General features: G+C 38.0%; 12 protein-coding genes, 2 long non-coding RNA genes, 1 other non-coding gene and 1 pseudogene across 32 annotated transcripts in view; 8 read left to right on the top strand and 8 right to left on the bottom strand.

The window, feature by feature from the left end:
• The window catches only part of LOC110773972 (uncharacterized), a 7,480-nt gene extending 2,464 nt beyond the window's left edge, over window positions 1-5,016 (bottom strand). Inside the window, exons 1-5 of one of the 5 annotated variants that reach the window (XM_088248961.1) lie at window positions 4,897-4,995; window positions 3,809-4,357; window positions 3,049-3,462; window positions 1,624-2,744; window positions 250-386 (exon numbers count right to left, since the gene is read on the bottom strand). In XM_088248961.1, coding sequence (XP_088105087.1) covers window positions 309-386; window positions 1,624-2,744; window positions 3,049-3,391 — 1,542 coding nt within the window. In that variant the 5' untranslated portion in view covers window positions 3,392-3,462; window positions 3,809-4,357; window positions 4,897-4,995 and the 3' untranslated portion in view covers window positions 250-308. Of the gene's footprint in view, window positions 387-1,623; window positions 2,745-3,048; window positions 3,463-3,579; window positions 3,741-3,808; window positions 4,507-4,896 lie in introns of those variants that run through there. The other 4 variants (XM_088248963.1, XM_021978481.2, XM_021978482.2 and 1 more) reach the window with 4 other exon arrangements.
• Window positions 5,017-19,444: 14,428 nt separating this feature from the next.
• Window positions 19,445-19,550, top strand: LOC148296406 (small nucleolar RNA R71). The gene has a single exon (XR_015834190.1). It is a non-coding gene; the product is annotated as a small nucleolar RNA R71 (small nucleolar RNA).
• A 13,898-nt stretch (window positions 19,551-33,448) lies between these two features.
• On the top strand, window positions 33,449-36,573 carry LOC148296405 (uncharacterized). 4 transcript variants are annotated; one of them, XR_015833398.1, is made up of 3 exons: window positions 33,449-34,707; window positions 35,675-35,825; window positions 36,391-36,573. XR_015833398.1 is itself a non-coding variant. In XM_021952222.2 (2 exons), exon 1 carries the CDS (start codon window positions 33,579-33,581, stop codon window positions 34,698-34,700), a length of 1,122 nt encoding a protein of 373 aa, XP_021807914.2. In that variant the 5' UTR covers window positions 33,449-33,578; the 3' UTR covers window positions 34,701-34,707; window positions 35,675-36,573. The 4 variants fall into 4 exon arrangements, 3 of the variants coding, with proteins under 3 accessions (XP_021807914.2, XP_088103899.1, XP_088103900.1); XM_021952222.2 differs by having other exon boundaries at window positions 35,675-36,573; XM_088247773.1 differs by lacking the exons at window positions 35,675-35,825; window positions 36,391-36,573 and adding an exon at window positions 35,344-35,668.
• A 13,744-nt stretch (window positions 36,574-50,317) lies between these two features.
• LOC148296404 (uncharacterized) lies at window positions 50,318-53,106 on the top strand. The gene is made up of 3 exons (XR_015834094.1): window positions 50,318-50,399; window positions 51,175-51,242; window positions 52,881-53,106. It is a non-coding gene; the product is annotated as an uncharacterized LOC148296404 (long non-coding RNA).
• Window positions 53,107-63,891: 10,785 nt separating this feature from the next.
• Window positions 63,892-66,828, bottom strand: LOC110770070 (uncharacterized). The gene is made up of 3 exons (XR_015834067.1): window positions 66,589-66,828; window positions 65,756-65,823; window positions 63,892-64,117 (listed from the first exon to the last, which is right to left on the bottom strand). It is a non-coding gene; the product is annotated as an uncharacterized LOC110770070 (long non-coding RNA).
• Window positions 66,829-68,066: 1,238 nt separating this feature from the next.
• Window positions 68,067-70,672, top strand: LOC110751714 (transcription termination factor MTERF8, chloroplastic-like). 3 transcript variants are annotated; one of them, XM_088247867.1, is made up of 2 exons: window positions 68,067-69,356; window positions 70,334-70,672. In XM_088247867.1, exon 1 carries the CDS (start codon window positions 68,228-68,230, stop codon window positions 69,347-69,349), a length of 1,122 nt encoding a protein of 373 aa, XP_088103993.1. In that variant the 5' UTR covers window positions 68,067-68,227; the 3' UTR covers window positions 69,350-69,356; window positions 70,334-70,672. The 3 variants fall into 3 exon arrangements, with proteins under 3 accessions (XP_088103993.1, XP_088103992.1, XP_021807915.2); XM_088247866.1 differs by having other exon boundaries at window positions 70,330-70,671; XM_021952223.2 differs by lacking the exon at window positions 70,334-70,672 and adding an exon at window positions 69,923-70,323.
• Window positions 70,673-72,232: 1,560 nt separating this feature from the next.
• SAC3C (SAC3/GANP/Nin1/mts3/eIF-3 p25 family) lies at window positions 72,233-78,541 on the bottom strand. Of its 4 annotated transcripts, XM_088249387.1 has the most exons (9): window positions 78,034-78,535; window positions 77,824-77,924; window positions 76,713-76,934; window positions 75,298-75,519; window positions 75,109-75,194; window positions 74,881-74,977; window positions 74,386-74,478; window positions 74,141-74,295; window positions 72,233-73,253 (listed from the first exon to the last, which is right to left on the bottom strand). In XM_088249387.1, exons 1-9 carry the CDS (start codon window positions 78,251-78,253, stop codon window positions 73,250-73,252), a joined length of 1,200 nt encoding a protein of 399 aa, XP_088105513.1. In that variant the 5' UTR covers window positions 78,254-78,535; the 3' UTR covers window positions 72,233-73,249. The 4 variants fall into 4 exon arrangements, with proteins under 4 accessions (XP_088105513.1, XP_088105515.1, XP_088105514.1 ...); XM_088249389.1 differs by lacking the exon at window positions 76,713-76,934 and having other exon boundaries at window positions 78,034-78,541; XM_021977248.2 differs by lacking the exon at window positions 72,233-73,253 and having other exon boundaries at window positions 74,137-74,295; window positions 78,034-78,537.
• A 540-nt stretch (window positions 78,542-79,081) lies between these two features.
• LOC110772785 (uncharacterized) lies at window positions 79,082-82,217 on the top strand. 2 transcript variants are annotated; one of them, XM_021977250.2, is made up of 2 exons: window positions 79,082-80,356; window positions 80,916-82,217. In XM_021977250.2, exon 1 carries the CDS (start codon window positions 79,228-79,230, stop codon window positions 80,347-80,349), a length of 1,122 nt encoding a protein of 373 aa, XP_021832942.1. In that variant the 5' UTR covers window positions 79,082-79,227; the 3' UTR covers window positions 80,350-80,356; window positions 80,916-82,217. The 2 variants fall into 2 exon arrangements, 1 of the variants encoding a protein (XP_021832942.1); XR_002529153.2 differs by having other exon boundaries at window positions 79,084-81,474; window positions 82,037-82,217.
• Window positions 82,218-83,786: 1,569 nt separating this feature from the next.
• LOC110772783 (nascent polypeptide-associated complex subunit alpha-like protein 1) lies at window positions 83,787-85,929 on the bottom strand. Its single transcript, XM_021977249.2, has 4 exons — window positions 85,769-85,929; window positions 85,122-85,209; window positions 84,418-84,551; window positions 83,787-84,302 (listed from the first exon to the last, which is right to left on the bottom strand). Exons 1-4 carry the CDS (start codon window positions 85,826-85,828, stop codon window positions 83,970-83,972), a joined length of 615 nt encoding a protein of 204 aa, XP_021832941.1. The 5' UTR covers window positions 85,829-85,929; the 3' UTR covers window positions 83,787-83,969.
• Window positions 85,930-87,758: 1,829 nt separating this feature from the next.
• CRR22 (Pentatricopeptide repeat (PPR) superfamily protein) lies at window positions 87,759-90,636 on the bottom strand. The gene has a single exon (XM_021977247.2). It carries the CDS (start codon window positions 90,539-90,541, stop codon window positions 88,058-88,060), a length of 2,484 nt encoding a protein of 827 aa, XP_021832939.2. The 5' UTR covers window positions 90,542-90,636; the 3' UTR covers window positions 87,759-88,057.
• Window positions 90,637-97,965: 7,329 nt separating this feature from the next.
• Window positions 97,966-101,341, top strand: LOC148296403 (uncharacterized). The gene is made up of 3 exons (XM_088248511.1): window positions 97,966-98,214; window positions 99,383-99,859; window positions 100,211-101,341. Exons 1-3 carry the CDS (start codon window positions 97,966-97,968, stop codon window positions 101,339-101,341), a joined length of 1,857 nt encoding a protein of 618 aa, XP_088104637.1.
• Window positions 101,342-109,665: 8,324 nt separating this feature from the next.
• Window positions 109,666-115,800, top strand: LOC110748779 (uncharacterized; annotated as a pseudogene). The gene is made up of 6 exons (XR_015834127.1): window positions 109,666-109,923; window positions 112,996-113,583; window positions 113,716-113,787; window positions 113,883-113,954; window positions 114,340-114,699; window positions 114,849-115,800. The product of XR_015834127.1 is annotated as an uncharacterized LOC110748779 (transcript).
• An 837-nt stretch (window positions 115,801-116,637) lies between these two features.
• LOC110745993 (putative LRR receptor-like serine/threonine-protein kinase At3g47570) lies at window positions 116,638-117,678 on the top strand. The gene is made up of 2 exons (XM_021946188.2): window positions 116,638-116,858; window positions 117,164-117,678. The coding sequence occupies exons 1-2, from the start codon at window positions 116,654-116,656 to the stop codon at window positions 117,565-117,567; spliced, it is 609 nt and encodes a 202-aa protein (XP_021801880.2). The 5' UTR covers window positions 116,638-116,653; the 3' UTR covers window positions 117,568-117,678.
• A 462-nt stretch (window positions 117,679-118,140) lies between these two features.
• On the bottom strand, window positions 118,141-118,857 carry LOC148296402 (uncharacterized). The gene has a single exon (XM_088248510.1). It carries the CDS (start codon window positions 118,855-118,857, stop codon window positions 118,141-118,143), a length of 717 nt encoding a protein of 238 aa, XP_088104636.1.
• Window positions 118,858-123,118: 4,261 nt separating this feature from the next.
• Window positions 123,119-124,906, bottom strand: LOC110745990 (protein ELC-like). The gene has a single exon (XM_088248771.1). The coding sequence runs from the start codon at window positions 124,733-124,735 to the stop codon at window positions 123,374-123,376; it is 1,362 nt and encodes a 453-aa protein (XP_088104897.1). The 5' UTR covers window positions 124,736-124,906; the 3' UTR covers window positions 123,119-123,373.
• Window positions 124,907-125,484: 578 nt separating this feature from the next.
• On the bottom strand, window positions 125,485-132,868 carry LOC110770631 (uncharacterized). 4 transcript variants are annotated; one of them, XM_021946179.2, is made up of 12 exons: window positions 132,569-132,867; window positions 131,381-131,435; window positions 130,749-130,784; window positions 130,615-130,659; window positions 130,086-130,169; window positions 129,311-129,376; window positions 129,054-129,092; window positions 128,350-128,449; window positions 127,998-128,148; window positions 126,388-126,492; window positions 126,044-126,140; window positions 125,485-125,834 (listed from the first exon to the last, which is right to left on the bottom strand). In XM_021946179.2, the coding sequence occupies exons 1-10, from the start codon at window positions 132,754-132,756 to the stop codon at window positions 126,462-126,464; spliced, it is 795 nt and encodes a 264-aa protein (XP_021801871.2). In that variant the 5' UTR covers window positions 132,757-132,867; the 3' UTR covers window positions 125,485-125,834; window positions 126,044-126,140; window positions 126,388-126,461. The 4 variants fall into 4 exon arrangements, with proteins under 4 accessions (XP_021801871.2, XP_021801872.2, XP_088103838.1 ...); XM_021946180.2 differs by having other exon boundaries at window positions 126,044-126,128; XM_088247712.1 differs by having other exon boundaries at window positions 126,388-128,148; window positions 132,569-132,868.
• Between the last annotated feature and the right edge of the window lie 9,616 nt (window positions 132,869-142,484).

The raw sequence follows: 142,484 nt of genomic DNA, 5'->3' as shown, positions 1-142,484 counted from the left end.
AAGGAAGAAGGGTGTGCTTCTTGCTGTCTGGTCCGTGGGTTGAAAATATGCCATCCAAGCATGCACACCATGTCTTTTTTATTTACTGATGCGGAAGATAATGTTTTCCACCCACTTAAACACAAGTTTATTTTAATTTACTCCAAAACAGGAAAAAAAAAAAAAATGGGAGCACGTTTTGAAAGAAATGGAAGGATGTGGGAAAACAACCCAAACAGAAAGATATTGAATTGAATCTCAAATCCTTACATTGATAGCTGTCCAGGCATTCGAGAGTAAAATGAACAATTCTATGTGCCCAATGAAGCTTACTGACCCCATTGTGCAAACACCCACTTCATCCATGTAGATAAGCAATACTTGGAAAGATATTCGGGTAAATCCTCCTACAAAACAGAAAAAAGATTAGGTTAGCGAGAAAACACCCTTCATCTTCTAACTCCACGACGAACAACATGTAAGTTAGAATGACGTCCCAGTTTTTAAGTTCAAACGAGATCAAGTTTAAAGGACTGCTCAATTAATTCAAAACAAGAAACAGAAAAGAAAATAGGAAAATCAAAGCTAAATTGATTATGACCATTGCCCATGGATAAAAAAAAAAATGGATCAATTATAAAATAAACCACTGAGTTATGAGGCAAATTTCCATATAGTACCCAATTTTCAAAATCTTGCAATGTCAAACCCAAAGTTCGGAAACTTTTTGAAGGTCAACCTACTGTCACTTTGACTGTCAGGTCAAACCTTGTGTGCATTCTGGTAGTGTCTGAGATACAAGCTAAGGCATTTTCAGGTTTCCACAAAAACTTTTCCGCCCAAATGTTGTACACTGGTAGTGGCCGCTCTAATTCACTCTTTCTCTGGGCGATGGGCCTTATCAAAAGTCACACGGGCCAAGCATGCAATGTTTGGGCGGGAAGCTTTTACCAAAAACCTGAAAGTTTCTATAGCTCAGATCTGCACATCATCTAGAGTGTGGGTGCCACACTGCCATGTATGGGCATAAAATTTGACTAGACAGTCAAAGTGGCAGAGGCTTGACAATTAAAAGATTATTGATGGGTTTGATATTGGAAGATTTCGAAGATTGGATACTGAATACAAATTTGGATCATAGTTCAGGGGTGAATTTTGTAATGGACAAAATAAAAATATAAAATGAACTAATATAACAAGTACTATATCAGTGCAACACTTTACCCACTCAGCTTATACCAAATTATGCAAAGGTATCTCAACCATCGGCGAAAAGACAAAGTCATTGAAATACAATATGAAATCATGAATGAAGGAAATTAAACCAGTTGACTAAGCAATTGATATTAAGTACCAGATCCTCCTAAACACACCGTGCAGTTCAATGAATTTATTTCCTTGACATGTTTACAAGTACAATTATACGGATCATGGCCTACTGTAAGCTTGGTTCTACACTACGCATGCTTACTACAGAAAAGAGCTTACCATAAGATTCTATTTGGGTATGACAACATTAAAAGAAATAGTAGCATCCATAGTAGAAGAGTTCAAACAAGTCAGGGGTCAAAGGCAATTGCAGTGAAATGTAGAGAGGTCAAAATGATTTATAGAGCACATAAGTAAAGTCTATGAGAAACTTACACTGTTCCATGATGCAGAATACTCATCAATTGAGAGCAACCAACTTCCAACATTAGATTGCAAATCCAGCCTATTTTTTGTGTTTCCCAAATCCAGCAACTCATTGTCGCTGTCATCATGATTGATGTCCCTTTTTCTTTTCCTTCTACTATGTTTTTTCCTGTGCTTAACTGTTTTGGATGCTCTACGATCCAAATCACAAACACCACCTTCCAACACTCCATGATTATCTAGAAATAAATATCTATCTGATTTTCGGAAACTTATTTCATTATGCATAAATAATAATTCCCAAGATTCGGGAGTCTGGCATTTTTCTGCTAAACTGTAATAGATAACCCATGACTGAAGCCCCAGCAATTTAAATGCTTCTATATTCTTCATTTTAAAGCAATCTTTGATTATTGAGGCCAAGCTACTGTCATTGTTTGGGATTCCGCAAATCTTCGAAACAATGTCTTCAAGTTTTTCCTGTTCCTCGTGGCCCTCTTCATCTCGTAGAAGTCGTAAAAGCTGGCGTCCATGATTAAAAACTGCATTTAACAGTAATATCTGATCAAGGCACCTAAAATCACCGCACTTTGAAAGTATAACCTCAAACAAATAACTTGAGTCCATAGGATCCTTGTGCTCTATTCTAGGGTTGAGATTCTTATGAAGCATGTTAAGAAAATCACATAAGTCCCTCTCATCAAGAGTAATAAGAAGGCGTTTGCACAGCGAAGAAAAACATTCCTCCGTCAGATACTCACTTGTAACTTCCCATACATCTCTTGAATCCTCTTTATACATCAAATCAACAAAAAATTCAACAAAAAATTTTCTATCAACGAGCAAAATTTCACCATCTTTAAGTGACTCAGAAAGCTCATTGGACAACCAAAATTCAGGGACATTTTCAAGGAAATTCTCCACAGTTGCCTGGACATCCAAATCAAGAAAGTAATGGGGCTTTGTAGCAACCACTGCTGGTGATTGCCCATGTTTTCCCTTCCACTCAAGCTCCTCCCAACAAATATCTCGATTAACAAAAGAAAATTGCGACAATGCCTTAGCACCTGGTCCATGGCCCAATCCACCTCCAGTTCTAGAAAACCATTGAGATATTCGTGTTGGATTTCCTGCATTTTCAACAATGATGTCATTATCAGAATTCCTAAAACATCCACATCATTGGAGGTTGGCCTGCCCACCATCCTACATCGACATATTTATCAATCTTCCAACAGGTATAAACACAGCAGTCTTTATCCATACTAAATATTACACAGGAATAAATATCAACATTATTGGAGATACAGAAAGTAAATGGAAAATGATGATATTCAATAGTAAAAATAATACATACAAGAAACTAAAGTTACTGAAAAAGAGGAAAATTAACTCAAACATGAACTGAATGTATGAAATGTAAAATTGACTTGCCTTCAAAGAATTTCTTAAGTATGTAACTTCTCTTGGCAATAATGGACCCTGCCTTATGTGGCCTATTCTCAAATATCATTTCTAGGAGCTGAGATGCGAAGCCCTTCTTCAGCGGCTTAGATCTCAGCAAGTTCGTAAGTAACTCGCACTGATGGTGACGACTGATGGAACTTATGCCAGCTATCGTGTTACAAAGCCACAGACGAGCCTCTGATCGACCTCCAGATGCCATGACCGACCAAATAACAGATTCCAAATTACTCAAGAGAGATACTCTCATCTTGGCAGAATTGTCATCTCCATTGTCATTCCAGATGGGCTCTGACAGAAACAAATGAAGCATTATATATCCAAGGTTATCAAGGTGCTCAGCTCAAGCACCTTATCCCAAATAAATGATTCCAGAACAAAGTCCTGCATAAAACCAATAGCATTATCAATATGCATCACCTCGAGCAGGGGAAGTTCAAGAACAGAAAATGAAATGATTATCACGCAATGAACTTAAACTACAACATATAACAGTCAAACCTCTATTAAAAAGAGAATATAGGAATCCCAACAACATACGTTACCGGAATTACCAAGCCACGGATATGAACCCTTACACTTGTAAACACAACTAAGAGAATATAGATTTTCCCCGCAGAAAAAATTATCACTCTTGATTGAACTAAAACAAGGATAACAAATAGTTTGGTAAAGGATCTTGAAGAACATGGGGAATCATAAAGTATGGCTGACTCAGTGACAGTATCACCTTCGTTGCACCTGGTGGCGACTTAAACTGGATAGGAGGCTGAGAGAAAAGAACAACTGGGTTTGTCAGATGAAAACTCCAAATTTCTTAAGAAATTTTGGCCAGGCAATAATTCAGGCAGGGCTTTAAACATTGTACTCCGTCAAAATTTGGGGCTAAGGGGGAGAACGATGTCGAAGCGCGCGCGAGAAAACCAAAAGCAGGGATTCACGAAGCCATACTCAGATGCTCTGAGGAGGAGTGGGGATCAGATAGGACACATGATGAGGCGAGATCGGAAGAGGATGTGGATGTCGACAAAATCAGGGACGACGCTTTGGTCGTTTGTAACCAGGGAAAGGATTGCTCCCCAAGCATCGAAGCTTCGAAAGTTCAATTCGAGTCTTCGGGTGCTAGCCCAATATCTAAGGAGTTGATCGAAACTGACATGCGGGAGGAATTGGGAGTCCTTTCTGAAATGGGTTCTGGGACTGAAGAAGAATCGTCAGAGTCGGAGTCTACCAACTACACGGATTCTGCTGCAGTGGTTTAACTAAATATGCAGAGATTCTACAAGAGGCAGAACAACACAGAGACATTCGTATTACCCTCCAGACAAACTATTACTTCATCCCAACATAACCAGAGATAAAAGAAGTAAAAAGCACAGCATAAACCTTCCCATAAAAAGGGTTTATTGTGCTTATATATACTCAAATATGCCAAAGAATTTGAAAGATTAACCAAACATGAAGAAAGACAAAGCATAAACCTAAAAATTACGAGTAGAAATAACCCTTAAAAAATTGAGAATTCATTGCTGCAAATATATAAAACCCAAAAAAAAAAAAAATCAGGAAAAAAATTCCAAGTATCCACCCAAAAATTAGAAAGTAAAAATAGGCATGATGTTAGGTACCAAACCAAAATTAACAAAGAAAAATATGAGTAGAGATAAAGAAGTTGAGAACTTCGAAATTCTATCAAGATAAAACCCAACCAATGGTTGAAATAATTTATTGCAACATGAAATAGGTGTTGCCCTAAACTACAGAAAAATAACAACAAAAAATTCAATGAGATGGAGAGAGTGAACTAGGGTGGCTTACCCTAGGCTATCATCTTGACTGGAAGAGGAGGGAGTGTGGAGGTTCTGCTCGGAAACAGAAAGCTTTGTTTCTCAACGAAAACACGAAAATTAAATAAAGAAAAAGATGAGTTGAGTTCATAAATTTTGAACAGCAGGATGGGCTTTTATCTACGTGGCGTTTGATAATCAAGTGTAACATTGTCCCAATTTCCTATATATTCTGATGGTTTTTTATCACAAATGGTCCTTTAAGTTTACGAAATTGTCACAATTAGTACTTTAGGAGCTCGTTTGTTATACAAGACTGTCTTGACATGGAGAAATTATATAATAGTACGGTATTACCACGTCAGGATATGATACTTCCATTCAAAATTTGCCATGTGTCATATTTAAAAGAAAATTAAATCCATTTATACAACTGGAATTTGACTTCCAATTTTACACCTTTGGATTTAAACCATCACACTCTGAAGGTTTTGATACTTCCATTCAGCTTCCTCTGCTTTTCTACAATGAAGGAAACATACCCACATCTCAAACCTCTCCTCCTGCTAATTTTACTACCTGCAATTCTCTCTCTACAAACAGCACAAATTTCTCCGTCGGCCGAGCTCTTTACAAGTCCAAGATCCCCGCCAAGGCACCCAACTCTTCGTATATGTATCGTTTCTCAACTTCTTTCATCTTCTCTCAATCCTTCAGTTTCTCCATCGAGTCGTCTTCCTCGCCTCAAAACCTCATGTTCCAATTTCTTATTACTTTGTATTCTAACCATCACACTCTGAGGATTACCATGAGGGAAAAACTTTACAGAAAAGCAAACTGAAGTAAAAACCCTAAGAAGTTCTTTTGGGATGTGAATTTAAACTAACTATAAAATAAAGTGGTAGCTGATGAGGGAGAGGGAGAGAGAGATGGAGGGTGGGATGTATAAAAGGAGGATGGATTCAATGATACTGTCGAGAAAAAAAAAACAAAAAGAAGAAGACTTCAATTGGCAGAGATAAGGGAAAGAGATGGTGGAGGAGGCAGGGTAGGGTTACCGCGGAGATTGGCTGGAGTATTCTTTTATTTTATTTTATTTCTAATGTTATTTTAAAGGGTAAAATTGGAGGTCAAAGTCCAGTTGTACAAGTAATTTTAATTTTCTTTTAAATGGGACACATGACAAATTTTGAATGGGAGTATTATATGCTGACGTGGTAATACAGTACTACTCTATAATCTCTTCTTGACATGGACCATGCTTAGGGACAATCTTGGCTTGACTTGGCTTGGTCTAAGTTGGATAACACTTATCTTGTGTTTGGTGTAAGCTTGGACTAGGACTAGATTTTTTTTATTTTTTCAAAACTATCTATATATATATATATATACATGTATGCTATTATTATAATAATAATATACGTGTATATATATATATATATATATATATATATATATATGTGTGTGTGTGTGTGTGTGTGTGTGCAGTCCCCTTCTATTGAGGGATCCCTCAAATAATATTTGAGGGACGCCCTTTAGGGTACCCTACAATTTTTTTCTCAATAATCCAAACCATTTATTTTTTTGGTCTTCATTCATAGATCATTCTTACAAAAAATTAGACAAATCGGAAACCGTTTCGATATCCAATTGTGTCATACAAAATCAACGAACAACGGTGCATCAAGAAAGTACTCAAATTTCAATAACACAATTGAGTGGTCAAATGATATCAGATTCAAGTGATTTCTTGTAGAGATAATCTTTGAATGAGTATCTACAAAATAGACGGTTTAGATTAGTGAAATGCAATCCGGAGTGGGGCCTACAAGGGGTGTCCCTCAAATAAGCTTATTTGAGGGATCCCTCAATGGAAGCTCTCTGTATATGTGTGTATGTATATATATACATTTAGGGTGGTGATTTTCCCACTCCCCTTTTATCCACCTACACTCCCTTTTGTTTTTTTTATTTATTACTTTTTACTATAAGATAAAAGGGAGTGTAAGTGAACAAAAGAGGAGTGAGAACATACAATTTTAAAAAAATAGAGTGTAAGTGGATAAAAATAGAGTGGGAAAATCAGTACCCTACATATATATATATATATATATATATATATATATATATATATGTGTGTGTGTGTGTGTGTGTGTGTGTGTGTGTGTGTGTGTGTGTGTGTGTATATGTGTATATATGTGTGTGTATATATGTGTATATATGTACATTATAGTATATGTGTATGTAAGTATAATATAATATAATAATAATAATGTTATTAGTATTACAATATAATATATGCACTTCATACATTGGTGAGCATGGGACTAGTTAATCCTCCATTTCCATATGGATTTAGTAGTCCCCTCCTAAGGAGATGTTTTTGGGGGCCCGATATTAGCAATTCCATCTAAGACTAGGATTATATAAAACAAACATACTACTAAATTTAGTCCAAGCCAGTCCAAGCCAAGCTTGTGTAACAAACGAGGTTTTTTTGTGACATTAGTAGTCCTTAACGTTAGAGCCTGTTGAGGCCTAAAAAATCCACGGCTTGGCCCAAATGAATTCCCGGCCCAACGCAATTCCTTATTGAGGAAAAACCTGACTTGGAGCACACAAAAGTCCGTCATGCACGAGTCACACTCCACGTGCCATGCCAAATAAATAATCTGTCATGCTAAGAATCGAGATTAAGATTATAAAGTGCATTAGCTCTGCAAATCCATGCTAATTATCCCATCAAGCATAATGATTAAAAGCGTGCCAAGTGACATGCCATGCCAAGCGGGAAATTATTATCTCACACCCAATCACACTACAAGCTTAAGTGGGCCCAAGCCACTCAAATGCCCAGAGCTTGCTTGAGTGGGTTGTGGTATGGATGGTAACAAGTTGTCATGGGGCCCATCGATGGGTCGGGAGATGGAAGTCTCGGGTCGCTTGGGGGCCTCGGGACTCAAGCACATTTTCTTAGGCTCAAACGTGGTTAAGCACAAGAGAGAAAATAGCCCCTTGCTTCAACTAGAGTGGCCCAACCAAAATAGCCCATTGCTTCAACTAGAGTAGCCCAACCAAAATAGCCCATTGCTCCAATTAGAATAAGCCAACCAAAAAGCCCAACATTTGATAAGATTATCTCATCCATTGGATAGATCATGTGGTTATCTTAAAAAAACTCATATAATTAGAATAAAAAGCAGCACAAGCCTTAGCACTCAGCTGGAAGACAATATCACGAAAGAGCTTGGGGAATCCACATGTGAAAGGGCTGCTAGGAGGCTAAGGAGCAAGTTCCAAGTGAAAGCCTTCAAGAGACCAAGGGATATTGGCACGCAGGGAAGGATGCCCTCCCTTGAACCAGCATTCACACCCATTTTCTTTCCTTAAGTAGATTTGGCCATGGAAAGAGGAAGAAAGAAGAGAAAGAATATGGGTGAAAATGGAAGCTTTCCTCTGAAGCAGCCGCGGGAAGAAGCATTGGGCTCCTAAAAATCTATGATTTTGTGGGATTGGGCAGAGCTGATTTTGCCACCATGAGGTAAGTCAAGAAGGAGGAGAAGAAAGGGAGAGGAAAGCTTAGCTAGATTAGGAAGAAACCATTAGGGTTTCTTGGAGAAGAACCATTCCCAGTAGTTATAAATAGGACCCCTTCTACCCAACACAACACAACCCAGAACCTTCAGAGAGCAAGCTTCCTCTCTCACCTGCAAACTCAGTAATTTTCGTGCTATCCTTGCCCATTTCCCCTATTTTCCCTGTGCTAGCAGATTACTATAGTTTTGACAGAGTCACTGTCAAGCTGCCGGAAACTACTAAGGCCACCCATAATTCTCCACCATCCTCATCCCCTTTCACCAAACCTCCCTAGAACCCCTTTCTCCTTCCATTAGAACCTCTGTCTCTCATAAGAACTCACAGCTCTCTCTCCTTAAGTGTTAAACCCATGATAATTCTTGCTCCCTGTTGTGTCGATTCAGCTGCACCAAAATGGATTTAGCTGCATCCTCAACTTGTGATACTCGCAAGTGCACGAACCGTTCAGTAGTATAATGTTGTTAATATTATGTTAACTCGCAATTGTACGGGGCAATTAGTAGTATAGCAAGACAAGTACGAGGTCGTACCCACGAAGACTGAGAAGTTAAAACTAGTTATATACTTAGATTACCAAATTCAAGAAAGTAGGAGGTTATGTCTAAAACAGAATTTAAAGCAAGAGTGGTTGTGATTGTTGAACAAAATAAGCAAAATGAAATTGCAAACAAAAACAAGTAAACAAATGTAACAAAGAGTGGTTTTAAGAGATGGAAAACAGATTTGGAGACTAGGGCATTCGAATCACCATAACAATTCAATTCTGGGTTATAAGGAGTCAAGTAACAAGTCTAATTCAAATTCAAAGATTGATTCTAGCTAAAGTATGATTAGGCCATGGTGTCTGGTTCTAACCTTGTGTTCCTAATTCCCTAATTTGATCATTTGTTGTCTAACCTAAAATTAAGCATTAGGAACCCATTAAGCATAAAAGAACATTTTAAACAACCAAGCATGTATCTAATCCCTGTTGTCGAATGTCCATACATACTCTTCCTATTCACAGTTCAATTCGAATTAAAGCATGGTGTCTACTCTTAATTCAAACTAAGATAGCTAACATACAAGTTCTAATGGTGATCAATCATTCAAACAAGCATATTAACTGATAAGCATAATGAATAAGAACATGAATCATGAATCCAACTTGAAACTCCAAACTTGAAACTTATAAACCCAGAATATTCATGTTAGGTTACATCGAAGCCCTAGTTATGAAATTAGCTGCTCATAATGGAAAAGAAACTTAGATAGAAATGAGAAAACATAAGGAATGCAATAAGAGTAGAAAAACCCATTTTCTGAAGTTCTTGTGGTGTCCAAGACTTCTTCAAGTGCTTCTCCACGTCTAATGCTTCTCCAAGAACTTCCCCACGTCTAGAATGATGTATGACAGCTAGTAGGTGATTTGGGATGAGTTTGGGTGAGTGGTGATGGTTGAGAAAGAGGAAATTCGTAGGGAAATGGAAGGGAGGTTTTCTGGAGCTGTTTTGGTGATTTTGGGAAGTTTAAAGTATTGGGTTGATTGCTGGAGTGTTTGGGGTTGTGGGTGTTGTGAAAATGGACAAGACTTTCACTCACTCCCCTAATGATCTTGTTGTTGATGGACTTTGTGACAAACAAAATAATGGATGAATCACACACACACACTTGAGAAACCAACCAAGCACAAAGTGACACAAGAATTTATAGAGGTTCAGCAATTGCCTACATCCTCTTGGTGATCCCCTTGAGAAATTCACTAATGAAAGAATAAGTTACAACTTTGGTTTACAAAGAAACCCCCTTAGAACTCTATTCTCTCCCAAGCTCTCTTTTCTCTCTCACCATTTGCTCAACACTTTGATGCACTTGTGAACACTCTCTCACACTTGGTGTTTCCCTTCTTTGGTGTCTAAACTCTCAAGACCCAACTCAGCTCTCTCTTGAACTGATTGCCCTCTCTCTCTTCCTCCCTTGGTGAGATAACCTCCCGTTGAACACAATAGCTCCCAGCTACTTGACAACTTTGAGATTAACCACTCACCCATGATTGTCTTGCATCTTATTTTCTTTTGTAGGCAGACCTTTGGACTTAGTAGAGGGCTGCAATTACTCCTTCACGTTCTTGCTTTCAGCTACCAAACTAAACACAAGGTTAGGCAAACCAGAAAACAAGCCATAAAGCATGCACCCTTTGTCCCCTTGTCTCCCACCTAGAAAACCCTTTGGTACAAGACAACAAACAACATTTAAATGGTGTTCCAGCTTCTAAGGCACGTTGCCAAACTTCCTAGAACCCATAAAACTCTTTGGAGGCACTTGGAGTTAGGTAGGGAACAAGTACATGTGAAAGGCACCTTGAAAAGCGCATGAAAAAACGACACAGCACGTCTGGTGACCGGTCGCCCGTCACAGGCGACCGGTCGCTTTGCACTCTGCTAGAAAACGACCGGTCGCTTGCACCTTGCGACCAGTCGCCTGCCTCGTTTTCCAACTTCTTCTCCAGGCCTCGAATCTGCTTCAAAACGACCGGTCGCTTTTCCCTTGCGACCGGTCGCTTCCTCCTTCACTTGTATACTAAATGTGAGCCAATTTTACAACAGTGGGAATGTATGAGGATGATTTCTGGATGTGTTGATGGAATGATGGAAGTGTGGAGGATGGCTGAAGTGAATTTTGTAGCTTGAAAACTTCTCTATTTATAGGGCTAAGAGGGAGGAACATCATGATGAAATCCAACACCACCATTCCTCTTTTAATACAACCCATAACTCCCACTTCATCTTGTCAATGTTAGTGTGGTTGGAATCAACTCTATCCCATACTTCTTTTGCTGCACCTCAAGCTTTCTTCACATGGGAATTCAAAGGTGTTCAATTGTGGCTGCCTTTTGCTGCCAACCCATATGGGTTTTCTTTTGGTTGCTGGAAATAAAAGATTCTTCTGAACCAGGTTTGGTGTAGGAAGGCCTGAGGTTTCAATATGTCTCCAATGGGGCTCAAATTTGGATATGTCATAATATACACCCATTGGAACAACTTGTATGAAGAATGTATTCCCATCTGAGCAATACAAGTGTATGTTTTGGGCCTTGCAAGTTGACTGCCGAAAATAGACTGGAATTGACTTCATTGCAGTCAATTTGTGGGCTTGTTTTAGGCTTGATCTTCCCTCCTAAAAAATCTGGAAAAATCTGGATCTTCAAACCCTTTGAATTATCTTTCCAAACATATGCAGCCCAACTCAAGGAAAAATCGGAAAGCCCTTCAAATGTCATTTTTGGCCCAGTAACGCAGATGCTGCCGAATTTGACCTTAAGTTGCCAAAACTTGTATAACTTTCTCTAGAAAACTCGGAATCATGAACCGTAAAATTCTCCAGAAACTAGACTTCTGTATCTTTCCAATGATGTATGGCTCGTTATCTGGTTCTTCTTGAGCAAGTACAGTCCAATCCGTGAAGTTGACTGATCTACAAACACCATTTTGAGCCAACTTGTCTCCAAAATGCATTTAATGAGTTTCAAGCTTATTACACTGAAACAAACACAAAACTTATTAAAAGCACAAGTTTAACTCAAAAACATAACCAAATCATAAGTTAGAAGGATACAAAATGATATGTAATTATGCACCGATCATATAACATATGTAAGTGCGAGGTCGATTCCACAGGAATTGGTGATTGAATAATCCAATTTAGTTTTCCTACACAAAACAGAAAAAATAAGAAAGAAAATAAATAAAAAAAGAAAGAAAGAAAAGAAAATAACTCAAGTAGATAAGTTCCCAAGTTCAATTAGATTAACGGATAGATTCTAGCTAAAGTATGATTAAGCCATGGTGTTTGGTCATAACCTTGTATTCCTAATTCCCTAATTTGATCATCTGTTGTCTAACTTAAACTAAGCATTAGGAATCCATTAAGCATAGAAGAACATTTTAAACAACTAAGTAAGTATCTAATCCCTGTTGTCGAATGTCCATACATACTCTTCCTATTCATAGTTCAATTCGAATTAAAGCATGGTGTCTACTCTTAATTCAAACCAAGATAGCTAACATGCAAGCCTAAATGGTGATCAATCATTCAAACTAGAAAACTTATTAAATTTGTTCATCCTTAAGCAAAATAAAATTAGAAAAAACAAAAACAAAAATAATTACAAAAACAAAAACAAAAAAATAAAAATAAAACTCAAAACAATCTTTTCGAACATTTTCTGAAGAGAAATTACTCATGCACATGACTCAAAAGTTTTAACAATAAAAGCTCAGTTTTGGTCAATATTTAAGAGGTGGCAAAGTTCAAAACACAACATACTCAAAGTGTAGTAGTGTGATAGCCAAATGCAACAAATTCCACAATCTTAGTTTTCACACAATTTCAAAAATCATACCAAGCACAAATTCAACTTCAAATCTCACCAAAGTTGTCCTCTCACAAATGAATCACTCAGAAGAGGGCTACAATGCATCGCTTAGTTATAAACATGAGATTAGAGTTAAACCATAAAGGACTTAACTCAAAATAGGAAGATGAAGAACTTGCATTAATATGATCTCAAGAAGGATGCCAAACACTTAAAAGTAAAAAAATGCATGCAATTCAACCATATGACATTTAAGATCAATTTAGGTCTTTAACATAGGTTGTAATGGGGTCAAGGGTGTAAGGTGAATAAGAAATGAAAGGTATGGATAATATAAAGTCCAAGGAACTCAAAAATGTAAGAGCATAAAAAAAAAATTGTTTACAAGACTTCGAATCATCACGATTAGATTTTTTCTTTTACATGATCAAACTCCTTATACCTTCATTTACATTGATTCACACTCCTTTCCAAACACCAATTTATTTTGAAGGCCCAAAAATGAATTTTCAATCAACCACCACTTAATCACAACTTTTTTGTTTTTTTCTTTCACCAATTGAGTGAAGTTTTTTTTTTTTGCTTTTTTTTTTCTTTATATAATATCCCTTCCCAAACTTAGCATGAAAAACACATCCGAATTAGAGCTCATGAGTTCCTTAGAAAGGTAAATATTTGTTTTTCGGGCTAAGGCGAGGAAATATAATTGGTAAAATGAAAGAAAAGGTTTACTTGTAGGCTCAAAATGGTTAACAATGGAAAATCATGCTTAAGCATGCATAAGGTTAGCTTGAAAGGCACAAATGATCCAAAGAGGGCCTTAATATCACTTCTTAAATGTCATGAAATCAAATTGCATAAGAATGAATGACTTTTAAGTGTTCAACCAAATCAATGAATAATGAGATCAAACAACAACTTTGATGACAAGAAAATAAGAGTATGTGTATAACATTCATGAAATGAAGCACAGGGCTCAAAAGCTCACATTATATGGTTATATAAGTCTAATTTATGCTTGATACAATTCTTTAGGTCATGCAAATCCTTTAATTGGAGAATTATGAAACAAATGGCAAGTGCAAAGAAGGTTTCGAACATATCATGCTAGAACGATGCCAAATTAATTAATTATTTTTTTTAATAATAAAAATAATAAAAATAAAAATAAAATGAAATCCAATATTTAATTAAAGTCATGCAAACATTTATCACAATCTCATCATAAGTGTTCGGAAAGTGACTCAAAACAAAACAAGACTCAAAATATAGAAGAAAAAAAAAGAAAAACAAGCAAGAAATTATTATTATTTTTTTTAATTTAAGAAAAACCAAATTTACTTGCTAAACTCCAATACCCCCAAACCTAGAAATGAACATTGTCCTCAATGTTAAAGCAAAGTAAAGATGATTGAGAACATGTAAATGATAAAGGGAAAAGTTAAGAAAAAGGTTTAGAGAAAAAAAACACACGAATATACAAGCAACTCACGGATGACCAGTTAAGGGCCTCAGAAAACACAGCCAGGGGATCCGGGAATGTTGGAGGGGTCACAATGGTCCCGCTTAAAACCCAAACTTCTTAGACACCGAAGGTGTCGCCTAAAGAACTCCTAGACACTGTATTAACGGAGGTGCTCACTGGGGTTACCAAAAGTTAGCTTTTATGAAGAAAAAAAATCTTTTTTTTTTTTTAAAAAATTTTTTAATTTATAAAAAGAAACATAAACTTAAAATAACTAAAATAAAAACAAAACAAGTAAAGAGAAAGGATTGAAATACTCCCCCTTGATGCGATTAGGTCGATTCCTACCAAGCACCTTCTTCTTGAACACATGGGTTGCCTCCCAAGAAGCGCCTTAGTTACTGTCTTGGCAAGACATTGTGCAATCAGCTAAGTTGATGGTACGAAGGGAAGTTGATCTACCACATGGCCAGTTTGGATGCCAGCTGAAACTCCCTCATAGAATGGCTTTAAACGGTGTCCATTTACTTTGAAAGTCGAGCCATCTTTAGGGTTTTGAATCTCCACAGCTCCATAGGGAGAAACATTGACCACGGTGAATGGGCCATGCCATCTAGACTTCAATTTTCCTGGAAAGAGACGCAAACGTGAGTTAAACAAAAGAACTGACATACCTTTGGAGAACTCTTTCCGTTGAATGTTTCTGTCATGGTAACTCTTGGTTCGTTCTTTGTAAAGCTTTGCATTCTCATAAGACTCATGTCTAATTTCTTCCAATTCATTGAGCTGAAACTTTCTAATATGGCCGGCCTTGTCCAGATCAAAATTCAATTTCTTGATGGCCCAAAAAGCATTGTGTTCAAGCTCCATTGGCAGGTGGCAGGCTTTCCCAAACACAAGACGATAAGGGCTCATTCCGATGGGAGTCTTATATGCAGTCCTGTAGGCCCATAATGCATCATTGAGCTTGGCAGCCCAATCCTTCCTTGTACTGTTCACAACCTTCTCTAGGATGTGTTTAATTTCTCTATTGCTTATTTCCACTTGACTAGAAGTTTGAGGATGATATGGTGTAGAGACTCGATGGGTGATGTTGTACTTCTTCATGAGCGCTTCAAATGGCTTGTTACAGAAATGGCTGCCTCCATCACTAATGACAGCCCTTGGAGTACCAAACCTTGTGAAAATATTATCCTTCAAGAACTTTAGCACCACCTTATGATCATTGGTTTTGGTGGCTATGGCTTCCACCCATTTAGACACATAATCAACAGCAACAAGTATGTAAGTACAACCAAAAGAAGATGGGAATGGTCCCATGAAATCAATACCCCACACATCGAAGAGCTCCATAACGAGTATGCTATTCAATGGCATTTCGTTCTTGCGACTTATGTTCCCCATCTTTTGACACCTATCACACTTAACACAAAAATTAAACGCATCTTTAAATAGAGTGGGCCAAAAGAAACCAGATTGCAGAATTTTAAGTGCTGTTTTCTTAGCTCCAAAGTGACCTCCACAAGCCAATTCGTGGCTATGCCTAAGTATGCTTTCTTGCTCTTCTTCTGGAACACATCTTCTGATGAGTTGATCTGGGCAATGCTTGAATAAGAAAGGTTCATCCCAGACATAATGTTTCACCATGGAAAAGAACTTCTTTTTGTCCTGAGAAGTTAGATCATTTCTAAGAACACCACAAGCAAGATAATTAACAAAATCAGCATACCATGGCTCTTTGAGTTGGGCAACATATAGTTGTTCATCAGGGAAAGTCTCATTCAAGGGTAGCACAGCTTCTCCTTGTTCTTCAACCACAATTCTGCTCAAATGATCAGCTACCACATTCTCACATCCCTTCTTGTCTCGAATCTCCAAATCGAACTCTTGCAGCAAGCGAATCCATCTAATCAAGTGTGGTTTGGCATTCTTCTTAGTGAGCAAGTATCTAAGAGCTGCATGGTCAGAATAAACAATTACTTTAGAACCAACAAGGTAAGAACGAAATTTTTCTAAAGCAAAAACCACAGCAAGCAACTCCTTCTCTGTTGTGGAGTAGTTGATTTGAGCATCATTCAAGGTCCGGCTAGCATAATAAATCACATAGGGGAACTTATTCTTCTTTTGACCTAAAACCGCACCAATAGCAAAGTCAGAGGCATCACACATTATTTCAAATGGTAAAGACCAATCTGGAGCTATGATAATAGGGGCTGAAGTTAGCTCCCTCTTCAAGGTAGTAAAAGCTTCCATGCAAGCTTCATTAAACTCAAAAACAGCATCCTTAGTAAGGAGATTACACAATGGCCTTGTAATGCTTGAGAAATTTTTTATGAACCTTCTATAGAATCCAGCATGACCCAGAAAGCTTCTAACTCCTTTAACAGAAGTAGGGGGTGGCAGATTTGAGATGAGATCGATCTTGGCTTTATCCACTTCAATTCCCTTGCTTGAAATCACATGGCCTAGCACAATGCCTTGTCTCACCATGAAGTGACACTTCTCCCAATTCAAAATCAGATTTGTTTCCTGACATCTTTTAAGCACTAGAGACAAGTGGTGAAGACAATCATCAAAAGAGGAACCAAAAACTGAAAAATCATCCATAAATACCTCAATGAATCGTTCCACCATATCTGAAAAGATTGCCATCATGCATCTTTGGAAGGTTGCTGGAGCATTGCATAAACCAAATGGCATCCTTCTATAAGCAAACGTACCGAATGGGCATGTGAATGTGGTTTTCTCTTGGTCTTCCGAAGCAATGGGAATTTGATTATAACCTGAGAAACCATCAAGAAAACAGTAGTAAGCATGGCCAGATAAACGTTCAAGCATTTGATCAATAAAAGGCAAGGGGAAATGATATTTTCTTGTGAATGTATTCAACTTCGTGTAATCAATACAAACTCTCCAACCGGTGATAGTTCGTGTAGGAACTAGCTCATTCTTCTCATTCTTCACAACGGTGATTCCGGACTTCTTTGGAACAACTTGCACAGGGCTCACCCACTTAGAATCTGAAATTGGGTAGATGATTCCTACATCGAGTAGCTTTAAAACTTCAGCTCTAACCACCTCTTTCATGTTGGGGTTTAACCTCCTTTGGGCATCACGAGATGGTTTGCTGTCTTCTTCCATTAAAATCCAGTGCATGCACATGCTTGGACTAATTCCTTTGATGTCTGCTATGGTCCACCCAATGGCTGTTTTATGCTCTTTTAGAACCTTAATTAAGCTCTCTTCTTCATGTGAGGTGAGACCTGCAGCAATTATAACAGGGAGAGTTTCATTAGCACCCAAATATGTATATTTAAGATGATTGGGCAGAGGTTTAAGTTCTAGCTCCAATTTCGTGGATGATGGTCCAAGAGGCTCGAATGGTGGCCTAAAGGATGGTGGGTATGGCTGAAACACTTCTAAGGCAGCCAATACTTCTTGGAACTCCGGTTCACTAAGATCTTCCTCTTCTTGTGTTATGACAGCTTCTAGAGCATCATTAGACTTTTTCTGCAAAATTTTGGAGGAAACCTCATGATTCACAACATCAATTGAAAAACAAGTATCAAGAGAGATAGAAGGTTGAGATAGAGCATCAAACACTTTAAATTCAACAGTTTCACCCAAAACAGTCATGGAAAGGGTGCCATCTTTCACTTTGATGATTGTGTCTGCAGTGGCCATGAATGGCCTGCCTAGGAGAATGGGATCAACACGATCTCCATTTGGATTGTCCTCCATGTCCATCACTACAAAATCAGCAGGGAGAATTAGTGTATTAACTTGAACTAAAATATCTTCCACAATACCTTTTGGATATTTTATAGAATGATCAGCTAGTTCAAGTCACACTGAAGTCTTCTTCATTCCTTCTAAGCCAAGTTTTTGATACACTGAATATGGCATTAGATTGATGCTTGCTCCCAAGTCCAACATGGCTCTTCCAACCTTCTTGTCTCCAATATTAATGGGAATGTCAAAGCTGCCAGGATCTTCTAGTTTTGGTGGAAGCTTCCTTTGCAACACAGCACTTACATTCTTGTTGAGCTTTACTTCTTCATTTGGAGCAAAATTGAGCTTGTGAGTTTTCAAGTTCTTGATGAACTTTCCATATGCAGGAATCTGTTCAATAACATCAAGCAAAGGCAAATTGATATTAACTTTACTCAAAATATCATAAATCTCTTTAAAAGCCTTATCTTGCTTTGCTTTCTGAAGACGGCCTGGAAATGGAATAGGTGGAACATATGGAGCGGGTGGCACGTATCTATCTTCTTGAAGATGTGGTGGCACAAATTTATCACCACTTTTATGCAATTGGAATTGGTTGGGTTCTTGAGAATCTGATTTGGCATTAGGAGCAGATTGAGAAGTTTTGAGCTGTTCTCCTTCCATAGCTGTGGTCTCCTCCTTTTCATCTTCATTTTCTACAACCACAGCATCATTTGAAAGATTAGAATCAACTATATTATCAACAATCTTACCTGATCTGAGCACATGAATGGCCTTGGCTTCGTGGTTCTTTGGATTCATGACAGTTTGGCTTGGCCATTTTCCAGGTTCTCTTTGCGTTATTTCAGCAGCTATTTGGCCTAATTGGACTTCCAATTTGGAGATGGCAGCTTGTGTAGTTTGCTGAAAATTGGATTGATTGATTGCCATTTGTTTTACTATATCCTCCAATGATGATGATGATTGTTGTGGCCTTTGGAATGAAGGGGGATTGGCTTGATTCTGAGTATTCCTCCATGAAAAGTTTGGATGATTCCTCCAACCTGGATTATAACTTTGAGAGTATGGATCATTTCTTGGACCTTGGTTGTAGGAATTTACCACATTAGCTTGCTCTTGCACAAATTTTGGATATGCAGCCCCAAGTGGACAAGCTATGGTAGCATGGTCATGAGTTTCACAAATACTGCACACTTCCTTCGGAGGGTTTCTTGAGTTCAATGCAAGAAGAGCATCTAGCTTTTGTTCGAATTTTGAAATCTGCACACTATAAGCATCATTAGAACCACTAACAACACGTTTACCTCAAAGAGTTCATACGTTTCTTCCGGAGTCTTGGTTTTATAAGAACCACCTGCAAAATTGGTGACAATATTATAACTCGAAGAGGTTAGTCCTTTATAAAACATACGCATTTGAAGTTTCAAAGGAATCCCATGATGAGGACATTGATTGAGCAGCCCATTGAATCTCTCCCACGCTTCACAAAACGACTCATCATCTTGCTGTCAAATAACAAGATCTTGTCCCTAAGCATGTCGGTTTTTTGAGTGGAAAAATATTTCTCTAAGAACTTCTTTTGAATGGCAGCCCATGTAGTGAGTGAACCAGGCTTCAAAGAATTCAACCAATATTTCGCCTTATCCTTCATAGTGTATGAAAACACTCTCATTCGAAGTTGATCTTCCGTCACACCTGTCAAGGGAAAAGAACTCACAACATTAAAAATATCCTTTATATGAGTCAATGGATCTTCATTAGGTAAACCATAAAAGGAAGGTAACATATTAAGATGAGAAGATTTAAGTTCATAGTTTCGAGCTACATTGGGTAGTATGCTTGAAGGGGATGTTGGAATTGTTGGGATATCAAGGTCTCCCATGAACTCATTGGCAGCCATCATTTCTTCTTCTTGGTCTGAACTTGCTTCTGAATTTTAAAGTGAAGAACCAGGAAGTTTAGTGTGGAGAGCAAGACTTGCAAATGTGGCCAGAGCTTGCTCTTTTTTAGATGACAACTCTCTTTCTAGACGATTCTGAATTTCAGAGATCACTCGATTGGGTTGCAACGATGGTCTTGCGTTCAAAGATCTGGAACGCAGAAACGAAGACCTCACTTGTTCAAGGAATGGCCTTTTAGACATAAACTACCTGAAACAAAAAATTAGATTAATTAGAAACACTAAAAAGAATAGGGTAACATTGGGCACATAACCAGGGAAGAACTTTCGCTCAGTCCCCAGCAACGACACCAAAATTTGTTGTTAATATTATGTTAACTCGCAATTGTACGGGGCAATTAGTAGTATAGCAAGATAAGTACGAGGTCGTACCCACGAAGACTGAGAAGTTAAAACTAGTTATATACTTAGATTACCAAATTCAAGAAAGTAGGAGGTTATGTCTAAAACAGAATTTAAAGCAAGAGTGGTTGTGATTGTTGAACAAAATAAGCAAAATGAAATTGCAAACAAAAACAAGTAAACAAATGTAACAAAGAGTGGTTTTAAGAGATGGAAAACAGATTTGGAGACTAGGGCATTCGAATCACCATAACAATTCAATTCTGGGTTATAAGGACTCAAGTAACAAGTCTAATTCAAATTCAAAAATTGATTCTAACTAAAGTATGATTAGGCCATGGTGTCTGGTTCTAACCTTGTGTTCCTAATTCCCTAATTTGATCATTTGTTGTCTAACCTAAAATTAAGCATTAGGAACCCATTAAGCATAAAAGAACATTTTAAACAACCAAGCATGTATCTAATCCCTGTTGTCGAATGTCCATACATACTCTTCCTATTCACAGTTCAATTCGAATTAAAGCATGGTGTCTACTCTTAATTCAAACCAAGATAGCTAATATACAAGTTCTAATGGTGATCAATCATTCAAACAAGCATATTAACTGATAAGCATAATGAATAAGAACATGAATCATGAATCCAACTTGAAACTCCAAACTTGAAATTTATAAACCCAGAATATTCATGTTAGGTTACATCGAAGCCCTAGTTATGAAATTAGCTGCTCATAATGGAAAAGAAACTTAGATAGAAATGAGAAAACATAAGGAATGCAATAAGAGTAGAAAAACCCCTTTTCTGAAGTTCTTGTGGTGTCCAAGACTTCTTTAAGTGCTTCTCCAAGAGCTTCCCCACGTCTAGAATGATGTATGACAACTAGTAGGTGATTTAGGATGAGTTTGGGTGAGTGGTGATGGTTGAGAAAGAGGAAATTCGTAGGGAAATAGAAGGGAGGTTTTTTGGAGCTGTTTTGGTGATTTTGGGCAGTTTAAAGTATTGGGTTGATTGCTGGAGTGTTTGGGGTTGTGGGAATGTATGAGGATGATTTCTGGATGTGTTGATGGAATGATGGAAGTGTGGAGGATGGTTGAAGTGAATTTTGTAGCTTGAAGACTTCTCTATTTATAGGGCTAAGAGGGAGGAACATCATGATGAAATCCAACACCACCATTCCTCTTTTAATACAACCCATAACTCCCACTTTATCTTGTCAATGTTAGTGTGGTTGGAATCAACTCCATCCCATACTTCTTTTCCTGTACCTCAAGCTTTCTTCACATGGGAATTCAAAGGTGTTCAATTGTGGCTGCCTTTTGCTGCCAACCCATGTGGGTTTTCTTTTGGTTGCTGGAAATAAAAGATTCTTCTGAACTAGGCTTGGTGTAGGAAGGCCTGAGGTTTCAATATGTATCCAATGGGGCTCAAATTTGGATATGTCATAATAGACACCCATTGGAACAACTTGTATGAAGAATATATTCCCATCTGAGCAATACAAGTGTATGTGTTTGGGCCTTGCAAGTTGACTGCCGAAAATAGACTGGAATTGACTTCGTTGCAGTCAGCTTGTGGGCTTGTTTTGGGCTTGATCTTCCCTCCTCCAAAATCTGGAAAAATTTGGATCTTGAAGCTCTTTGAATTATCATTCCAAGCATATGCAGCCCAGCTCAAGGAAAAATCGGAAAGCCTTTCAAATGTGATATTTGGCCCAGTAACGCAGATGCTGCCGAATTTGACCTTAAGTTGCCAAAACTTGTATAACTTTCTCTAGAAGACTCGGAATCATGAACCGTAAAATTCTCCAGAAACTAGACTTCCGCATCTTTCCAATGATGTATGGCTCGTTATCTGGTTCTTCTTGAGCAAGTACAGTCCAATTCATGAAGTTGACTGATCTGCAGACACCGATGAGCCAACTTGTCTCCAAAATGCATTTAATGAGTTTCAAGCTTATTACACTGAAACAAACACAAAACTTATTAAAAGCACAAGTTTAACTCAAAAACATAACCAAATCATAAGTTAGAAGGATACAAAATGACATGTAATTATGCACCGATCACTCCCATGCCATAAGTCTCTTATGCCAAGTTAGAAGATTTATCTGTAATTTGTTGTTATTTTCATCGGTGAAGGTAACCAAAGAGTTTCCTAAGGCGTCATCACCCTTTCGAGACATCTTTGGGGCTTAATCTTCAAACTTAGACACAAAGGGGACACTTGCATCAGATTGCTCCTTGCAGCAGCCCATCCCACTTGCTGCCAGAAGAAAAAGGCCCCTACAGAGCCTTGTATCACAAATGGTCCATGCAGTCATAGTCTAAAATATCGCTAATATCGACGAAATATCGAAGATATTATCGTTTTTTCGGGTCACGGATATTTCAGAACGTATCCATACACATATCGTCTAAATATATATAATATCGGAAAATATCAATGTCAATAATTTCACTCACACTTCAGAGATATTTTACAAAATATGGCTATAATATCGAAAATATCGATGTAATGGAAAAAATGAAAAGAAAAAAAAACCACAAAGTACACACACAAAGGGGATTCGAACCCCTGCCATTTCACTCCTCCAACGCCTTAACCACCATATTGCTTATGTTTTTGTGATGATAAGCAAAGAGGAACTCTATGTGGTACTAAGTCACTCATGTATCTTACCATGTAATGTATAAAGTGTAAAATATTGTAGTAAATCACTATATATAAATTATTATGGTGTGTTTAATCATCTTTAATTAATTACTACATATTTTCTATACTCACAGTGTTTGTCAGCTCAATATATAATCAACTTAAATAAGTTAAACCGATCATGCAATGCATTTTCTTCCAATTTTTTGTGATAACTAATAGATAATTGACTAAATAAACATCCTCTAAAGTTTCAATAAAATTTCCAAGGTTTTCTTACAATTTCCGTGGTTTTTATTCAATTTTTATCAATATCGATAATATCCCGATATTTCCATCGAAATTTCCATATTTTTGAACTATTGATATTTCTGATACCATCGATATTTTAGACCTTGCCTACAGTTTGAAATTATGTTAAGTGTCTGGTGTGGAAGATAAGTAGAGCCCACATGTCCAATCACATTGTGACATTTGAATTAAATAAATAAGCATTTTTAATGAAAATTCATTAAAATAAAAATAAAAATTTATTTTTCTGCAACTTCCCACTTCTCCCACTTCGTATCTCTCCCCCTGTCTACCCTATCTCTCCACCCTATGCCCCCTTTCTCTCCTCCCTCTAGTCTCCCCTTCTTTCCCTGTGCCCTCTCTCCCTCTGTTTTCTCTCCCCCTTTGCTCTCCCTCTCTCCTCCATGTGCTCTCCCTCTCCCTCTGTTTTTTGTTTTTGCCTACATCCTGACAACCCCATCCCCACCCACAACCCACACCCAACCCCACCCTCTCCTTATGTGTATGTTGCAAAATAATCCCTTGCATAAGGGCAATTCCACACATTTTCCTTCACACAAACATTTATTCAAACAACTTTTAAAAAAATTATTTAAAACAGAGGAAAATGGATAGCTGAGAGGGAGAGTAGAGGAGGAGAGAAAATACAAAGAGGATGGTTGACTGTTTGGTTTTAACAATGGTCCCCTACATGTTTTTTGGTTGTATTGTGGTCCGGACTGACAATGTTTTTTGGTTCCATTTTGTGATTTTGGCATTTAGTCTAAAAATTCCACATATTTAGGATTGGTATGTTGAGTTTCAAATGTTTTTATATGTTTGCATATGAAGATGAATTCTTTACAATTCGAATGCACCATGGTGGGAAATGGTTTGAAGATTGCTATAAGGATGGTTATGTGGCCTTGTTTGATTATGTTGATAAAGATGCATTATCTTTATTTGAGAGAGATGGAATGGTGGAGACACTGGGTTATGATGGCTGCACACTGTACTATTACAAGGAACTTGACAAGGACTATTTCAATGGGTTACAACTATTGCAAACTGATGAAGAAGTGGTACAAATGGGCAAGTACGTTCTAGGAACTAGAGAAATAGACATGTACTTGGAACACATTAGTCCAAAAGATAGCGCACAAAAGATGAAGATGTTATATAGGTTATATTAAGGCAAACCAAATAGAGGGGTGGTGATTAAAGAGATGGAGGAAGAGCATGTGTGTCAGTAATATTTCATTTAGAAGGACAATTAATGATCACACTATTAATGATGGTGTCCATGCTTCTAATGAAGGGGATGTAGGTTTGAGAAATAAGGAGTAGTTTTCTGCAGCAGAAGAAAACTACAATGGTGGTGATGATGATAATGGAGTTGAGGATAATGAACATGAAGATGGTGATAGTGAATGTGAAGGTGGTGAAGTTGAAAGAGAAGATGGTGAATTTGAAGGTGAATATGTTGCAACAGAGGATGGTGATAAGGATGACACTGACAGTGACTTTGTCAATGGTGATTATAGTCTAGATGAGGATGAGAATGAGAACATTGGGATAGGAGATGATGTTTATGATCCATTGGTTGTAGCAGTTGAAATAGGACACCGTGAATAAGAAAGACCAAGTGAGCATGAGGCTTTCACTGAGGTTGATCCTAGAGACATGGATGATGTTGGTATTGAAGATGATTCTGACTTTGAAACTACTCAGAGAAGGATTTTCCCTGAGTTTAATGCAGTTGAGCACATGGATGTCCCACCTTTTGAGAAATGGCTAAAATTTAAGAATGCATCTGAGTTTAGAGAGGCAGTGTGTTCACATTCAATTAAGCATTAGGCACCATTAATCAAGTTTACAAAGAATGAAAAGAGGCTAGTCAGTGCAAAGTGTTTCAAACAACTGCAGTTGGAGAATTTATGCATCTAAGATGTACAATGAAGACTCAATGCAAGTTAAAGAGAGTTCATACATGTGGTAGGATATGGAGGGAAAACAAGAATTGTAGAGTTCCTTGGTTCGTGAAGAGATATGTGGACAAGTTTAGGGTTAACCTAACAATGCCTATTGATAGCTTCATGCAAACTATTAAAGATGAGAGAAATGTTGAGATTTATGTAGGGGTGACAATTTCTGAAACGACCTGTTACACGATTCGAAACCCGCACGAAAAAAATACGACATGGACCAGCAAGATTCATAATTGGGTAATTGTTGGGTCAACCCTTTATGACCCATTTAATAAACGGGTGAGTTTCAGGCAAGGTCTAAAATATCGATGGTATCAGAAATATTGGTGGTATAAAAATACGAAAATTTCGATGGAAATATCGGGATATTATCGATATCGATAAAAATTGAATAAAAACCTTGGAAATTGTAAGGAAAACTTGGAAATTTTATTGAAACTTTGGAGGATGTTTATTTAGTCAATTATCTATTAGTTTATCACCAAAAAAGAAGAAGGAAGGAAATGCATTGCATGATCGGTTTAACTGATTTATGTTGATTATATAACGAGCTGACAAACACTGTGAGTGTAGAAAATATGTAGTAATTAATGAAAGAAGATTAAACACACCATAATCATTTATATATAATGATTTACTACAATATTTTACACTTTATATATTGCATGGTAAGATATTGTGGGGGCTTTTTTGTTCCGACAGCTACAGATGGGCTGGGCTGCCGTAAGGAGCAAATGGGTGAAATTACCCCCTGTGTCTGAGTTCAAGAATCACACCCCAAGAATGCTTCGAAAGGTTAGTAGAGCCTTAGGAAGCACACTGGTTATCTTCACCAACAAAAACAACGATAGCTTACAGATAAATTCTTAGCTTGGCATGAGAAGCTTGTGGCATGAGAGCAAAGCAATCATGAGTTTAGCATTAAAGAGAGAGAGGGTTGTGAGTTCCTATGAGAAACAGGGGTTTTAAGACAAGGGAAATGGATTCTAAGAGGGTTTGTTGAAGAGAGCGAGAGAGATGGGGGAATAATGGGTGTGTTGAGTAGTTTCCGGCAGCTTGATGAAAACTCTGTCAAGATTTGGAATAGCTTGCCAGAAGAGAAAATTGGAGGAGATGGAGGAATATGGCTCGAAATTGAAGGGTTCCAGGGGTGAGAGATGATGCTTGCTCTCTGGGTCTGGTTCGCTTGCCTTTGATTGAGTTGTTCTTAATGGGTAGAAGACACTCCCTTTTATAGCCATTGGAAGCTCTTCTTTTCCAAGAAACCCTAATGGGTTCTCCCTAATTGTTCCAAGTCTCCTTGTTCCTTTCTCTCCTCTCCCTTCGATCCATCCCATTTTGTGAAATCCCCATCTGCCCAATACACAGACACAAGATTTTTGGGAATTCAGAAACCTTCCCGCAGCCATTCCAGTGGTGATTTCCTATCCTTGGTTATCACTTCTCCTTCTTTCCTCCCCTATTTCATGGCAAGGTTTGGTAAAGGAAGGAGATGGGTAGGCAGCTTTGGCTTTTGTCAAGGCTTTTGTCTCCAGCCATGTGCTGGAGATTGCAAATATTTTCTTCTTGGTTGCTTGGGCTTTTCCTGAGGTGATGGGTTAGCCAATTAAGAGAATGGGCTAATCTCTTTAGGTGATGGGCTATTTTATCAAAATGATGGACTAATTTCCCTAGAGTATTGGGCTGGTTTTTTCTAGAGTATTGAGCTTTTTCTCTCTTTTATGCTTACCCATATATTTGGGCTCAAGAAATGGGCTTGAGTTTTGGGGCTCCCAAGCGGCCCAAAACTTCCATTTCTCGGCTCATCAATGGGCCTCATGAAAGCTCGTTATCATCCATACCACAACCCACTCAGCAAGCCCCAAACATTTGCATGGCTTGGGCCCACTTAAGCTTGTAGCGTGGCTATGTGTAAAATAATGATTTCTCGGCATGGCATGTCGATTGGAATGCTTGAATTTTATCGTATTTGAAAAGGGATATGATGCTTGATGAGATAATTAGCATGGGCTTTGTAGAGCTAGTGCCTTTTATAGGCTCATTTCGATTTTTAGCGTGACATATTGCATATTTATTTGGCATGGCACGTGGATCGTGGCTTGTGTAAGCATGCACGACGAACTTTGCATGCTTTGAACTGGGTCTTTTTTTTTTTAATAAGGTGTCGCACTGGGCCGGGAATTTATTTGGGCCCAACCCTGGATTTTTTGGGTCTCAATAGATACATGAGTGACTTAGTACGACATAAAGTTCCCCTTTGCGTATTATCACAAAAAACATAAGCAACATGGTGGTTAAGGCGTTGGAAGAGTGAAATGGTAAGGGTTCGAATCCCCTTTGTGTGTGTGCTTTGAGTTTTTTTTTTCTTTTCATTTTTTCCATTACATCAATATTTTTGATATTATAGCGATATTTTGACAAAATATTGCTGAAGTGTGAGCGAAATTATCGATATTGATATTATCGATATTTATATAATATGTGTATGGATACATTCCAAACTATCAATGACAGGAAAAAATGATAATATCCTCGATATTTCGTCGATATTATCGACATTTTAGACCATGGTTACAATAACTAACCAATCAGGGAGCCAAGACCATTTGCGAATGTTTGATATTAATAATTTTATCCTAAAAAATAATAAGAAGAGAGAACATTTTAGTAAAAGAGCAGATGGCATTGTGATGTTTCAAAAGTTGCACTAGTTTGGTTTCTTGGACCCTTGAAATAAGAATATGGGATTGAAAATCAAATGATCCTATATGTATGTAATTATGTATTTATTTTCACTGTTAGGCAGACTCATGACTATGTGCTATATGCATTTGGATCACATTAATTAGCAGTATACTTCGTTTTATATGACTTTGTATAAATGTATTGATGCTAAATGCAGAAGCTCAGAATATTAATTAATTTATTACATTCTAAGAAAAAGGATTGAGCTATGCTTGCATAACACATGTATACGGAAGAGAGTACTTATGTATTTTGATCTAGCTCAGCAAAGCTTAAATAATTAAATAATAAATATATGGAAAGAAAAAACCCCCCAGATAGATGACAGCGTTGCCACCATGGTATGGGTAAAAATGTCGGAAGGTTATCGGCTCGAGCTGCCATCAACACAAAATCGAGAAAGGGCCACATTGTTGTTTGTGAGTATAAGCTTAGAACTACATAACATGATAAAATGACACAATTAACCTTATTTCAATTCATAAATCATGTGACAAAAATTTGCTTAATAACCATGAAAGTTCTCAGGCCTAGTCATTGAGTGATTGATGGCAAATAATAAATTATGATAGAACAGGACTGATTAAGTAAATAATGTAAAAGATGAAAACAAAGATAATGAAGCACTAGGACACCGATTTCACCTAGTTAATCCCACCCAAATCCTTCTAGCTTGTTAATCCTAATTACCTAACATGTTGATAATTGTTTTCCCTTACCTCACCAATACTCTCTTCCGAGTTATATTAGTTGTGTACCGTCAACCCACTATATTCCTAGTTATAGATTTAGATGGCTAAGAACTCATTAAGATTTATGGAAAACATTAAAGACTACACAAACCATAACCTAATATTCTGAGTCGGCTATGTAATTTATGGTACTTGTTACAAGAAGCTTTTTATTAGGAATCTCATTCCGATCTACCCAATTCTTCCAATCATGTAATTAGTGGCCAATTAATTGAAGCATTAAGAACGGTAACAAGCACTCAACATGTATAGATAAATTAAATTAACTATATCAAAGAATTTGAGTATTCATAGCTAGGCTACATCGTAGCCCTAGTGAAAGAAATTAGTTCATGAAGGACTTATTGAGAATCATGATGGTTGATGAAGACATGGAAGGCACCGAATTCTCCAAGTAAAACGCCAAGGTTGCGCAAGCTCTTTTCGTATTCTCCTTTGGGTGTTTCGGCTATGAGTATGAATGTGTAGGAATTTGATGGTGAAGGATCCCTTGATCAATGGCTGAAACTCCCTAGTTATAATACTCCTAGAAATCCTACCTATCTAAAGTATAATTACAATTGTTAAAAAAATAGGATTCCTTCTAATATAAGGTCTTTTTTATTTCTCCTTGTTTGATTTGGTAAGACTTGAACCATCTTGAACTAGGAAATTTGACAACACTCCTTGCGACAAAAGGAATGATTTGGCTTCTTTACTTGATTTGCATGAAATCTTCATCTTATTGTCCTTTTTACCACACTTTCTCCTATTTCCACAATTCCTTCACAAATCTCACAAAACCAATTAAAACAACCAATTTAATCCAAGGAAATTAACAAATAAATAAGTAAAGGAGGCATAATTTATATGTATATATATATATATATATATATATATATATATATATATATATATATAATATAGACTTATCATATATTATTTTTATGAATTTTCAAGTCAGAAAGAAAGGGGAAGCAACCCTCTCAGAGTTTGCAATCATCTCAACCTTTAGTGAAGGCCCTTCACAACCACAATCATATAACCAACCAACACCATCACCAACAAAGAGGTTCAAGTTTCCAACAAATAGGAAGGCATTCCTCAAGCAATTTGAATTATGGAGATATTGAAGTGGCAGTCAAGTGTTTTGGATATACTGAAGTGGCAATAAAGAGTTTTGAAGATTCTAAGTATATATGGCCCTGTGGATTCAAATATTTGTTATTTTGGTAGAAAACTGACTTGAAATGTGAGTTATTTTGGTAAAAAGTGGAATTGAAATGTCTGTAATTTTGGAAGTCTTTTGCCAATGTATTGTCTATTTGGGAAGTCTTTTGGCCAGGTATTTTGAACTACTTTTGGCCATGTATTTTGAACTAATTTTGGCCATAGATAGATATGTAAGGGATAATAAGCACTTTTGAAGTAATGTAAACTCTTTTGGCCCTTTAAGATTGCTTCATTGTGTTCAGATATTGTATAGCAAGCAATTTTGAAGTACTCCCTTTTCAAACCAATAAAAGGAATTCCAATAGGATCATTATATCAGCCCTAAACCAAAATTACTTCTTGCTAAACAATTACAAATCACCCAAATATAGACAAACCCATGAGTACAAACCATTACATATGCCTAAACTACATTTCCAACAACAATAACAGTAAGTACAACCCATGAAACCACAAGCCCAATCCACACCTTTATCTATCTTGATTGCCCATGCGCAACTTTATGCTCCAATTCTCTCATGTTCCTCAACAACCAAGCCATCAGTGCCTTCCAGCAACCATTGTTTTGCCTATGAGATATAGATATATTTCAGTTCATATTATCATAAACCGATAGCAATGCATTGCTTCGATGTTAATCTCTTCTCCTCGAATGAGTTCATGCCTCGTCTTTAATTTTTGATTTTCTGCTTTTTTTTTTCTCCAATTTTTAGGGATTCAAATGTCGTGAAATGGGTGTATTCGCGATAGTTAAGGCCTCTAAATAGAGGTAGGCTCCACAAATTGCCACTTCACCATCTTAGATTGGTGGGACAACAGCCAGGTGGGACTAGAAGACCCTATTGTCCCTGCCACATCAGGTTAGGAACGAAGTTAACGTCATGGGGCAAATTGAAACGAGAAACCACGGTCAAAGGGGGATATAGGTCACTTTCAGTTTTTAGGGGGCAAAGTGAGATTTGACCCAAGTTTCAAGGGGAATTTAACTAAGAAGCTTAAATTCTTATCCAAGTTTCAGTAGTGGCACACCTATCACAAAACAAAAGTTGGATCATTTTAGGGCATGTTGCTTCAGCCTTAAGTTAACTCTCTCAGCCAAGCCTAGTAGCATGAGTTTGTAACTAAGCAGGGCATTAAAGTGATTGGTTGGCTATAGAAACCTTCCCAGGTGAGGCATATAGTGGTCTTGGGCTGTTCACCTTGGCATTGGTAGGTGAAGTCGCACAAAGCACACCCCCTACCCTTGGGGTTAGTAGGGTCTCCCAACCACAAAGGTTGGGTAGCAACCAAACCGGAAGTTAACTCTCTCTAAACTTGATCTAGCAAGAAGGGAGGCCAGAACATTGTTCGAGTGCTTGGTCCCACTTTCTCCTCATGGGGTGAACAACTATTCTGGTAAATTCATTTGAGATGTACAATTTCCCACTAATCTTAATTGGTGATGTGGAATTGTGGACCCCATATGTAGCAAAAGGCCTTAGCCCACATGAATCAAACCCAATTTAGTTTGCTCACCATAGGCCAAAAAACTTTCTTGTAACGGGGATAGCATTGTTTTGCTATTCTTGGCCAATAACACAATGACACATGAAAAAAGTTCACCCATGTTGTTGGCTGCGCAAATCTCACGGAGTTTTAGCCGCCACCCCCCTTTGGGGGAGGGTGACCTCCTTTTGCTCTCCCCTTCCCTCTCACTCTCCCCTGCCTCTGTCTGGCCCCTCCCCTCTCCTCTCGCCCCTCTCTCCTTCCTTTTCTTGGTTTCTCGTCATCTCCTTCCCTCCCTCCCTGACTTTTCTTCCTCACCCCTTTTCTTTTGCTGTGACCTTGGCCTTTTCTTTTCATTTTGCTGGGAGTGTGTGGTTGGGTGTGGGTGGCTTCTTTGTTTCTGCTCCTATTCTGGATCTCCTGTGTCCGGAGATTGCCTCTGTTTTTCAGTGGCTTGGGTGATTTGTCCCCTGTGTTGCCAGTGGTTTTGTTTTGCTATGTTTGTTTTCTTTTGCAGATTTTAGATTTGTTTTCAGGCTGTAATTGCTATGGATTTCACTTCTATCTGTGATTTGGTGGCAAACGAGTGACCAAGCGTGCTGTGCGATCCTCTTCAGCCTTTTGTGCTGCTTGTCTTCATCCCGTTTGGGGTGATCGATCAAGATTCTCTTCAAGTTTTTACTTGTAAGAGCCTGGTTCTTCTGGCTGTTCAATCGGCTGTCTGCGCGGTGGTGGCTCAGTTTTTGGTGCTCCTGTCTAGATCTACTCAGATCTATTCGTCCCCAGGGGCTGCCCTTCGGCCTGGTCGTTTTGGGTGATCTCTGCTCTACCTGGAGTTTGCTTGAGCTTGCTGTGCGGATCTTTGGCTTTGCAATTTTCTTGTTGTATTTTGTGCTTCAACTCGTTTTGAGTGTGTTGCTTGCTGCTATCTCTTACTTGTATTTTACTAGTGAGAGTTTAAGTTTTTTTGCATCTGTAGTTTGGGTGCCTAGGCGTCTGGCTTTCGGTGTTTAGTGTTCTTGGCCGGATTTTTCCTGGCTCGCGGTCCTTTTACCGCCCTTTCTCTGGCCTTCTATGGCCATGATTGGAGTTCCCGAAGTCTCCGGTGTCCTCCCCCTTTGGACTACTGTCCACACTAGTTCTCTCTGGCCTCCTGTGGCCATGCCTGGAGTTCCCGATGTTACCCGTGTCCTCCCCCTCTGGACTACTGTCCACCCTTGTATCAACCCTAAATGGGTATCAGTCTCTGTTATTGCTATGGCCTTTCCGGCTCTTGTACTGGTCTTTACGGCCTCTGTACTGGCCTTTTTGGCTAACGGCCTCTGTGCCTGATCAATGAATGCAATATATCGCTAAGTTTCAAAAAAAACACTGGTCCATAGTTTCAATTTTATCTTCGTTTTTTTTGCCAGCATAGTTTGAATTTTATCACTACAGTTTTCAATTCGAAACAATTCAAAAGCACATTTTAATTCCTATTTAATTCTTCCCAATTCCGTAAAGTTTTGACGACGTGCCCTCTCATGAAAGATATTTCAATCCATTCGAACCATCTAATGATAAAACATAAGCGTGAATTATTATCATTTACTTTATGCGTGATTTTTGAGCTTAGAGTTCCATAAAAAATTTCATCTTTAGGTTAAAATTTGAGTGAATTGGAAAAAAAATTTAGCTCGAATGGATCAGAATACCCCTCCCGTGAGTGACGAGTGGTAAAAAACATAACGGTGAGTTTGGATAAGGGAAATAAACTTAGGATTTTGACAAAAATCAGAATTTCTAAATTAACATGAACCAATTCCCGTGTTTGGATTAAAAAACATAAAATTTTAGAAATTCCGTATGGGAAAAATCATGGAATTGGGAGAGATGTGAATTGGAATGTGTATTGAAACTACATAAAAAACGTGATAAATTGATAAATTATAGTTAAAAAAAAAAAATTTAAGGCTCGTTTGGCACTGTTTTTCTAAGAAGCACTTTTGCCCTAATGTAAGGTGTACATAGTTAACTGTCGGGTCCAAATAGTTTTCCCTCTACCGAAAAAGGAAAAACCGAAAAGCCCAGCGAAAACCCTAGTTACCTACTCGATCCCAATCTTTCCGGGCTGGCTACAACGGGAAATTTGTGTTACAGTGTGAACATCGGCTTCCAAAATGGCTAACATTGTACTTAGAAATCTGCATTCCTTAGTACAAAAACGCCTTCTTGCAACATTACCAACGCCTACATCTGCATTATGTTCATCTTTTACAGTTGAGTACCTGCTGAAGTCATGCGGGCTTCCTTTAGAATCTGCAATCTCAACCTCCAAGAAGCTCCAGATTGATAAGAAGCAAACCCATCGGATAGATTCTATGCTCAAATTCTTGAAATCTAACGGATTTGATGATGCCCAAATCGCCAAATTGATCGCCAAGTGCCCCACAATCCTCCATTACAAGGTACGCAACAATCTGGAGCCCAAATTCAACTTTCTCATTGAAAATGGCTTTTTGGGTCAGAATCTGCCAGAGCTCGTTTTATTGAATCCAGCCGTTTTGACTCGGAGTTTGGATTCTCACATAAAACCAGCACTTCAATTTCTCAAGAAATTGCTTTCAACCAATGATGTGTTGGCGGCGGCCAAGCGCTCTTCATGGCTGTTAAACATTGATAGTGAGGGTACAATTCAACCCAATGTGGCCCTTTTGCAGAGTGAAGGTGTTCCCTTTGATGTTTTAACAAAACTGATAGTGTTTCAGCCAAGGACCATTATGCAAAATGTTGACAGAATGGCTTATGCAGTTAGAACAATAAAAAATTTGGGCATTGACCCGACTGATCCGATGTTTGTCCGGGCTCTTCGAGTTATGATCTCTATGAAAGAGTCAACATGGAAAAGGAAAATTGAATTTTTTAAGAGTTACGGGTGGTCTGAAGATGATATTCTGTCAGTTTTTAAGCGCCAACCATTTTGTTTAGCTTGTTCGGAGGAGAAACTTGGGAGACTCATGGATTTCCTTCTGAACACTGTGAAGTTGGAACCGGAGACTATGATTGCCAATCCCACGCTTCTTATGCATGCTTTTGAGAAAACAGTTCTACCAAGGTATAATGTTTTCAAGATTTTGGTTTCTAAGGAGCTGATTAATAGGGACAACAAGAGGCTGTCTTGGATGATCACACGAACTGAGAGGAGATTTTTGGATAATTATGCTCTTAAGTATTTGAATGAAGTCCCAGACCTACTGGAGATATACCATAGTTCTATGGAAGGGACAATAGAGATTCCTTAGTACAATAGTAAGTGGACCTGTGAAATTTTGTATTGAAATATTGTCTCTTTGCTCTGGATTCAGAGTTCTTTTTTTATATGTAATCATTTAGATTTGTTTGGTTGACTCTCGTTTTCTGATTCGTAGTTTGTATTCACATTGTACAACTTTTTCCCTAATATCAGGCAAATTCCTTGGTGGTATGATTATTTAAGAAAAAACAAGGCACATAAATAATAAAAAAACGAAACTCCATCTTCATGCACTTAATTTTTTTTAGAGCATGTTTGGACTGCGATTGCTATTAGCTACCTTCTGTTAGTATCATGAAGTCCTTGCTGCATCTGTTGAGAAGTGAAGGAGAACACTGTTTTAAACATAATCAGTTAGTTTTGACTGCCCATTGTTCTTTTACTAATAATTTTATATTTCCAAGCGGACATTTATAATTGTATCTATAAAGGGAACAATATCAAAGAGTCCATTCCACTAGAATCAAAGGCATTATATGTTAGTGATACATTTTGGCTTTTCTATCACTTCCATTTTTGTTTGTCTTGTTCTAATGTTGCTTTCTTTTTGGCTAGACGTCGGGGCTTCTTTTGATTCTTGAACCTTTTTTGTTACTGAGAAATTGAAATGGATTCGAATTCTGATTTTCCAGTGAATGAGGTTGCTGCGATGGATGTTTCTGGATTTGAACAGCATTTGAAGCAGAAAATTGTGGTGTTTGTTCTAATGTTTTTGCAACAAGTTGGGCAGATGAAAGAGTTCATTAAGTTAAAAATATACCTCATTTTAATCTCGCTTGAAGTTCAGTAGGATAATTTTTTAGGATAATCTTGATTTTTCTAATGGGTACAGTCCTTGTACATAACTTTGGTTTTCTAATAGTGTTGGTACTTTTAGGATAATCTTGATTCTGTACAGGGTATTTTTGTGTGTCCTCTGCTATGATGGATTTTTTTTCTGGACTGAAAAGGACTTTATTGCAGCCAGTAAATGATGTTGCTGTTTGCTGTAATGTTTTCAAAATGAGGACAGCAGAAGAACGACTGCACCTCATTGAGAAATGCTTGGGATCCTTTGGTAAGAAGATGGTGGGGATTTACTATGGATCACATACGTTCAAAGGCTCCAGTGCTGGTAAATTTTAAGATAAGGGTTGTACATCACTGAATACAGGGGCAGTATGTACATGTATGAAATATGGTGAATAATATTTTAACATGCCCTCTTAACAATGTTTTCTTTAAGAATGCCTTTTCTGTCATCTTACCTATTTGAATTCATCAGCCTTGCATTATGTCCTGAGGTTCTTAACTAAAATTAAATGCTTGGATACATTATCAGTGTACTTTTATGTATTGGTATGCAGGTTTAATTTTACCAACAAACTAGGATGCTTTTTGAGACTGAAGTTACTTTTCTTGCTTTTCCCTGTATTAGTACCCTTACTCTTAGAATTAGAAGGTCCATGGTTTTTTCATATGATTTCACCAATTGCTTTCATTATTCTGAAACTTGTTGAGGGAGTAGTCATGCCCAAAAGTGATGATCACTTATTTTGGGAAAGAAATTACACGTCTCCTTCCATATAAGGAGTCATTCATATCCTTATATAGAGATCACAGTTTTACATATGTGCATAAACTTTTCCTTTTGTACTTTTGATGGATTATTTTTGCAAGTGTCAAACTGTGATTTGCAGGTCACAAGGAATGGGTCGGTTGGAAATTCTTTGACGCAGCACAAGCTCCAGAAAATCCAATTTTTTTTCTTTTTTGTTGTTGGAAGCTTCCGAAAATCAAATTTATGCAGATGTAATATAAATTTGTGATGCTTTCTCATTTTATTAATTTATCTCAGTTCTCGCCTGTGTTTTTCGTTTTCTTCTTTGTTTCTTTTTGTTCCTTTGGTCTGACTAAGGTATAGTGCGTCGATTCTGAGCAAGAAATTTGTTGAATAGACTACCATAAGCATCTGGTAGTTACAAAAGCCTGTGTGGATGAGATTGTGAACTGATCTCCATATCATTCTGATAATAGAACAGGAAAATAAGCCTCCATGGCAGAACCTTATCATAAACAATAATAATTACATTACGGAAATGCTAGGGAGACCCGAAGACCGAATTTATAGACCACCTTGTAAACCACTGATCTAATAGAGAGGGGCCTTATTATATTGGTGAACTCCTCTCAGCTCTATTAAACAGATGGTTTACAAGGTGGTCTTCCTAGCATTACTACTGCATTATCATAAAACTACATGTACCTACAAAATTATAGGTATATGTCGTGTGGAAGATACGGAATGACATGAATAATAAGCTGGTGCATGCTGAAATCCCTGATGAACCCCACGTGCCTTTCGATCGTGCTGTGCAGATAGCAAGGAGGATTCAGGGAGGCTGTATAGCCATATCACTTCAGGAGGCTGTTTAGCCACATCGCCGATGTAACCTTCGGGGAGACAGAGGCCAGATAGAGGCTAGGCAACCGGATTGAGGCTCTCTGAAATTGAACGTTGATGGGGCTTAAAACGCAGGAGCTAGGAGAGGTGGCACAAGTATGGTGCTTCGACATGAAAAAGGGAAAGCTTTGGTGGTAATGGCCCTTCCTCTTCTTGGAGTTACTTGCCCTAGACAAACTGAAATTTTGCCTAGTCTTTATGGGCTTATTTCCCTCTTTTTGGGTGTTAAACATTTCTCTATTTCCAAACAAAAGAAAATTTTGTTAAATGTAAATTACGGTTGTTTACTGTAACCAAAAAATTCAGGTTAGAAACTAGGCACTAGAAACAAGATTTGTCATCCCACAGTTGCAATGCTTTGATATAATCAACTTATACTTTCATATATTGCAAAAATCTAATGTCATAGCTTGTGACAATAAAATCTAATGTTCTTTTTTTCTCGTTCTTGATGTCCCCTAACCCCAGCATGCTCTGTCGTATTTGCACAAGCTGAATTTGTATCTTACCAATACAAGATTTGAACTCAACCCTGTTGACCCCAACTCCAAATTACATCCAATTACCAATTGCACCCCATAAACCCTAATCATGGAGAGACTTCGGCCCAGTTTGGGATTGCTGTCACTTTTAAAAAAAGTTGCTTCTGCTGTGCTTTAAAAATAATTAGCTGTAAAGTAAAGCAGCTCCATGTTTGGTAAACAATAATTTTAAAGTGTTGTTAGTACAAAAAGCAGTGTCAAAACCGTTTGGTAAATTTTAATATAAAATTGTTGTAACTGTAAATAATGACTAAAATAGACAGGATATCAAAAGTGTTGTGTACTAATCATGTGGTGGTAGTGGTAGTGTTGGAGAGGAGGTTGTTCGGTTCATTTTTACACATGATTTTTCATGTTATTCACCTCTTATTTTGAGTTAGTTCTTGACATTTTATAGCTTTTTACTTCTTTTTTGTGTTTTAATAGGTTTTACCTTGGTTATAATGAAAATGAGCTAAAAGTGCATTATTAGTGATAAATTCTGTTTTTGTTCATTTTCGTAGGTCAACTTCTTGGCCTCAGATAAGCATGCTCCGGTGCTCGGATGAGGTGAAGATATTCATGAAACTTGTTCCAATGGATGTTGACTACAACATATCCAAATTTGAGCTCCATTGGATAAGTATTGCCTATCCAACCAATCCAGCATGTTACCACAGCTCTGGAAATCCGACTTGGCCAGTTTTCACCTCCACTTAGTGTGATCTTACTTCTACTTGCTACCATGCCATTTGGTAACAATAATTTACTTTAGTTAAGTGGAATTTTCTGAGAGTATATTTGTGAGGACAAAACTTCATCATGAGAGGAGACAAGAAAACAAAGGCAAAAGTGTGCCATGATGAAAGGAGGAGAGAGAGGAGCATAGAGAGGAATCAATTGACTTTGGGCAGATTGGAAGGGCAGCAGCTAAGCAACGTATCATATTCAGTTTTTATTCCAATTTGCAGGGACTTTCTGAAAGCTGGGAGCTAGAGAGCTAGAGGAGGAAGACAAAGTCATCCAAGCAAGAAGTGGAAGAGATTTCCACCATTGAAGACCTTGAGCTTCCACCTTCACAAAAGCTGTAACTTCTTTCTAGTTTTAATTTGAATTTGTGTTTGAAGTAAGTATGTGTAACTAAACTCCATAGCTAGGGCTTAGGTTGAAGCCCTAAACATGATTACCTTATTGTTTTGATGCTTGAGTGTATGAATTTCTAGATATTGTTGATGAATTCCAATTCACCAAATTAATCTATCCTTGATGTATGTTCTTCTTTGATTGATCACCTGTGAAAGCATGCTTCTTGAGATTGTTGGGATTATGTGTATCTTCATGTTATCCTAAGCAATAAATGGATGAAGTAAGAATCATCCATGTGAATTGGTTTCTTGAATACCTAATGTAAACACCATGCTATTAGGGTTCTTGTGATGTTCATATTCTCTTTGAACTTAATGGGTTTTTCTTGTAATTGAATCAAAGTACTAAGCACACCTAGATTCGATTATAGGGAAGGCACAAGTATTGTAGCACTCGTACTGCACTTTACGTACATTAGAGAGAATCAATGCGTCTTGAGCCACTCGTACTGGTCTTGATTGCGAACATCTTCATCAACACGTTTAGAGTTCATCACTTGAGTATTCATGAACTTGGGTAGAATTGTTTAGGGTGGATTCTGAAACCCTAGTGTTTGTTACATCTTGATTCCACTCTTTGATAATTCATCTCTGCCATTCTCATTTAATTTCAAAGTCCATTTAATTTCATGCAATAGAAATAGGTTACTTCAAACAAATCAAACCCCCCCTCCCCCCCCCCCCCCCCCAATGTGTGTGTGAGTTGCGTGTTTGACACGTTACGTGTCTTTGTTACTAAATTTTATCTGTTTCCATAATTGTTTTGGACTTTTGGTCCGCGTTATGTTCTTCCATTTTCTGTGCTGAATCCAACCGTATAAAGAACGTGAATTTTCGACATACGGTTGGAAAGTTATAGGCAAAACACTGGACAGAGGTCGAACTTGGAAAAACAGAGAAAACGACTCTGCCCAAGAACGACCGGTCGCTAGTGTCTCACGACCGGTCGCTCAGCACACAATTCTGAAGTTTCGAATCTGACCTAAAACGACCGGTCGCTTTTACCTAACGACCGGTCACCAGACCAAAACGACCGGTCGCTCTTACCTAACGACCGGTCGCTGATCACTGTTCACAGCACAATTCCTTTTTTGTTTTGTTTGTTTCTTTTATATTTCTTTTTAAGTTTCAAATTTTCATTTGTGCATTGTGGTGTGTTCGTTAAGTGTTCTTTTTGTACTCGAATTAGAACTTATAGGCAACCGACAAGTTCTTCGTGGGATCGACCCCGTACTTACACAATCTATACTTCAATAGATTCGTGCACTTGCGGGTATTTTTAATTGGTTGTTTGCACATTAAATTGTGTCCTTTTAGGAATGCAACAGAGGTGGTGGTGGGGATGGTAGTTGTGGAGGTGGTGGTGGTTGTGGTAGTCACAGCATGGTGGTGGTGGTGGTGTTGGTTGTGGAGGTGGTGGTGGTGGCGGATATGGAGGTTTTGGAGGAGGTGGTGGTTGTCGTGGTAGTGGCATCATGGTGGTGGTGGTGGTGTTGATTGTGGAGGTGGTGGTGGATGTGGAGGTTTTGGATAAGGTGGTGGTTGTGGTGGTGGTAGTGGTAGTGATGGTGATTTTGAGGTGGAGGTGAAGGTGAAGGAGGTGGTGGTGGAGATGGTGGAGGATGAGGAGGAGAAGGATGTGGTGGTTTTGGAGGAGGTGGTGGTTGTGGTGGTGGTGGTTGTGGTGGTGGTGGAGGAGGTGGTGGTGGAGGTGGTTGTTAATCTCATAATTTCGTACATATACATGCCCAATTTACTTACTTCTTTTGCTTAGTTTCTTAGATTTCTAAGTTATTTGCCTCCCTTTGTGTGTTTTGTAGGCCAATAGAGCAAGAGAGCATAATTCATGCAATTCAAGCATGTTAAGGCCTAATTTGGATGAATGGAAGAAGAGCTTAAAAGACAAACTCATTTTGGCTACAGCCCCCTGCCAGTCCAGTTCCGTAGGTCATATTGCAAGCTTTGTTTCAGCAACCTACACAGCTCGGATGAGGCAGCATTCTTCATGAAAGTTGTTCCAATGGGTGTGTACTATAACATATCCAAAATTCAGCCCCATTGGATAAATATGGAGTCTGTTACCTAGCAAACACAGAGCCATGCTCAGGATGGATTTTATCAGCGTGCAAAATGAGTTAGCAATTTGTTTTGGCCTTAACTTCCTCCTCCGACCTTGGATTGGCCCAAATGATATATGGCTGGAAAGAAGACATTCTGAAATTCAATTTCGAGTGCTTAAAGTCCTAATTTGATTAAGAGAAGCCCAAGTTGTAAGCCCTTGAAGTTGCTGGTTATGCTGACCTCAGCATGTGCTGGTTGGATGCTTGGTCATGGTGAGCTAGGTATGAGCTATCATTTCTGGTTGGAAGCTTGGTCATGGTGACATGAAGATGAGCTAGGGCTGCTGGTGGGATCTATTGGTGAAGTGCATCAACCAATTCAGATTTTATAATGCAAGTGTTGTATGCATTAGTGAAGTGCATCAACCAATTCATCTTTTATAATGCAAGTGTTGTATGCATTAGCCATATTGAATTCAGATTTGTCACTCCCCTCTCCCTATAAATACCACATCCATTCCACATTCAAGACACAACAAATCCTGAGATTCACAACCCCCACAATTCACTCCAACCATCCTCAAACACTCTCAAAATCCCAAACACTCCAACAATCACCAAAACAACTCCAGCAAACCTCTCTTCCATTTCCCTACGAATTTCATCTTCCTTAGCCATCACCACTCACTCAAACTCATCCCAAATCACCTCCATATCCTTCATACATCTTTCTAGAAGTGGGGAAGCTCTTGGAGAAGCATTAGAAGTGGAGAAGCACTTGGAGAAGCCTTGGACACCACAAGAACTTCAGAAAAAGGGTTTTTCTACTCTTATTGTATTCATTATGTTTTCTCATTTCTGTTCAAGTCTCTTTTCCATTATGAGTAGCTAAATCCATAACTAGGGCTTCGATGTAACCTAACATGAATATTCTGGGTTTATAAGTTTGGAGTTTCAAGTTTGATTCATGATTCATGTTCTTATTCATTATGCTTATAAGTTAACATGCTTGTTTGAATGATTGATCACCATTAGAACTTGTTTGTTAACTATCTTGGTTTGAATTAAGAGTATACACCATGCTTTAATTCGAATTGAACTATGAATAGGAAGAGTATGTATGGACATTCGACAACAGGGATTAGATACATGCTTGGTTGTTTAAAATGTTCTTCTATGCTTAATGGGTTCCTAATGCTTAATTTTAGGTTAGACAACAAATGATCAAATTAGGGAATTAGGAACACAAGGTTTTGACCACACACCATGGCTTAATCATACTTTAGCTAGAATCAATCCATTAATCTAATTGAACTTGGGAACTTATTTGCTTGAGTTATTTCTTTTTTTTCTTGTTGTATTTATTTCCTTTCTTTTTCATTTCTATTTTGTGTAGGGAAAATGAATGGGATCATTCAATCACCAATCCTCGTGGGATCGACCTCGCACTTACATACGCTATACTACCGAACGGCTCGTGCACTTGCGAGTATCACAAGTTGAGGATGCAACTGAATCCATTTTGGTGCAGCTGTATCTACGCAACATGGTCACAAAAGTTTTTCCTTTTGGAGCAGTAGAGATTGAGGATCCAAAGAATGGTAATGTTTTTAAAGTTAATGGTCAACGTCTTAAACCATTTTTGGAGAATTTTGTTTTGCAGGATGACACGATTCACTTGGAGAATCCTGTTTATCATGATTGAATTTTCAGACTATCTTTACTTGGTATCATGCTCGACCTAATCGCTTCAAGGGGGAGCATTCCAATCCTTTCTCTTTACTTATTTTGTTATTATTTTAAGTTTTTTTTAATAATTAAAATAATATGAGTTGACTTTTGGTAACTCCAGTGAGCGTCTCTGTCAATATAGTGTCTAGGGGTTCTTTAGGCGACACTTTCGGTGTCTAAGAAGTTTGGGTTTTAAGCGGGACCATTGTGACCCCTCCAACCTTCCCAGAACCCCTGGCTGTCTTTTCTGAGGCCCTTAACTGGTCATCCATGAGTTGCTTGTATACTTGTGTGATTAAGGGTTCCTGTTTCTTTTGTTTGTTTGTTATTTGTTTTGTAATTGTATTTTCTATTTATTTTGTATTTTAATTCTTTTTTTATTTACTTTAATACCCTTCATTTGTTGTTATAACATTGCTTATTTCTAAGTTTTACACATTGAGGACAATGTTTCATTCAAGTTGGGGGGGAGTGGAATTAGTTATCACAATTTGTTTCTAAAATTTTTTTATTTTAAAAAAAAAAAAAAAAACTCTATGCTTGTTGTGATCGAAATATATTTGCATTAAATTGAGATTTGATATTCATGCATGAGTTTAAAATTGAGAACACTTGAGCGATACGATAACTAATCCAGTCTTTAGTCTTTTTCATTTATTTCTACTTAATGAATGATTTATGAGCTAAGCTTTGAAAAATTCACACTCACACTAATGCGCTTGAGAAGATAGAGTTTGAGATTGATTGTATTTATCTTTGTTGTCTTAAAAAAAAAAAAGAATAAAAAGAGAACTTTCACTTAGTAACCGGGCCTCTTGCCTAATCAGTAGTGAGTGTTCGCGTCAAATCGTGAAGTTCTTAAAAAAAAAAAAAAAAAGCATGTGTGACTTGTTTAGCTTTGTAGCCTTTTTAACTCGAGTTATTAAGCTCATTGGGGTGTTTCAACACCTAATGCCTTAAAGCCTTTGTGTTTGAGAGTCATTGGCCTAACACTCGCTACATGAGTTAATTAGAAAGCTTAAGGGAGCTAAACATTGCACAGTCCACATAATAGCATGTATATATTTATTATTAAAAAATAAAAAAATAAAAAAAAATCTAAGATAGCAAGGATGGTGTGATTATGATTGAATTTTTGTCTTCTCAACTGTGTTAGTTCACTTTACACCAAAGAAAGCAAATGAAAAGTTTATAAATGGTGATAAATGACTTTGACTTTAGACTGGGAGAACTTAAAGTTTTGGATTTGTGTTCGCTCTTTTAAATTTGTTCATGAATTGAGAATCTTGGTTTTTGAGCTTTGACATTCTTGATGATGATTTGACAGGAGAGTTACTTCAAATTTCAGATGTTTGTGGGTATCATCCCTGAAAACCCTCACAAGACTATAACTCGTCCACTAGGGCAACCTAGGGGTTTAAAGGCTTATTGCATATGCTAAATGCAATCGAGATCCCTACGAAAGTGGCTTAGTTAGTTTTCATTTATGCTTAGTTTTTAATTTTAGTTTGCTCGAGGACTAGCAAATTATAGGTTTGGGGGTATTTGATGAGCACATAAACTATCACATTTATTATCCCTAAATATATTTGTTAGTAATTGATTTTCTTACAATTTTAGTTAATTAGGTTTGTTTTTCACTTTTGCACTTGCTTACATACCCATTACATAATTGATGATGATTTCATTATTTTATCTTAAGGTTGAAGAAGATCATTGGATGCTAGTAGGCAAATGGGTGCAACACTTAACCAAAAGAAAGGATTGAATAACAAAAGCAAGTAGAAGTGGAGCAACAATTGAAGAAAAGAAGAAATATTAAGATGAGGGTTACGGTTGTGCATTGAAGAAGATGAAGAATTTGGAGAATGGAGTCATCAACACTATGGAATAAGTAATGGAAGCAAATTGGCTATTGGTTTGATGGCCAGTGGAAAAATTTGTTGTTAATATTATGTTAACTCGCAATTGTACGGGGCAATTAGTAGTATAGCAAGACAAGTACGAGGTCATACCCACGAAGACTGAGAAGTTAAAACTAGTTATGTACTTAGATTACCAAATTCAAGAAAGTAGGAGGTTATGTCTAAAACAGAATTTAAAACAAGAGTGGTTGTGATTGTTGAACAAAAGAAGCAAAATGAAATTGCAAACAAAAACAAGTAAACAAATGTAACAAAGAGTGGTTTTAAGAGTTGGAAAACAGATTTTGAGACTAGGGCATTCGAATCACCATAACAATTCAATTCTGGGTTATAAAGATTCAAGTAACAAGTCTAATTCAGATTCAAAGATTGATTCTAGCTAAAGTATGATTAGGCCATGGTGTTTGGTCAAAACCTTGTGTTCCTAATTCCCTAATTTGATCATTTGTTGTCTAACCTAAAATTAAGCATTAGGAACCCATTAAGCATAGAAGAACATTTTAAACAACCAAGTATGTATCTAATCCCTGTTGTCGAATGTCCATACATACTCTTCCTATTCATAGTTCAATTCGAATTAAAGCATGGTGTATACTCTTAATTCAAACCAAGATAGTTAACAAACAAGTTCTAATGGTGATCAATCATTCAAACAAGCATGTTAACTTATAAGCATAATGAATAAGAACATGAATCATGAATCAAACTTGAAACTCCAAACTTATAAACCCAGAATATTCATGTTAGGTTACATCGAAGCCCTAGTTATGGATTTAGCTACTCATAATGGAAAAGAGACTTGAACAGAAATGAGAAAACATAATGAATACAATAAGAGTAGAAAAACCCTTTTTCTGAAGTTCTTGTGGTGTCCAAGGCTTCTCCAAGTGCTTCTCCACTTCTAATGCTTCTCCAAGAGCTTCCCCACTTCTAGAAAGATGTATGAAGGATATGGAGGTGATTTGGGATGAGTTTGAGTGAGTGGTGATGGCTAAGGAAGATGAAATTCGTAGGGAAATGGAAGAGAGGTTTGCTGGAGTTGTTTTGGTGATTGTTGGAGTGTTTGGGATTTTGAGAGTGTTTGAGGATGGTTGGAGTGAATTGTGGGGGTTGTGAATCTCAGGATTTGTTGTGTCTTGAATGTGGAATGGATGTGGTATTTATAGGGAGAGGGGAGTGACAAATCTGAATTCAATATGGCTAATGCATACAACACTTGCATTATAAAAGATGAATTGGTTGATGCACTTCACTAATGCATACAACACTTGCATTATAAAATCTGAATTGGTTGATGCACTTCACCAATAGATCCCACCAGCAGCCCTAGCTCATCTTCATGTCACCATGACCAAGCTTCCAACCAGAAATGATAGCTCATACCTAGCTCACCATGACCAAGCATCCAACCAGCACATGCTGAGGTCAGCATAACCAGCAACTTCAAGGGCTTACAACTTGGGCTTCTCTTAATCAAATTAGGACTTTAAGCACTCGAAATTGAATTTCAGAATGTCTTCTTTCCAGCCATATATCATTTGGGCCAATCCAAGGTCGGAGGAGGAAGTTAAGGCCAAAACAAATTGCTAACTCATTTTGCACGCTGATAAAATCCATCCTGAGCATGGCTCTGTGTTTGCTAGGTAACAGACTCCATATTTATCCAATGGGGCTGAATGCTGCCTCATCCGAGCTGTGTAGGTTGCTGAAACAAAGCTTGCAATATGACCTACGGAACTGGACTGGCAGGGGGCTGTAGCCAAAATGAGTTTGTCTTTTAAGCTCTTCTTCCATTCATCCAAATTAGGCCTTAACATGCTTGAATTGCATGAATTATGCTCTCTTGCTCTATTGGCCTACAAAACACACAAAGGGAGGCAAATAACTTAGAAATCTAAGAAACTAAGCAAAAGAAGTAAGTAAATTGGGCATGTATATGTACGAAATTATGAGCTTAACACACCCCCAAACCTAGATTTTGCTAGTCCTCGAGCAAAACAAAAGAAAAACAAAGGTAAAAACAAAACAAGAAGTTAACTAGACCACTTTCGTAGGTAACTCGATTGCATTGAGCGTATGCAACAAGCCTTTAAACCTCTAGGCATCCCTAGTAGGAGGAGTTGTGTCTCCTGAGGGTTTAACAGATACGATACCCACAAACGCTTTACTGAGTCTACAAAACAAAGTGGTTAGAAAAATAAACTTTGAAATCAACTAATGAAAATGAAAGAAAACTTTAGTCATACCTCCAACACCATAGAGTTGCCAAGATATGTGATCAATCAGTGTGTACAAGTGGAAGCTATAGCTCAAAGGCACACAGTTTCAAAGCAAGCACACTCAAACCTTGAATAGAGAACATGCTTCGACTCTAATTCTCACAGATAACACTCAATCACTCAGAACCTAAGGTTTAATCCTCTCAAGAAAGCATAAGTGAGTGTATGAAATAGAAGCACAAATTTGGTTAGATCTCATGAAAGGAATCAAATACTAAGAAAATAGATACACATATACATACCAGCACCATGAATACATCCTCAAAGATCAGCTAGGTCTTTCACAAGGTTGTAATGAAAGGCTAAGGTTTAGGGGAAATGGAAGAATTAGAAGGAAAAACAAGTAACTTAAGAACATACCAAGGTTGCATTCTTCATTAATCTGCAAGGTATCATTGATTTAGAATGGCATGGCTGCAAACTTCATGGTTTCACCTGGCATGGACTTTATTTTTCACACTTAGATCAAATCGAAACACTTTCATCTTCGTTGATTTGATCTGCATCTTCTTTAACTTCATTGCACAGATTCACATCATCTTTCATTTAGGCACATGGCAGCAACTTTCTTGCTTCAAACTTTATCTTGGCACACCTTGGTATATTTCTAAGCTATAGGGTATGGCTACAATAGGTCAAGTATCTCAGATTGAGATACAAAGGTAGGGAAATGATGAGGGTGATAGAAGAAAAAGGCTTTAAGTGTTTGGCTTCAAGAGGGCTAATGGAACACACATATGGGTAGGGTGAAAAGAAAGCATATAGAATGGTTATACACACATAGCCTAGCATCACTTCAATGAGTTCATTCATGAATGAGAGCAAGCACATGATATCTGCAAAAGAGAATCATCCTTAGTATTCAATCAAAATGAAATGATGAGATCAATTAGAGTGAATTGAAGAAAATAAGTATGGATGAGAAATAGAACACTTTAAACCCTCTCAAGAAAGCAATTAGGCTCGATATAGCTCACTAGGGTAGTCTCCACTATTTTCCTTCAAGAATTTGAGCATGGTACTTTAGCCACCAGAATTCTAAGAGCAAAAGCTTTGTGAAGTGCAAAATTCTGATATGAAAACCTCAAATAGCAGCTCCATAGCATTGATTGTATGACATTCTTAAAAAAAAAAAATTAGTGATAAGAGAACGAAAATTGAAAACACAAATGGATAAGAAAATTGAAATTGAAAACCTTCCCCCCAAACCTAAATTGAACATTGTCCTCAATGTTAAAGCAAAGTAAAGATGATTGAGAACATGTAAATGATAAGGGGAAAAGTTAAGAAGAAGGTTTAGAAAGAAAAAAAAAAAATGAATATATAAGCAACTCACAGATGACCAGTTAAGGGCCTCAGAAAACACAGCCAGGGGATCCGGGAAGGTTGGAGGGGTCACAATGGTCCCGCTTAAAACCCAAACTTCTTAGACACCGAAGGTGTCGCCTAAAGAACTCCTAGACACTGTATTGACGGAAGTGCTCACTGGAGTTACCATAAGTTAGCTCATATGAAAAATCTTTTTAAATTTTTAAATTTTTTTAATTTTTTTTTAAATTTTTATAAAAAAAGAAACAGAAATTTAAAATAATAACAAGTAAAGAGAAAGGATTGAAATGCTCCCCCTTGATGCGATTAGGTCGATTGCTACCAAGCACCTTCTTCTTGAACACATGGGTTGCCTCCCAAGAAGCGCCTTAGTTACTGTCTTGGCAAGACATTGTGCAATCAGCTAAGTTGATGGTACGAAGGGAAGTTCTCTAAGCTTGTAAACACACCCCAAGGGGGGGAGCTCTCAAACACTTCTCTAGAGCTCCCTTCCCTTCTCTCCCTCAAATTCTCTTAATTTTGCTTTCTAGTTCTCAATTCTAGCTTTCCTTTTGCTTCTTAGTTGTAGTTTATTTTTCTTTGTAATGTAAATTCTTTTCTTAAGTTTTCAAGTTGAATTAGTTTCCAAGTTTCAATTATGGTTTTTGTTCTTATTCATAGGTTTGGGGGTATTTGATGAGCACATAAACTATCACATTTATTATCCCTAAATATATTTGTTAGTAATTGATTTTCTTACAATTTTAGTTAATTAGGTTTGTTTTTCACTTTTGCACTTGCTTACATACCCATTACATAATTGATGATGATTTCATTATTTTATCTTAAGGTTGAAGAAGATCATTGGATGCTAGTAGGCAAATGGGTGCAACACTTAACCAAAAGAAAGGATTGAATAACAAAAGCAAGTAGAAGTGGAGCAACAATTGAAGAAAAGAAGAAATATTAAGATGAGGGTTACGGTTGTGCATTGAAGAAGATGAAGAATTTGGAAAATGGAGTCATCAACACTATGGAATAAGTAATGGAAGCAAATTGGCTATTGGTTTGATGGCCAGTGGAATACATATTAGTGGTGGAGGAGGATGGGGAGTAGGAGGATGAGGTGGTGGTGGTGGCAATGGTTGTGGAGGTAGTGAATGTGGTTTTTGTTAAACGTAAATTACGGTTTTTTACTGTAACAAAAAAAATTCAGGTTAGAAACTAGGTACCAGAAACAAGATTTGTCATCCCACAGTTGCAATCCTTTAATATAATCAACTTATACTTTCATATATTGCAAAAATCTAATGTCATAGCTCGTGACAATAAAATCTAATGTTTTTTTTTTCTCGTTCTTGATGTCCCTTAACCCCAGCATGCTCTGTCGTATTTGTACAAGCTGAATTTGTATCTTACCAATACAAGATTTGAACTCAACCCTATTGATCCCAACTCCAAATTACATCCAATTACCAATTGCACCCCATAAACCCTAATTGTCACGCCCCGAATTTTCAACAACAATTAATCTGCAAATTTAAACAGAACAACCAACAATCCGGGACGCGAAGTTCGGAACCTTCGACAAAAGTACCTAGAAATTTAAACTTTTCTTTCTTGATACAACACCACTGTTCCTGTAATGACCTCAAAAATAATATTTGGTTTTATTATTTTGTGGAAAATCTTTTTAAGTCATGTGACTATTTTGGGTGTTGTATGAATTTGGTTTGATGTGAAAAGATTGGAATTAAGTGAGTTTAATCGCAAATTGGGACAAAAATACCCATATAATGAAGTTTATGATTTTTCAAAGGAAGTATAAGAAATTGAAGTGAGAAAATTATGATTTTTGAATTGGAAAATCGAGATTGATCTCACGAACATGTAGGCGCAAACGGTTCGTGAATCCGAGTTGAAACGAAGAAGTTATACTCGTTTGAAGTTTCAGCGACTAAATTGCAAACAGAGACTTTGCCTATAAATTTCAGATGGACACTGTTGGGATTCATAATTTGCAATTGAACCCGGAGGTTTGAAAGCTCGTCGGAGAGGCGATTTCCGGCGGCTGTTGCGGCGGCTTACGGTGGAGGTGATCGACACCACCAACTCAGATAGGAAGCCTGCTATCTTGTGAACATAACCCAAGAAGAATCAGAGCCATCGGAGGTGCGGTGAAGGCAGGGCTACTCCGCGAAGTCGGTTCGTCAATAGTGAAATCAGCAACTTCAACCAGCGGTTTGAGCCACTTACACTCCGAATTGGACCTCGAGGTAAGAATTAAAGTTGTTCTACTCAGTATTACGAACATTTTAGCATAGGTCTTGACCGGCGATTTTAGGGTGGTCCGTCGCCGGAATAGTACCCGAACCACCACCGGCGGTGGCGGCGGGTGGCGGCGCAGGGTGGCGATTCTGAGTTAGGGCTTTAGAGACAGAATGTAGTCCTGGAGTTACTGAACATGATAGTATGTTTAAATTGTTGAGATTCAGTCGTTTAATCGACGATCGGAGCCTCACAAATGTGGACCATTGATTGGAGATGATCGGACCGTTGGATAGTATCAAATTTTAATTATGTTGTAGCTGGTGTTGTGAGGAGTCTGTAGGTTCAGACAGATTGATGATCGGACTTCCCGATCTTAAGTTATTAAATTTCAAAGTTAAAGCGAGCGATCGCCATTCGATCGTGTAATGTAGAATAATCCAACCGTTGGATTGGGCCCAAATTGTCGCATGGTGATGTCGGGACTATTTAGAGTCCATTGGTGCGATCGGATTTGGAATCCGAGGTTGTGGGCCCAGGGCGGATTTTTGGGGTGTCGGTTAGACATGTGGGACCCACGGGACCCAAATAGTGACCTTTTGGACAATGGGTGTCATTGGTCATGATTCGACGTCGACAGCACGTACGTCACAGTTTTGGAGTTGGTTGGATGAGATTTGATCACTTTGGATCCCCGGTAGGTCCAAAGGGCAATTTCGTCATTAGATGCGAAATCTTGGATTTTGAAGGTTTGTGCTAAGTTGGGTTATGTACTTTGCTTAGGTATTGTTGGAGTTTGAATTGCTCGTTGAGGATTCGTTAAGTTGTTGAAGACGCAGCTTGGACGAGAGGTGAGTAAAACCATCCTAATCGTGAGTAAAGTCACGAATTATTATATTTATTATAATGTGACCTTGGATAATGTTAATGGCTATAATTAACATGTTGGTTGTGATTTTATAAAATGTTTTAATTGATTTAAAACACATGAACTTGTTCATCAACGGTTCATGAGGTAAGTGAAACTTATTTTGTTTTGAATTAATACTTTTTATTAGAGATTTTGGTGTTTAACCATATAACATATGTTGTGGATTAGTCCTGGAAAATGGGCCGGGCCTGGCCCGGCCCTAAGAGGTGTGAGCCCAAGCCCTAATTAGTAACGGGCTTTTTCAGCCCTAAGGAGTGATCGGGCCGGGCCGGGCCAGCCCTATGTCAAATATACAAAGCCCAGGCCCTACCCATGGGCCTAACATTTTCGGGCTTATGATCGGGCCAACGATTCGGGCCTATTTAGCCATATGAAATGGGCCATTATTTTATGCTTTATTCAACTCATTTCCACTTCTTTATGGCCTCCCACTACCCGTTGTCTGCCTTGGATTGGATGCCCTTATTTCTTTCAACTTCCGACTTTCAACAAAGAAAAGTTGCTTTACCAACTTTTGTTCAAAACAAAGTGGGTACTTTTAAGACAAGTTGGCAGACAATGTTGTTCCAAACTTCTCACCAAAAACAAAAAAAGTTGTTCAAAACAAACTTGTCTAGCGGATAGAAATATAAAAATATATTATCATATAATATAATTAAAATTAAATTAATTAATTAATTATAATCGGGCCGGGCCGGGCTTTTAAAGGGCTTAGAAATGAAGCCCAAGCCCTACATTTAAGCCTTCGGGCCGGGCTAAGCCCGTCCATTACTTCGGACCGGGCTAAGCCCGTCCATTACTTCGAGCCGGGTAAGCCCACACATCAAAAAATCGGGCCGGGTTCGGGCTAGCCCATCGGACCTGGGCTTTATTTCCAGGCCTATTGTGGATGTATGGTGGAAATTCATTCGTGAATAACCACATAAATATATATAATAAATATGTATTGCTGTGATTGGTGTATTTGGCTATAAAACAATGTTTAATGTGAAACTACATTTTATATTGTTTTGGTGTTGGTATTTTGGTGTTTTGGTGTTGATGGATTTAGGTGAGAATACCTTGAATCCCTTCTGAGTTTGTCAGGTGGGCATTCTCGTGGCAAATAATGAGGGATAAATTACCCTAGGGAGCAAGACCCAAGAACAGTTAGAGCTGTAGTCTGGCGCCATCTAGTACTCATGACTGGAGTGTAATCATGAGTGAACACTACTTTGGTGTTTTGTAGTGTTATAGATTAGAGGTTCATAGTATTATCTCTTCTATCTGTCAAATAAATGACGTGTTAAAACTACTTTGAAATAAAGAGTTTTGGTGTGGTCACAGGTGGTGATCGAAACAGTTCTTTAAATAAAATAAAAGAATTATGATTGTGATGATATTGATGATTATGATTACCTTGGTTATACAAGGATTGTGGTGTGCTAATGAAAGTGCATGTGTTTGTATATTATGTGTAATTGACATATTGTACTGTGGACGTGGTTGACTCATACAAGCTTTAGAAAGCTTACCGGGTTGTTCTGTGGTGAACCCGGTGCACTATTCAATGGTGTAGGGGAAAATCCTGCAGGTGGTAGAGACCGTGAGCAGGACAATAAAGGTGAGGAGCAGGAGGCTCGTTAGTGGTTCCACAGAGTGCAAAGTGTGGTGTGAGAGTATTGGTGAGTGTTAGACTTCCGCTGTGTGAAATGAACTCTGAGGAGCAGATTTTGTAATATAATGATTGTTCATTTATTATGTGAGTTTGTAATGCAATATTTGACTCAGAAGAGTTGAGTCATCATTGAGGCACGAGTGTGGTGGGATACGGTGGAAAGATCACAGAATGTGGACCAGATGGATTGGGAAGAATTTTTGGCACTCTTTTACAAGAAGTACTTTCCTGATACCGTGAAAGAGGAATTACAAATGGAGTTCATAAACTTGACACAAGGGACCATGACTGTGAGGGAGTATGAGGCACGGTTTGCTGAGTTGTCTCGTTTTGCAGACCCTCTGAGTGAGTTGCAACAAACCCAGAAGTTTCAAAGGGGTTTGAATGCTTATGTGAAGAAGATGGTGACTGGTTTTCGCCACACGAAAATGGTGGATGTGGTGGAGTGTGCAGCTTCTATTGAAGCAAATAATAATGAGTTTAAGAAGAGTCTGGATGTCAAGAGAGACGCCAAAGGGAAAGGAAAGGCGCCAGCACAAAGTAGCACCACTGGGAATCAGGGAGGTGTTGGTAAGAAGCAGAGGACGGGGTACCTGACTGCGACCAAAAATGAGGCACATGCTAAGCAAGCTGGGCCCATTAGATGTTATAACTGCAATGAGGTGGGTCATCTGTCAACAAACTGTACCAAACCTAAGGTGTATACATGCTTTACTTGTGGTCAGCCAGGACATATTGCTAAGAGTTGCAAGAGTGAAAACAAACCGGGGCAACAACAAAGACAAGGAAATGCCAGAGTCTTTGCAGTGGGTCAAAGGCAGAGGAACACTGGTGTGGAAGGTACAATAACTCTCTTTCATAATCTTGTGAGGGTTTTGTTTGATACTGGTGCATCACATTCTTTTATCTCTCGATCTGTTGTGAATGCGTTGGGATTAACTCCTAAATTGCTTGGTGTGCCTTTAACTGTTGAGTCACCTTTGGGTAATTCTGTGAAATTGATTTTGGTGTGTGAGTCTTGCCCATTGTTGATTGGTAACAAGGAGTTCCTTGCTGATTTAATTGTTCTGGTTGATAACTCATATGATATGATACTTGGTGTGGACTGGTTACGGTGTAATCATGCTGTAATTGATTGTCATGGAATGTTAGTGTCGTTTCATACTCCTGGGCAAGCGGTGGTTCGGCATAGGTGCATTAAAACTGATGCAACTATGAAGTTTGGGTTTCTAGCTCTTGTGGAAAGAGTAGAACGAGTTCTAACATTGGAAGAGATGTTCCTAAAGTATCTTTGTATCAGGATGTTTTCCAAGATATTGTGGGTTTGCCTCCAAGGAGGGTAGTGGAGTTTACTATTGAATTGATTCTGGGAACGTCACCAATATCAAAGGCTCCTTATAGAATGGCACCTACCGAGTTGAAAGAACTCAATATTCAAATTGATGATTTAGTGGCACAAGGGTTCATTAGACCAAGTACGTCACCTTGGGGTGCACCTGTCCTATTTGTGATGAAAAAGAATCACACACTGAGATTATGTGTGGATTACAGAATGTTAAACAAGGTAACGATTAAAAATAAGTATCCGTTGCCAAGGATTGAAGATTTGTTTGATCAGTTAAAGGGGGCAACTGTGTTCTCAAAGATTGATTTGAGGTCAGGATATCACCAAGTTAGGGTGAGGGAGGAAGATATTCCTAAAACAGCATTTCGAACCAGGTACGGACATTATGAGTTTGTTGTCATGCCTTTCGGGTTGACTAATGCACCTGCTGTGTTTATGGATTTGATGAACAGAATATTCGGTCCTTACTTGGATGATTTTGTTGTGGTGTTTGTGGATGATATCTTGATCTACTCAAAGAATGATGAAGATCATGATAGACATCTGGAGATTGTTTTGGAAACACTAAGAAGGAATCAGTTGTATGCCAAGTATGAAAAGTGTGATTTTTGGCAGGATAAAGTAAAATTTCTCGGTCATGTGGTTTCTAAGGATGGGGTATCCGTGGATCCTTCTAAAGTGGAAGCAGTTATGGAGTGGAAACAGCCTACTACTGTGACTGAGATTCGCAGTTTCTTGGGTTTGGCCGGTTATTATCGAAGGTTTATTGAGGGTTTCTCAAGTATTGCTGCACCTTTGACCAAGTTGACAAGGAAAGATGTGTTGTTAATTTGGAATGAGGATTGTGAGAAAGCCTTCAAGGAACTGAAGAAGAAATTGACTATTGCTCCGGTGTTGACAATTCCCTCAGGAGGAGGAGGATTGGTGATTTATAGTGATGCATCTCTTCAGGGTTTGGGATGTGTGTTGATGCAGAATGGTAAAGTGGTTGCTTATGCATCTAGACAGCTGAAGGTGCATGAGAGAAACTACCCTACACATGATTTAGAATTGGCTGCAGTGGTGTTCACCTTGAAAGTTTGTAGGCATTATTTGTATGGTGAGAAGTTTGAACTCTTTTCAGACCATAAGAGTTTAAAGTATCTCTTCTCTCAAAAGGAGCTGAACATGAGGCAAAGGAGATGGATGGAACTCATAAAGGATTATGATTTCACGTTGGAATATCATCCAGGGAAAGCTAATGTTGTTGCAGATGCATTGAGCCGCAAGCCTAGAGGAGTAGTCGCATCTGTAATGGCATACGAGTGGAAGATGCTGGAAATGGCATCAGAGATAGACCTAAAACCAACTACAGTTGGAGGAGATGTTTTTCTGGGGAGTATGACAGTTCAACCTAGCTTGATTAGTAAGGTGATTCAGGAGCAAGCTCAAGACGTGGGAATGCGAGCTAAAATGGTTGAGTTAACAATTGAACCAACTTTTATAGGTCCTTCTGAATGGACAATTGGGAATGATGGTGGTTTGAGATACCGAGGGAAGTTGTGCGTGCCTGAATCTAAGAATCTTAAGAGAGAGATTATGGATGAAGCTCATCGTTCTAAGTATACGGTTCAATCAGGAAGTACTAAGATGTACAAGGATCTTAGGAGACAATTCTGGTGGATTGCTATGAAAAGGGAGGTGGGACAGTATGTGACTAAGTGTCTAACTTGTCAACGGGTGAAGGCAGAACATCAACGGCCATCAGGGTTGTTGAAACCTTTATCTATTCCTATTTGGAAATGGGAAAATATTGCTATGGATTTCGTAGTGGGATTGCCTAAGACTAAGCAGGGTCATGATGCAATTTGGGTTATTGTGGACCGACTGACGAAATCTGCACACTTTCTGCCTGTATCTATGAAGTATTCAGTGGACACACTGAGTAAGCTCTACATTCGTGAGGTGGTGAAACTACGCGGGATTCCTATATCCATTGTCTCGGATAGGGATGCTCGTTTCACTTCTAAGTTTTGGAATAGTTTCCAAAAGGCCATGGGAACTAGATTGGATATGAGTACAGCTTTTCACCCTCAAACTGATGGTCAAACTGAACGAGTGAATCAAGTGATGGAGGATATGCTTCGGGCATGTGTCTTGGACTTCAAGGGAAGTTGGGATGAATATTTGGCATTGATAGAATTTGCCTATAACAACAGTTATCACTCTAGTATTGGTATGACACCGTATGAAGCATTGTATGGAAGGCCATGTAGATCACCTGTTTGTTGGGCTGAGGTAGGTGATAATAAAGTAATGGGTACTGAGGTAGTTCAAGAGACTACAGAGAAGGTTTCTATCATCAGGGATAGAATCCGCAGAGCACAGAGCCGTCATAAGAGTAATGCAGATAAGAAACGGCGGAGTGTGGAATTTGAAGTTGGTGACCATGTGTTTTTGAAGGTTTCACCAATGAAGGGAGTAATAAGATTTGGTAAGAAGAAAGGAAAGTTATCTCCCAGATTTGTTGGACCTTTTGAAATTCTAGATAAGGTTGGAGAGTTGGCATATCGGTTGGCATTACCTCCAATGATGTCAAGTGTTCATAATGTGTTTCACGTGTCAATGTTAAGGAGGTATATTAAGGATGCTTCACACGTAATTGATTACGGTACTGTTGAAGTCAATGGAGATGCAACTTATGTAGAGGCACCTGTACGCATCTTGGACAGGATGACCAAACAGCTTAGAACAACTCAAGTGAATTTGGTCAAAGTGTTGTGGAGTCACCATGACGAGGGTGATGCCTCTTGGGAATTGGAGTCTGAAATGAGGAAGAAGTATCCTCATCTTTTTTAGGACGAGGCGGGTTGAATTTCGGGACGAAATTCCTTTAAGGAGGGTAGAATGTAATGACCTCAAAAATAATATTTGGTTTTATTATTTTGTGGAAAATCTTTTTAAGTCATGTGACTATTTTGGGTGTTGTATGAATTTGGTTTGATGTGAAAAGATTGGAATTAAGTGAGTTTAATCGCAAATTGGGACAAAAATACCCATATAATGAAGTTTATGATTTTTCAAAGGAAGTATAAGAAATTGAAGTGAGAAAATTATGATTTTTGAATTGGAAAATCGTGATTGATCTCACGAACGCGTAGGCGCAAACGGTTCGTGAATCCGAGTTGAAACGAAGAAGTTATACTCGTTTGACGTTTCAGGAACTAAATTGCAAACAGAGACTTTGCCTATAAATTTCAGATAGACACTGTTGGGATTCATAATTTGCAATTGAACCCGGAGGTTTGAGAGCTCGTCGGAGAGGCGATTTCCGGCGGCTACTGCGGCGGCGTACGGTGGAGGTGATCAACACCACCAACCCAGTTAGGAAGCCTGCTATCTTGTGAACATAACCCAAGAAGAATCGGAGCAATCGGAGGTGTGGTGAAGGCAGGGTGACGCCGCGAAGTTGGTTCGTCAATAGTGAAATCAGCAACTTCAACCAGCGGTTTAAGCCACTTACACTCCGAATTGGACCTCGAGGTAAGAATTAAAGTTGTTCTACTCAGTATTACGAACATTTTGGCATAGGTCTTGACCGGCGATTTTAGGGTGGTCCGTCGCCGGAATAGTACCCGAACCACCACCGGCGGTGGCGGCGCAGGGTGGCGATTCTGAGTTAGGGCTTTAGAGACAGAATGTAGTCCTGGAGTTACTGAACATGATAGTATGTTTAAATTGTTGAGATTCCGTCGTTTAATCGACGATCGGAGCCTCACAAATGTGGACCATTGATTGGAGATGATCGGACCGTTGGATCGTGTCCAATTTTAATTATGTTGTAGCTGGTGTTGTGAGGAGTCTGTACGTTCAGACAGATTGATGATCGGACGTCCCGATCTTAAGTTATTAAATTTCAAAGTTAAGGCGAGCGATCGTCATTCGATCGTGTAATGTAGAATAATCCGACCGTTGGATTGGGCCCAAATTGTCGCATGGTGATGTCGGGACTATTTAGAGTCCATTGGTGCGATCCGATTTGGAATCCGAGGTTGTGGGCCCAATGCGGATTTTTGGGGTGTCGGTTAGACATGTGGGGCCCACGGGATCCAAATAGTGACCTTTTGGACCCAATGGGTGTGGTGACCTTTTGGACCCACGGGACCCTAAACCCATTGTCCAAAGTGATCAAATCTCATCCAACCAACTCCAAAACTGTGACGTACGTGCTGTCGACGTCGAATCATGACCAATGACACCCATTGTCCAAAAGGTCACTATTTGGGTCCCGTGGGTCCCACATGTCTAACCGACACCCCAAAAATCCTCCTTGGGCCCACAACCTCGGATTCCAAATCCGATCGCACCAATGGACTCTAAATAGTCCCGACATCACCATGCGACAATTTGGGCCCAATCCAACGGTCGGATTATTCTACATTACACGATCGAATGACGATCGCTCGCCTTAACTTTGAAATTTAATAACTTAAGATCGGGACGTCCGATCATCAATCTGTCTGAACCTACAGACTCCTCACAACACCAGCTACAACATAATTAAAATTGGACACGATCCAACGGTCCGATCATCTCCAATCAATGGTCCACATTTATGAGGCTCCGATCGTCGATTAAACGACGGAATCTCAACAATTTAAACATACTATCATGTTCAGTAACTCCAGGACTACATTCTGTCTCTAAAGCCCTAACTCAGAATCGCCACCCTGCGCCGCCACCGCCGATGGTGGTTCGGTTACTATTCCGGCGACGGACCACCCTAAAATCGCCGGTCAAGACCTATGCCAAAATATTCGTAATACTGAGTACAACAACTTTAATTCTTACCTCGAGGTCCAATTCGGAGTGTAAGTGGCTCAAACCGCTGGTTGAAGTTGCTGATTTCACTATTGACGAACCGACTTCGCGGCGTAGCCCTGCCTTCACCGCACCTCCGATGGCTCCGATTCTTCTTGGGTTATGTTCACAAGATAGCAGGCTTCCTATCTGGGTTGGTGGCGTCGATCACCTCCACCGTAAGCCGCCGCAGAAGCCGCCGGAAATCGCCTCTCCGACGAGCTCTCAAACCTCCGGGTTCAATTGCAAATTATGAATCCCAACAGTGTCCATCTGAAATTTATAGGCAAAGTCTCTGTTTGCAATTTAGTCCCTGAAACTTCAAACGTGTATAAATTCTTCGTTTCAACTCGGATTCACGAACCGTTGGCGCCTACGCATTTGTGAGATGAATCTCGATTTTCCAATTCAAAAATCATAGTTTTCTCACTTTAATTTCTTATACTTCCTTTGAAAAATCATAAACTTCATTATATGGGTATTTTTGTCCCAATTTGCGATTAAACTCACTTAATTCCAATCTTTTCACATCAAACCAAATTCATACAACACCCAAAATAGTCACATGACTTAAAAAGATTTTCCACAAAATAATAAAACCAAATATTATTTTTGAGGTCATTACATTCTACCCTCCTTAAAGGAATTTCGTCCCGAAATTCAACCCGCCTCGTCCTAAAAAAGATGAGGATACTTCTTCCTCATTTCAGACTCCAATTCCCAAGAGGCATCACCCTCATCATGGTGACTCCACAACACTTTGACCAAATTCACTTGAGTTGTTCTAAACTGTTTGGTCATCCTGTCCAAGATGCGTACAGGTGCCTCTACATAAGTTGCATCTCCATTGACTTCAACAGTACCGTAATCAATTACGTGTGAAGCATCCTTAATATACCTCCTTAACATTGACACGTGAAACACATTATGAACACTTGACATCATTGGAGGTAATGCCAACCGATATGCCAACTCTCCAACCTTATCTAGAATTTCAAAAGGTCCAACAAATCTGGGAGATAACTTTCCTTTCTTCTTACCAAATCTTATTACTCCCTTCATTGGTGAAACCTTCAAAAACACATGGTCACCAACTTCAAATTCCACACTCCGCCGTTTCTTATCTGCATTACTCTTATGACGGCTCTGTGCTCTGCGGATTCTATCCCTGATGATAGAAACCTTCTCTGTAGTCTCTTGAACTACCTCAGTACCCATTACTTTATTATCACCTACCTCAGCCCAACAAACAGGTGATCTACATGGCCTTCCATACAATGCTTCATACGGTGTCATACCAATACTAGAGTGATAACTGTTGTTATAGGCAAATTCTATCAATGCCAAATATTCATCCCAACTTCCCTTGAAGTCCAAGACACATGCCCGAAGCATATCCTCCATCACTTGATTCACTCGTTCAGTTTGACCATCAGTTTGAGGGTGAAAAGCTGTACTCATATCCAATCTAGTTCCCATGGCCTTTTGGAAACTATTCCAAAACTTAGAAGTGAAACGAGCATCCCTATCCGAGACAATGGATATAGGAATCCCGTGTAGTTTCACCACCTCACGAATGTAGAGCTTACTCAGTGTGTCCACTGAATACTTCATAGATACAGGCAGAAAGTGTGCAGATTTCGTCAGTCGGTCCACAATAACCCAAATTGCATCATGACCCTGCTTAGTCTTAGGCAATCCCACTACGAAATCCATAGCAATATTTTCCCATTTCCAAATAGGAATAGATAAAGGTTTCAACAACCCTGATGGCCGTTGATGTTCTGCCTTCACCCGTTGACAAGTTAGACACTTAATCACATACTGTCCCACCTCCCTTTTCATAGCAATCCACCAGAATTGTCTCCTAAGATCCTTGTACATCTTAGAACTTCCTGGATGAACCGTATACTTAGAACGTTGAGCTTCATCCATAATCTCTCTTTTAAGATTCTTAGATTCAGGCACGCACAACTTCCCTCGGTATCTCAAACCACCATCATTCCCAATTGTCCATTCAGAAAGACCTATAAAAGTTGGTTCAATTGTTAACTCAACCATTTTAGCTCGCATTCCCACGTCTTGAGCTTGCTCCTGAATCACCTTACTAATCAAGCTAGGTTGAACTGTCATACTCCCCAGAAAAACATCTCCTCCAACTGTAGTTGGTTTTAGGTCTATCTCTGATGCCATTTCCAGCATCTTCCACTCGTATGCCATTACAGATGCGACTACTCCTCTAGGCTTGCGGCTCAATGCATCTGCAACAACATTAGCTTTCCCTGGATGATATTCCAACGTGAAATCATAATCCTTTATGAGTTCCATCCATCTCCTTTGCCTCATGTTCAGCTCCTTTTGAGAGAAGAGATACTTTAAACTCTTATGGTCTGAAAAGAGTTCAAACTTCTCACCATACAAATAATGCCTCCAAACTTTCAAGGTGAACACCACTGCAGCCAATTCTAAATCATGTGTAGGGTAGTTTCTCTCATGCACCTTCAGCTGTGTAGATGCATAAGCAACCACTTTACCATTCTGCATCAACACACATCCCAAACCCTGAAGAGATGCATTACTATAAATCACCAATCCTCCTCCTCCTGAGGGAATTGTCAACACCGGAGCAATAGTCAATTTCTTCTTCAGTTCCTTGAAGGCTTTCTAACAATCCTCATTCCAAATGAACAACACATCTTTCCTTGTCAACTTGGTCAAAGGTGCAGCAATACTTGAGAAACCCTCAATAAACCTTCGATAATAACCGGCCAAACCCAAGAAACTGCGAATCTCAGTCACAGTAGTAGGCTGTTTCCACTCCATAACTGCTTCCACTTTAGAAGGATCCACGGATACCCCATCCTTAGAAACCACATGACCAAGAAATTTTACTTTATCCTGCCAAAAATCACACTTTTCATACTTGGCATACAACTGATTCCTTCTTAGTGTTTCCAAAACAATCTCTAGATGTCTATCATGATCTTCATCATTCTTTGAGTAGATCAAGATATCATCCACAAACACCACAACAAAATCATCCAAGTAAGGACCGAATATTCTGTTCATCAAATCCATAAACACAGCAGGTGCATTAGTCAACCCGAAAGGCATGACAACAAACTCATAATGTCCGTACCTGGTTCGAAATGCTGTTTTAGGAATATCTTCCTCCCTCACCCTAACTTGGTGATATCCTGACCTCAAATCAATCTTTGAGAACACAGTTGCCCCCTTTAACTGATCAAACAAATCTTCAATCCTTGGCAACGGATACTTATTTTTAATCGTTACCTTGTTTAACATTCTGTAATCCACACATAATCTCAATGTGTGATCCTTTTTCATCACAAATAGGACAGGTGCACCCCAAGGTGACGTACTTGGTCTAATGAACCCTTGTGCCACTAAATCATCAATTTGAATCTTGAGTTCTTTCAACTCGGTAGGTGCCATTCTATAAGGAGCCTTTGATATTGGTGACGTTCCCAGAATCAATTCAATAGTAAACTCCACTACCCTCCTTGGAGGCAAACCCACAATATCTTGGAAAACATCCTGATACAAAGATACTTTAGGAACATCTTCCAATGTTAGAACTCGTTCTACTCTTTCCACAAGAGCTAGAAACCCAAACTTCATAGTTGCATCAGTTTTAATGCACCTATGCCGAACCACCGCTTGCCCAGGAGTATGAAACGACACTAACATTCCATGACAATCAATTACAGCATGATTACACCGTAACCAGTCCACACCAAGTATCATATCATATGAGTTATCAACCAGAACAATTAAATCAGCAAGGAACTCCTTGTTACCAATCAACAATGGGCAAGACTCACACACCAAAATCAATTTCACAGAATTACCCAAAGGTGACTCAACAGTTAAAGGCACACCAAGCAATTTAGGAGTTAATCCCAACGCATTCACAACAGATCGAGAGATAAAAGAATGTGATGCACCAGTATCAAACAAAACCCTCACAAGATTATGAAAGAGAGTTATTGTACCTTCCACACCAGTGTTCCTCTGCCTTTGACCCACTGCAAAGACTCTGGCATTTCCTTGTCTTTGTTGTTGCCCCGGTTTGTTTTCACTCTTGCAACTCTTAGCAATATGTCCTGGCTGACCACAAGTAAAGCATGTATACACCTTAGGTTTGGTACAGTTTGTTGACAGATGACCCACCTCATTGCAGTTATAACATCTAATGGGCCCAGCTTGCTTAGCATGTGCCTCATTTTTTGTCGCAGTCAGGTACCCCGTCCTCTGCTCTTACCAACACCTCCCTGATTCCCAGTGGTGCTACTTTGTGCTGGCGCCTTTCCTTTCCCTTTGGCGTCTCTCTTGACATCCAGACTCTTCTTAAACTCATTATTATTTGCTTCAATAGAAGCTGCACACTCCACCACATCCACCATTTTCGTGTGGCGAAAACCAGTCACCATCTTCTTCACATAAGCATTCAAACCCCTTTGAAACTTCTGGGTTTGTTGCAACTCACTCAGAGGGTCTGCAAAACGAGACAACTCAGTAAACCGTGCCTCATACTCCCTCACAGTCATGGTCCCTTGTGTCAAGTTTATGAACTCCATTTGTAATTCCTCTTTCACGGTATCAGGAAAGTACTTCTTGTAAAAGAGTGCCAAAAATTCTTCCCAATCCATCTGGTCCACATTCTGTGATCTTTCCACCGTATCCCACCACACTCGTGCCTCAATGATGACTCAACTCTTCTGAGTCAAATATTGCATTACAAACTCACATAATAAATGAACAATCATTATATTACAAAATCTGCTCCTCAGAGTTCATTTCACACAGCGGAAGTCTAACACTCACCAATACTCTCACACCACACTTTGCACTCTGTGGAACCACTAACGAGCCTCCTGCTCCTCACCTTTATTGTCCTGCTCACGGTCTCTACCACCTGCAGGATTTTCCCCTACACCATTGAATAGTGCACCGGGTTCACCACAGAACAACCCGGTAAGCTTTCTAAAGCTTGTATGAGTCAACCACGTCCACAGTACAATATGTCAATTACACATAATATACAAACACATGCACTTTCATTAGCACACCACAATCCTTGTATAACCAAGGTAATCATAATCATCAATATCATCACAATCATAATTCTTTTATTTTATTTAAAGAACTGTTTCGATCACCACCTGTGACCACACCAAAACTCTTTATTTCAAAGTAGTTTTAACACGTCATTTATTTGACAGATAGAAGAGATAATACTATGAACCTCTAATCTATAACACTACAAAACACCAAAGTAGTGTTCACTCATGATTACACTCCAGTCATGAGTACTAGATGGCGCCAGACTACAGCTCTAACTGTTCTTGGGTCTTGCTCCCTAGGGTAATTTATCCCTCATTATTTGCCACGAGAATGCCCACCTGACAAACTCAGAAGGGATTCAAGGTATTCTCACCTAAATCCATCAACACCAAAACACCAAAATACCAACACCAAAACAATATAAAATGTAGTTTCACATTAAACATTGTTTTATAGCCAAATACACCAATCACAGCAATACATATTTATTATATATATTTATGTGGTTATTCACGAATGAATTTCCACCATACATCCACAATAGGCCTGGAAATAAAGCCCAGGTCCGATGGGCTAGCCCGAACCCGGCCCGATTTTTTGATGTGTGGGCTTACCCGGCTCGAAGTAATGGACGGGCTTAGCCCAGTCCGAAGTAATGGACGGGCTTAGCCCGGCCCGAAGGCTTAAATGTAGGGCTTGGGCTTCATTTCTAAGCCCTTTAAAAGCCCGGCCCGGCCCGATTATAATTAATTAATTAATTTAATTTTAATTATATTATATGATAATATATTTTTATATTTCTATCCGCTAGACAAGTTTGTTTTGAACAACTTTTTTTGTTTTTGGTGAGAAGTTTGGAACAACATTGTCTGCCAACTTGTCTTAAAAGTACCCACTTTGTTTTGAACAAAAGTTGGTAAAGCAACTTTTCTTTGTTGAAAGTCGGAAGTTGAAAGAAATAAGGGCATCCAATCCAAGGCAGACAACGGGTAGTGGGAGGCCATAAAGAAGTGGAAATGAGTTGAATAAAGCATAAAATAATGGCCCATTTCATATGGCTAAATAGGCCCGAATCGTTGGCCCGATCATAAGCCCGAAAATGTTAGGCCCATGGGTAGGGCCTGGGCTTTGTATATTTGACATAGGGCTGGCCCGGCCCGGCCCGATCACTCCTTAGGGCTGAAAAAGCCCGTTACTAATTAGGGCTTGGGCTCACACCTCTTAGGGCCGGGCCAGGCCCGGCCCATTTTCCAGGACTAATCCACAACATATGTTATATGGTTAAACACCAAAATCTCTAATAAAAAGTATTAATTCAAAACAAAATAAGTTTCACTTACCTCATGAACCGTTGATGAACAAGTTCATGTGTTTTAAATCAATTAAAACATTTTATAAAATCACAACCAACATGTTAATTATAGCCATTAACATTATCCAAGGTCACATTATAATAAATATAATAATTCGTGACTTTACTCACGATTAGGATGGTTTTACTCACCTCTCGTCCAAGCTGCGTCTTCAACAACTTAACGAATCCTCAACGAGCAACTCAAACTCCAACAATACCTAAGCAAAGTACATAACCCAACTTAGCACAAACCTTCAAAATCCAAGATTTCGCATCTAATGACGAAATTGCCCTTTGGACCTACCGGGGATCCAAAGTGATCAAATCTCATCCAACCAACTCCAAAACTGTGACGTACGTGCTGTCGACGTCGAATCATGACCAATGACACCCATTGTCCAAAAGGTCACTATTTGGGTCCCGTGGGTCCCACATGTCTAACCGACACCCCAAAAATCCGCCCTGGGCCCACAACCTCGGATTCCAAATCCGATCGCACCAATGGACTCTAAATAGTCCCGACATCACCATGCGACAATTTGGGCCCAATCCAACGGTTGGATTATTCTACATTACACGATCGAATGGCGATTGCTCGCTTTAACTTTGAAATTTAATAACTTAAGATCGGGACGTCCGATCATCAATCTGTCTGAACCTACAGACTCCTCACAACACCGGCTACAACATAATTAAAATTTGATACTATCCAACGGTCCGATCATCTCCAATCAATGGTCCACATTTGTGAGGCTCCGATCGTCGATTAAACGACGGAATCTCAACAATTTAAACATACTATCATGTTCAGTAACTCCAGGACTACATTCTGTCTCTAAAGCCCTAACTCAGAATCGCCACCCTGCGCCGCCACCGCCGGTGGTGGTTCGGGTACTATTCCGGCGACGGACCACCCTAAAATCGCCGGTCAAGACCTATGCTAAAATGTTCGTAATACTGAGTAGAACAACTTTAATTCTTACCTCGAGGTCCAATTCGGAGTGTAAGTGGCTTAAACCGCTGGTTGAAGTTGCTGATTTCACTATTGACGAACCGACTTCGCGGCGTAGCCCTGCCTTCACTGCACCTCCGATGGCTGCGATTCTTCTTGGGTTATGTTCACAAGATAGCAGGCTTCCTATCTGGGTTGGTGGTGTCGATCACCTCCACCGTAAGCCGCCGCAGCAGCCGCCGGAAATCGCCTCTCCGACGAGCTCTCAAACCTCCGGGTTCAATTGCAAATTATGAATCCCAACAGTGTCCATCGGAAATTTATAGGCAAAGTCTCTGTTTGCAATTTAGTCCCTGAAACTTCAAACGAGTATAACTTCTTCGTTTCAACTCGGATTCATGAACCGTTTGCGCCTACGCGTTCGTGAGATCAATCTCGATTTTCCAATTCAAAAATCATAATTTTCTCACTTCAATTTCTTATACTTCTTCCTTTGAAAAATCATAAACTTCATTATATGGGTATTTTTGTCCCAATTTGCGATTAAACTCACTTAATTCCAATCTTTTCACATCAAACCAAATTCATACAACACCCAAAATAGTCACATGACTTAAAATGATTTTCCACAAAATAATAAAACCAAATATTATTTTTGAGGTCATTACACTAATCATGGAGAGACTTCCAGTCCCGATTAGATGATTGAAAAAAAAACAATTCCGTACCTTGGAACCACAGGCAAACCTAAACCGCTTACCCAGAGAGCCTGTCATTAATATTTAACAATACCAAATACCATCATTTTCAAACTCATAAGATGTGTACTTTTACCAGATTATCGATTTCACAACATTCGATCTACTTGCCAAACACAAGTACCAAATAGGCATTAAATTTTCAAAAACCGGTCGAGATTTTGGAAGCAAGAAAAAGGAACAAATAGGGCTTGCGCTATGGTTTCATGGAATCCATGGAATGTGTTTACTTTGGGGCTGTCACTTGCGTCATACCATGATGAAATTATGGTTGTGAACTTGACAACTTGACCACAAATCAGCAACAAGTCCAGTTACTAAACTTCAAATGGGCATGGCTCAGTTTTATGCAATTCTCAGTTTGTCACTGATACAACAAGGTTGAGAAACACATAACTAAATTGGAAATAATCCAGACCAACTTCAAGCACAAAAGATCTGGACAAACCATAAAAAAACAAAAAACAAAACCATCGAATGAGAAAACATATCTAAAACTCAGTTGGTAAGCTCCATAATTGCAGAAGCTATGTCTCCATCTGCAGCCTTCAGTGCCTTTACAGCCTTTGATCTAGATACCCCTCCCGTGAGTGACGAGTGGTAAAAAACGTAGTGGAATTGGGAGAGATTTGAATCGGAATGTGTATTGAAACTACAGAACAAAAATGGTAAATTGATAAATTATAGTAAAAATAATAATTTAGGGGTCGTTTGGCAGTGCTTCTCTAAGAAGCACTTTTGCCCAAATGTAAGGTGTACATAGTTAACTGTCGGGTCCAAATAGTTTTCCCTCTACCAATAAAGGAAAAACCGAAAAGCCCAGCGAAAACCCTAGTTACCTACTCGATCCCAATCTTTCCGGTCTGGCTACAACGGGAAATTTGTGTTACAGTGTGAACATCGGCTTCCAAAATGGCTAACCTTGTCCTCAGAAATCTGCATTCTTTAGTACAAAAACGCCTTTTTGCAACATTACCAACGCCTACATCTGCATTATGTTCATCTTTTACAGTTGAGTACCTGGTGAAGTCATGCGGGCTTCCTTTAGAATCTGCAATCTCAACCTCCAAGAAGCTCCAGATTAATAAGAAGCAAACCCATCGGATAGATTCTATGCTCAAATTCTTGAAATCTAACGGATTTGATGATGCCCAAATCGCCAAATTGATCGCCAAGTTCCCCACAATCCTCCATTACAAGGTACGCAACAATCTGGAGCTCAAATTCAACTTTCTCATTGAAAATGGCTTTTTGGGTCAGAATCTGCCAGAGCTCGTTTTATTGAATCCAGTCATTTTGGCTCGGAGTTTGGATTCTCACATAAAACCAGCACTTCAATTTCTCAAGAAATTGCTTTCAACCAATGACGTGTTGGCGGCGGCCAAGCGCTCTTCATGGCTGTTAAACACTGATAGTGAGGGTACAATTCAACCCAATGTGGCCCTTTTGCAGAATGAAGGTGTTCCCTTTGATGTTTTAACAAAACTGATAGTGTTTCAGCCGAGGACCATTTTGCAAAATGTTGACAGAATGGCTTATGCAGTTAGAACAATAAAAAATTTGGGCATTGACCCGACTGATCCGATGTTTGTCCGGGCTCTTCGAGTTATGATCTCTATGAAAGAGTCAACATGGAAAAGGAAAATTGAATTTTTTAAGAGTTACGGGTGGTCTGAAGATGATGTTCTGTCAGTTTTTAAGCGCCAACCATTTTGTTTAGCTTGTTCTGAGGAGAAACTTGGGAGACTCATGGATTTCTTTCTGAACACTGTGAAGTTGGAACCGGAGACTATGATTGCCAATCCCATGCTTCTTATGCATGCTTTTGAGAAAACAGTTCTACCAAGGTATAATGTTTTCAAGATTTTGTTTTCTAAGGATTTGATTAATAGGGACAACAAGAGGCTGTCCCGGATGTTCACACGAACTGAGAGGAGATTTTTGGATAATTATGTTCTTAAGTATTTGAATGAAGTCCCAGACCTACTGGAGATATACCATAGTTCTAAGGAAGGGACAATAGAGATTCCTTAGTACAATAGTAAGTGGACCTGTGAAATTTTGTATTGAAATATTGTCTCTTTGCTCTGGATTCAGAGTTCTTTTTTTTTATATGTAATCATTTAGATTTGTTTGCTTGACTCTCGTTTTCTGATTCGTTATACGTATTCATTCACATTATACAACTTTTTCCCTAATATCAGGCAAATTCTTTGGTGGTATAATTTTTTAAGAAAAAACAAGACACATAAATAATAAAAAGCAAAACTCCATCTTCATGCACTTAATTGGTTTAAGAGCATGTTTGGACTGCGATTGCTATTTGCTATACCTTCTGTTAGTATCATGAAGTCCTTGCTGCATCTGTTGAGAAGTGAAGGAGAACACTGTTTTAAACATAATCAGTTAGTTTCGACTGCCCTTTGTTCTTTTACTAATAATTTTATATTTCCAAGCGGACATTTATAATTGTATCTATAAAGGGAACAATATCAAAAAGTTCATTCCACTAGAATCAAAGGCATTATATGTTAGTGATACATTTTGGCTTTTCTATCACTTCCATTTTTATTTGTCTTGTTCTAATGTTGCTTTCTTTTTGGCTAGACGTCGGGGCTTCTTTTGATTCTTGAACGGTTTTTGTTACTGAGAAATTGAAATGGATTCAAATTCTGGTTTTCCAGTGGATGAGTTTGCTGCGATGGATGTTTCTGGATTTGAAACAGCATTTGAAGCAGAAAATTGTGGTGTTTGTTCTAATGTTTTTGCAACAAGTTGGGCAGATGAAAGTGTTCATTAAGTTAAAAATGTACCTCATATTAATCTCGCTTGAAGTTCAGTAGGATAATTTTTTAGGATAATCTTGATTTTTCTAATGGGTACAGTCCTTGTACATAACTTTGGTTTTCTAATGGTGTTTGTACTTTTAGGATAATCTTGATTCTGTACAGGGTATTTTTGTGTGTCCTCTGCTACGATGGATTTTTTATGGACTGAAAAGGACTTTATTGCAGCCAGTAAATGATGTTGCTGTTTGCTGTAATGTTTTCAAAATGAGGACAGCAGAAGAACAACTGCCCCTCATTGAGAAATGCTTGAGATCCTTTGGTAAGAAGATGGTGGGGGATTTACTATGGATCACATACGTTCAAAGGCTCCAGTGCTGGTAAATTTTAAGATAAGAGTCATCTCTAAGAGGGGATATTTTTGTTGCCTGCACTGGTGATCACAGCCGGGTAGGTCATGGTTGTACATTACTGAATACAGGGGCAGTATGTACATGTTTGAAATGTGGTGAATAATATTTTAACATCCCTTCTTAACGATGTTTTCTTTAAGAATGCCTCTTCTGTCATCTTACCTATATTAAATCATCACCCTTGCATTGTCTCATGAGGTTCTTAACTAACATTAAATGCATACCCAATTTGAATTCATTTTGCCAGGCTCTCCAAAGTTAAAATGCTTGGATACATTATCATTGTACTTGTACGTATTGGTATACAGGTCTAATTTTACCAACAAACTAGGATGCTTTTTGAGACTGAAGTTACTTTTCTTTCTTTTCCCTGTATTAGTATCCTTACTCTTAGAATTAGAAGACCCATGGTTTTTGCATATGATTTCACCAATTGCTTTCATTATTCTGAAACTTGTTGAGGGAGTAGTCTGTCAAAGGAAATAACTACACGCTTAATGCCAGCAGATTGACAGCTTTGACAGATTGACAGCGGATTGACAGCCATCAGTGCCTTCCAGCAACCATTGTTTTGCCTATGAGATCTGGATATATTTCAGTTCGTATTATCATAAACCGATAGCAATGCATTGCTTCAATGTTAATCTCTTCTCCTCGAATGAGTTCATGCCTCGTCTTTAATTTTCGATTTTCTGCTTCTTTTTTTTTTTCCTCCAATTTTTAGGGATTCAAATGTCGTGAAATGGGTGTATTCGCGATAGTTAAGGCCTCTAAATAGAGGTAGGCTCCACAAATTGCCACTTCACCATCTCAGATTGGTGGGAAAACAGCCAAGTGGGACTAGAAGTGTCCCTGCCACATCAGGTTAGGAACGAAGTTGACAGTATAGGGCAAATTGAAACGAGAAACAACGGTCAATGGGGGATATAGGTCACTTTCAGTTTTTAAGGTGCAAAGTGAGATTTGACCCAAGTTTCAAGGGGAATTTTAACTAAGAAGCTTAAATTATTATCCAAGTTTCAGTAGTGGCACACCTATCACAAAACAAAAGTTGGATCATTTTAGGGCATGTTGCTTGAGCCTTAAGTTAACTCTCTCAATCGAGCCTAGTAGCATGGGTTTGTAACTAAGCATGGCATTAAAGTGATTGGTTGGCTATAGAAACCTTCCCAAGTGAGGCATATAGTGGTCTTGGACTGTTCACCTTGGTATTGGTAGGTGAAGTCGCACAAAGCACACCTCCTACCCTTGGGGTTAGTAGGGTCTCCCAACCACAAAGGTTGGGTAGCAACCAAACCGGAAGTTAACTCTCTCTAAACTTGATCTAGCAAGAAGGGAGGCCAGAACATTGTTCGAGTGCTTGGTCCCACTTTCTCCTCATGGGGTGAACAACTATTCTCGTAAATTCATTTGAGATGTACAATTTCTCATTAATCTTAGTTGGTGATGTGGAATTGTGGACCCCATCTGTAGCAAAAGGCCTTAGCCCACATGAATCAACCCCAATTTAGTTTGCTCTAGGCCAAAAAACTTTCTTGTAACGGGAATAGCACTGTTTTGCTATTCTTGGCCAATAACACAATGACACGTGAAAAAAGTTCGCCCATGTGTTTTTACATTATTGGCCGAGGATAGCAATAATATCCCCGTTGCATGAGAGTGTTTCTCCACCATAGAAGGTCGATAAAACCTCAATTTCCCACCAACAGTTTATAACATAACTTTCAATCTGGAAACATTGATCAAAATCAATACAAGTACTTGATACAAATTAAGAGCCATCTAACAAGCCTTGTCCTAAACCCACGGAAGTCTTTCCAACATTTGAACATCATTAAAATAATACATCAAAGGCTCTCATAAAGGTTCATTTCAACAAAAAAACACAACATTTGCACATCATCAAAAGAGTCATTTGAGCAGAAACAGAAGTGTGCACATCATCAATGTCTCCAAGGCTGAAACCTCTTCAAGAACTCCTTCCTCTTGGCAGGAGACTTGAACCTCTTCTTTCTTCTCTTAGAATAATGGGAACTCGCCACCATGCTGTAAATCAAGGGTTGGACAATTTGCTTCACCACCTGAAAACATAAGTTCTTGCTGCAACACCATAAATGTTCTTTGAAATTTGTCACCCAAGGATTGGCTTCTTGTCTTCAACGAGATGTGTCGTCAATCTCACTTGAACATTAAATACATGCAGCCCTAAACGTCGTACAAGCCTTCATCCACCTTGTGCAATACAAACATCTACATGTCCTCGCATGGGTGATAGATGAAATATGAAAAAATATATATGTTACAATATTTCTTACAAGAAGCAGAACTTGCACTCCAGAAAAATCTTCAACACCACTTTACTCTCTTTTTGGCTTGAGAGTACCACTGCAACAAAAAATTCTCCCACTTGAGAGGGCAGTAAGGCACTGTCAACCGACAATTTCTCATCAGCGAGAAAAGAATCCACCCTTTAACTAAAAGCTTACTTTTGTACTTTGCCCTCTCCATCCAGGTCATTGGTCATTTTCATTAGAGTGTAAGCACAAAAATGAGCACCATACTATTGGCAACCTTTGGTTGCTGCACCAAAAAGATCTTTTATACCTTGGTTTAGTGGAAACTTATTTCTTATACTCATCAAGGGACCGTGGGACGTGAGGCCCTCTTACCAAGTCTACCGGATAAAAGATGATAAGAGGGCCATATCCTTGCGTTGGACAAGATTTGTGCATTTATTACCTGAAATTAAACAAGTACACATGTCAACGACAAAAGTAACAAAATACATGATAAGAAAAATATCAAGCCCCTTACATGCAAACCCAATTCAAACACCATGCTTAAAGGGCAATTGCTGAAACATATGTTTTAAACAACAAAAACTAAAAAATTAAAAATTAGCTTCACAATCAATGCCTAATTATCACCCTAAAACATTCAAAATGAAAGACATGAGAGAGAGAGAGAGAGAGAGAGAGAGAGAGAGAGAGAGAGAGAGAGAGAGAGAACCATTGGTCTCATTAAGGATACACATTTGCTTTTTATTTTTATTTTTATTTTCAGTTTCCCCAAGAGCCCCAGGAGATGTTCTAGAAAGTCAATAAACCATATTGCACACAAAATCTGAGTGTATTGAAATGATGTACTTGAACATGAGTTCTAAAAATAGAAAATCTGGCTTATCAAACAAATCTGTGAACAATATCTCACTGCCTATTTCAAATTGTAATTTAATCAAAATATTAGTTGGGATTTCTTTTTATTTATCGTTATTGGATTTGAATATTTTAATAAAAGTTATTTCCATAATTGATAATCCACTGTTAACTTTAAACACTAACTGATAATTGTTTTAAATTGTTTTATGAATTAAATTATCTGCAATTTCTTTGCTGAAGAGTTCTCGAATTTATGTTTAAGAACAGTAAGAAAATAACTCATTGCTAAAGTTTTCACACTTTTTTTTTCATTCTCTCATGATATAATCTTTCAAGCCTAGTGGCAACCGAACTATTGATGTTTTCATCCCTAAAGATCTTTGGTAACGAAACTGTCACTAGCTAGGAGCCTATGATGGTGTAGGATTTTGTCACTGGAGGACTTGTGCCACCAAGTTTTAAAGTTACCTCTCAAATTGTTCCAAACCCACAAATATATAGCTTTGAAACCCATCCTTAGGATGACAAAAGGTGGTTTGCTTAGTAGGTAACAAATTATATCCTTCTTCATTTGTACAAATCTCAAGACCACAAGCTTTGCAAAATGATTCCAAATCTGATTCCTGAAAAACCACATACAGGTTTGAAAATCTCAGCAAACAGTAAATATCAAAATAACAAATTTTAGTACATTTGAGTTATTGATAATCTACCGTCATCATCAAGAGCTTGGATAAGTTTGCCAGCGGGTATGGATGAAGCTTGTATCCGCCAATATTTATACATGACACAGCTAGTGCTCGAACCTTTGGAAGTTAACAACCACAAAACAAGATTTGATTTTTGTCATCACAAGCATTGATGTGGATTAAACAGTAAAGAATTGAACAAGATCCGGAACTTAAGATGAACAAAATCCAAGCTCCAAGGAATATAATAACCACATAAAGACAGAAGTAAACAGGATACCTCTCTCTTTCTCTCATTCTCACCCACACAGACAGGGAAAACAAGAACTACAGCAACAATTTCATTTGTCAATAAGAACTTATCATCTCAGCAACACAGAGCCAGGGAATTTATCATTCAACAAGACTAAAAAACAGTCCATGCAAGACAAGCCAAAATGAACATACTGTTCTATTGAGGTCTAAATGACAAGAACCTGGATTGTAAGTCATAGGTTAAGACTCTAGAAATTCATTTACCTCATTGACATAAGGTTCAAGAATGCAGTATTGAAGATAAGATGCTTCAGCTGCTATAGTGCTTAGGAAACAATTATAGTTGCCTATCCGGAATAATCTGTTGCAGAAGCTGACCATCTTTCAGTTTTCGAAAAAAGAATACTAATAAAACCATTTCATATAGATGTTAAAAAAAATAATTTCCAATAATTAAGCAAAGCACATAAAATAAAGGGAAGTGGAAATTACCGTAAAATCTTTCGGGAAAAGCAAATTTCCTTAGATTTCAATAACGTGGAAGGAACATTACGAAACCACCACGAAAGTGACTCCCCCTGGGACCAGAACAATCTATATTTCACATATATACAACTCAATGCAAAACAGCAACAAAGAATAAAGAAAATGAAAAAACATGAAAATGCAATAGAGATTAACCATTGGTTGGCTGTTAGAACCAAGATGAAGTAGCACATAAAACGAACAAAACTCAGCTTCATTCTCATATGTAGAACTGGAATCTCGATTTGCATCATACATATTAAATAGAGATGTCAGAGTCTTTGCAAGCTGCTCCTTGTTAAGGTAATTCATTGAAGAAGTATTATTTTGACTGCTACAACGCCGAAGCTTGTGAAGAGATATCACATGAAATTTGACCTACACCATAAAAACTTGAAATTAACAAAGCTTTTGGTATTTCTAACGTTAGGAGATCTAAATCCATAACAATTTAGGTACTACCAATTAAATAAGTTCCTTCCACATTTGAAGGTTTAGTTTAATGAATTACACAGCTACTAAGAATTACACAGCTACTAATAACTGAATATAGCATGGCAAGAGCATCAAATGAGAAGGACCTCTTATGGCCTACTAATTAGCAACATTCTGCGATGATTTCTCCCATTTGTTCCCTTTACATGTGAACACTTCAACTTTTACTTTCTGTAATGATGAAGGAAAAATCCTTAAACTACAAATACGTGTCACATAACGAAACAAGTGTTTCATACCAAGAATACTTGTATTCCTATAAGTTATACAATACATGTATTCCAATTATTACTAGAATATTTGTATTCCTATAATTAATACAATAGCGGTTGATTCCTAAAACAAAATTCAGTAATAGCAGTTCCCATATTCTCCTTGTTAAATTTATGTTTTCTTGAAAAATGATGAGGATAAGATCCAATGGCAACTTAAACAAGTACTATCTAATCTAAAGGATAAAAGTAGATAAATGATTCTTTTGTATTTTTTTTCCCTTAAGAAAGAAGGACATTTCTATCTGGATAAAATGGACAATACATGTTCTTCCAACAAGCCTGCTTTTGTGTTACTTATGAACTTGTGCCTTAACACTTGGTGAGGTATTCGACCCAAAAAAAATCACTTGGTGAGGTCAAACTTGAGATGTGTACTTCATGCTAGCACCACTATGTCATAAGCCCACTAAAATAAACACCAAAACAATACACAACAATTTTGTGCTTTGACTTAAGCACCAGGCCGCAGTCAACACACAATCTCACTAGCTGCAGAAATGTTGGTTGACATGTAGAAATACTGTTCTTTATCAGGGTAATAGCATTAAGAACAAAGCTTTTTGTGTTGATAAATAAGGCTACAGTTTTCAGCGCAAGACAGTGGCTAACTCTTTTCTATTTATGATGTGATAACATGAATTGAAGAGGAGAAACTCAACAAGTCATGACTCAATTGCACAACATATGGAAACAATCAACAAACAAAAAAATGTCTATGAAATGAAAAATTAACTGGATAGGGCATACTATGAAGACAAAGCTTCAGAATATGGAGATATAGGCTTTGCATGAAACTCATACCATTTTCTCATACATGCGGATTACTTTGTTGTTGACAATATTCTGCATACTAAGATCTTGCCTTATCGACCTTGTTCGATCAAAGAGGAAGTCATGAACCACTGCAAAGGGATATTCTCTAGAATCAAACAAGTTTAAAAGATAATTTAAAGTGTCTTCCAACACAGGGAGCGGCCGGACATCTGATGCTTCAACTTGTTTGGTGGATATAGTTCTGAAAAACTAGTGGAAGAAAGCATGTATTAGCTTCTATTTCCATTACATGTGAAGGGTTGTAGCATTAAAGTAACAGTTGGAAATTCGCTATCCTGTGAAATCAATTCTTTCTATCTACCATGCATGAAAAAATAACATTCCTATGATTCTTCCAATCATTGTAATTCTTGTTAAAATCCAATTCCCTTCTCTCAACTTCTTGCGTTCAGATGATAACTAATGTGCTTAAATTCACGTGGTATTCCAAGTTTAGCTGCAGTGATAATTCAACATATTGTTATCCTTTCTTTTTTCTTTTGTTAAAATGGAGGGAATCAAATCCTGACCTAACCTAATAATAACTTCCCCACCCAAAATACATTGTTCTCTCAAACTAAAATATACATATTTAATATGCAGTTCTCAAATTTATATTCCAATAATTTCCTTGATATCAAATCAACTTGATTAAAACTAATTTGTAATGTTCTAGAAATCTAAGAAAGTGACTAATTTCAACTTTTATATATACAGGTGGTGAAGCAACAAAACTCATTTTTCTATCCCTTGTGTTTTTTACTTTATTTAATTCCCTTTTGCTAAAAAAACAAAGAAAAGAAAATAAAAGAAAGAAAGTAAGTAAATGGAGCATCAGAAAACATCAAACTACAATACACCACTTTTGGTAATAACCCAATTTAAATGGAAGTTCATCCAGCAGACACATTTGCGGTACATTCCAATGTCATATTACAACTGGTATGAACAAACCTGAACAGAAACGCAAAGACTGAATTTTTCAGGTAGTATTGATTTCTATTTCATCTTAAATGGAAATTTTCATTGTCCAATACCCATTTATTATTAAAGAATTACCAAACAGAATTAGGAGAATATAATTAAGGTAGAGTCTTACCTTTTTAACGGCAAGGTCTGGAGATGATTGAGCTGGATTTCCATTTAGCCTCTCAAACACTGCTAAATCTCGAAGCCGCTCTCGCTGAGCTCTCTCTCTTTCTACATAGATATCACATCACACGCCTCAAAAAAGGGCATCAACATCTTAATAACAACAGCTATCTATCAGCCAAAAGAAGACAATTAGGAAGCGTTAATGGAAGCTGACCTGGGCACCTCAAAGGGCAAGTACCCACAATGGCGGGAAGGTCGGAAGGGTCATCTACGCCGTCGCTTTGTGCTTTTTCACCGCCACTTGCAACTCTACTCGAGGACTTGGGAGTCGAGTTGGGTTTCGAAGCGAACCTGTTTGTGCGAGAAACCGTTGATTCTCGAGAAGAAGAAGAAACGTTTCGAGGTTGAAGACGACCACGCCCTCGCCTCTCCATTTCCACCTTCCACTTCCTTTCTCGCTCTTTTGGTACCAAATCAGCTAGATCAAAGTTTCAAAAGAAAATCAAAATAAAACAAAAGGGGTTCTGGCAAGCTCTATCAATCCAGAGAATGAGGTTCGCGGGGAAAAAGAAAAGGGGACACAGGCAGCTGGGGGTGTAGATATTTCAGGAAATGGTTGTGTGAAATTGATTCAGGAGTTGATTAACTGACTACAAAGAGCAAAAACAATCTAAATGGAAGCGTTATGGAAAAGGAGATTTGGAGACGTTTAAAATTAAAAAAATAAAAGGGAAAGAAAAAGAGGCAAACTGTTATTTCTGGTCGACGTAGTTTATCGTTTTTAACACTGGTCCATAGTTTCAATTTTATCTTATTTATTTTTGCCAGCATAGTTTGAATTTTACCATTGCAGTTTTCAATTCGAAACAATTCAACGACACATTTTAATTTCTATTTAATTTTTTCCAATTTTTAACGACGTCCCTCTCATTAAGGATATTTCAATCCATTCAAACCATCTAATGATAAAACATAAGTGTGAATTATTTTCATTCATTTTATGCGTGATTTTTGAGCTTAGAGTTCCATAAAAAATTTCATCTTTAGTTTAAAATTTGAGTGAATTGGAAAAAAATTTAGCTCAAATGGATCAGAATACGTAGTGGAATTGGGAGAGATTTGAATTGGAATGTGTATTGAAACTGCAGAACAAAAGTGGTAAATTGATAAATTATAGTAAAAATAATAATTTAGGGGTCGTTTGGCACTGGCAGTGCTTCTCTAAGAAGCACTTTTGCCCAAATGTAAGGTGTACATAGTTAACTGTCGGGTCCAAATAGTTTTCCCTCTACCGATAAAGGAAAAACCGAAAAGCCCAGCGAAAACCCTAGTTACCTACTCGATCCCAATCTTTCCGGTCTGGCTACAACGGGAAATTTGTGTTACAGTGTGAACATCGGCTTCCAAAATGGCTAACATTGTCCTCAGAAATCTGCATTCTTTAGTACAAAAACGCCTTCTTGCAACATTACCAACGCCTACATCTGCATTATGTTCATCTTTTACAGTTGAGTACCTGGTGAAGTCATGCGGGCTTCCTTTAGAATCTGCAATCTCAACCTCCAAGAAGCTTCAGATTGATAAGAAGCAAACCCATCGGATAGATTCGATGCTCAAATTCTTGAAATCTAACGGATTTGATGATGCCCAAATCGCCAAATTGATCGCCAAGCGCCCCAAAATCCTCCATTACAAGGTACTCAACAATCTGGAGCCCAAATTCAACTTTCTCATTGAAAATGGCTTTGTGGGTCAGAATCTGCCAGAGCTCGTTTTATTGAATCCAGCCGTTTTGACTCGGAGTTTGGATTCTCACATAAAACCAGCAGTTCAATTTCTCAAGAAATTGCTTTCAACCAATGATGTGTTGGCGGCGGCCAAACGCTCTTCATGGCTGTTAAACACCGATAGTGAGGGTACAATTCAACCCAATGTGGCCCTTTTGCAGAATGAAGGTGTTCCCTTTGATGTTTTAACAAAACTGATAGTGTTACAGCCAAGGACCGTTATGCAAAATGTTGACAGAATGGCTTATGCAGTTAGAACAATAAAAGATTTGGGCATTGACCCGACTGATCCGATGTTTGTCCAGGCTCTTCGAGTTATGATCTCTATGAAAGAGTCAACATGGAAAAGGAAAATTGAATTTTTTAAGAGTTACGGGTGGTCTGAAGATGATATTCTGTCAGTTTTTAAGCGCCAACCATTTTGTTTAGCTTGTTCGGAGGAGAAACTTGGGAGAGTCATGGATTTCCTTCTGAACACTGTGAAGTTGGAACCGGAGACTATGATTGCCAATCCCATGCTTCTTATGCATGCTTTTGAGAAAACAGTTCTACCAAGGTATAATGTTTTCAAGATTTTGGTTTCTAAGAAGCTGATTAATAGGGACAACAAGAGGCTGTCTTGGTTGATCACACAAGGTGAGAGGAGATTTTTGGATAGGTATGTTCTTAAGTATTTGAATGAAGTCCCAGACCTACTGGAGATATACCATAGTTCTAAGGAAGAGACAATAGAGATTCCTTAGTACAATAGTAAGTGGACCTGTGAAATTTTGTATTGAAATATTGTCTCTTTGCTATGGATTTAGAGTTCTTTTTTATATGTAATCATTTAGATTTGTTTGGTTGACTCTCGTTTTCTGATTCGTAGTTTGTGTTCACATTATACAACTTTTTCCCTAATATCAGGCAAATTCCTTGGTGGTATGATTATTTAAGAAAAAAACAAGGGACATAAATAATAAAAAGGCGAAACTCCATCTTCATGCACTTAATTGGTTTAAGAGCATGTTTTGACTGCGATTGCTATTAGCTACCTTCTGTTAGTATCATGAAGTCCTTGCTGCATCTGTTGAGAAGTGAAGGAGACCACTGTTTTAAACATAATCAGTTAGTTTTGACTGCCCATTGTTCTTTTACTAATAATTTTATATTTCCAAGCGGACATTTATAATTGTATCTATAAAGGGAACCATATCAAAGAGTCCATTCTACTAGAATCAAAGGCATTATATGTTCGTGATACATTTTGGCTTTTCTATCTCTTCCATTTTTGTTTGTCTTGTTCTAATGTTGCTTTCTTTTTGGCTAGACGTCGGGGCTTCTTTTGATTCTTGAACGGTTTTTGTTACTGAGAAATTGAAATGGATTCGAATTCTGATTTTCCAGTGGATGAGGTTGCTGCGATGGATGTTTTTGGATTTGAAACAGCATTTGAAGGAGAAAATTGTGGTGTTTGTTCTAATGTTTTTGCAACAAGTTGGGCAGATGAAAGAGTTCATTAAGTTAAAAATATACCTCATTTTAATCTCGCTTGAAGTTCAGTAGGATAATTTTTTAGGATAATCTTGATTTTTCTAATGGGTACAGTCCTTGTACATAACTTTGGTTTTCTAATAGTGTTGGTACTTTTAGGATAATCTTGATTCTGTACAGGGTATTTTTGTGTGTCCTCTGCTATGATGGATTTTTTTCTGGACTGAAAAGGACTTTATAGCAGCCAGTAAATGATGTTGCTGTTTGCTGTAATGTTTTCAAAATGAGGACAGTAGAAGAACGACTGCACCTCATTGAGAAATGCTTGGGATCCTTTGGTAAGAAGATGGTGGGGATTTACAATGGATCACATATGTTCAAAGGCTCCAGTGCTGGTAAATTTTAAGATAAGGGTTGTACATCACTGAATATAGGGGCAGTATGTGCATGTATGAAATATGGTGAATAATATTTTAACGTGCCTTCTTAACAATGTTTTCTTTAAGAATGCCTTTTCTGTCATCTTACCTATTTGAATTCATCAGCCTTGCATTATGTCCTGAGGTTCTTAACTAAAATTAAATGCTTGGATACATTATCAGCGTACTTGTATGTATTGGTATGCAGGTCTAATTTTACCAACAAACTAGGATGCTTGAGACTGAAATTACTTTTCTTGCTTTTCCCTGTATTAGTACCCTTACTCTTAGAATTAGAAGGTCCATGGTTTTTTCATATGATTTCACCAATTGCTTTCATTATTCTGAAACTTGTTGAGGGAGTAGTCATGCCCAAAAGTGATGATCACTTATTTTGGGAAAGAAATTACACGTCTCCTTCCATATAAGGAGTCATTCATATCCTTATATAGAGATCACAGTTTTACATATGTGCATAAACTTTTCCTTTTGTACTTTTGATGGATTATTTTTGCAAGTGTCAAACTGTGATTTGCAGGTCACAAGGAATGGGTCGGTTGGAAATTATTTGACGCAGCACAAGCTCCAGAAAATCCAATTTTTTTTCTTTTTTGTTGTTGGAAGCTTCCGAAAATCAAATTTATGCAGATGTAATATAAATTTGTGATGCTTTCTCATTTTATTAATTTATCTCAGTTCTCGCCTGTGTTTTTCGTTTTCTTCTTTGTTTCTTTTTGTTCCTTTGGTCTGACTAAGGTATAGTGCGTCGATTCTGAGCAAGAAATTTGTTGAATAGACTACCATAAGCATCTGGTAGTTACAAAAGCCTGTGTGGATGAGATTGTGAACTGATCTCCATATCATTCTGATAATAGAACAGGAAAATAAGCCTCCATGGCAGAACCTTATCATAAACAATAATAATTACATTACGGAAATGCTAGGGAGACCCGAAGACCAAATTTATAGACCACCTTGTAAACCACTGATCTAATAGAGAGGGGCCTTATTATATTGGTGAACTCCTCCAGCTCTATTAAACAGATGGTTTACAAGGTGGTCTTCCTAGCATTACTACTGCATTATCATAAAACTACATGTACCTACAAAATTATAGGTGTATGTCGTGTGGAAGATACGGAATGACATGAATAATAAGCTGGTGCATGCTGAAATCCCTGATGAACCCCACGTGCCTTTCGATCGTGCTGTGCAGATAGCAAGGGGGATTCAGGGAGGCTGTATAGCCATATCACTTCAGGAGGCTGTTTAGCCACATCGCCGATGTAACCTTCGGGGAGACAGAGGCCAGATGGAGGCTAGGCAACCGGATTGAGGCTCTCTGAAATTGAACGTTGATGGGGCTTAAAACGCAGGAGCTAGGAGAGGTGGCACAAGTATGGTGCTTCGACATGAAAAAAGGAAAGCTTTGGTGGTAAATGGCCCTTCCTCTTCTTGGAGTTACTTGCCCTAGACAAACTGAAATTTTGCCTAGTCTTTGTGGGCTTATTTCCCTCTTTTTGGGTGTTAAAACATTTCTCTATTTCCAAACAAAGAAAATTTTGTTAAATGTAAATTACAGTTGTTTACTGTAACCAAAAAATTCAGGTTAGAAACTAGGTACTAGAAACAAGATTTGTCATCCCACAGTTGCAATGCTTTGATATAATCAACTTATACATTCATATATTGCAAAAATCTAATGTCATATCTTGTGACAATAAAATCCAATGTTCTTTTTTTATCGTTCTTGATGTCCCCTAACCCCAGCATGCTCTGTCGTATTTGCACAAGCTGAATTTGTATCTTACCAATACAAGATTTGAACTTAACCCTGTTGACCCCAACTCCAAATTACATCCAAATACCAATTGCACCCCATAAACCCTAATCATGGACAGACTTCCAGCCCCAGTTAGATGATAAAACAACATTCCGTACTTTGGAGCCACAGGCAAACCTAAAACGCTTGCCCAGAAAGCTTGTCATTAACATTTAAGAATACCAAATACCATCATTTTCAAACTCATAACATGTGCACTTTTACCAGATTATCGATTTCACAACATTTGATCTACTTGCCAAAAACGAGTTCCAAATAGGCATGAAATTTCCAAAACCAGTCGAGATTTTGGAAGCAAGAAAAAGGCGCAAATATGGCTTGTGCTATGGTTTCATGGCATCCATGGAATATGTTTACTTTGGGACTGTCACTTGCGTAATACCATGATGAAATTATGGTTGTGAACTTGACAACTTGACCACAAATCAGCAAAAAGTACAGCTACTAAACTTCAAATGGGCATGGCTCAGTTTTATGCAATTCTCAGTTTGTCACTGATACAACAATGTTGAGAAACACATAACTAAATTGGAAATAATCCAGACCAACTTCAAGCACAAAAGATCTGGACAAACCATAAAAAAAAAACGAAAAACAAAACCATCGAATGAGAAAACATATCTAAAACTCAGTTGGTAAGCTCCATAATTGCAGAAACTATGTCTCCATCTGCAGCCTTCAGTGCCTTTACAGCCTTTGATCTCGATACTCCTGCCTGTGTCATCACCAACTCAATGTCCTTGGGCTCCACTCCAGTCTCATCTACATCTTCATCATCCTGAGCAAGGGTCGAGGTCTCAGGTTTGGAGATCACATGACTGAGATCAGGAGCCTTAAACTGCTCAGCAGCCTGAGTCTGTAGTTGCGAGCTCAAGTCCTCAATCTTTGCTTCACCAAAGATAACATATGTGTCTGAAGTTGGACTCTTGAAAACATCCGGTTTGGATATCACAAACAAGATCTGGTTATTTAAAGCCACAAGATATTATGTTAACAAAAAAGCCATATACTAATCTGAATGAAAATTTTAAAAGGGAATCAAATAAAAAAAATATCAGAGTAGGAAATGCACGAACATTCTTGCTCTTTTTGACTGTAACCCGGCTAACACCCAGAATGGGCTTCATTCCAAGCTTCAACATTGCTTTGCGGCTTTTCTTTTCACTTCTGCTTTGCTTTGACCTCCCACTTGCCTCTCCATCTTGTTGTCCTGATCACAAAGGGAAACAATGAGAAGATAATTAGAAAGTTAACATGTTAAACAAGAATAAACCAGGTGAGGTTGTGTCCTTAATGAGAATGTCTATATGTCTTGGGTAGGTGCATCATGACTCAAACTGTAAATTAACAAACTTCTTTCATTTTGTATGATCAAATACCACTGGAAGTTCATTTGTTCAAACCATTAGCCTCACTCTAATATTTCATTTTTCTAAGCCCACGTGTATGACTAGAGCATTGTGGCCTTAGATGAAAATTATAAGCTAGAGTAACCCATACTAAAGTTTTAATGTAAAATCAAACAACCCAACTAGATGGCTCATATGTTGCAGACTTGCAGTGATGTGAAAGATGACAAATTTTCATGTATAAATATTACATTTTGAATATTAAAACTAAAAGTACGGCTTACATTCCAACCTACAAAAAATTATTACATGTCCACATAACTAGTGCCCAGAAAATTAATAAATGCATATGTATCCCTTTAACAAGGGATAGAGAGGCCGGAGAGTGAGGGAGGGGGGGAGCTAAGAAAAAACTTGACAATAAAACTTACCCTCGGCTTCATCATCGTCCTTGTCATCATCGTCATCTTCGTCGTCGTCATCCTCGTCATCTTCCTCTTCAACTGTTGGCTGATCAGGCTGCCAACAAAAGGTATTTAGTTAAAGACATCCCAGCCTATTATCAGAAAGGTAATAAAACAAGAGAAAGTAATAACGAAAAATATCCAAATTTTGATATCCATTGGCATCATTGAAAAAGAAAAAACATTTAGGTAGAATAATTTTGATGTAAACGTGTTTCATTACATGCACTTTCATTCTTTGGCATCTGTTCAACTATATATACCTTCACTAAAATCAATTTGGGTCAGGTAATTTACCAAATCAAGAGATCTTTGGTCATGAAATTTGAAGGTTATATGTTAACTAAGTAAAATATGATTGAACATATAAATATATAGAAACAAGACAAAATAAGTGAGATGATATTTTCATTCAATACCCACTTGAAGTTTTCACTTTAACTACCAAATCCATCCAGAAATTCAGCAAATGATGTTTTCCAGTGGTAAAGAAATTAAAGCAAAGCACTGGCATTTACAACATGTAGATATACAAATTATCCGACTCTCCACTCAAATACACACAGAGGCACCGCAAAACCATTAATCTTCAGAGAGAGAGAGTTAAGACTTACATCGATGGCTTGCTGTTCGAGATGGGCAGCGAGGAGCTCTTCCTGGGTCTGAGCAGTCATGGCTTTGGTTTGTAAATTGGAAGAGTTACAGGAGAAAGTGAAAGAGTGCGTACTGCAAAAACCCTAAAACCCCAAAATCGACTTCGCAAGGGATTGTAGTTGGCGCTTTTATACTAACGAGCTCACAACTCGGTGTTGTAAATGACGAGTTTGACATTAAGCTCATTCGATAATTACCAATTAGTTCTTACTGTTGGGCTGGGCTCACAGAAGAGACATTTTAATATATTTCGGGTACACCACCTGCCTGGTGTACCATCTAATATACCTAGGACGTATGAAATTACTCTCCAACTTACTGCACTACTTTTTATGACGTGCGGTTGGCTGCATTGAAAATATTCTACATGTCCTATGTCTATTGGATGTTACTTAGAGTTATTATATAGTTATTTTTTAATTTTTGTGGAAAAATTATAGACTATAGTAATTCTCATTTCTTACTTTCCATGAGTACTGCAATCATTTCTATTCATGAATTTATATACATTTACAAATATATAAGGAATAAAACAATTATAATTTACGTGGGTTCAACGAAAATCCATAATAAAATACTTGAAAGAATCAAGAATCAGATTTGATTATGAGACAATAGTTGATCTCATACCTATTCATTCTCTCTTATTCCTAACTCCTCCGATTCATGACTTTTCATATTCCAAGTTTACCGAGCATTCTCTGGACACTCAAAGTACTTTTTGAAATACTTTTCCAATTTACACTTTCTATGCTCTCAACAATGGAATCTAGACGATTGCAAATGATGAGATATCTATGATGATTTTGAGAAGGAAACATAAAGATTTTCGGAAGATTTTGCATTATTTATTTCAATTTTCAGCTTTGAAAATGTTTGTGACACGTGCGGTACGAGAGTTGAGCAACTTATTAGATGTTGTTAATTGCACAATTTGACGATATGTAGTTTTCGGCAACTGTCAATTTAAGAGATGTTTTTAAACAAAATTTATGTGTACAACATATGATATTACGGTGGCACCACATCATTTGATGATTTAAAACTGCAAAAGGTTTGGAGTATTTAGGATGATTGATAAACATTCAAGCCAATTGACCTTCCCCGGTTATTTTTGTATGAAACAAAATTTTTACATTCTTTTTAAAAGTGTGTCGAATTCTTTATTTATTTGTATCATAACATTTTAAAGTTGATATTTTTAGGAGTTTCCTAAAAGCGCTAAAAGCGATTATGAGTAGAAGTACTTTGCAGAAAAACAATCCGAAATGAACTCCTAGTCTTTCATAAAATATAACAGAAAGACTAGGGTGTCGTAACCTCCGAATTATAGTATTGTTAAATTCTTAGACTTAGAGAGAAATAACATGCAAAAGTAATATTCAAATAGCTTTTCATTGTCTCCAGTCATTTCAAATTTTACGTACTTATACCTGTCATTTCGAATCCATTCTAAACACATTTCTATATAGTATTGTTCCAATTCCAACCAATGTTTTGTTGTCAAAATCTAGATCTCTTCCTTTAAATCTTTCCGACTATTTGCTGGCATATTTGGTATCAACGGAACGTAGTCAATTTGTGTTTAACAACAAAGTTTCGTATGTTTTTCATGCAGTTACTTCTATCAAAAGAATTTTACCTCAAATTTGGCAGATTAATCAGGCTTTACACACCCAAAAAAAAAAAAGGGGGGGATAAAAGTCTACTTCCTCTTTTATTAAGTAGCAACCACCTGATCATCTGTTTTGGAAGCTCAATTTTGATGGTTTCGTTCTTCAGTCAGGCAAAGCTGTGGCGGGTTTTGTCATTCAAAATCATCAATGTATAGTCAAATTAGCAGGAGATTGAAGGAGATTTGCTAACTTTACTTTCGTCTGCTTCAGTATCATCATGTTCCTCCTTGGTGTATCTTATAAAAGCATTTCAAAATTTCGCCGAGACGAAAGGAAAATAAAGACCACAAAGGATGACATTTGGAATGATCCAAGTATAATAATCTCATGGCATAAGTATCGAGCAACTGAGATATACATGAGTCATGTGACAGTTAAATGCCGTTGTACACCACATCTCCAATGTTTCTGTAATGAAAGCTCTTTTTTTGTTGTTGCATGATTTCATGACCTTCTAAAACATCAAAAATAACCAAAACCTTGTGAATCTACACCTAAGTTCCCATCCCTGAAAAGAATACAACAGTGGCAATTATACAACTGCCGAAAATAAAAAATTGAACAAAGATACGGTCACCAATAATCACCACAAGAACAGGTTCCATTCTTGAAATGATGGAACCGATGCATATCACGCACTATGATCTCCCGTCCAGTTACAAGTGAGATGTACTTGGTTGCATTATGGCAATCACCACAAACTCGTAGATTCTTCCGAATGTGTATGGTTGTACCAGGAGTAGTATTCAAGAGTCCAAATGCAATAGCCAGCTTCTCACTGTGGCTATTGAGTAACTGCTCCTTAACATCAGCTTCCACATCATGAATTGAATTGGTGTCGGGCACATAACCGGCAGCCTTGATCTCATCTCCCAGAGTCTCCAGAAAAGTATAAATTCTTTTGGATTGGGGATGGCTTGTGCTTCCAGAGTAGAAAGTGTGAACCTCATTCCTTAAATCCACTAAACTGCAGCCTGGAGTTTTCTGAAGCCCTTTCTTCTCCATCATTTTTCGCACGTTGGCAACTTTGTCCCACAATGAAGCTGTGTAATATATGTTAGCAAGCAAAACATGGTACCCACCTTCAACAGGATTTAACTCAAATATCTTGTCTGCTGCCCTTTCACCCAACTCAACATTTTTATGAATTCTGCAAGCCCCCAACATTGCACCGAAGACAGTAATACCGGGCTCCATAGGCATCTTTTGAATAAAATCCCAAGCCTCACTTAGCCGGCCAGCTCGACCAAGAAGATCAACCATGGCCCCGTAGTGATCCATTGCAGGCTCCAAGCCATAATCTTCTTTCATGCTTGCAAAGTATTGGAGACCCTCTTCTACTAAACCTGAGTGACTGCAAGCAGAGATCACACACAGGAATGTAATATCATTTGGCTTTATTGTTCCTTTTTCCATTTCATTGAACAGATCTACAGCAGCTTTTCCCAACCCATTTGTTCCATATCCATCGATCATAGCGTTCCATGTTGTCACATGCCGCTCATCCATCATGTCAAAAAGTTTTCTGGCAGTGTGGACAGCTCCACATTTTGCATACATGTCAACAAGAGCAGTCATCACAAAAATGTTTTTGTCAAAACATGTTCTTATAACAAGTCCATGAATCCACTTAGCCTGTCGTGTAACTGATAACTCCGCAAGAGCAGGAATAACACTCACCATGGTAAATGAATCTGGTTTCATATTTTGAGATTGCATCTGACAAAAGTGACTTAAAGCCTCGCTGACGCGTCCATTCTGTGCATAACCTAATATCATGGTATTCCATGAGACAAGGGTTTTACCTTGCAAGTTTTTAAATATCTTTGCAGCAATATCAACTCTCTTACACTTGGAATACATGGACATCAAAGAGTTCATTACTGACACATCAGATCCGAGTTTCAGCTGATCCAATAATTTATGTATGAACTTTCCCCGTTCAAGATCCCCCAAATCAGCACAAGCATGTAAAGCTTCCATTATAGTAACGTTGGTTGGTTGAAAGCCTTCATCCAACATCTTCTGGAAAATCTCCATTGCCTCCTCTGCATCTTCATTTTGTACATACCCGTCTATCATGGAATTCCACGAAACGGCAGTCTTTTGTTTCATCCTATTGAAAATCAACCGAGCAGTCCCTACTGATCCACATTTCGAATACATGTCTAGAAGAGCCGTAGAAATGTTTACAAGTGATTCAAAACTGGCTCTTAGAACATACGCATGAATTGATTTTCCAATTATCAAAGACCCATAATCTGCAACAGCAGGTAAAAGAGTGACCAAAGTAATCGAATCAGGCTTCTGGCCTTCCTCCTGCATTCTTATAACCAACTCCAAAGCTATCTTGGCCAACCCATTTTGTGCATAACCAGCAATAATCGTATTCCAAGAAACCAAGTCCCTCTCAGGCATTCTATCGAACATCTTATATGCCTCATTAATCTGCCTACATTTAGCATACATATTCACAACCGCTGTCATCGCAAACAAATTCGTGGCAAACCCACTACTTATTAGATGCGCATGAATCTCCTTCCCCCTCCTAAGATCAGCATTATCCCCACAAACTTTCAACAAATAGGTAAAATTATACACAACTGGTCTAATACCATCAGACTTCATTCGGCAAAAGAAAGACATGGCGTCACCTAAAGACGAGTTCTTGGCATACCCTTTTAGCAGAGTGTGGTAAAAAACCTCAAGTTTATCCTCAACGGTCTCGAAAACCCGAAAAGCCTCACTTGGGCTGCCATAATTACAGAACAAGCTGACGAGCTTGGTCTGGAACAAGTGCTCATTGTAGAGGCCGTTCTTGATAATGAGAGGGATGATTTGGTTGAGCTCTTTTATGGAAGTGCAGAGCTCAAGGAGAATGGCTGCAGGGTGCGTGTAGACATGAGAAGGAATGTGGGTTCTTTGGGAAAGGGTGTGAAAGGCTTGGAATTGTGGGGCTGAGCTTGGAGGGCGAGCTCTAGAGGGAGTTAGTGGTGGGGGTGTTATGGAGTTGGTTATGGGGAGCAGAGCTGTGAAGTGCAAGAGCTGTGAGCTCATCTCTTTGTGCTTCTCTTACGTCTCATGAGATGAGTGTCTCTGGGAAAAGGGCTTCTGTGACATGAGGATAAAATAATACATTTCACAAAGAACATGCTTAATTGGGGTTACAAAAAAAAATGCTTAATTGAAATAAATAAAAAAGAAAATATTTATATATAAAAAACATGTTCTCCGGTTACCACTTACCCACCTCCAAAAGCATTTTGGATATATTTTTAAAACAAAAAGTTATAAAACTCAGTTTTTCAAAATTGGCAGGCACACTCTCAAGGGGCCAGTGTATTATTACTACAGAATGAAATGAATTGACTTCAAAATTAGTGCTTTTGGCAAAAATAAAACCAAAAAAAGTGTCTACCAAAAATTAACGCACTTGAGGATAGTTTATTATAAATATTGAATTATGGGATGATTGTATTTTTTCTATCAATAATGCTACGGGCACTAACATGTATTTTAAAACTATAGTATTACAACACGATAAATTATCCACAAGGAAATTGTGGTATGGTAGCATTTTATAAATATAGCCTACTCGGTTCATCACACATCAAAACAGGTTTGAAGTAGAAGCTAAATGGCTTGCTGGCCAACTTTGGTTAAGTTAATGGAGGTACATGAGTCAGCATGAAGGCCTGAGCTAGACTCTCTCAAAAAATAAATATTAAAGTATGCTTGTTGATGATGGGAAACAAATTTTGCTTGGAAGATATTAGAGTGGGCATGGTTCGGTTTGGACCGCTTTTTGCCTCAAATTAGAACCGATCCGTACTATTCATCCAATTTGGTTCGGTTCGGTTTTAATAAAAAAAAATTCAAAAACTATCCGGTTCGGTTTTGAACCGAATTATAAAAATTATTATTTTTTAATACAATTTTCAACTGAAATTTTATTTTTTTGACTTGAAAATTAACAAATTATTCAATTTCATATAAAATATAAAGATTAAAGCTAGAAAAGAGAGATATTTTGAAATTGAACTTAGATAAATATTAGTTATGAGATTAAAAATATAGCATTGAATATAAATAAATATTGAAATTATATATTTTTTAATTTGACCGGTTCGATTCGGTTCGGCCTGGTCCGATTTTTGAAGACAAAATCAAAACCAAAACTGGTCCAAACTGATCTGGTTCAATTTTTGACCGGTTGTTGACTTTTTGGTCAACTAGGTTTTTTTCCGATTTGGTTCAGTATGGTTCAGCTCGGATTTTCAGTTCGCCAGTTTGAATGCCCACCCATAGAAGATATTTTGAATTACCTAGGCAGCTTCACCTAGGAAACAACACCAAAGCAACTTTTCTGATTTTGCTTGTTTTTTTTTTCACCAACCCACTCACCAAAATCAATGGCAAGTGGGTATTTCTCATTGGCTGCTAGTTCAAACACTCTACCCACCTCATTTTCTCTATAAATAAAAGGAGAATTTATCAACAATGAGGACGACTCAACCAACAATCAAAACCCAAACTCAATGTCTCGACTCAACACTTGCAAATCTCTCAGTAGATTTCATCAAGCTTGAATACCCATTCCTCTCATTTGAATTCCCAGTTGACAACTCCTGATTGGAATTCTATTATTTTCTCAAACACACATACTCAATTTAATTCCCTGATTCGAATTACATTGTTTCTGTTTGTAATCTATGCCCTACCAACTCAATTGCTTGGTATGATTTTGCTCTCCTTGTATTTACTTTCTGCATATTTCACCTTCCATGTATTTGTCAATATATTGTACTAGAAAAATATTGAAGTCCTTAGCACTCAAGGCATAGAAAATAACTTTATTGGGTATGTTCCCCCCTCCCCAAAATTCATAATCGCTTGATTATTAGTCATTTATTTTGTGCACAATCTTTCATCTATAATCTCAGTTTGTTGGAGTTCTCATTGCCAACAATGGCATGCTTGCAAATGCATTCACACGATAAATCCCAACGACAGCCCACACATGGCCGTTGGATTTTTGGGGCACAACGCGATTAATAGTTTTTTAGTAAATCCAGATTTTCCATCTTTAAAAAAAAAAAAAGACATTTCCTATTTAGAGAGGCAATAATATACTAAATTCACACACACTACACAGATGCTATGACTCGAACCTAGGACTTTGCTCCAAACCACTACACTAGTTGAAATGCCTTGTAGCAATTGCTCCAAACCACTACACTAGTTGATCTTTTGCCAGATTTCCCATATTAAACATATGCTACAAGGCATTTCATATAACATCCAAGGAATGGACAGTGTATGGCTATTTGTTGAGCAATTTCGCAAGCGTACAAATCACACAAGTAGTTTAGGGTTAAGTAAAGTATCGTTCCCAAGAGTGATTTAATTTACTAAGTACCGATTATGATTAACCCAAGACTTTATTTGAACGATTGAATGATGAGATTTGATTGATTAATAAACTAAAAACAATAAATAAAAGCAAGCATATAAAAAATAAGATTGTGAGATTCAAGTTATGAGAGCACTAGAGCTTCCGATTTCACCATAGCAATTCTACCCAATTCCCTTAAAATGTTAATCCTAATTAATCTCCATGTTGACAGTCAATTTTCCTTACTTTATTCGATACTCTATCCTTGGTTATACCAAAAGTATCCTGTTTACCAACTCACTCTATCCCTAGTAGTGACATTAAGATAATAAGAACCCATTAAGCTCCTTGAAAAACCTACAAAACAACCACATAAATCATTACAAACATGCATGTCTAATCATGTAACCCATGACATCTATTACAAGAAGCAAGAGTCTAAATTGGACATCCATGTTGTCAATTTAGCATCAAAACAATTAAATGTTGGCATGATCCAAAACTTCTAGTTGATAGTGTAGGAGCTTTTTGGTTCTGGCAGCTACAGATGGGCCTGGGCTACTATTAGGGGTCATCATTAGGCCCGCGAGCCCATGGGCCGATGGGGGCCTGCTCGGCCCATTGAGAAAAAGCCCGGCCCAACCCATAGGCTCGGCCCATTTGAGCCCAAGAAAGCCCGGCCCGGCCCGCCCATAAAAGCCCGGCCCACGGGCTCACATACATATAAATAAATATGTAAAAAAACCCAAATTAAATGAAATATGGAGAAAATCATTATCTACTATCATTGTAAGAACTGAAAAAAATGAAGTAAGGGATAAAATATGATTTTATTAATATGGGATTGTATAACTATATCTTTATGTTTATGGGAAAAAAAAAAGAAGAGAACTACGAAGTTATGAATGAAGAAAAAAATGGAGACATAAACATATAGACAAATGTAAATAGAGAACTATGAAAAAAAGAAAAAAAGAAGAGGAAACATAGAAACACACCAAAACATAGAAAAAAGAATAAAGAATTGACAAAAAAAATACATATTTTAAAAAAAGACAAAATAAAGTAGGCCCATTTAGGCCCGGCCTGTTGGGCTTAACCCAGCTCGACCCGATGGGCTTTTTCAAGCCTGGCCCATGGGCTAGGCTTGGGCTTTGAATAATTTTCAAAAAAACTTGGCCCGGCCAGGCTCGTTATTTTCTCTCTCCACTTTAAAGCCTGGCCCGGCCTATTGACGAGGCCTAGCTGCTGTAAAGAGAAAATGGGTGGAATCGCCCATGTATCTGAGTTCAAGAATCAGACCCCAATAGTGCTTCGAAAGGTTCGTAGAGCCTTAGGAAACACCTTGGTCTCATTCACCAACAAAACCAACAGTTGCTTACAGATAAATATTTGGCTTGCCTTGAGAAGCTTGTGGCATGGAAGCTAAGAATTCATGAGTTTAGCATTAAAGAGAGAGATGGATGTGATTTCCTTTGAGAAACAGGGGTTCAAAGTAAGAGGAGAATGAATTTTGAGAGGATTTGTTGAGGGGAGAGAGAAAGAGATAAAGGTGGAAGAATGAGTGGTTTGAGCAAATTTCCGGCAGCTTGACGAAAGCTTCGTCAGGCTCTGGAGTGGTTTGCCATAAGAGAAAAAGGGAAGAAATAGAGGAACATGGCTCGAAATTGAAGGGTTCCAGTAGTGAGAGGGGATGCTTGCTCTCCCTGGATGTGGGTGAGATGATGGGTAGGAGATGCCTCTTTTTTATAGGCGAAACTCCTTCTTCCCAAGAAACTTTAGCTGGTGCTTCCCAAATTTGCCAAGTTTCCCCATCCATTCCTCTTCTCTTCCTTTGATTCATCACTATTTTGTGAAATCGCCCTAATCCAAACACATAGAGACAAGATTTTTGGGAGCTCTAGAGTCTTCTCGCAGCTGCCCCTGTGACAATCTCCTATCTTTGGCTTCCATCTCTCCTTCTTTCCTCCCTTATTTTATTTCAAGAGCTGGTATGAGAAAGAAGTGGGTAACAGTGTTGGTCTTAAAGGTGCTTTGCTCCCAGCAGCCTGCGCACACAAGTATCCTTTGGTTTTTCAGATGGTCTGTCTTGGGTTTGTCTCTGGCCATGTGCTGGAGACTCCCAACAGCCTGCACATGCAAGTATCCCTTGGTTTTTTTGTCGTGGTTTTGTCTCTGGCCATGTGCTGGAGACTTTCAGATATTTTCTAAGTCACTTGGGCTATTCTTGAAGGTGATGGGCTAGTTTACTAAGGGGATGGGCCAATTTTCTAAGGTAATAGGCTACTTTTCTCTGTTTACCCACATATTTGGGCTCAAGAAATGGGCTCAAGTTTTGGGGTTCCCAAGCAGCCCAAAACTTCCACTTCTTGGCTCATCAATGGGCCTCGTGAATGCTCGTAACCATCCATACCATAACCCACTCAGCAAGGCCCGACATTTGCATGTCTTGGGCCCATTTAAGCTTGTAGCGTGGTTAGGTGCAAAATAAGGGTTTTGTGCTTGGCACTGCATGTTGTTTGGCGTGCTCGTGCTCGAATTTTATCCTATTGTAAAGGGCTATGGTTGAGTCAAAATGACGTTTGACGGGATAATAAGCATGGTTTCATAGAGCCGGTACATTTTATAGGCTCGTTACAACTCTTAGGGTGACAGATTATATATTTGCTTGGCGTGGCACGTGGATTGTGACTTGTGCAAGCATGTATGACGAACTTTCGCGTGCCCAACATGGGTTTCTTCCCAGTAAGGTATCGCATTGGGCCCGGAATATATTTGGGCCTAGCCTTGGATTTTTTGGGCCTCAACGGATAGAACTATAAATTCCTAGTTTATAGGAATAAGTGAACGAGAGGAATTTTAAGACAATTAGAAACAAAAACAAGAAGCTAAGGAACTGCTTTGAGTTCTACTTGTCTATTTAATTCATCAAATGAGGTTTATATAGAAGTTCATCATCCTAAACTAGCAAATTGAAAATAGCAAGTGTTTTTAAACCATAAGAGTTGAATGGTTTTAAACACCTACGTACATAAGCCATACAAAGTTGGTGGTTTAAAACCAATTGTTTTAAACCACAAATTATTTATGGTTTTAAAATAATTAAATAATAATATAATAATATATGATTATTTAATTATTTTGTTTGCAAGATCCTCCTGGATCATGGCCAAACATTCAAAGCATTAAGCATAGTAATAGATACTCAACATGGAAAAAATACTTGGAATCAACATTGATTACAGAAATTGAGTATTCCTGGCTAGGCTACATCATAGCTCTAGCAAATGGAATTAGTTCAAGACTACTTTAATAAAAACCATGAAAAATAGTGTCACAGAAAAAACCCAATTGAAAATTTGATCTCTGCTCCAAAGCAACTTTAGCTTAGGGGTCATCGTTAGGCCTGCGAGCCCATGGGCAGATAGGGGCCCACTCGGCCCATCGAGAAAAAGCCAGGCCTGACTCATATGGGCCATGGACCGGTCCGGCTCCTTGTTGAGTGGGCCGGGCTTGGGCTTAGGTGTCTAAAGCCCAGCCCGACCCATAAGCTCGGCCCATTTAAGCCCAAGAAAGCCTGCCCGAGCCCGCCTATAAAAGCCCAGCCCATGGGCTCACATACATATAAATAAATATATTTTAAAAACCCAAGTTAAATGAAAGATGGAGAAAATCATTATCTATTATCATTGTAAGAACTAAAAAAAATGAATTAAGGGATAAAATATGAGTTTATTAATATGGCGGTTGTATAACTTTATCTTTATATTTATTGAAAAAAAAAAAAAAAGAACTATGAAGTTATGAACAAAGAAAAAAATGGAGATATAAACATATAGACAAATGTAAATAGAGAACTATGAAAAAAAATGGAAACCTAGAAACACACCAAAACATAGAAAAAGTAAATAAAGAATTGACAAGAAAAATTCATATAAAACATAGATAAAATAAAGCCCGGCCCGGCCCATTATTTTCTCTCTTATCTTTAAAGCATGGCCCAGTCCGGCTCGGCCCATTGATGAGGCCTACTTTAGCTCCAAAACGTCATCTCTGTCTCTCTAAAAATTCTCCCGGTGTTTTTGTGGTATCTGACTTCTCTCTCCCCAAAAGCCAACATTGAAACCTCCTATTTATATGCTCCCTAACTTCCTATTCTAGTTGGAAACTAATAAATAAGAAATCCTAACTTTATTAGGACTTCCTTATTCAACAAGGGAGACAAGAAATAAAAATTAATTAAACTAATTAAGTCTCCCAAATACACTTAGAAAGCTCCTCTACATCACTTGCACCTCAAAATCAGCCCATATAATGAAATTCTCTTGAGAGACTTGCGAATTTCTATTATAGGTGTGGTCGAATCGGGCATGTTATGGACTCTTGCATATTTGAGGAACCATCGACAAACGAATCGGTGTATGGAGAGTGGACCAGAGCTAACATCATCAGGGAATTCCATGATCCCAAGCCTCCAAATAGAACGCCAGGAATAAGACGGCGAGCCGCCACAGTCCGGCAACAGCACAGCGAAGGTGAGATGGAGCGTGTGCCTCACGAATCAAGAGAGGAAGGTAGCTTCCACGTGTGTCAGAGCCAGCTTGGATTCGGTGAGTTGACCAGTGATCAGGCAGGGGCAAATGGGCAATACGAGCGTAGTCGAACGTTGGAGGTTTCGTCTGTGTGCCAGGCAACACAGGAACCAAGACACACACATTAGTTGTATCCAAGGCAAGCTGCACAGATCGAAAATCTTGGGGATGGAAATACGATAATCATGGAGGAACTAAATGTAGAGACTGGTTTCTCTTGGCCCCACAATAGGGTGAACCCCAGGTCAAATGCGAATGAGTTGGAATGGGATGGGGGTCACGTGACTAGGGGCAACTCCTTTATTACTAAGTGGACCAGAGCTGGCCCAAAAGAAAGATCTTCTAGGTTGGGTCTTGGGCCTATTGGATATCCTGTGCAGGTGGAGCCTTACCTTCCAAACCCGTTTGGGCCTAAGATCAACCTTGCCTCAACAAGAATTATTTCACGTGTGGATTCAACCTTCCACAACTTGGGGTTAAAGCGGAACCCATAGATGGAGAGGACTTGTAACTTGGAATCGGCAGGGAAAAAGCAGAAACATGGGCATGGCCCTACTTTAAACCTAGAAGAAGTTGAAGATATAACAAAAGAGGCAACTATTGGAAAGGGGAAGGAGCAGATTGAAGAGCCACAAAGAAGGAGGTTTATCAAGGCAAAGAAGACAGCACAAGGTGAAAGTAGCAAGCCTAAGGGAGTGAGAGGTAGAACTCGAGGTCTATTTGAGAATGCAAACCTCACTGAGGTTAGTATTGTACAAGCTGATGATTGGACACAGGTCCACACAAAAACAAATGATCAAAGAACGAGCAAGGAAAATTGGGGCAGTGGTGGCTGGCCTTCAACAGTCGCACGTCAACCATGAACTACATTCTCTGGAACTGTCAAGGCCTTAGGCCGGACTTGACAGTTCGTACCCTCCGGGGTTTGGTTCATAAATTCCGGCCTATTGTTGTTTTTTTTATGGAAACAAATAAAAAAATAGCAGAACTGAAAGATTGAAGTGTAGCTGTGGTTTTCAGAAGGAATTTTGTGTTCCCCCAGTTGGCAGTGCTGGAAGGTTATGTCTATGGTGGGATGAGAGCATCGAACTTGAGGTGAAGGGTTTCTCAAAAAAAATTATTGACACTTTTATCACTGACAAGTAGAAGGGAGTGAAATATAGGGCTTCCTGGGTCTACGGGTCTTCTTATAAAGAAGAAAAGGACGAATGTTGGCACCTTCTTGAAGACGTGCTGAGGCCTACTAATTTACCTTGGTTTTGCGGAGGGGACTTCAATGAAATTCTTTGGTCGTTTGAAAAGCATGGAGGGGCTGTGCACCCCTCAAACAGACCACGGTATTTGCATAACTTCATGGAGAAGACAAATCTCTTTGACATAGGGTATCAGGGTTCGAGGTTTACTTGGAGAGCACATAGACAAAACGGTCTCTTTGTCTAAGAAAGATTGGACAGAGTTCTGGGGAATTTGCAATGGCAAGAAGCTTGGCCAAACACATCCATTGCTCACTATCCTGCCATTGGATCAGATCATAATCCACTAGTCATGGAAACGGTCAGGCACCACAAAAAGCAGAGAGGGCAATTCAAGTTTGAAGCTTATTGGGGAGAGGAGGAGGAGACAAAGCATATTATAGAAAGAGCTTGGGACAAACAGGTTCATGGCTCTTGGTTCCACAAGTGGCATACTAAGCTTCAACATTGCACTACCACACTTCAAAATTGGAGCAGAGAAAAATTTTCGAACAATAAAAGGAAGTTGGAGATATTACACGCTGATCTTAAGGAACACCAACTGCAGTGGGATGATAACAAGGCTAAGATTAGGCCAATCACTTAAGAGATAAACGCAACATGGGCAAGAGAGGAACAATACTGGCAACAACGTTCAAGGATTAAGTGGTTGCTGAAGGGGGATGCAAATACTTCTTTCTTCCATCACTCAACTTTAGCACGCCAAAGACAGAATAGAATCCTGAGAATAAAAGGAAATGATGGCCAGTGGCATGGGGATGACTATGCTATTAGAAGAGTGATTGAAAATCATTTCAAAACCTTGTTCACTACTGAGGCATGGTGCAACAATGGTGATATCCTTGACTGTGTGGATTGTGTGGTTACCCAAGCTACTAATGACAACTTGTTGCAGGAAATTAATGTTGAGGAGATAAAAGAGGCTACAATGCAGATGGGGGGCTTAAAGGCGCCTAGCCCCGATGGATATCAAGGTGTCTTCTACCACAAATATTGGGATATAATCCACAATGAAATTCACGGTATTATGGAAGATTTCTTCGTCAACAACCGAAGCCCAGCATCCCTGAATAACACTAATCTTATGTTAATTCCTAAAATTCCAAATCCTGAGGGTGTCTCCCACTTTCGCCCTGTTAGTCTATGTAATTTCTCTTTCAAAATAATCTAAAAAATCATGGCTAATAGATTAAAGGTGTTTCTGCCACAAATTATATCTCCAGCCCATAATGCATTTGTCCCCAATCGTCAAATCCAGGAGAATATCTTAATCGCTCATGAGGCCTTCCACATTTTGAAACTGAGAAAAACAACAAGAAGGTACGACTTGGGCATCAAGCTTGACATGAACAAGGCCTTTGACAGAGTGGAATGGCCTTTCCTCGAATTAATCATGCTTAATATGGGTTTCGATGCAAGATGGGTGAACTTGGTGATGAATCTTGTTCGGACTGTTTAGTTTTCTATTATTCTCAACGGGGAGCAGGGGAAGAGCTTTACACCAACAAGGGGCATCCGACAGGGAGATCCACTTTACCTGTATCTATTTTTGATTGTTAGTGAGGTCTTATCCCTCATGATTAAGAAAGCTCGTGAAGCTAATCTTCTGCATGGCCTCAGTTTTGGAAGGAACGAACCTACTCTATCTCACCTCCTCTTTGCAGACGACACTCTCCAATTTGTTAAGGCCAATGCTCAAAATTTCCGCATCATGAAGTGCTTGCTGGATGACTATTGTAAAGTGTCTGGGCAGCAAATCAACCTTGGAAAATCTAGCCTTTTCTTCAGTCCAAACACCCCAGCAAACCTGCGAACTGAATTAGGGGCCATCTTTGGCATGTCTGCGGTGGAGGACCCTGGTAAGTACTTAGGCCTCCCAACAATGTGGGGGAGGTCAAAGAGAGATGCTTTGCAATTTGTAAGGGAGAAGCTATTGCGTAAGATTAGTGGTTGGAAACAATCTCTTCTCTCCCAAGCCGGAAAGGAAGTTCTCATCAAAGCCGTCGCGCAAGCCGTTTCGACTTATCCAATGAGAGTTTTCTTATTTCCCAAAACTGTTTGCACAAAGATGGAGAAGGAGATATCTAATTTTTGGTGGGGTCAGAAACATGAGGAAAAGAAGATTCACTGGGTAAGCTGGTCTCACTTGGGTCTGCCCAAGCATGATGGCGACATGGGCTTCCGTGATTTTCATGACTTCAATTTGGCCCTTCTTGCTCGACAATGTTGGTTGCTGCTCACCGAACCTGAATCCCTTTGGGCTCAACTAATCAAAGCTCGCTACTATTCGAATTGTAATTTTCTTGAGGCCAAAAAAGTTAGCAGGGCTTCTTGGGCATGGGCCAGCCTTATTGAAGGTAGAAGGGTGATCCTAAATGGAGCAAGATGGCAAATTATGAATGGTGCAAAGGTGCGAATCTGGTCGGATAAATGGATTACCAACATCCAGGGAGGGGAATTGTGTCCATATCCAAATACAACCATTGATCGAAGTGCTACTGTGGAGACTAGTGTTTTCAAAGGAATGCCTTCGCGCGCGTCGGAGCGAGGCGGCAGCAAATCGCCTCAAGGCGTCGTTTGTTTCGCGAGTTGCACGTTTAGCGCTGGGAAGGCGTGAGGAGGCGTTTCAAGGCGCAGTGAGGCGGAGCAAGGCGCAACGAGGCGGAGCAAGGCGGCAGCAAATCTGGACACTCAGAACTGGAAGAAATTTTGGGAGTCTGCAAATTGGCTGCCTCTCTGCGAGGAAGACGACTCGCGTGGTTTTTTTTTAGGTCAATTGTAATGAAACGACGTCGTTTCGATTGAAGTGTTAAAAAAAAAAACTTAAAGTGAAACGACGTCGTTTCACTTGGAGTGTTTTGAAAAAAAGAAAACACGCAAGTTTCTGTTTTTTTTTTTACTTCCCTTAATTTGTAATAAACTTAAAGCAAAAAAAGGACAATGCTTGGCTCCTGATGTATCAGGAGCCATGCCTCCTCAACAATGATGTGGCTTCTTTAAAAGATGACACATGTTTCTATTCTTTTTTCTTTTTTCTTTTTTGTTTCACTGACTCTCTCTCTCTTCTCACCCACTCTCCTCTCCTCCCCCAACTCTCTTCTCTCATCTGCCCATCTCTCTCCTTTTTGTTTCATACAACAATTTCTTATCATCGGCGAATTCGAAACTTCTCCCTCTTCATCATGGGCAGGTGCATAACCATCGAATTTCTGACGAATGCAGCACCATGATTCACGCATCCCTTCCATTCTACATTGTAGATCTAGATCTGAAGAGTGAGTTGAGATAAATAAATAGCTCTTGGAATTTGGTACACAATTGCTAGATCGCTGGTTGCCTTGTCGGCCACAGTCGCTGAAGATGACGACGACGACGACGACGACGCTAATATCCTCTCTCTCTCTCTCTGCCTTTCTTTCTAAGATTTTTTTTATGCAACAGAAACTTCCCACCGGTCTAAAAAATGAAATGGAATCGCAACTAAAAAGATAACTCACAACAACTCACCTTCCAGGAAAATTCCCCGCCATGTTTTTCTTGTTTGGATAGGTTGATAATTTTGAAAACCCATCATGGTCCCTTTTTTTTTAAGACTTCAACAAGGAAAGGTAGTTGGGTTTTGATTCTAAAAATTATATTATTTCAGATTTACAAGAACAGATTAGTTAGATTTCTGAGGGAGTCGATGAAAAATAAAGTTTTTATCGGATTAGTTGCTTTTTCCACCACATTTTGGCGACTAGTTTTTTTTGTTTTTTTGTTTTTTGCTGCGAAATTGACCACTAGTTGCAGGTCGTAAGAGACAAAGAACAAAAAATGGCAGCCATAAGAGACGGGGGATGAGAGAAGAGAGAGTTGGGGGAGAAGAGGAGAGTGGGTGAGAAGAGAGAGAGAGGGAGAGAAAATGAAAAAAAAAAGAAAAAAAAAGAAAAAAAAAACATGTGTCATTTTTTAAAGAGGCCACATCATTGTTGAGGAGGCATGGCTCCTGATATATCAGGAGCCAAGCATTGTCCGAAAATTAATATCTTCTTGCCTTTTCTATCTCCAGCCGACTGTAGCTTTTCTACTTAACTTTTTTTTCCCCCCCTAAATTAATATATTAACACACACACACATATATATATATATATATATATATATAGTACAACCCTAATTTCTACTCTTACTAGATAATCTCCATCAATTTCAAGAATTCTCTTCATTTTTCGACTGCAAGTAAGTCATTTATTTTTCTCTCTAATTCTTCGCAACTGTAATTTGAAGTTCCGTATTATTTTTTTTCAATTTTTAAAAAATATATTAGTTATCTTATTCGTTTATATGATATAGTAAAAATTTGACGTATATGCATCATACTTGCATCTTAGAAATATTAATTGTTTTATAGCTATGAATCGAAAAGATCCTGCGTGGAAGTATGCAAAAGAAATAAAGGGGGAAAAATACTTGAGATGCACATTTAGTACTTATATTTAATTATATTTAAAAGATTGTTATGGTTCAATAAGAATTAGTTGTACAATTTAATTGTATTGTATTATTCATAAATTTTTCTTACTAAAATAAATTAATGTTCAAAAGGCTTACGCCTCAATGCTTCAAGGCTTACGCCTCACGTAGCACTACTAAAAACGCCTCGCCTATACGCCTCGCCTTTGAAAACATTGGTGGAGACCATAATTGATTGGAACACTAGATCATGGAATCTGGACTCAATCCACCCATTAATTTTGAATGAGGAGGCTAATGCAATCCAGCGCATCCCCATTGGCATCACTTCAGAAGCAGACCGTTTGGTGTGGCCAAGCGAGAAAAACGGAAAGTACTCGGTAAGATCTGGCTATCACAACATTCACACTTCTCATCAGCGAACCTCCCTGAGAAGGCCATCTCCTTCTATCTTGATTGACTCAAAGGTTTGGAAGTTGATTTGGCATGCCGACGTCCCATCAAAGGTTCAACATTTTCTTTGGAAAGCTCTAAATGGTCACATTGCTGTCTCATCTGTCCTTCATAAGAAGAAATTGCGACCCTCCCCTCTATGTCCTATTTGCAATGTTGAGGAGGAATCAGTTGAGCATATGCTCCTTCTTTGTCCTTGGGTCGAGCCGATATGGTTTGGAGGCCTTTTAAACTATAGAATCAACAAGCATGGCATCTCCACTTTGCATCAGTGGTTGCGAGATTTTGTTACTGTGGGCCTCAACACCAAGGAGGAGAGAAACAGTGTTCTTGATCATATTGCACTCACGTGCTGGACTATATGGAAGACTAGGAACAGGACGTTCTTTGACAACTGCAACCCCCATCCCCAAAGGGCTCTCAAGTCCATCCCGGACCAAGTGAACGAGCGATTATTACTGAAGCATAAAATTGCTCATCCCACTTCGAGGAATAACTGTCAAACTCCACAAGCTAGGTGGATTGCTCCTCCCGCTTCTCTTGCCAAAATCAATGTCGACGCTACTTGGCATCAGGGCTCTTGCCGTGCAGGGGCTGGCATTATTATTCGCAACTCTGAGGGGAGTTTCAAGGGGGCAAAATCTGTCTCTTTCCATGCGGAGACTGCTTTGGATGCGGAGGCAATGGCTCTTTTGGAGGGATGCAAATTTGCAAGAGAACGAAATCTCACTAAGGTATGCTTTGAGTCTGACTCTTTGGAGCTAATTAAGTGTGTCAAAGGGAATATTGGCAGAGGAAGATGGAACCTTTATCCTGTCCTTACCCTCATCCGTGAGGAACAACGGGGTTTTGAGGAGTGTTCATGGTATTGGACTAATAGGATTGGCAATCAAGCGGCGGACAATCTTGCGTTGTTGGCACTATCGAGGAGGAGCACGGAAGTTTGGGTTGAGAGACCCCCCACCTCTCTTGTGCACATTCTATGTAAGGACGGCCTTCCCTGTCCTCATCTCTCCTAAGTGGGTTGCGACTGGTCTAGATATTGTTTTAGACGTCCTTGCATTTGGACTGTCTGTCAAGTTCTTTTCATCTTAATTAGTTTAGTTTGTGGCATGGTTTCTTTGTTCCATGCATATCTGTTTGCATGGGCTACTTTATTACTGATTGTACTGGTCTCCCTTTGGAGCTTTCGTCAGTAATGAAATCATCTTTCTTCGACCAAAAAAAATAATGAAATTCTCTATTTGATTTCGTTCAGCCACGTCAACTTAACAATCGACAAACAGGAGCCCTCTAATTGCCATTCCAATTTGCAAAACAAAACTGCATGACTGGTAATTGACAAACGACCTATATCATTCGATTCTTCTCCATTTAAGCTTCAAATTGCTCCTAGGTTTAATCCCTTCAAAATACTCACAAAACTAATTAAAACCAACAATTTAACTCAAAATCATAGCAATGCGACAAACAAAAGAGGTATAATAAATAGATAAAATATCAATATATCACTATTCTTCCACATTGAACCAATATTTATGTTAAACAATGCGGATACAGCATATCTTCAAATATTACTTATAAGACTTAGTACATTCCCTGTCAAACACCATGAATTAGAGCCCCCAAGAAAATAAAAAAAACATGTCAAGATATATCAAGGAGGAAAAAGATGATTACCCTAGACTCTTGTAGGATGGTCATGTAACCGATGTTGTAGAATCTGTGCAGGAAGGGAAAAATTAACAAAATTTCTCAATGGAAAGTGACCTTCTAAACAAGAGCGGAACTATGGATTTTTCAACGGGTGGGCTAGCTAAAGTTATTGACTTAAAATTTAATGATAATTTTTCTTGTACTTTATAGTTTTTCTAGAAATAAAATATATATTAAAGCATATAAACCACGTTAGTTCATTGCTCCATTGACTAATTTCCAATAAGCTTTAACATAAAATAAATACATATGAAATACACCCAAAAACACACATAGTATCAAAATAAAAATATGTTCAACAACATAATTGAAATTGTACATATTTAAGTTGTGCCCAATGATCCTTGGGAGAATTGAAATCTTTTGTTATTGTGTATGAATCGATATTGTCAGCAAATTCTTTTTCAGTGTAGACAATAATAGAAATTGCTATAAACGCATTCTTCATATGAACCGCACCGCGCCCACCCTTTGGACTACCTAATTGAAAAGGGTGTCATTAATATTGATGAAAATAAATTAAGAAAACAATCGGAAAAAATAGGAAAATGTAGAGAGTTAAAGTAGAGCAGACTTTGTTGGGAGAGGTCCCCGCTTTGCGCCCAACAGTACCTTGAGGGTTAGTCCCCGCAATCGCGCGGGGGATACCTTGGTTTTCACCAAAAAAAAAAAGTCATGAATGTTTACTAAGGATTATTTCTCAATTGAGCAAGCAAATTAATCTAAAATCACATTAAAATACATTTATCATATTTTAATTTTCAAAAAAGGCTACTGGGCTAGAGCCCATGGTAGCCTTTAACTTGGTTCTGCTAGTGCTTCTAAATAAGACTTCATGATTAGGGTGAATTGTAAGGCCACTAAGGACATTTTGTTCAAAGATGTTAAAAATTTAGCATCTAAACAAATCTTTCCTAGATGGCAAGGAATTCTTATTTGCTTTTGATTTTCAAATTGAATATATTAAGGGTGAGTCTAATTCATTGCTTGATTTTCTTACTCGTGAATTTTTGCAAGATTCATACCAAGAGGCCAGGAAGGAGGTCAATCCTTAGAGCATCACTGGGGGAGGAGGGGGGTGTTGTAAAGCCACCAGTGTATGCTAAATATACACACTTGGTCGCATGAATCACCATAAATGGACATGTGTAAATGGTTATAAAAATGCATCACAGTCGTGGAGATGCAAAATTAGATGCACATGTGCATCCTTTTTTACATACTTTGCAGGTGGGACTCATAGGAGAAAAAGGGAGAGAAAAGGTTGGAATCACTCTTCAGACGCCATATGTGGAGGGCCCCGTTTGACGTCAGCACACCAAGTGGTGCGTTGCAATCCCCAGTAGCTCTATGATGAATGACTGAGATGGATTGAAATTCAAAATGGAAGACCCAAATTTCATGCAATTTGCATTGCACTTTCAATGGTCTAAAATATTGGAAAAAATAAATTATAAATTTCTACATAGATATTTTTATGTTAATTTGTAGGTAAATCAAATGTTCTCCAAATTTAAATTTTTTTAGGTCCATTTATTTGGAAAAATAAAATAAATCTAACACACATAAAATTAATTTTAAAAAGTTAAAACACAAAAAAAAAAAAAAAAATCACAAACAAGTCGAATATACATATTTTCCCATTGGAGCAAAAAACGCATTTACACACCCCGAAGGTGTAAAGGGGATCTAAAAGTGGCTTTACACCCCTGAAAATACCCTCCAAATAAATGCGTTATCCACTTTAATACAAGCCATTGGATTAATCTAACGACACATATAATTAATAATTAAAAATAACAATAATAATTCAAAAGATTCTTTAACATCAACTTGTACTATCTGCACTCGAGTTCGAATCTCTATCCTTTTTTTTAAGGATTAACTACACTTTAGTCCCTGTAGGTTTAGTGTCAGTATCGAAATGGGCCCCAAGGATTCAATTCAATCAATTTCATACCCGACATTTCAAAGTATTACCAATTTACACCCGCCGTTACATTGACCGTTAAAGTCAGACGTTAAATGCTGACGTTGCAGTCGTGGGACCCACCTTATAACCAAACAGCAGTTAGACAGAGACCAATATAGGACAAATAATATTAAAAAATTCTTTATTTTTAAAGTTAATTAAAATCAATTATTTAAAACCAAAAAAAAACATAATTAAAAAACCCTTCAAACTCCCCACCCCTCAAACCTAAATCCAAACCCAGATCTTCACCACCCATCCTTCTTCCTCTTCCTTCTTCTCTCCACCCATCAAACCCTAAATCCAAACCCAGCATCTCCACCACCCATCCTTCTTCTTCCTCCTCCTTCTCTTCCAACATCCCCACCTTCGTTCCTCACCCACCACCCACCACCTCATTCTCCCTCAGTCCTCTCCTCCTAGCCCCAACCAATACCAGAGCCCTGGCCAATAGATCTGAGGAGGAGATCTGCGCGTCGTCGGAGACGTATGGCAGATTCGGCACCTGGGTTTTCGAGGTCGACAAAGACCCATCGCCCCTCCCGATCACCCGGAAATTTCTCAGCCCAGCGTCACCCCTCTTCTCCACGCAGCCCCACCCCAGCCCCATCCCCTTTCCCTCCTCCTCTGAAATATCTCCGCCCCTCTTAGTCTCTCTCTCTCTCTCTCTCTCTCTCTCTCTCTCTCTCTCTCTTACATCTGGTTCGATCCAGTTATGCGCCATAAGTATTTGACCTCAACAGCTGAGCTGGATGACAATGGCAGTACAAATGGAAATGAAGTTTCCCCATAAATGATGGCAAAATGCAAGCGAGCCTGTCTTAATCCAGTAAAACACTGAGCAACTTTTTTTTTTCCTTCTTTCTTTATTTATTTATTTGCATATGTTTTTGTTTAGCCGTTATAAAAGACAAAAGCCATTGATTCCTATTATTGCTTCCAGCCTTCACCAAATCAAAACTGCTGCTTTAACATTGGGAAATAAATTTTTTTTTATAAAGGAATTAAATTTGGGAAATGGGTTTTTTCTGGTCAAGAACATAATTAAAGAAACCGTGTGTAATCCATTGTTATCAAAACCTCTCTCTCTTTCTCTCTCTCTCTCTCTCTCTCTCTCTCTTAAACCCAGAAAAGGAAACTAAGAAAAAAACACATTTTTTTTTTCCAATATAAAGGTGCCCAAATCAATCAATTGCATCCCAACGCAGCTGTTGGTTTCAGAACAGCCTCCCCTGTTATCTCTCCGAAGCTCGAGATTCAAGAAGATGGTGCCTTTCTGATCTGCAAGTGCAAGCCCCATACACTCATTATCCAGTCTTATGATTAAAAGTCTAATATTCCTCGGAGATCTGATTAATATTATGATCATGAACAAGCAAAACTGAACCTTCGTGGAATTTTCTTCAGTTTTGTTTAATTAGCTGCTTAGATAATTAGCTGGTTTTGTTGCCGGTTTTTAATTATGTTTTATTTATTTATTTTGGTTTTAAATAATTAATTTTAATTAACTTTAAAAATAAAGAATTTTTAAATATTATTTGTCCTATATTGGTCTCTTTCTAACTGCTGTTTGGTTATGAGGTGGGTCTCACGATTGCCATGTCAGCATTTAACGTCTGACTTTGACGGTCAATGTAACGGCGGGTGTAAATTGGTAATACTTTGAAATGTCGGGTATGAAATTGATTGAATTGAATCCTTGGGGCCCATTTCGATACTGACACTAAACCTCTAGGGACTAAAGTGTAGTTAATCCTTTTTTTTAATGCTAATACTGAATATCTTGATGAAAGGAAATTATTTATATGGTTCATGATGTTATATGAATTTCGTAGGATCCTGAAATGTGCTACTGTGTCTGTGAGGATTTGGATGTGATGATGGGATCCTTAAAATAAAGATCATTTTAATTTAGTCATGCTAGGAAGATTATATATATCTCTACTAAGATACTATGATAATTTGACCCTAGAAAAATCGATCTAGAAGTAAAAGTCCCTTTTCATTCAACTAGAACCCGTTGGCAATCCACCTTGAAATCTAATCCTGATTTATCTCAAAAGCTGAAAGCTGTGAGGTGGTTTCTCTTCATCAAAAGAAGACTTGAAATTTGGGAAAAAACAAAAAGAAGACTTACAAAAAGAAAGTCCTCCACTCTTGACTTAGTGGTGAAAGCATTGACTATAGCGTTATAACAATGCCAGATGGACGAAGATCTGTTCGCCAACGAAGACAATATTGTCATGTAATCTTTCTGCCCATCAAATCATTGTGGTGGGACTAGAAGTTTTGCAGCCATCTTCATGGACTCTGGTCTTATATTTTGGAGAAAACCTGTTCACAGCGATGCCACTGTCAGCTTCCAACACCACTGGCATCTTTATTTTTGTTTTGCATGTAGACTCCTAATAGTTTTAGCCTTGTGGTTTTGTGTGGTGAATTTCCTTTAAATTCAGAGCCTTGGCTCATCCCATTGCATTTACCGCTTGTTATAGAATTCAAGAGTGCCTTTTGTTTTCCACTTGAGAGGGAGCTCTTAGGCTTAAGTTTCTCTCCCAAGTTTGCGCGTTGCTTTCTGGGTTGTTATTTATAACTCTGAAGGTTATGTAAGTATTTCTCTTTCATTTATTCGCTTCCTTTGTTTTACTTAACATTACCTTATATATATATACTTGCTTGATTACCTAATCTAGGTCATTATCACTTGAATTAGGGCTACTTTGGTATTGATGTGCTTTTAAAAAGAAGTTGCTTATGTTTTGTTACGAGAATAATCAAATGTGAAATAAAGCAGTTAAGCATTGGATAAATTGTATTTAGAAAAGTGTGGTAAGTAGTCATACTGTTTGGTAAATTTGTATTAGAAGTATTTTTAGTGTGTATAATGACCACAAAGGACAAAATGTTGAAAATGTTCATATTTCTTTTTTTGGGAAAAAGAAAACCAACTACAGTACATGTACTTATCTTTAAAGCACCTCATTAGCTGCTTTCCCTTATAGCTTTCTCTCACAGCAATTTTTAATAATAAGTGATTTTCTCACAGTTTATCAAACGGGCTGGACTTCCCAAAATTTTTTAAAAATCACTTATCACCCCAAATAAGTAATGCCAAACGGGCACTTAGCACAAAAAGATACAAAACAAATTCTAAAATAATTATTGTAACATTATTATTGTTATTCCACAAATTCTAAATAATTATTGTAACAAAATTATGATTATTCCATGTAGTTGGAGCTTTTGATGAACTTCCTAATAATTCCATTTTCAAATAATCCAAACAATCCAATATTCTTATCACTAAAATAAGAGTAGTATATGCTTATCACTAAATCCTAGCCATTTCACACCTAAAACTAATCTCCAGTAAGTGGGCTAAATGTGTCATGTCACTAGGCCAAACTAAGTCAGCAGACCAAAGAGGCCAAACGATGAGCCAAACTTAGCTTGATTCTTGGGTGGGCTATATCTTTTTCATTTTTTTTTTTCGAAAACTTGCAACGACTCCTTGCTTCATTGTTTCTTTCAGGATGCTGACGTTAGCTAGCCTTTTATTTATTTATTTTTAAAAAAAATCTTAAATATTGGGTTTTTTTAATTATCATTAAAAAATTCCAAAAAATTTCAATTTTTTTTTCCTATAAATACCAACCTCATTTCTACATAATTTCCCACATTCTTTTCATCCTTCTATCTAATTTTCCACATTCTTTTCATCTTTTTAAGTTTTTAGTATATTTTTTTAAAATTAATGTTTTTGTTGCTGTTTTTAAATTAATTTTTTGGTCATGGTTTTTCAATTGTTATTTATTTGTTAATTAAATTAACCAATAATATAGTTAAAGAATATACTAAAAACAAATAAAATATAGAAAGGGTTATGATTTTGCCCTCCACTATTGGAGACGGTAAAAATATAGCCCTACATTATTCCTTAAAAAACTATAAATAATGAGCTATATTTTATGGGTGGGCTATGTTTAGCCTTCCATTGTTGGAGATGGCTTGAAGATTTCATTAAAGGCTCCTCATGCTTCTCAAGGAAGCAGATTTTGGAAGGAAGCATCCTTCCACCTGCTTATTAAATCTGCCGCCACTGTTAGCGGTTCTTGAGGGAGAGAATGTAAAGAGAGAATCTTTACTATAATTTGGTTTATGACTATTGTGGCAATAAGTGACCCTCTATCAAGTTCCAGTAACTAACCCATAATTACATTTTCTGTGATAAGAGTTATTTACACTAACACTTTTGAGGTTTTCAAAAAATCCCCTGAGATTTTAAATTGTTATCACAAAACTACTTTTCGTTGATTTTCCATCCAAAGATTGATGATTTTATATAAAAACTTTCTCCAAATGACAAAGTTAGCCTTTGAAATTATATTGTACTTACATTTAGTGAGATTAATTTTCTCGTTTGCATAAGTTTTTTTTATATATATGAAGCCATCAATATTTTGATGTAAAATCAACGTAAAGGGGTTTTGCAAATACAATTTAAAACCTCAGGAGGTGTTCGTGTAATTTCTGAGACCTTAGAGAGTTCGGTGAAAACAACGAAAACCTCATGGGATGTTAGTGTAATAAACTCATGTGATAATGGGTACAATGTCTACCATTATCCTTAATCTTTGGACCACTTACCTCAATTTAAGCGTGCGTGGAAGCTGTCTAGCCCAGTAGAAAAAGGCATTGACTTGCAAACCAGAGATCTCTAGTTCGAACTCCAATGACATCTTTTTATTTTATTTTTTATTTTATAGTACAAGCAAGAGTCTAACAAGAGGGGAGAAGGATTTCAAACACACATATACACACAAATGATGTCATGGGAGTTTGAACTTGAGACTGCTTGTCTGCAAGTTAAAGCCCTTTTTCTACTAGGCTAGACCTCCCATGTAATGTTGGAAAGTTGTAGTTCTGATATGTGCACGAATGCTACTATTTCCACCATTTGTCTTTATTTTCCCATTCACCATGTAAATTTGAAAAAACACAATCCTATCATTCCATCCAGCATTATTCATAAAATACCCTTTAATTATTAATTCAAGCAAATTTTCTTTGCTAATCATTAGTAATTGAGATACATAGATGATCAATTTGTGATTGACGAACTAGATAAATATTTTGGGTCCATAAACCTATTTTTTGAATCACCATATATTTTTCTTTTTATTTGTTTCACCAATAATATTAAAGTCGCCACCAACTTTCCTAGATTTTAGTCCCCAGTTCATATGGAATATTTTTAGTGGTTAGAAATGAACCAGGGTCAAAGTGGCCATTTGCTTTTCCAGATTTTTAGAATTCTTTCTCGACCTGATCTAATATGATATTGTACATTATTCAACTGATGATCTGAGTGATTTGAACTCAGATCTTGACAAGTTTTTCTTTGCATAATAAATTAATTAATTGAGATTTTTCCTAAGTCGTTAGAAGTCATTTATAAACGGGTAAATATAGCTTTAAAATTTTGAAGATAAAATGAGTGGTGAAATAAGACAAATGTGAAAATAGCAACACTCATATGCATTTGACTAATGTCTTAATTGTAGGGCCTACACATTAAGGATTTCCTGGCAGCATTGAAAAATGAAACCGGCAATTGAGGGTTTTTTTTCATCAACTTGGATCCGTCTTAAACTCACTTCTCTCTTCCTGGTTTGCAGTCTCAACAATTGACAATATGAAGAGACCTGGGTTCCTCTTGTCGAGAACATTGTTGCTGGTATACTCTGTTATATATATGGTCAACTTAACCGTAGCACTAGCAACAAAAACCAACATCACCACAGACCAATCTGCTCTTATTGCTCTTAAGGCTCATATCACTAGTGACCCTCAAAACATCTTGACTACCAACTGGTCTGCCACTAAAACCTCCAATATTTGAAACTGGGTTGGCGTTACTTGTGGTGTACACCACCTTAGAGTCACAGCCTTGAATCTCTCCTTCATGGGTCTCACAGGCATCATTCCTCCCCACCTAGCCAACCTCTCATTTCTTGTTAGCCTGACCCTCCGAAATAATAGTTTCCATGGCAACTTGCCCCAGGAATTGGCTGCTTTGCGCCGATTGAAGTTGATTAGCTTTGGATTCAACAATTTTACGGGAATCATTCCAGCATGGTTTGGGTACTTATCCAAACTTCAAGCCCTTGGTTTGTACGGTAATCAGTTTTCAGGTTCCATACCCAATGCTATCTACAACTTATCTGCACTGCAATTACTTGATCTTAGCAACAACCAGCTATCAGGTACCTAACATACATGCCAATTACCAACAAGCTATCTGGTGGAAAGTCTTATGTACCCACATACAAGATAGCTGATATCTGCTAGTGTTTTTCCCCCTTATTCATTCTCTGTGACACATCCACATTTAACAGGTAGCATACCAAGAGAAATCGGGAAGTTAACAAAGTTGAAGGGGATATACCTTGCCTATAACAATTTTGAGGGTATGATTCGATTAGCTTAATTTGATCCAGTGATTATATATCTTACTCTTCTAGTTCCTTTTTTTTTTAATCTTCGCCATGCACCTATTTGACAGGTAAAATACCGAGAGAAATAGGGAACTTAACAATGCTGGTGGAGATATACCTGGACAACAACAATTTCAAAGGTACATAATATTGAGGGATCCCTCAAGGGACACCTTGTGGGGTACAAAACGAATTTTATTTCAATGTTCTGAACCGTTTATTTTTTAAGTTTCATTCATAGATCATCCTTGCAAAAATATTAGACAAATTAAAAACCATTAACACATCAATTTTGACTAACAAAATAGACAACCATGGAGCTTCAAGAAAATACTAAAATGACAACAGTTAGTTGAGTGGTCAAATGATTTCATATTCAAGTGATTTTTTAAAGAGATGATCTTTGAAATAATATTTAAAAGATAGGCGGTTCAGATCATTGAACTACATTACGGAGTTGGCTATATATATAGTTTAGGATGGCTGATGATTGATGAGTTTAATGTACATGGTTGATTTTTGCAGAAATTCCAAACGAGATGGGCAGTTTAGATAAGTTGGAGAACTTGTTCGTGCAGTTTAATACCCTAAAAGGGACTATTCCTGTATCTCTATTCAATATGTCTTCTTTGACTAGTTTGGCTCTACATCTAAACAATTTGAATGGTAGCATTCCAGACAATGTATGTCAGCATCTTCCTCGTATTCAACTTCTTGATTTGAGTGACAACAAATTTAGTGGTCCACTTCCCTCCAAATTATGGCAATGCCGAGAGATGCAAGTATTAGCGTTGAGCACTAACAAATTCAGTGGAAGCATACCCAAAAATATTGGGAACTTAACCCAAATCACACAGCTTCATCTTGAGCTCAACAACTTGACAGGTACATGTATTATCATGTCAGCTTTTTTTTTGTTTCTTTTGTTTCTTTTGAGACATTTAGAAACAATTTTGTTCCTTCTTTTAAATTCTGTTATCTTATTATGTGATTCTTATGATGATTTATCATGCAATGATGCTGAATTGTGGCAGGTACTATACCACCAGAGATTGGCGGTCTTCAAAGTTTAGAGGTTTTTGTAGTCTATGGTAACAATCTAAATGGCCTGATCCCATCCACAATCTTTAATATGTCCATGATAAGAACAATATCGCTTGGTCTGAATCAGCTATCAGGTAGCCTCCCAGCAAACATAGGCGTCGGGGTTCCCAACTTAGAAAAGTTTGTTTTACCAGAAAATCAAGTCAGTGGAGTAATCCCCAACCTCTCCAATGCCTCTAAGCTCACCCATCTAGACATGGGTAGAAACTCATTTACTGGGTATATTCCTAGCACACTATGTGCATTAACAAACCTTCAATTCCTTGGCTTAGAGATGAATACTTTGACGATTGATATTTCTACTCCGGAAGCAAACATTCTCTCTTGCTTGGCTAATCTTAGAAATTTGGCGGCACTGTACTTGACAGATAATCCGTTAAATGTCACGGTTCCTGTTTTCTTTGAGAATCTGTCTACATCACTGCAAGATCTTCGTTTAGGCCTTTGCAACTTGAGGGGTGAAATTCCCAGTGAAATTAGCAACTTGAGCGGCTTGGCAGCCTTGGACCTGAGTTACAATCAATTGAGTGGACCAATTCCAGCTTCACTGGGAAGACTACGTAATCTGCAAGGTTTGTATTTGAATGATAACAAGTTGCAAGGATATATCCCATACGAACTTTGTCAACTCGAAAACCTCGTCGACTTAGTTTTGGGTGTCAATCAACTATTTGGTTCTATACCTCCATGTTTGGGTAATCTAGCCACATCTCTAAGAAGACTATCATTAGAGTCAAATTTGTTAAATTCCACAATACCATCAACCTTGTGGGAAGTAGCATTTATATTACACCTAAACCTGTCATCCAATTCTCTTACTGGATCTCTATCAGATGATACTGGAAAACTAAAAGTTGTGACAGATATGGATTTATCAAATAACCATTTATCAGGTCGTATACCAAGCAACATCGTGGGTTTGAAAGATTTGGTTAATCTCTCGTTGGCAAATAATAATTTCCAAGGCCCTATTCCTAGTTCATTTGGCGACTTAGTGAGCCTGGAAATCTTGGACTTATCCAAAAACAATCTTTCTGGAGTGATTCCAAAGTCTCTAGAAGGACTCTTACACCTCAAGTACCTGAATTTGTCTTCCAACAGACTCCAAGGAGAAGTTCCAACAGGTGGACCTTTCGAAAACTTCTCTGCTCAATCATTTCTCTCGAATGATGCACTGTGTGGCGCACCCCGACTGAATATTTCACCATGCAAAAGCAGTACAAAACATAAACCCCATTCCAGGAAAGCTGGTTCGTTCATCTTGAAATATATTATTCCAGGGATCCTATCAGCAATACTCCTAGCGGTCTCCATATCAATGTTGCTACTACACAAGAAAAGGAGCGTGCAAGTTGTAATAGAGACTACCTTGTCACCTCAACTTCTTTGGAGAAGAGTTTCACACCTTGAACTTCTTAGGGCGACAAACGGATTTAATGAAAGAAACTTACTTGGAAGTGGGGGTTTTGGCTCAGTGTATAAAGGGACACTTTCAGATGGGATAGATGTTGCAGTAAAGGTTTTCAAGTTACAGCTAGAAGGGGGTTTCAAGAGTTTTGATAGGGAATGTGAAATGCTAAGCAAGATTCGGCATCGAAATCTTATAAAAGTCATCAGCTGTTGCAGTCAAACTGATTTCAAAGCCCTGGTACTGAACTACATGCCTAATGGGAGCCTTGAGAAGTGGTTGTATACTGAAAACTCTTCTTTGAGTATCTTACAGAGGATAAATATAATGGTAGATGTTTCATTGGCATTGGAATACCTACACCATGGTTATTCAATACCTATCGTACATTGCGATATGAAGCCCAGTAATATACTACTAGATGATGATATGGTTGCACACGTTGCTGATTTTGGAATCGCAAAACTCTTGGGTGGAGGAGATTCTATGACCCAAACCATGACCTTAGCCACAGTTGGGTATATGGCTCCAGGTGATGTACTTGCTAGTTTAATATTTTTCAATTTTATAATGTTGTCCTTGATTATGAAGAACTTATTATAATTTTCTTTTCATCATACAAATGAATATAATATGCCCACGAGATCTAGCCTAGTGGAAAATGACATTGACTTGCAGACTAGAGATCTCAGGTTTGAACTCCCATAGCATCATAGTTGTGTGTGTGAGAGAGGAATCCACCTTCCCTGTAGTTTAGACTATCACTTGTATAAAAAATATATATAAAATATATTTCACACACACATAAGTATAATTCAAATATAATTCGTATTGCAGAGTATGGAATGGAAGGAATAGTTTCAACAAGAGGGGATGTTTACAGTTTTGGAATTGTAGTGATGGAAACATTCACAAGAAGGAAGCCAACAGATGAGATGTTTGTTGGAGAGATGAATATCAAGCAATGGATTACAAAATCACTATTACCAGATGCAATAAAAGATGGAGTTGTGGATGGTAATTTACTTGGGACAGAGCAGGAAGATGATGATTTTGTGAGCAAGAGGGATTGTTTATCATCCATTATGAGATTAGCTCTCGCTTGCTGTGCAGAATCACCAGAAGAGAGGATAAATATGAAAGAAGCTGTAGCCACACTCAAGAAAATCAGGACAAAGTTTCTGAAGGACATTGCAGGAGGTGTTCTGTTAAACCATCCTCTTGTTCAGCACTTCAATTAATGAATTCTATGACATATATATTTCATGCACTTTGACTTTTAATTTCTGTCTTTAATTGATGGACCAAGTCATGCTTTTTGTTTTGATGTTTAACTGATTGTATGCTGGAGACTAGACTAATTGTACTACAATTTCAATATGGTCAAATGATATCATATTCAAATGATTTTTTTGTAGAGATTATCTTTGAATGAGTATCTACAAAATAGACGGTTTAGATTAGTGAAATACAATACAGAGTGAACCCTACAAGGGTGTCTCTCAAATAAGTTTAATTATTTGAGGAATCCCTCAACTGAAGCTCCATGTGTTTATATATATATATATACACACACAAGTAAACTCAATTCTATGCAAAATAAACAAAATTATAAAAAAAATCACTCAAACTTGACTTTTCATTAAAAGGGCAGAGCCCACGAAAAACGAAAAACATATGAAAGTTCCAAAACAGAACTAGGACTAACAAGCGACAAACATTAGCTAACACAGCAAACTGCAAAGAAACCAAACAAAGACGTCGCCCAACATTAAAGACACCAAACACCCTCCTTGCAGACTGCAGCAACTCCGCTAGGGATGGGGACAAGGAAGGCCATCCTTGTTCAAAACATGCACCAGTGAGGATGGAGGCTGAAAGACCCAAGTCACAAGGCTCATCCTCGGACACACAATTTTCACAATATGAACTGCAACTTTATTAGCACTTCTTGGACACCAAGACCAACTAGCATCAATGAAATTTGGATGGCCAAGTTGATTCCGAATCCTGCAAAAGAAAGGGTACAACTCCCACCAACCACACGATATATCACCTTCTAATCCCCGGGTCACCTCTCTACAATCCTTCTCATAATGAACATTTTGGAACTGATGTTCAATAGCAAAGGAGCACGCCTTGCAAGGACACGCTTTAGCCACATGGAACGACCCCAAGTGGTCCTGGGCAACCAAACCAATGCCTCCACATTTTGAACTAGCAGACCAAGCTGCATCCATATTAATTTTAACCTTAGGGGCCGTTGGGGGAGACCAAGTTCGATTCACCTGGTTTGTTGAGATAGAACGGAGTCTAGCATCCAAAGAAGCAGGTTTTGCTGCCATGAACTCAGAGACAGCATTGGAAGTTGCGTAGATGACTTCCATTGGGGATGTCAGTGTCACTCGACCTTCAATGACTGCCTTGCAGCGAGTTTTCCATATGTTCCAGCAAATAAAGGCAACATGGGAAGCGATTCTTGTTTGCTCTATCTTACTGAGCCGGGTTCGAAAATAATTCTCTGGAACCATCCGCTTAAAGTTGTGATGTCCCTACAAATATGGATGTTCAGGCTGCATCCAAACCAGATAGGAGCTAAGATTCTCTGTCCTGATTTTTTCTTGGGTTTGTTTCTCTCTGGCTTCCACAGCAGCGGGCCCAAACTATGAAGGGACCCAAGGGTGTTGGTCACAAGAAGAGATCACCCGGCGACATTGTTTCTTGGAGCACCCTCGTTGTCATCATGAACTGCGCCCTCTTCCCCGGCTTCACCTTCTCCACTTTCCGCTTTCTCTTTGGGGAAAGATAGTGCACTGCGGGTCCTCCGATGAGCTTGTCAACTTTTGGGAGTGTGAGAAGAAGTTGTCGCACAGTGGGTTCCTCAAGGGGCACAAGCTGGCGGTTTGTGTTTGGCAGCTGCCGGGAACTAGGTGTCTATGCTGAAGATTTATGGGTTTCTTATTAAAATCTATGCTGAATGGGCAAAATAGGTATTTCAGACTTTCAATAAACTAAGAAATTGGGCAGCTGTCCTATTTTGGACAGCTAAGGGTGCATAATATGTTACATGGAAGCCAACGTGTAAAAAGAGGGAAAAGGGGGAGCGGGAGAAGAGCATTATTGGAGGTCATATGCAACATGTACTTTGGGCCATTCTCCATTTTGGTCCCCATAATTTCAATTCAATTCAGTCGTATCCCTGTAGTTAATTGTGGCTTGCAACTAAGTCCAATTTGGATATGAGACTGTTAATATTGATGGAAATCTCGATTTGGCTTTACAGAACACTTAATATACTCAATACACAAAAAGAAAGGAAGGCCATTAAAATTCTTCGGCAAAGAAGTCCAAGAAGAAGCTAAAAGCTTTAATCCCAGCCCAGAGTAACTTCAGTTCTTCCTTGTTTCCCTAAATAACCACTGTAGTCCATCCAAATCTAACACACAACGTAATAGCCAAAACAGCCCACCTCCAAGAGTAACCAGCTTTTTCCGGCTCCTAACAAATAGCCCTTTGTCTACAACAAAAAGTAGCTCCTAGGACACACCCGCTTGAATCCAAATTCCAAACACCTAGTAACATTAACAATGTTATGAATAAACATCCTACATAAGTAAAAAAAACATCATTATGAAATAGAGTACAATTTCTAACCGGACTACAGCTTCATTGCCATGGAAAGCTGCGGCATGTGCAAGTTGATACCTTTTTTTTTGACCCACTGCTTCTTTATCAAATATGGCATCTTATAAAACAACTGATGATGCTCCCTGAGCAATATATTCCCCAACAGAATCTGTATCAATTAGAAGAACAAAGTATCGACATAAGTAACATGGTCTGATGCTCAAAGCCAATAAATCATATCTTTCTTCAAGAACATCATGAACTAGATCAGATAAATAGGAGTAAACTTTCAGTACTGGAAATGAAATTAGCTAAATATAACTACAAAGGTTTTCTATATGGTTTAAGTTTTAACTAATGTAGACCCAGAAAACAGTTATCACGATGCAAGCCCAAGACCTTTTCCTTCATGCAACCCTTAGCAATATCTGCTTATCACATAGAAGAGAAGAGCAACCCACCGGGCCGATGGAACTACCCAACTTACATTGATCAGCTAGCACCTTATGCTTTTCAGCCCCTCTAGCACCGTATGTATTTCTCACTTTTCATAAACTAAATATCTTCCCAATACTAACACAAAGTGATGGGGTAGACTGGAGTTTTAAAGGGAACAGGAGAGTCAATTACCAACCTAATGTTACGCCTTGACAAACAACCATTGAGATATGGGGAAAAGGCTTCTTGATAGCTGATATATATTGTGCGCCACCTAATGCAGAAAAAGGATAAACTAACCAATAAACAACTTTAGAACCCACCAGTCATGCCTGGAATGGAACAAACATGCATAAGAAATTTAACTGAACCAGCCAGTAATCAGTTAACAATCTAATCACTTCCAGTTTTAAATTACATGCACATGCAACTAGAAATGCATACATAATGAATTATGTTGGGTAAAACAAAGCAACATTATGCACCAGTACAATACACGAAAAACCAGTGAAAGTTCATGGCTTAAGAAACAAAAACTACGTCCAAAGTGCTAACTCAATAGAGAATGACTACAAATTATGTAGAAGAAAAAAATTACAGTAAACAGGCTGCGGTGCTTGCCAAAGGTCTTGGCTTGTCTGCAGATTGTTTGGAGATTGTTCTAAGGTGATGGACAGTTATAGAATCGGCTTGTTGAGGGTGAAAAATCAGTGAGGACAGTTCCTACCTGCACAGCACTTGGCACACTCAGAGAACACTCAGAGAAAATATATTTTAACGGTTTCAATTTATATACGGACCAGTACCTCAACCTTCTTGTAATATGGAATTACAATTTTGAATACCAATAAAAAAAAAACACCTTATTAAGATTTATTTCAGGTTGGTCACTGCTATACATACAACCAGATTGGTCACTTACATATGCATCTACTATGATTTGCACCAGAACAGATGCATGCCTATTCTTCCACATTGAACCAATATTTATGTTATACAATGCAGACACAGCAAATCTGCAAATATTACTTAATCTACATTCTCTGTCAAACACCATGAATTGGAGCCCACAAGAAAATACAAAATATATGTCAAGATATCGAGGAAAAAGATGATTACCCCTAAGACTCTTGTAGGATGGTCATGTACCAGCTCTCGTAGAACATGTGTAGGAAGGGGAAAAAATAACATAACTTCTCAATCTTAGTGACCATTTTTAACAGGAAACAGGAAAGTTTGAATGTTTAAACAACCTCAAACACACCTGGGGTCGACATCGCAATCTCCAGCTACATATGAAGAAATATAAAATATTTGAAACCCATCACTGGTGATCCAAAATGAAAGTATACTACTACACTGTAGATGTCATTAACAAACAATGCAAACATGCAGCAAACATTTCTTGTACAAGGGTTGCGCTTCCCTGGCAGTTGGCACTCTTTTTGGTAAAATGTGACACATATCATCAGGTTACCAACAGACAGAAGAAAAGGATGAGCTATTGAAAATAAATCAGGGTTATCTTTTAGAATGAGAGACAACCATTATATATCAACCAACATACTTATGATTACAAAACTACCCCAGCTGCTGTATGAGAAAACCCTAACACTCGTCAAAAACAGGAAAATGCAGCAGATACTTCTCCCTTCCCATATGAAGTTGTAACCCAACTTTCCAAAATGCAAGGCACCTTAGGCTTGGCAAGAATTTGAAGTATCAACCACCAGGGATCTTGCACATGCAGCTTCAATTGCCAGCTCTGTACTACACAAAAGGGAAACAGACAGTAAGCCCAAAAACCTGGGGTAAATCATTACCAAAAATACAAAAAACCTTGTAACATTGTTATAAAATTCAATCTTAACAACTCTATCACCATGTTTAGTTTAAATTTTTGACAAGTGAAGATTAGCAATATTATCTTTTTAGAGCAATAAGAAATATTATTCAAACAAAATGTAGCACAAGCAGCCAGGGTTACACAATAAATCAACACGGTTTCCCTGCACAAGAAGCATAACAGAAACTCAAAACCAAGTCAATTACAAGCTAGAAAGGAGCTCAGCACCCCCTAAGCCTCAAACCTGCATCGGAAATAGAATAGACATGATTCATCACACACGGGACAGATGCTTTGTTTTTCCAATAAGTAAATCTCAGACAGAAGAATGAAATCTTTACAGGCAAATCTTCAAAATTTTAAAAGCGCCCTAAGGTATTCCTGGAAAAAGTTGCAAGTGGTTGTATTTCCGGAAAAGGGTATTTCACTCTCGCCTTTATTTCATTTAGGAACAACCACTGATGCAATGCAAAGCAGTCCACACTGTTTTAATTAGCAGAACTGTATGCAAATTAGCTGATGGGAATATGCAAAAGTCATCAGTAAAGCAAAGACATAAGATTCTCAACTTTGCACATATTGAATGACAAATTAACTTATGAAAAGTTTTCTTGTCCATTAGCATGCTAAACACGTCCTACATAATAATGACAAAAAGAAAAGGAGATAAACTGTCCCTTTGTCTTGTTGCCCTGTCCTGAAAGAATCACATCAGAGAACCAGTTAATCATATACAAAAACTAGGGATAGTAAACACACAGGCTAATGCAATACAAAAACTTTCACAATTGAACCTCGGCAGAGGGTTAAGCCAAAAAACAAATCATAAAAGAAGTAAGAATCCAGGAGTAATGACTCTATCTGATATTCTTATATAAATCTGGAGCAAAAATGAGTTTTCATATCATACTTATTGAACAACACATTTCCCAGAGAAACGGTCTCTAAAGAAAAATTGTGAAAAAACAATACAGAAAAAATAGAAAAGAAACCATTGACATATTTTTTTTTACAGGAATATAACTAGAAACTATATCATTTCTACTATAATGATCCATTGATTCACTGGTGCGGTGGAGAAATGGAGCCCGAATATGCAGCCAGTCGATCCACCAACACTCACAACCAGGAATGTACTATGAGGAAACATAATGTGAAAGCCTGGAAGCCATATTTGCAACCTGTGATTGCATTTCGACATCCTTGTTTGCAACCTGTGATTGCATTCCGACAGCCCTGTTTGCAACCTGTGATTGCATTCCGACAGCCCTGTTTGCAACCTGTGATTGCATTTGGGTAGCCCTGACTTTCGCCGCCGTAGCGCGATCATAGAACTGCTTGCGCGACAAAGACCTCACATTCTTCAAGTACTCATCAATGGGTATTGCCCCATCTTGCAATGCCTTATCTAAGGAATACACAACATCTTCTATAGCCAAATCAGAGGCCGTACAATCCAACATTTGCTTTGAAAGCACATCCACGCATTCAAATGCATCGTCCACATCGACACCCTTCAACCTGCCCCTAGCTTTCCCCTCATTCTCTCTCAGCCACCCCTCCAAAACTTCTGAATTCATCAACACCATCTGCAATTGCTGCTCCAAACCCTCCTTCTCGTCCCCCATCTCCTTCAAGCCTTTGTTAAGATGCTCAGACCGCTGTCTCAGCTCGGCCTGCGCATTGAACAAGCCTTCCATTTCTGCCTCCCTCGTCTTCCTCAACCCGGCCACGTCACCGTGCACGATCTCCACAAGCTTACTGATCGCGTTTCGCTTGAAAACCTCGTTCGGATCCTCGGTCTGAACCCGAGAAAACGACCCGCTGCTTCCATACGGGGACGGTGGGTACGCCCTCGGGGGGATCGCGGGGCGGGCAGGAGTAACCGAGCCCGAAGATCCCGAATAGCCCGAATAGCTGGAATAACCCGAATTCGAAATCGCTGACGAGGAATGACCCAGATTAGGGTTAGGGTTAGGGTTTGGATTGGGATTGGGCCTGCGCTGAGAGAACAGAGGCGGGTCTTGACCAAAGACAGCGCTGAGATTCTTGGCGAGCTCGACAAGATTGGAGCTCGGGTAGACCCAATTGTGCAGGTAAGGGATTGAGACCAAACCAGAGGGATTAACGTGTTCGTGAGGGCGCTTGATGATCATGTCGCGCGTGGGGTTGACGTAGACGACAGGCGGCTGGCGGGGGTAGGACTCCATGAGCCAGATGATGACGGGGATGTTGTAGGTGACGCCGTGAAACAACATGGGGACGGTGCCCTCGGCCTGGAGTAGGTTGACGGAACGACCGTCGTTGTGGGTGAACGTCGCCGTTTTGGGGTCGAGGGAGGGGTAGGCGGTGGTGAGAGAGACGAGGTGGTTGCGGATGTGCCATTTGGTGTCTTCGGAGTAAGGGAGGGACGAGGGGCCGCGCTGCGAGAGGACTGAGCTCAGGAACTGCTGAATCAGTTGCGGGTTCGCTGGGGTTGGACCGGCCGGCGGAACCATCGCTATTCGGGTCGGGAAAATGGAGATTTCAGATTATGAGAGAGAGAGAGAGAGAGAGAGAGAGAGAGAGAGGTATTGATTGTTGAAGTGAAATTGGGGGATTTGTTTGTTTGTTATGTTTGCTTCGCGGAAAAGGGATTGTGAGCGTGCCGTGTTGAGTTGAGACTCGCGTGTGAGCGTGTTGCTGACTTCCCCTTTCAGAACTGGTGCCTGAATTCTCTAAACGCTCAAAAATATCTCTGGACACCCAAGCGCTCCTTACTTGTTTTTTTCTTTTTTCTTTTTAATTTTTAAATACAAATGACATTAGACTTTAATTTAATCTAAATTATCAGAAGGGATTCGAACTCTGATGCAGAGTAAAGAGCACATCCGCTTTAGTCATCTTAGCTAAATCCATGTCTGCAAAGTAACAAGGTTGTTCGACCAAACAAAAATAATAACGGTAACAAAGTTGTCACTACCCACTTGAAGCAGACTCTCATAATGACAGGATTTATACTAAATTCCCAAGGATCAATAGGATAGATTTATACTTGTTTCAACAAAAACATGCAGCAAGTTGATGTCTAGAGAATATACGTACACATACAAGTAATCAAGTTACAAAACAAAGCATGCCTTACAGTTTACCAGGTTGGTGATAACTTTGCATTTTCAATTTAGCTTGGAAGCTTAGCAAAATCCTGCAAGTTTTGGTGACGGCATTCTTTGGCATCGGTTTCCATAGTAGCACATTAGCCAATAAGTGTAGGGAAGTGCATTCAATTCTTAGCAAAAAAAAGAAAAGAAAAAAGAACAATAATAAATTTGATCCCCCTCTCCATACATTAGAGTAATTTAAAATAACACATTGTGAAAATGTCTACTTTGGTATAGAAAAATACTCTTTCTTATAGAACTAAAATACGGCAAACAAAACCATACTCCAATAACTCATTTTGTGTCCTGGAGACCATCCATTATGGAGCCTGCCGGCATGTGTTAAAGCTTGTTAATTACTAGACCTCAAAGCAAAAATTACTTCAATTTTCTTCCTTGTCAAATGATTCTCACTCCTGGCTGAAACTTCAAAGCATCTCTACAAAATTTGGTCATCCTGCCAAAGAGAAGCATTAAAACAAATATGTAAAAGAGCAAAAGACAGACATAACTACGAAATGAAAACTTCAAACAATCTCCTCGTATATGAATTCCAAAGCAGCCAATATTAAACTCCATTTGCATATTAGGAAATTGCAACCAAAGTAACCCCAATATATTGGAACCCAGAGTTAGATTAAATGCATATAAAGATGAGAAACTGACCAAATACGGGATTGTACAGGCTCACTTTCTTCTTCCTCCATGCTCTACAAATGAATCATGCCTTTGAGCTCTGGCCTATTGAGCACTGAAAGGTCAACTTTTCAGTTTCCCAGCGCAAGTGATGTCAGATTAATATTGATAATGTAATAACAAATACATGAACAGGTTCATGATGCTTAATAGTTCAACAAACTACTACGACGGTTTCAATTGCTTGAAGTACACATTCAAAATAAACTTAGACTAAATTCTTTATCGATCTAAGAGTGCATAATATGTTACATGGAACCCAACGTATAAAAAGGAGAACAAAAATAAGCAAAAAAGTGAAAACCTGACTTTACCAGTTTGCTAGTTCATGTCCAGCACTGTCAAAGCATTTTCCAAACTACATTTGTATAAGATTTTACTACACCTATTACAAATGGTTTAGCCTCAACTTTTTCATCCTGCATGACAACAGGAGCAGTCAGAGCGCTAAGAAAAACAGTGAACTCAGGAGAAATATAGATCATTTGGAAGTATATTGCTGAACCCTGCATAGATATCAGACCTTTTAATTTTCTATTTTTTATTCAATTCAGTACTTGACTAAAATCTAAAGATACATAAGGATGTAAATGAGAGTAAGGGATCAGAGTGGGGAATCAGAGAGAAGTCAAATGATGAGATAATATGGATTTTGTTAGACTGAAAAAGAGAATATTCCGCCGATGCCACATACCTATTGGAGGATTAAGACAAGACTGATTAATGATTTTTCTAATTAGTAAGTGTCAGCTTTGAGTACTATTTTTAAAGACAACAATCCATACTCCAAGTTAGTAGAAGATCTTTGGATCACTATCCATCAATGTGGGTTACAAATTTTGCAGATATACAGTTAAATTATTTGCAGATATACAGTTAAATGGATGGGTGCAACTTATATACGTGTCTGTGTGAGCAACAGGGAGGGGGAAGAGCATTATTGGAGGTCATATGTAAGACGGCCAAAATACAATATTAGTTCATGTATTTTGGGCCATTCTCCATATTGGTCCCCACACTTTCAATTCAGTTGTATCCCTGTAGTTTACTGACGCTTGCAATCAGGTCCAATTTGGATTTGAGACTGTTAATATTGATGGAAATCTCGATTTGGGTTTGAGACTGTTAATTAACTACAGGGATAATAAGATAGGCAAAACCGGAAGTGTGGGGATCAAAGTGTAAATGGGCCCTAAATTGTAATTTACCACCTAAGACTAATCCCCAAATTGTAATCGACCATCCAAGACTAATCCACTTTGAAGTATTTCAAACTTTTTAATATGATAAAGGCAAACTTTATCAACAAAAATAGAAGAAAGTTCCTAAAGATGGACGATAAGTTCATCAAAATTAGTTCTTTAACCTCAAACAAAACACATAATGTACTCAACACACAATAAGAAAGGAAGGTCATTAAAAATGTTTGGCAAAGAAGTCCAAGAAGAAGCTAAACATTTAATCTTATCCCAGAGAAATGTCAATTATTCCTTGTTTCCCTAAAGAACCACTGTATTCCATACAAACCAAACACACAATGTAACAGCCAAAACAGCACACCTCCAAGAGTAACCAGCTGTTTTTGGCTCCTAACAAACCCTTTGCCAACAACAAAAAGTAGCTCCAAAGACACACCCACTCGAATCCAAATTCCAAACACCTCCAACAAGGGAGCCCTGGTTTGCCTACTAAAATGTCAATGTAAAAGATGTGGTCTGCCAACATCAGTTGCCAGCATTTACCCAGAACAAAAGCCACATGGGTTTTATCTACTCGAGAAGTTTCAAAACTAAATTGTAGCAGTAAATTTTTAGTCAAAGATAAACAGGGAAAACAATATCATAGTAACATTAGCAATGTAATGAATAAATATCCTGCATAAGTAAAAAAAAACATCACTATGAAACAGAGGACAATATCAAACCGGTCTACAGCTTCATTGCCATGCAAAGCTGCAGCATTTGCAAGTTGATAGATTTTGGTGAAATTTTTTTGACCCATTGCTTCTTTATCAAATATGGCATCTGATAAAACAACCGATGATGCTCCCTGAGCAATATACTCCCCAACTAAATCTGTATCAATTAGAAGAACAAAGAATCCACATAAGTCAGATGTACATGCTCTGATGCTCAAAGCCAAAGAATCATATCTTTCTTCAAAAACATGTTGAACTAAACCTGAAAAATAGGAGTAAACTAAATATCTTCCCAGTAGTAACACAAAGTGAGGGCAGCACTGGAGCTTTAAAGGGAACAGGAGAGTCAATTACCAACCTGTTGTTATGCCCTGAGAAGCAACCATTGAGATATGGGGAAAAGGCTTCTTGATAGCTGATATATATTGTGAGCCACCTAATGCAGAAACAGGATAAACCTGATTACCAAATAAGACGGAGTTAGAACCCCTCAGTCATGCCTGGACCGGAACAAACATGCATAAGAAATTGAACTGAACCAGCCAATAATCAGTTAACAACAATCTAATCACTTTAGATTTAAAACTACATGCAGATGCAACTTGAAATGTATACATAATGAATTATGTTGGGTAAAAGCAACATATGCACCAGTAAAATACACCAATAACCAATGAAAGTTCATGGTTTAAAAAATAAAAACTAGGTCCAAACTGCTAACTCAATAGAGAATGACTACAAGTTATGCAGAAGATATTTAAAACTTTCCTACTTTTCATTTAAGCTCCATAAAGCAAATTAGATATTTAAAACTTTCCTACTTTTAATTTAAGTACGACTCATAATTATTAAGTGTCTGATAACCAGAAACCATCATGCCATGCTCACATACCTAAATGAAAATTATAAAGGCCTGGTAAAAGCAGGATAATAAATTTAATAACGTAGCCTTATAGGTGTATAGAAAGCCAGTGAAGATGACATGTCTACCTTGATGAACTTCTACAAGAAAAAGATGAATGCGTTTAAAAAAATATAAAAAAGATGAATGACAAGAATCACCTTGACAATTTTGGCACCAGCATCATATGCAGACAATATCTGCAAATAGAAAATTAATTTGAGGTAAAGGTGATCAGCCTTTTGCAACCCCAATCAGAAAACGATGATATAAAAATGCATCTAGATTTTCCATACAATGACAATAGTAGACATCAAGGAAATAAACATTCTAATAAGTCAAACAGGTTTAAGTGAAAATCCATTAAAGCCTCGGAGATTACAAGGAGTTAGAATTTAAGTATAAGAAATGCTTTTACCTCTGTTGGGGTCATAACACCAGGTATGTATAAAACTCCACTATATTGAAAATCATCCAAAATGTCCTGATGCACATTTTTGAGTCATTAAAAGCAAGCAATATTAGATACATATCCTAATACCTTAACATGGAAAGAAACCATAATTGATAATAAATGGAAATTGTAGCAGTTACATGGAGGATCAGCCACATTGGAGTTGCCTCTCACCAGTTTATGTATATGAAATTGCTATGCCAAAAGGAATGGGACCTTTACAAAAATAAGTTGGGAGCCCCACAAAGTCTGGGGTTTTGATTCCTCAAGATACCTAGTATCTATCTTGCTATTTGCTAGACTTTCCTGCCTCCCAATGATTGTAGGGTTTGTCTCGGGGCCCCAGACAAAATAGCCATCGTAACCAAACATAACCCAATAAAAGGTAGAATGGAGAGAAGAATATGGTAGATGTGCTCTAATGCCAACTTAAAATGTGCTTTGTTGGCCTCATGCCAAGTTAGAAGTTAGATTAGATGAAGGTAAGAAACGTTGAGAGATTGGAGGAGAGAAAAAGAAGAAAAGAGAGTGAGGCTACGTCGAATTAGGGTTGCTCCTCAGAATACAATATCATACTCCTATATATATTTGTACAAGGCCGAAACAGAAAAAGAGAGGCAAAAAAAAGACTGTTCCTAATAATAACAAAACGAGAGAGAGAAACTAATAATGAAATTCATGACTAATAGATAATAAGTTTTAGTAAAGAAAAAGTGGCCAAAATTTTCTCAATGCTTACCTTAACCATAGCAGGACTCATAAGAAACTTGGCTCCTGCTATCATTGCCCTTTTGGCATCCTCAACATTTAGTACAGTTCCTACCTGCAGGGCACAAAGCACATTCAGAAGAACTAATTTTTAACGATTTCAATTTATACGAACCTGTACCTCACCCTTCTTGTAATATGGAATTAGAATGTCGAATGCCAATCAAAAACACCTTTATATAAGATTTATTTCAGGTTATACAACCACATTGGTCACTTAGAGAAATTTGAAAAGAGAAGCTATTAAGGGTTTTCTAGTAATCCAAGATTTCCCATCTTGGACATTTATGCTACCAGGTATTTCATATAGCATCCAAGGAATGGACAGTGTATGGCTCTTCTTCAACATTGAACCATTTATGTTAAATAATGCAGACACCGCATATCTGCAAATATTACTTATAAGCTTTAATGCATTCTGTGTCAAACACCATGACTTAGAGCCCACAAGAAAATGAAAAAAAAGAAGTCAAGATATCAAGGAGGAAAAAGATGATTACCCCTAGGACTCTTGTAGGATGGTCATGTACTAGCTGCTGTAGAACCTGTGCAGGAAGGGGAAAAAACAGCATAAGCACTCAATCTAAGTGACATTTTTTAATAGGAAATAGGATAGTTTGAAAGTTTAAACAACCTCAAACACACCTGGGGTCGACATCACAATCTCCAGCTACAATGAAGAAATATAAAAGTATTAGAAACCCATAACTGGTGATCAAAATAAAAGTATACTACTACACTGTAGATCTCCTAAATAATGCAAACACGCACCAAAAATTTCTTGTACAACGATTGCGCTTCCTTGGCAGTTAGTCACTTTTTTTGGGTAAAATGTGGTACTTATTGTCAGCTTAGCAACAGAAATAGAAGAAAAGGAAGAGCAATTGAAAATAAAAGTGGGTTATCTCCTTAGAATGAGAGACAACCATTATATATCAACCAACATATCGATGCTTACAAAACTACCCTCACTGCTGTATAAGAAAACCCTAACACTTGCAAAAAAAGGAAAATGCAGCAGATATTTCCTCCCACCATATGAAGTTGTAACCCAACTTTCCAAAATGCAAGGCACCTTAGGCTTGGCAAGAATTTAAATACCACCAGGGACAGCTGATTCCAAACTGATGCAAGTATGAATGTTAATTGTTGTTTAAACGGTTTAGGTTTTTCCTTTCATATTTAACAACAGAGCTTGTAGGGAAAGAAGTTTCTACTTCCTGTACGAAATTTAAGGAAAAAAAGAGTTATGAATGGAGAGCTCACAACTGAAATGCCACCATGAAGTGCAGCACATGCAGCTTCAATTGCCTGCTCTGCACTACACAAAAAGGAAACAGACAGTAAGCCCAAAATCCTGGGGCAAATCGTCTGCTAAATTTACCAAAAATACGAAAACCTTGTAACATTGTTCAAAAATTCAATCTTAATAACTCTATCACCCTGTTTAACTTTTGACAAGTGAAGATGAGCACTATTATCCTTTTAGATCAATAAGAAATATTATTCAAACAAAATGCAGTACAAGCAGCCAAGGTCACAATACATCAACAAGCAGGTTTTCCTGCACACGAAGCATAACAGAAACTGAAAAACAAGTCAATTTCAAGCTAAAAAGGAGCTGAGCACCCCTAAGCCTAATGAAGATTCCTATTCTCGGTACCATGCAATATAAATTACAAAGAAACTCTCCTATTTGTTTCTTGGCCCTTTCCATCTGCTCAAGTATTTTGATGACATTTAGGAAGAATAGAAAATACTTGACCTACAGACCTGCATCCCAAATAGAATAGACATGATCCAGCATGCACAGGACAGATGCTTCGTTTTTCCAATAAGTATATCTCAGACAGAAGAGTGAAATCTTTATAGGAAAGTGTTAAAAAAAAATTGAAAGCATCCTAAAATATTCCTGGAAAAGTGTTTGTATTGCAGAAAAATTAAAATCTGATCTTTGCAAGTGGTTGTATTTCCCGAAAAGGGTATTTCACTCTAGCCTTTATTTGACTTAGGATCAACCACTGATGCAAGGCTGTCCGGACTGTTTTAATTAGCAGAACTGAATGCAAGTTCGTGGATGAGATGCAAAAGTCATCAACAAAGCAAAGACACAAGAATCAATTTGCCCCGTTAATCATATACAAAAACTAGGCATAGTAAACACAAAGGCTAATGCTATGATCCAAGTAATGAACTTCTCTGGAACATTGAGGAGAAAGTCTCATCTAACTGTATCTTAAGCCTTAATTATGTCAATCTTTATCGCAAATCATGCTGGTTTTGGAGTTTATTTGTTAGTTTGAAACTAGTTCTAGAGAAAATGAGCATTATCATCTTGTGTCACAAGTACCCAGATAAATTAAAAGCAAAATAAGAAAACAAAAACCCATAAAAATGGAAATTTTCTTATCAAAGTATGTAAATTTCATACAAAAATACAAAAATTGTAGTCACCTATTGGCACGAAGGCAGGCGATGACACCTGAACTCTCAATCTGCGTCAAGGTTTTCTCAGTAGAAATCCCACGAGAGAAGCAACAAACCCGAAGGCGGTTTGGCCGAGGAGGTAGCTGTGGCGGTGATATTTGAAGGCCAGGAGGAGAAGCCAAAGGCCGTATGATGCTCAGACTCGTACTCACCATATCCAGTGCTCCGTTTAAGTCTCACGTTTTCCCGTGTTGTGCGAGAAAGGACATAATTTTGGGCGGGACGGTATTTGATAGCCCAATCCGCTGTATGCATGAGGAGGAAAAGTGGTGAGAAAATTGTATTTTATTATTTTATTAAAATAAATTATATTTACTTGTTTATCCTTAAACATCACCACTTTTTTTATGGTTCATTCAATATATCAATATGAATTTCTTTGTTTGCCATTTGAAAAGTTAATCCTTGAACACCACTCAATCCATTTTGTTTCGGATCTCTTAAGATACCCACATTTCTTAAGACACCTGAGGTCATGAAGCTATGGAGCTCGTTGACGACCACAATTTAAAGGCCTTGTAGCTGAGGCCTAGAACTTGTTCCTAACTCGACCACAATTGCTCGAAAGAAGTAAGAAATCAGAATCATAGCGCACACATCACTCATTTGTATTCACGACCATTTCTGACCATGATATTGGCACGCCGAGCACACTCACACCAAGAAGGATGCCTTTGTTTCCTATTCCGCTTGGCCCATTCAATTACTTTATTCCAGAATAATCAAACAAGTTGGCCGAAAAGAATTAACTGTCAACCAACATTTAAATGTTTTGGCCAAAAAAAAAACACAAACCAACATTTAAATGTTGAACGCAACTGGTAGTGTAATGTTGAATGATACCTTTTGGGGGACTTCCAAACGAGACCATTTTGGGGACCTAAAATTGTAATTGGACTCAAGATCTAAAATATTGATGGTTTCAGAAATATCGGTATACCAAAAACATGGAAATTTCGATGGAAATATTGGGATATTATTGATATTGAGAAAAATTGAATAAAAATCACGGAAATTATAATAAAAATGTGGAAAACTTTGGAGGATGTTTATTTAGTTAATTATCTATTACTTTATCACACAAAAGAAAAAATAATAATAATAATAAAGGGCTTGTCCAATATAGGTCCCTACAATTTCTATTTCCTAGACATATACCCATCATTCTATAAATCTATGTGTAAAACCCAATTTCAAACTTAAATGACCAGTAGGATATAAGAGGTCATAGTATTCCTATGTTTTTACATCTTTGTCATCAAACTTTATATTTTATTTATAATTTATTCTAAGCATTTGATTAACTGTCATAATTGTAATTAAAACTCCCTATTAATAGCATATCAATTACCCCATTTCTTTTGGTTGTCATTCCCTCTAACATATCGCCCCCTAAAATTGCAAACTAAAAAAAAATATATGTAAATTACATATCCAATAATGTACATATGAAAAATATAAATATAAATATATACGTATAAAAATATAGGTATATTATTTACCAAAAACAAATTTAAAAAATAGGTCAGTTACTTTGTAATTGAAAATTTCGTATATTTTTCATAAATTAAAAATAGGTACACAATAATTTATAGAAAATAGGTGCGTTGTATAATTGAAATTTATGCACATTTTTTTTAAATTAAAAATAGGTACATTATTTAGAGAAAAAAAAATAGATACAAAATTTAGCAAAAAAAATAGGTTCATTATACTAGGTAAATTGTTTTACTAGGTACATTATTAGAGAAAAAAAATAGGTACATTATTTAGAGAAAACAATAGATACAAAATTTAGCAAAAAAAATAGGTTCATTATACTAGGTAAATTGTTTTACTAGGTACATTATTAGAGAGAAAAAAAAAAGGTACATTATTTAGAGAAAACAATAGATACAAAATTTAGCAAAAAATTAGGTTCATTATACTAGGTAAATTGTTTTACTAGGTACATTATTAGAGAGAGAAAAAAGGTACATTATTTAGAGAAAAAAATAAGTACATTGTTTAGAGAAAAAAAAATAGATACATTATTTGGAGAGAAAAAATAGGTTCATTTAAAAAAAAATGTTTTCATAAAACAAACAATAAAAAGATGATCAAATTATTTTTCATAAAACAAGTAATAGGTGCTTTATTTAGAGAGAAAAAAGGTACATTATTTAGAGAAAAAAAAAATAGGTGCATTATTTAGAGAAAAAATAGGTTCATTTAAAAAAAATGTTTTTCAAAAAATAAAAAATAAATAGATTATCAAATTATTTTTCAACATAATTAAAATGTGCACTATTATTCATAAAACTATAATAAAATAGATTACTAGTCGTATAATTCATAAAACGAAAACAACATTAATTCCTAAATTTAATATTGAATTTAAATTACTAATACATTAAATATATTACTAGTCGTAATTCATAAAAAGAAAACAACATTAATTCAAAAATAGATTACAAGTCGTAAAATAGATTACTAATACGTTAATTTTGAATTTAATATTTAATTTCAAATAAGTTTCTAAATTAATTCCTACATCCATTACAACAATTTGAAAATCTTTCCAAATTCAACGTGTGTCATTAGTTACACCCCTCATAACACATTAAGTCATAAATAGGGATAGTTTTGGAATCCGAAAAATACAATAAATCAGATTTTAAGTTATATTAGGTAACTTGCTTAGTTGGATCCTAGTCATCGGGTATTATTTGAAAAAATTGGGTATTTTAAATAGAAAACTAAAGGAAATGGTTTTAGGTGATTTAAAATGAATTTTATGGGTCTAAGCTCAATTTACTTTAAAAAAATGGAAGGAAATGCATTGCATGATAGGTTTAACTGATTTAAGTTGATTATATAGCGAGCTGACAAACACTGCAAGTGTAGAAAATATGTAGTGATTAATGAAAGAAAATTAAACACACCATATTATTTATAATGGTTTACTGCAATATTTTACACTTTATACATTGCGTGGTAAGATACATGAGTGACTTAGTACCAAGGTTCAAATTTGAGTTATTTACACTAACACCTCCTGAGGTTTTCGGCTTTTCCACAAAACTCCTTGAGGTTTTAGAAATTACAAAAACACCCCCTTATATTTTAAATTGTTTTCACAAAACTCATTTTATTGTTTTTTTCATCCAAAAATTGATGATTTTATACCCAAAAAAATTCTCTAGGAACGTGAACCCCTTAGGTGCATGTCGAAGACATCTACCCTTCGTGACTGGAATTGGTGGGGTAATCCAAATAATGGTATATTCAAAGGGTACATTCAGAGGTTTGGATTAGAGCAACTTAATAGGTGTATTAGGTGTTCTTATCGGAATGCAGATAAGATTGTGGTATCTCCATTCGTTGAGAGGTGGCATCCCGAAACGAACACCTTTCACATGCCTTTTGGTGAGATGACCATCACATTAGATGATGTGTCATCTATTTTAGGCATTCCTATGTCTAGTGCAACGGTTGCTCCCCTTGAAGATGATAACGACACAAATTTCGAGTTGTTAGTTAATTACTTAGGAGTGACTGATGAAGAGGCTACTGAACAATTGCACCAATACAGTGATGAGTATGTTAGTTTGTCATGGTTACGGGCGCGATTCTCCAATGTTTCAGACACAGATTCAGAGGAGTACATCATGTATTCGGCCAGAGCATATTTGCTATATCTCTTAGGTTGCACTTTGTTTGTTGACAAGACTGGCACAAGAGTCCAAATTGTGGACCTTAGACTACTTAGAGACCTTGATAGTGTTGCTAGTTATTTATAGGGGTTTGGGTGCTTAGCATGGTTGTATAGACAATCAGGCCAAGCTTCGAGGTCTAAGGTGAAGCAAATTGCTGGGTACATGACTTTGCTGGAGGCATGGGTGTATGAGCACATGCATGGTGTTGTTGTCCCTGATCATGACCTTGATTATTTAGAGGTCTAACCTTGTGCACTTCGTTGGATTCCATGTCGAGACAATGGCACAACATCGGTAGACGTGCAGAAGTATAGACAGTGGCTTAATGCTTTGAATGCTGATCAGGTGTGTTTCTCTTAATATCATCCAACTTTGCTATGTTTTGTATATATATATATATATATATATTCGGAAAGTAATGTATTTTCCCGTAGTTCATGCTATATTATGTATCATATTTCAGGTTATATGGGAACCTTACAAGTTTGAAAGGGAACACCACCCATTTCTAGATGTTGCATTCTACTCAGGCATGCTCAGATGTTGTGATGTTATTGATCCCTACCATATGTTGGGAGAGGCGAACCGTTGTGTACCAATGAGGAGACCATTAGATACTATGCCTGGGGTACTTGGAGTGGTACCTCAATGTGGGATATCCGTTTGTCCAGAATCCTAATTTTGGAGATGCATTTGACCCATTTGCCTTAATGCAAAGCAAATATTATCATGTAAATTTTTTAATTTTTTATGACTTCCACTTTTTCAATTTTGTACTTTTTACTAAGGCATTGAATACAAATTCGTTACAAGAATGTAACGAGCGTATGTTGTCCTTTACTAGGCCGCCCGTGGCATTATGGGAAACAATTGCATTGCGTACACGACATTCCCAAGTTTATCAAGCAGTTGAGACCTTGCAGCAGATTTTAGAGGGTACAAACATACGGTCTATCATGACATATCAACGTCGTCATGGTTAACTGACTTGCTAGCATGCATTTATTAGAACTTATGGAACTTTTGTTGTTTTGATTAGTTATTGCATATTTGCATTAGAACTCATGGAACTTTTGTTGTTTTGATTAGTTATTGCATGTTTGTATTAGAACTTTTGTTGTTTTGATTAGTTATGAAGTTTGTCCCACTAAAAAAAGTGAATATAAGAAAAGAAATATAATTATTAGATTTATAATCTCAATTCTATAGTGGGTGCATTTTCGTCAGTCATTAGGATGACCGTATCTGTAGTAGCTACATTCTTCACTCCCGGAAGTTGTTGAAATGCATCCACACGCGCTTGATACCTCGAGTACAAATGTGTTACATTGCATATGTCACTTTGTTCATGCCACATTCTAGAAACTGGTGGAATAGGATGATCTGGAGACAAATGAACCTACAAAACAAGAATTCATTCATATACACATAACATATAAAATTAAACTATGTAGCGTAACAAATCAATTCATACTTGAACATAGTGATTATCATCAACAAAACCTATAACAATCTCACGTAACTTGGTTTCGCTTGATTGAACTGAGAAAGGAAGAAATGTAAGGCATTGATGCATGCTTAGAAGGATTAAAACCATATTATAACATGTGGCAATAATATGCACCATGGTGCAAATCCTTCACCAAAATAATTTAGCGCTCACTCAATCTCTTTGTACCGTTTATGTTCCCGAATACACTTCTTAAAAACAGAAGACATATCATGTATTGCTTCAACAAATCCTTGCGTACCCTACACCATTCATTATGACCAAATCCCATTGTCATAGCTATGGTTCTATATCCACAGTTACCATCCGGAAGAACTTCAGTCTGGTGAGTGATATATTTTCTAATACCCTTCGGGAATTTCTCTATATGCATATATGTATTGAACGCTGATTGGTTTTTGCGAGACTTATAGAGCTGAAAATAAAACAATATATTAGTTATGTGGTAATAACACATTTTAAAATACAACATTTGTATTACATACCTTAAATATTTTTGGTTTAGACAATATGGAACTAAAAGCAACCATGTTTATTTTCTTTGGCACTGTAGTGGTACTCTTCTTCGGTTTTATTTTTAGTGAGGCAGTGAGGCTTTGCTTTGGTTTATTTTTAGGTAGAGTAGTGGATGCCTCAGCAATCTCAAATGCAGATGACAAACGACGAGTAGAAGTTTCGACTTTTCATGGTCTCCCTTTGGTCTTCAACTTCTCTTTCGGTTCAGCAAGCGCAGTAGAACCAGGGTTCATTAGCTCCTTCAGTGTCATGTGGACTTGTCTCTTCTTTTCATTATCTTGTTGTTCATACCACATATTGAATCTTTGTAATTGTGACCTTCCTGGTGAAGTTGTGCCATAACTATTGTTTCCTATATTGATGAGATCTAATTTCCTCAAATGTGAATGTACGACATCAAGTGGGATTGGTACACCACGATCTCTATACTCCGTAATTTCATGTGCACATGGTAATTGGTGGGTTCGACGAATAGCATAACCACATGATAAAGCATCCACCCCATCTATTTCTAACTTGTTTGCAAAAAAATTACAATGTTAACTATGTAAACCATATATGCACATGCAATAAGTAAACTGAATTTACCTTTCTAACTCGCACACAATTATACTCAAAACCTTTATGGAAACAAAACCTACTAACTCTCTCAACTCCGGATGCCTAAACCTATGTTGAATAAAATATCGACTCTTTTAAAAAGATGCCTTAATCTCTGTGTGCTCCTGCTCTAACAATGAGTGAATAGTTACCCATGATATCTCAAAGTTAAGTTGGCTCGAGCGGAGTTGTCGCTTCAACTTTGCATGTGCACTTTCCTCTCTATTGATAACAATAATAAATTTTCCTAAAGCAAAATAAATTTTCAAATTAACATATCAAAAGTTGACTAAGCATTATGGGTAAATATATGGGTAAATATATGTTGAACTTTGTTTTCCTTTGTAAGCATTATTGCCGTCTTTGTTCTTTGTGAAATTTTTTTTTTAATTTGTTTGTGCAAATGAACAATTTTATCCACCAGTCTTTGTGAGTATTATTCCATTAATTTTTATGTTGAGTTGAATTCTTTTGTATTGTAGTTATACGTTCTTTTAAATATTTATGTTATTTGTGTTTTCCCTCATTCTAGGATGGTATTTAATAACCTGATTATTGGAGGTTTTGAACGGTGGAGGGATAATTTGTATCGGGGTTACTTCAGTCTCAATCGAGCCGTTTATCATATATGCCAGCAAAATGTGTCTACTACATATTGAGTCAACATAGCTACATCTTTATCGAGTCCATACGTATTGACGGTTTTTGGGAGTTCGCCTTATTTTGATTCAATGCATGAGGTGATATACACTGTCCCTTTTAAGGGTACATTTTTGGACTGGTTTAAGGATTTGAATAGGCAAGTTACCAACAAATACGAACTTCTATCCGTGGTCAACCTCTCTGTGGGAAGCCCTTAACCAACCCTCCTCCTAATAAGCTCCACATCTATGACATCATTATATTGCAATATGTTATTTATGAAATCGCCAATATATAAGTGCAACCATTCATGACAACATATCAACAACTCCGGGTAGGCAATGTTTGATTGTGCTCTAACATACTAGGCTAATAACTACTCTTCGACTAGCCCAATATCTATTATGAAGTTCAGCTACAACTTTCATAAACACTACCAGACTAAGGTATTTGGATTAGTTGATTTGATGTTGTTTATTGTTTATATGTTAGCGTATTTTTCTTTCTTTCTTTTATTTATGTAGTTTCTTGTTCCTTGTTTAGTTTGAGTTACCTGATGACTTGATGGATGGAATCCTCAACATTGCCTGCCTAGAGTTGTTGATATGTTGTCATGAATGGTTGGACTTATTTATTGGCAATTTCATAAATAACAGATTGCAATATGATGATGTCACCCCTGTGGAGCATATTAGGAGGATGGTTGGTTAAGGGCTTCCCGTAGAGAGGTTGAACACGGATAGAAGTCCGTATTTGTTGGTAACTGGCCTATTCAAATCCTTAAACCAGTCCAAAAGTGTACCCTCAAAAAGGGCAGTGTATACCACCTCATGCATTGAATCAAAATAAGGCGAACTCTCAAAAACCGTCAATACGTATGAACTCGATAAAGATGTAACTATGTTGACCCAATATATAGTAGACTCATTTTGCTGACATATATGATAAACGGCTCGATTGTGATCGAAGTAACCTCAATACAAATTATCTCTGGGATGATTTAAAGAAGTATTGCATGCCTTGAACACGTCAAAAAAATACGCACTAGAAGGCAATCTGGACTTTTAGTGACGTTACCTGCCCCAAATTCGATGTGGTTGGCAGAATATTACGTGCTGCAGGAAAGAATAAGATTTCAAATTGGATGGATCGAGTTAATCTCTGTGTGCTCTAGCTCTAACAATGAGTGAATAGTTACCCATGATCTCTCAAAGTTAAGTTGGCTCGAGCGGAGTTGTCGCTTCAACTTTGCATGTGCACTTTCCGCTTTGTTGATAACAATAATAAATTTTCCAATTAACATATCAAAAGTTGACTAAAATACTTACCCTATTTGAGGTCGTCGATCCAAGATGCATACAAGTGTCTATCCATGCGGCCACAAACCTATCCTTAAATGGATTTAACCAATTGTCATGTCTGTATTCAAGAGCTTTTTGAAATTCACTAAACTTAGACTCAATCTGTCGCAAACAACGCCAATATTCCTTCTTCGTATCTGAACCAACCAAAGTATTCAAATCCTCATTAAATTGCTTCCATTGTTTGAGGGTCCCAAATAACTTTTTGCAGTTTGCCAACACTCCTTTGTTAATATGCCATCTACATAATAAATGTCATGCTTTCGGAAATATAGACGTAATAGAATTCATGAGTGCTAACTCTCGATCGGTGACAATAACACGAGGAAGACAATTATCATCCAACAAACTCCTCAATGCAGTCAAAGCCCATGTGTAATTGTCTTCCTTCTCGGCATTCATATACACATACGCAACAGAGAATGTCATATTAGTAGATGTCACCCCCACAATTTGCAATAGTGGGAAACAATACCTATTGGTCTTATAGGTGCAATCCATGATAAGTACATGTGAAAATGCATGCAAAATCTCAATATTAATGTGGTGTGTCCAAAACAAGTTAGTTACAATATCACCAGATGTCATATGCCACGGAATATAATTGTGTTCGGATAACTTATTAAGGAATTGTTGCATTTGGGTTCTCCCAGCAAATTCTTTGGTTCTATTTCGGATCCTAGCATTGTATATTGTCTTCATAGTTGAAACATTCGTTGCATCTCTTACCTTCAGGGTGATCAAAATATCTTTGGGTTTCATCAAACTCTTAGACATGTCCACCAACAAGGCATTTTCCTCTTTAGAAAGTCGCCCCACAAATGAATGACCTTGAAGATACTTTGAAATAGGATGGTTGTGTACTCCACAAATCACCTCCAACTTCCGATCATCCCCATCACCAATATTGACACCTATCAACAAGAATGAGCATCCACATTTCTTGGTACCAATGTCCCTAGCACATTTTTTCATATCACTATTTGCATCCGACCTTATATCAGTTGTCTCACTAGACTTGCAAGACTTATAGTTACCGCTCCTCTCACAAGCAAGTATTACTTGAGGTCTTCTCTTGCCCTCACCTCCATAATCAAACATTTTAATTGCAATGACAATATTATTCATTTTTCCTTGTGCACGAGCCCATTTAAGTAATGCACCTCTACCATTGAATATCTACACATAAAACTCATGTTATTTAAAGATAAAATTTGAACCATTAATGCCACATTAATGGTACTAAAAATGATTTTAGACAAAAAAAAAAAAACTCAAAATAATTACCGAATAAGTTGTGAATTGATCACTATAGTCCATTACACATTCTGTTCCCACATTGTTGCCTTCAGTAGGGGCGTCGCCTTGTTTTTGTTCCTTCAATGGAAGTAGGATTAAAATAGTTTGCATTAAATTTGTGGTCGATAATAAGTTACTGAAAAAATAAATAAATTTCGGTTCGTTACCATTGAAACACAAGTAAAATCTCGATAGTAAACCATTGAACAAAGTTCCATATTACGGTGGATCTCCACCGAATATTAAGTTCATGACCG

Source organism: Prunus avium, chromosome 2, assembly GCF_965620075.1.
Source record: "Prunus avium chromosome 2, drPruAviu1.hap1.1, whole genome shotgun sequence".
NCBI classification, from domain to species: domain Eukaryota; kingdom Viridiplantae; phylum Streptophyta; class Magnoliopsida; order Rosales; family Rosaceae; genus Prunus; species Prunus avium.
The sequence above is the reverse complement of the archived record's forward strand: the minus strand, read 5'-3'. Positions and strand labels throughout refer to the sequence as shown.

Excerpts from the sequence above, each read along its gene's own strand:
- LOC148296405 (XM_021952222.2), top strand. The coding sequence starts at position 33,579 with ATGGCTAACATTGTACTTAGAAATCTGCATTCCTTAGTACAAAAACGC.
- LOC110751714 (XM_088247867.1), top strand. The coding sequence starts at position 68,228 with ATGGCTAACCTTGTCCTCAGAAATCTGCATTCTTTAGTACAAAAACGC.
- SAC3C (XM_021977248.2), bottom strand. The coding sequence starts at position 78,253 with ATGGAGAGGCGAGGGCGTGGTCGTCTTCAACCTCGAAACGTTTCTTCT. Across the intron at positions 75,520-76,712 it reads TCCGCATGTATGAGAAAATG|GTCAAATTTCATGTGATATC; the intron begins GTATGAGTTTCA and ends TTTATGGTGTAG. Across the intron at positions 74,296-74,385 it reads CCAAGCTCTTGATGATGACG|GAATCAGATTTGGAATCATT; the intron begins GTAGATTATCAA and ends GTGGTTTTTCAG.
- LOC110772785 (XM_021977250.2), top strand. The coding sequence starts at position 79,228 with ATGGCTAACATTGTCCTCAGAAATCTGCATTCTTTAGTACAAAAACGC.
- LOC110772783 (XM_021977249.2), bottom strand. The coding sequence starts at position 85,828 with ATGACTGCTCAGACCCAGGAAGAGCTCCTCGCTGCCCATCTCGAACAG. Across the intron at positions 85,210-85,768 it reads TCGAACAGCAAGCCATCGAT|CCTGATCAGCCAACAGTTGA; the intron begins GTAAGTCTTAAC and ends TTTTGTTGGCAG. Across the intron at positions 84,552-85,121 it reads GGACGATGATGAAGCCGAGG|GACAACAAGATGGAGAGGCA; the intron begins GTAAGTTTTATT and ends CTTTGTGATCAG.
- CRR22 (XM_021977247.2), bottom strand. The coding sequence starts at position 90,541 with ATGAGCTCACAGCTCTTGCACTTCACAGCTCTGCTCCCCATAACCAAC.
- LOC148296403 (XM_088248511.1), top strand. The coding sequence starts at position 97,966 with ATGGAGAGGACTTGTAACTTGGAATCGGCAGGGAAAAAGCAGAAACAT. Across the intron at positions 98,215-99,382 it reads AGAATGCAAACCTCACTGAG|GGGGATGCAAATACTTCTTT; the intron begins GTTAGTATTGTA and ends TGGTTGCTGAAG. Across the intron at positions 99,860-100,210 it reads GTGTCTCCCACTTTCGCCCT|GGGAAGAGCTTTACACCAAC; the intron begins GTTAGTCTATGT and ends AACGGGGAGCAG.
- LOC110745993 (XM_021946188.2), top strand. The coding sequence starts at position 116,654 with ATGGTAGATGTTTCATTGGCATTGGAATACCTACACCATGGTTATTCA. Across the intron at positions 116,859-117,163 it reads AGTTGGGTATATGGCTCCAG|AGTATGGAATGGAAGGAATA; the intron begins GTGATGTACTTG and ends TTCGTATTGCAG.
- LOC148296402 (XM_088248510.1), bottom strand. The coding sequence starts at position 118,857 with ATGGTTCCAGAGAATTATTTTCGAACCCGGCTCAGTAAGATAGAGCAA.
- LOC110745990 (XM_088248771.1), bottom strand. The coding sequence starts at position 124,735 with ATGGTTCCGCCGGCCGGTCCAACCCCAGCGAACCCGCAACTGATTCAG.
- LOC110770631 (XM_088247712.1), bottom strand. The coding sequence starts at position 132,756 with ATGGTGAGTACGAGTCTGAGCATCATACGGCCTTTGGCTTCTCCTCCT. Across the intron at positions 129,377-130,085 it reads TGAGTCCTGCTATGGTTAAG|GACATTTTGGATGATTTTCA; the intron begins GTAAGCATTGAG and ends AATGTGCATCAG. Across the intron at positions 128,450-129,053 it reads CTGGTGCCAAAATTGTCAAG|GTTTATCCTGTTTCTGCATT; the intron begins GTGATTCTTGTC and ends TTTGGTAATCAG.